Source organism: Anas acuta, chromosome 18 (genome assembly GCF_963932015.1).
Source record: "Anas acuta chromosome 18, bAnaAcu1.1, whole genome shotgun sequence".
NCBI lineage: Eukaryota > Metazoa > Chordata > Aves > Anseriformes > Anatidae > Anas > Anas acuta.
In genome coordinates, this window is record NC_088996.1 from 5,185,541 (window position 1) to 5,304,342 (window position 118,802).

A 118,802-nucleotide genomic window follows, 5' to 3' on the forward strand; every position below is an offset into this window, starting at 1 on the left:
GGATGCGTATTTGGTCCCTTCTCCTCCAAATCCACTCTTTATCTCAGCAAAGCTACCGGCTTCCAGAAGTTTGACTCACCAGGAGGAAAAGCACGAGGCGCACGCCTGCCAGCCGTGCTCAGCAGAGAAATACAAAGCAGCACGAGTGGCTCCGAGGACAGTCAGATTGAAATCCTTCCTCAAGCAGTTTCTGGGGGACTCTGCCAGGGAGCAGAAAAAAAAAAAAAAACACAAAAACCCACAAAAACCTACAAAACCCACGGCACCGAGGCTCTCGGACTGGCTCCCTGCTCCCCTGTGCGGGTGGGCGGTCGGATCTGGGGACAAGGAGGAATTTCCTCTCCTGCAGAATAGGATCTGACGGGGATGATGCCCCGAGCAGAACCCAGACCCAGCGTGCCCCGTGTGATGCCCTCTTGTCCCCTCTGTGGCTTTCCGGAGGCAATGGGACAGAGAAAACTTGCCCCAGTGCAGCCAGGATCCCACTGGCAGGGACGGAGGGTATCCGTATGGTTCCCCCATCAATTTACTCATAAAAATACGCTGCTGTCCCTCTGAGCTGCCACAGGGATGGGAAATCCAGCAGGGTGGGAGGCCCACAGAAGCTGGCAGCAGCTCCTTTGTGTTCCCAGGAGCCAGGCTTGGTGTCACCGAGAGGGTCTGCAAGACCACGGAGAGGGGGCTGCAACCTGACAGGGGGCTGAATGGGATCGGCTCCTGCCGTGCAGCATCCCAACAGCGGGATGAACGGGATCAGCTCCCGCTGTGCTGTATCCCAACACAGGAATTAATGGGATCAGCTCCTGTTGTGCAGCATCCCAACAGTGGGATGAATGGGATCGGCTCCTGCTGTTACACCACGCGCTGCGGGGCCGGCTTGGAGCAGGGGGAGCGCCAGGGGGGCTCCCATGAGTGATGATGCTCTTCGTGGAGCTGCTCCCTGCATGGGAGCCAAGCGGAACGGGCAGGCTGCCCTCTCTTGGGAGAAGCCCAGCTCTGCAGCAGGGAGCTGGCTGCAGCTGGGGGGGTCCCATGGGTGCTCACTGGCAGAGTACCCTAATACAAGGGCTGCTGTGCCACGGCCGGCTCTGCCCCCAGCGCACGAGCGGTGCAGCGCCTCGTCCAGGGAGCCGACTGTGCCCCCAGGTCATCCCAGATCCCATTTCCCTCCCAGTGCAGCACGAGCACACACCGGGCCCATTGTCCGAACTCAGTTTCTGCAAGCCCCACTCATGCTCCCCACGTCCTCTCTGCTGTGGCACCAGAAAGCAGAAGCCAGCAGCAGAGGGGCAGCCCCACAGAGGAGCCTTTGCACGGCTTGAAAAGCAGCAGAGGCTCTGCAAACACAGTAATTTAATCCCAAACCATCCCAAATCGTGCAGTCACTTGGTGCTGTGGCTAGCACTCAGCTAGGAGCGCCGTCCTGCAGGAACTCCAGCAGCGATTTGCTTTTACACCAAACTGGAAGGCACAAGGACATCAGCGAGGCGCAGCGCAATCAGCTCACCGCATCCCCACTCATAACCTTGTGTCGGCTCCCCAGGAGCAAGGAAAAGCTCCCCACGTGCTGTTGCTCTTGGTTAAATAAGATATTAGCTTGCAGTTGTCACAAAAAGGAAGGCAGGTAAGTAAATCAGGGGAATAAAACCAAATCAAGGCTGCAGTGGCGCTGAAGGAGGTGCCCTCAGCACCTGCAGATTAGGAAGAACAAAGGGATTATTTTAAAGCTAAACACACAAAGTCACCTCTCTCGGGAAAGAGAAGCAGGAGAGATGTTAGAAGAACATTTCTACAGCGGCTCTGCACTGCTCTCAGCCATCACAGCTTGCTGGAATCGGGGCTTTTAAGCGCTGAGCACTGGTGCCCCCCCCAGAGAGCCCGCACAAACAGAGGCTCGACCCTGAGCACGGCTGCCCCGAGCGAGGCAGCAGCCAGCAGAGGGTACCAACAGGGCTCCGGGGGAGAGCTGCTGGAAAGGAGAAAAAAAAGCTTTATTTTTTAACCAACAATAAACAAGAGGAGTTCTTACAACTGTGTTTGGCGAGGGAAGGACAGAGGTTTATGTGGAAATCAGCAAACTTGTCTGTTGCCAACACAATTCTCCAGTGTTTCAATCCGCAATATATATATAAATACTTCAAAAGCCTCCAGGCTGAGTCCCACACTCTTGTTTACTCACAGCTCCTGTTTTTAACAGAGCTCAGTGACAAGGTACACCACCCTGCTGCGGGAGGCACGGGTGCCTGTAGTCCTTTCAGACCATCATGCAAAAGAAAAAGCGACCAGCAAGCAGGGTAATGCAAAATAATTGATTTTATTTAAAATAAAAAGCAAAACCACAATCATCCAAACAAGACAAGAGTATCCCAGCTCTGCTGGACGGGGTGATAAAAGCAGCTAATGGCAGTGGCAGGGCTCGGGGCCGACAGTGTGACTGTCAAAGGAATCGGGTAAGCTTTTTCCTTTCCCTTCATGAGGGGAATGCCAAAACCTTGCTGTTCCAATCAGCCCAACATTTCAGGCATTTCAGCTCTGATTCAATCAACAGTCTCGCTTCCTGCCCCGTGATGGCTGGGGATTCGGGGAGGAGAAGGGTCTGGGTTAGCTATGAAAGAGGTCGCTGTCTTCCTTCTAGGCGTGCGGGGAGGCTGAGGAGACGAACTGGAGCCAGCCTGAGCTCACTGGGAAGGGGAGGAAGGGGAGGAAGGGAGGGCAGTGCCCAGGCAGGGCAGCGCTTCCTCGGCATCGCCTGCTCCCGGAGCGCTTGTGCAGAGAGCAGGCGCTGGGTTCGATGTGCATGCTCACATCAACAGCTCCGTGGGGCTATGAGTTAATTTCCTCCTGAAATATCGGAGCAGACGAACCCGCGTTGGTGACCAGAGCTCACAAAGCCCTTAGGTTTTGCCAGGGCAGGCAGAACACTGGCACCAACACACAGCTTGGAGAGGAAGCCCACGGAACAAACCAGCACGTGGCTCTCTCAGGTTGGGCAGCAAGACAGCCCCCAGGGGAGGCTGACAGCCCCTGCTGGTGCTGCTCTGGGGCTCCGGGAAACGAGGGGCTCGCTGGGCCTGGGCACAGCCCGCAGCAGCCTGCTACATGCAGGGGCTCCACAGTACACAGACACTGGCGTTGAGGCATCAGAGCCACAGGAAGCACAGCACGGAGAGGTGAGAGCACAAAACTCACTCTCCACGGTCAGCCTCCCACAAGCAGGGCTCTAGGCACAAGAGAGTTGATTTTAACTCCGTGCCCAACACACGTGGCTTGGGAAGAGGGCCTGGAAGCACCCCCACCTTCCTGCAAGGCTAACTCCCTGCTAGGAATAACACACCCAGCCCGATTTAAAAGAAATCCTGATCTAGCAGGACCTCCTGGTTAGAGCAGGCCATGAAACGCCACCAGTTAAACCCCGGTGAGACAAAAAGCCTCATTCTGCCCCAGCTGACGTACCACAGAGCAATTCTGGAAGGGCCACCAGAGAACGCCCCAGGGCCAAAACTGCTGAACAACATCCCTGATGTTTTTTGCTAGGAAAAGCTAACGCCAGGTTAGGGAGCCTCAGCTTGCTCGGTATTTCTGGAACACTTCTTGTGGGAGGAGGATGTCAAAGCAGGTTACAGTTTATACATTTCAGCCTCACAACACCCCTGTGAGGTAGGTGTTTTCCTGTCTACAGAGACAAAGAGAGGCTCATCAGTCTGGTCGAGGCAAGAACCTTTAAGAGGAAGACCCAGAGGCCCCAGGAGCTGCAATTCCCTTGCTGCCTAGGCACACACAGCCTCATGGCATATCACAGAGTGCCTCGTGGAGCAGTCAGCACAGTGTTGCTGGTATCCTGATGCCTGCGGCCCGTTTCAAACACATTTCCTTGTGAGGGATGTCACGTGAACGCAGGCTGAGAACTGAAACGGTTTTATTCCACACCACAATGAGCTCACAGGCACGGAGGAATACTCTGCGCTCCCCCTCATCTTCCCGCTGTGCTTCTGGGGGAAGAGGCATGGGATTCCAGGCGTAGTGATCAGCCTTCCAAGCATGCTTCAGGTTTTAAGATGGCAAAGCTGAACCCAAAGCTGAACCATGCAGCCAAACAGCAGCAAGCTACTGCATGAGCCATCTTCCATACGTACTAACCATCAAGCCACCAAGGAGGGCAGGCAGCCTTGCTCAAACAGCAGGTGGTTGTTTAATAAGGGCTCACCTCACCAGGACAGAGCTGAGCGCTGAGCCTTCGCCTCCCGAGGCCACTATGTTCTTCCAAAAGGCAGCAGCTGAAGCCTGTTCTGTCTAGGAAGGACTAAATGGGTTGTGCAGGCTCCCAGGCTGTTCAACTGGGCAGGAAAAAAAAAAGGCAACCTTGGCCAGAAATGCTAAAAGTTTGGGAAGTAGTTTCCTGGAAGAATCTGCAGCACTGTATGGAGCGAGCATGCTCACCTATGTCTGGCTATCACAGGAAATTCAGGAGTCAGGACAGCTAAGGAATGCACCACTAAACCTTCACTCCCTCTGTTTTTTCATCACACTGCTCCGACATAACTGACTGGTACAGAAGTTTCAGAAACAGAGATCCTGATGAATGGAGTTAGGATTCCCTCGTACAACAGGATATGGCCCAGTCTCCAAGAAAGGAGAGAGCATTTAAATAGGAAGAGACAGGCTTGAAAACAAAACAAACACCCCAACAGAACAGACAAGCAATGTTCTGGCTTCCATCAAACCCAACGTGTGTAAGAAAGTCATAATTAAAGACTGCCAATCTGCTTCTTAATCCAGCTACCAGTGCCTGGGCCTTCATGATTAGTAAACGCGACCGTTTCTGCTTCCAGGTTTCCTCTCCTAAAGAAGGACGGCTGATGTGAGCTCCAATCCCACCTCCTGGGTCTCAGGAGAGCAGCCAAGGAAGCATCCCAAACAACAGCTGGCTTCTGGCTGCGCTGCTCAGATCGAGAAGGATCACCTCCTCACCTCCTTGCAGCATACCTCTGGCAAGACAGACCTCGCTGCTGACACTACCAGCACAAGCTCCTGCAAAAGAAATCAGCTCCAACAGATCCCTTGGGGATGAGCGCTTCACCTGGCATAACAGAAATGCACCTAACACAGACTTAAGCATCACATTGCATTTTTTTAAAAAGCATAAAACAACGTCCCCCCTCCCAGTCCTTTAAAATTGGCACTGCAAGGTCTGGAGATTTCTGAACCCATAGCCTCAAAGAAAAGCCGTTTATGTTTGTGAACTGCACTGGCCTGAACAATCCCACGGCCTTAAAACTGTTCAGTACTTAAAGCCCAACAACTGTTGTTACCACATAAGAGTCAGCCTGACTTTGTCAGTTGGTACCCAGTGCTAAACATCACACCTGCACCTAGAGGAGTGTAATTACCTGCAAACACTGACTTTTCTCCCTCGTTTTTGCTGTGCAAGAAACTCCAGGATTCTCCTGCTCCATCGAGCTTCCTATCACAAGGTGCCAGTGCATCTTTGTTACCACACAGAGCAGAAGTAAACCGCCTGCTGCTGGTTAGTGTGTCACACCTTTGATGCACGTGTGGAGGTAAGGGACACAAAAGATGCTTCAGGTAGGTGGCCACCTCCACGGAAGTTGCTTCAGCATTTGGAGCATCCGTACCACCTTCCTTTCCTGAAATTCTGGTGTGAGATCTGCCAGACATTCAGATGGGCCAGAAGGGCTGGTGTTCCTTTCCTCAAGTGTACAGGACAACATGTAAACATATGACAGTGTCAAAGCAAGGCAGGTTTCTAGGTTTACCTGCTGGTTTTAAAAAGAGTTCTTTAAAAACTGACCGTTGTCTTCCTCGCCAGTTACGTCAACCATTAAATACTCGGCGCGTCCTTACCCAAAGATGGGCTCTTAGTGCACTCACTTGGGGCGCGGAGGGGACAAAGCATTGCACAATAATGGAGGTGGGGAGTTCCCCTTTCAGTTAGTAAGGAGCCAACCTTCGACAGCACGTAATGAAGATGGATGTTTGGACTGAAGAGTGACAAACAAACGTAAGGACCGTGAGAAACAGGAGCAGAGGGGGGTAGAACAGAGCTGGCTGGCTGCTAACGGAGCTTCAATCGGCAGCTGCCTCTAGGCGGGTGCTGTTATCTCTCAGGGGTAACTGCGGCCTCCACAAGATTCCCTAATCCTGTCAAAAAAAGGTACAACTGCCTGTCATCAACTATAGCATTTCCCCTCATACCAGGGCACAAGATCACAGCATGCAGGTTAATTGTATGATTTTACTTCCCCCATGATGGTACAGACTAGGTAAGATTCTGTGCTTGAAACTGTTTCTGTTAACTGATCTGTCACACAGCTGGAGCAGAAATCCCACCCATCCTCACAGAGAGGAACAATCAACATTCAGGAAGAATGAAACCCAGAAAAAGGAGGTTCTAGGCAAGGTGCTAATTTTTAGTACTTAAGATAATCAAAATGTGAAGGGCAAAGAACAGAAGAACACACAGGACTTTCAGCAGAGCAGATCTGCACGCATGGTCTGCTTTTGCAGCTTTATTTAAAGCAGGGGCTGCATTATGATTTGTTATCACCTGCTGCTTGTTCCCTGCCTGAAATCACAACTGTCTGCTGAAATGGGATTTGACAGTGCTGTGACAAATTATTAAAACCTCTAGGGGAAAATAAGCAGTCAGCACAGCTCACTCCAACTGTTTAAGGATACTCTGCACTTTAACTCAATTGTATCCAGCTACGAGCAACTCCTGAAAACAAGAGATCAAAATATCCCAGCCAGAGAAGTGGCAACACAGACAGGAGCAACCAGGTCTTTCGGCAGTACCTGGCCTAATAGGTAGGGTGTAAGGCTGAGAATCTGGACTTTCACTGATAAATTACTTTTGCACACCCTCTCTAGCAGACCACGCACTAAGTCACCACAGCACTTGTACCCGTGCCAAACCTGGAACATCCAACAGCTCAGGAACTAGACAGCACCCTAGTGCAGGCAGGCAGCTATTGCAGGAGCACTGGTTACCCAAACCACCAGGAGTTAGTTTGCTTCAGAATTTTGGCAAGCTTCTCTTGTATGAGGAAAAATGCTTAATTTAGCAAAGACTTGATGTTTGTTCACCCCTGCAGTATATTCAGTTTCCTACTGTTTCTCTGTTTTTAGCCTGACAACTCAGAACTTCCTCATTAATTTCACCCCCCAGCAATTATCTATTCTTGGTTCTGCAGTGTTAGTATTCCCTCCATCCATCTTGACTGATGAGAAGCCTGCTTTTTTTTTTTTTGAACAGGTAAACACAGACATCAGTGATTTTGGATGAATTCTGCCTTTAACAGATAAAAGAGTGCACCAAACTGAAGTAATCCAGGCCACAATGAAAGAAGAGACACCATGCAACTACTTGAAGGTTTTCTGTTTGGACAGCAAGACATCTGAAACAGAGTCTGGCCTGACCGTTCCATAACTGTTCACTCATTATTTGTGCTCTGGAGGGAGCAATTAAAATACCCCACCTCTCTGATTAAAAAATATGCTTTCTCTATTAAAAAGACAACTAGGAAAAGTAATAAAACTGTTTATTAAATAATGTAGAAAATTCATTTTCTTTTTAAAAACACCAAGAATCTTAGTTTTCAGTTTGGAGCAACTTCATGGAAGGAGGGTATCACCCCAAGCCAACAGTGTCACACCCCCTAAGAATCCCCTTGCTCTCCACCCCTCTACTCAGCTCAGGACTTGTCCTATCCTACTGACAGCTCTGCCCTGCATTGTCTTTTGCTTGTTTAAAAGAAAAACAGTTGCCATCGGGTCACCTGGAGGAGCTGCGCTCTTTGCTGACACAGTCGTCTTGGGAAGTCGTGTCACCGTTACCCATCATACTGCACGTTCGCCTCTTTTTCCTCCGGTGCATCATGCCCTCTGTCTCAGAGCCAGAGTCACACTGAAATACGAAGAGATGACCAGAATTCAGAGAAACCTGGTAAAACGTTTGTGCTATGGAATTCAGCACACGAGCTGCCTCAGCAACCCAGAATAATGAATATTCAAAGACCAGTCTAGATTAAACACATGAAATCAATTTTAAATTTAGTGATCAAAACCCAGAAACTGGCACATTCTTAGATTTGGTCGTTGGCTAATGCAGCTTGGTGGCAAGACAACTGATGCATTCAGTTTGGCTCCTAGAAGAATCTAATCATCTAAGAGCAGATTCAGCACTTTCCGACAAGTTTATGCCACTACAGCGAAGAGACTAACCGATAGTCTTCTGGACCTCAATCCCCCTTCCCATTTGAAAGGCATCCAGTTTGCTGCCATTTTATACAAGCATGGCTTAGCAAAATATGTGACAGATTTATATATTAGAGAAGCACAAATCAAAGAAACCAAATTCATTTCCCAACACAAGGATGGGCTTCAGCAAACAGAACCTGGGAGCACAGATTCTTCCACAGTTTTTTTAGTTGCTTTCTAAAAAATTCTTCCATAAGATGTGAATCTTAGGATGTGGATTATGATTCAAGATAACACATGATCAGGTACGTAAATAACCAACTGCAGAATACGGATTACCTACTATAGTTAAAAAAAAAAATAATCAAACCCATTACCTCCGAATCAGAGTCGGAGGAGCTAGAACTTGAGGAACTGGACGAATCACTAGAGCTGTCAGAAGCAATACCAGTAGATTCCTGGAGATCAACCGAATCAGCCAAGGCTGCCAAGTCAGGATGCTCCTGCTTTAAGATCCTAAACACAGTTCAAACATCAGCATTAACCCTTGAACAATAACAATTTTGCTTCTCTGTTTTAGAGAACACAAAAAGAGAGTTACTAACTCTCTTACCTGTACCACTTCCTTGACAGCTTGGGTCTCCCTCTTACTGTCTTGTGCCACACCACGGGGAAGTTGGTGCAGCTGGCAAAGTTCTGCGTGATGGCAATTGTCGTGTCGAGATTGAGAACCACGTGCCACCAGCCCCCTGTAAACACAACACCAGTGACCACTTCTGGCTACGCAGCAGAAAGCACGCTGGAGAACAGCCACGCATCTTTTGCCCCACAGGAAATTAGACCTCATCTCCTGAGCCCAGGTGAGTTTGCCACAGGGTCTTCTGTCCTCAGTCTTATTTCAGGATTCATTTCAATCCTCTGCAGGTTCTTATTATGGAAGGCTGCACAATGCTCTGAGCAAGTCATCCAGCTCGTGAACAGTACTTAAGATCTGACTTGACAGCAACACACTGGCTGCTGACAGTGTATTTAATAGCAAGAGCCATTGTAACCCAGACAGCACAGAGATCCTCTCTGTTAAGCTAGGGAACACTTTCCATGCTGAATTAGTAAGGTTCTTATGATCACAGACCAACCTTTCATTTAAAAATAGATGCAAATTGGTTCCCCATACAGAATAAAAATAGGCAGCAATGTTCCTACACCCCACTTATAACCTCATAAAAAGACTATGGTTTAATGGAAACCGACAGCTACAAAATCCTAACAGAAGGTACACCGAGGAGTCGCTAATAAGTGCCAAGACAATCACAAGGCACCCTTCAAACATGAAGTCAGCTATTAGAGCCGAGCAGGGTGGATAGATGCTATGTGGCATGCTGCACAGAAACAATGCAAGATTTAGGGGTTGGAAGCTAGGCGCTGAACTCACCCACTCTATCCACTAGCCACCTCACCTCCCAGTTAGTGGGGACACACTGCACAGCCACCCTCCAGGAACAGCATCCTTATCAGATCTTTCTTTAGCTTTTGATTTCAAACTCCAGATTAAGCATAACCACAGAGAAGTGGGCGGAATGCGTCAGTGACTTCAAGTTCTTTTCCCACAGCCAAGAAAAACACATACGCAGTCAGCCTACCCAGGCTACAAAATTCACTAATGAATTTGGTACAGTGTGTATAAACTCAAATATTTTTTTGTCTGAGCGTTACTAATACTCAAACAGCTCTATTCTTTTATGCTTCCTTCTCTTCTTATTTATGTAATTTAGTTCAGGATCACATTCCTATGATTCTGTAACTCGATTCCCATTTGGTTTGCCATCTGTACCACATGCAATCCTATGCTACAGCCCATTCATATGTCAAGACATTCAGAAAACCACTGAATGGTCTCAAAGAGGGCCTCACAATATACAGTCCTCTCTTTCCTAAGAGATGAACCACAAAATAATCTGAAATATTCTCTTTATCTCTATTATTCATGTTAAAAACATGCTTTTCTCTGCCAGATTCACCTACCAGAGATACTGTACGTACCTGGTACAAAGACTGTCTCGCCTGGTTTCTGTAAGATTTCCAAGGGTTTGAACTCAGGGGGCCAGGTGGGGAGCTGTGTCCTGGGATAGATGACGTTGAACCACGTGATAGCTTCATCCTGCTGGTTCCCTCCCTCCTCTCGCGTCACTTTGATCAGCTCTCTGGGGGTGCTGGTGGGGAACAGGCACCAACGCTTGTGTCCCTGGACTAAGGCATTCCACGCGCTAGTTCCCAAGGGGTCGATGTGAATTCCTGTGCCGGACCGAGGCGGGCCCATCACAAACCACCTGCATGGAGAGGAAGAAAAAATCCTTTAGTCGGAAAGCAAGTTGCTGCCTTCTCTTTTCCTCACATTTCAACAGGACAGGCATTTACAGCTGTTAAGTTCTCATATCAGTTACCTCGATTGCTTTCTTCATTTACCTTCTTGAGATTGTTAGGCTCAGGCTACAGCAAATGATATGACACGGGTTTAAGCTAAGAACCAAAATGAATCAGGACAGGAAGGTCTCTAGGCCAAGACAGTAGATAGCTTCGTAACACAAAATACAGCTATGAAACGTAAGTAGTTCTTCAAGAAAATACACACTGGCCTCAAGGTTTAAGCCTTCATGTTTTTGCAGCAATGTTTATGAACGTGATTAAGTCACAACAGCCCGCATCAGGGTTCTTGCTATGCAGGAGGATGCTCCTAAGCCTATTTTTCTAAAATTTGCTACTCATAAATAGATCCAGAACTACAGAACAATGAGGAACAAACAAAAAGGGACACAAATAAAGAGGAGAGTGAAGTTACGCAACCCAGGCCTGCCTCTGTGCCTTCTGTTCATGTACAAAAGGCTTTTTATTCCTATATTTAACTCGCTGGGGCTTATTCTTTTGTGGCAATTCAGGATTTGGTGTGTATATTCTCACTTCCAATTTGCAAAGCTTGTTTCTCCCTATGATGAAGTTTAGCTGCTACAGATATTTAACAGCAGCAGCACCTCCAATCGCTGCGTAACAGAACAGTAAGACCTACTATACCAGATAAACCAGGGTAAGCCAGGTAATTTATTACCACACAGCAGGAGGAAGAAATGGCAGTAGCTGTTTAGAGGGGAGAAACTACAAAACCATGGATCTGAGTCTTCTTCCACTAAGACCCCTCCACTGGGTGGCTGACAGGCACTGATACTGAGCAAGAGGAGCTAAAATGTTCAAAAAATACCACCAGTCACAGAACTCTCCATCTCCCTTCCCAATCCAGGTAGAAATTCAGTTGGTCTCTAAGCACTGTTTGCTAGCACCGACTATAGGACTAAGTTTTGTTAGCACACTGGGTACTTCCTGCTTCATGAAAGCACCATAAAAAACAGGTCGTTTGTCACTTCTCTTGTCAGAATTTACAGAGGGAAGGCCTTAAAATTCTTCCTTAGCAACACTCTCACTTACCAGCATCTTTCTGCAGGAATTTAGTTTATGATGAACATAACCCAGTTGGCCACACCAAATTTACCATTAAAAACTTCAAGGCCTGTAACGTCAACTTAAAACAAATGACAGCAGCATCATAAAAATCCCCCGAAACAAAACAGCTACTTCAGGGAACAGCTTCCAAGAATTACTGCCCTTATTTTAAGGAGGAACAACTCCAGTGAAGATGGTCTAAAAGGCATGAGTTCTTATTTAAGACCTGTACACTACCACGCCTCTCAGCCCAGAAGTCAATCTGTAGAGCGCATGTCTTGATCACACGGTTGGAAAGCATCACTTCTGGTTGATTTTTCCCTTGTGGCACTGAACTACTGAATAATCTTCAACCATTTTTGCACCTAGACAAAACTTCTACCCCCGGGAGGCATCAGGTGTGCTCTACTGCATCACTCGTCTCAAAAAAGTGAGACCAAACTCACATTTTCCAGAGCAAGGTGCAAGAATTACAAATGCTAAGCTCACAAGCAACGAGATCAGCACGTGCCTGTAGGTGGGGAGGACATGGGGTAAGAAATATCAGTGTGAGTCACAGCTAGGTTACCTGGTTTATCTCTAGGTCTGATAAACCATTCCCTGTCCTGTCAGAGCATTCAGTTACTGCTGGAGACTACACCCGCCCTGCTTTCGCATCTGATCCCAGCAGCAGATGCCCTAAGCTCATGATAAAAGGTTTGGTTACAACTCTGTAAAGACACCTGCTCTTAAACAGAACTGGTTTCACACTTCACTCCTGGAAAAGCACAACTGAACTATTACTTCTACTATTATTCATTACTTGTTCTATTATATTTAAAGAACAAAAAACCATCCACATCAGAGCCTCGTGTCATTCAAAGGGCAAGGCTTTCTCTGACAATTATAACGTGGCTATAAAGGCTTTAATTACTTGGGAACGTTCAGCTTATTCTATGCTATGAAGCACTACATTAATGCAAATGGCGATTACTTGAGCATCTACTAGCCAAAATACCAGGTTGCTGCACCTGGCTTCAGGAATCAAGTGCCAACTCCACTGTCTTCAAACCAGATGCAAAAAGAGATGGGAAAATATTGTCCTGTATCCCCTGAAGGGGAGCTAAGAGCCAGCCTCCACACTTACTAATCTAGCTTAAGATCTTTACCTTGAAAGGACTGACTCATAATTAAACCAATTCCCACACTGCACTTGAGCCACTGCAGCAAGGCCCAGGAGCTAGTCCTGAGGTACCTGAAAATGCGAAGGCCAGAAGGGAATGTCACACGCAGCAAGAAAGGAATCTTCATAGCTTTCGGGAGCTATGTCCCTATTTATTTAAATCACACAAGTGAGGTAAACTAATTAAAAAAAAAAAAAATAATTACACCGGTGACAGGGCCAGAAGTCTCAACATACAAATCAGCTCTTCCTTTCTTCTGGGTTCCAGGCACGTGCTCATTTCAGAACAGCTGATATAAAACTATGATTGCTTGATTCAAAAGAAAGTGGTACCCATGTGGGAATAACTAATGATGGGGAAAACACCTACTTGTATGTTGGTGTCTCTGTACCATACACACCTGTACGGAGGCCTTCGTTTCTCCCCTGCATACTGGAACAGGTCATCAGTGAAGAACTTGGGCACTTTGTAGTCCTCCAGGAGTTTCCTGCGCTTGGGATGCTCTCCGTAACTGCTGTCGAATATGTACAGCGGGCTGTCGTCGCGCGTGGTCTCCATGTACTCTATGTAGTATTTCATCTTCATCTTCACAGAATACCCGTCGTTGTCCTCCCCGCATTTGAACTTCTGGTTCCTGTACTTGCGTTTCAGCCGTTCCAGAGTCCACTTCTCCTGGGCAGACCAGCCCACCTGAGCGTTCAGCAGGACTACGGGCTTGTAAGGCTTTTCGTAACGCTCCACGAATTCTTCCACCGTTAACTGGAGCGCATCTGCCCTCTCCACGTTATCCTGGGGAGCCGAGAGGGGAACACGGAGAATACAGAAGGTTGGGACAGCCTTTAACATCCCCGAGCTGCGCTCTCTGCATCGGCGCGGAGGCGCTCACACTCCGTACCACGCACCACGAGGACATCGAGCTGCCTGTGCGTTATTTTAAGCTCCTGGAGGCTGCAGCCCTGCTCTCCGTGCCCAGTGGTAACACCAGCGGGCTGAGGCAGCGTTTGGCACCAGTCCCCAGCACGGTAACTCCCTGCCCTCTGGGCTGACAGACCCTCACCCTATTTCAGGGCTCATTGCTCCCTCCTCGCCCCCTCTCCCGCTGCTCCCCGAGGGAAGGAAGGAGAGAGGAATTGGGGAAGGACAGAGCACACGTGCTCCCCCTCGAGCTTCCACGGCCAGCACATCCCAAGGGCAGCTCTGAGGCAGCTCCAGCCTCTGGTACAGGGAGTTCCTGGGCTCCCAGTGCTTCCCCAGCCCCCAGCTTCCCCTCAGCCTTCCCTCCACCCCCAATTCCTTTCAGGGCCCCACTACTCCCCTCGAGCACCCCGTTCCCCTCAGCCTCCTCCCACCCCCTTCAGCCCCCCCCAATTCCTTTCAGAACTCCCTCACTCCCCCCCCTTCCCCTCAGAACCCCCCGCTTCCCTTTGAGAACCCCCCCATTTCCCCCCATTCCCCTCAGGACCTCCCTGGTTTCCTCCCATTCCCTTCAGGACCCCTCCATGCTTTTTTCATGTCCCCTTATCCATCAGCCTCCCCCTTTTCCCTCAGGACCCCCCTCCCGCTCCTTTCGGTGCCCCTTTCACCCCCCCCCCCCATTTCCCCTCAGAGCTTCCTTATTCCCTTCAGCCTCCCGCCCCCCAAATCGCCTCAGGAACCCCCCAATCCCCTCAGGACCCCCTCACCCTCTTCAGGACCCCCTCAGCCCCCCCCATTCCCCTCAGGACCCCAACATCCCACTCAGAGCTGCCCCCCCATACCCCTCAGAACCCCCCTCAATCCCCTCAGGACCCCCTCCAGCCCCCGAATTCCCCCTATTCCCGCCCCCCATTCCCCTCAGGACCCCCCCCAATCCCCTTCAGATCCCTTTCACACCCCCAATCCCCTCACAGCTCCCCTAATCCCCTCAGAGCTGCCCCCCAACCCCCTCAGGACCCCCTCCCAGCCCCCCATTCCCCTTAGAACCTCCCTCAATCCCCTCAGGATCCCCCTCACCCCCTTCAGGACCCCGTTTCCTCCCCCAAAATCCCCTCAGGACCCCCCCAGATCCCCTCAGGCCCCCCCTCACCTTGCAGGCGGCGGGGCTGAGCGGGAAGGTCTCGCAGTAGTTGTGCCGGGTCCAATCGAGCGAATCCTTCAGCTCGGGCCGGGCGCTGCGCTTCGCCTCGCGGATCCGCTTCTTGCTCTTGTGGTTCATGGTCAGCACCTGAGGGGGTCCCCGAAACCCCCCCCAGCCCCCCCCTCACGGTGCGCGCGGCCCGGCCCCGCCCGCACCTTCCAGAAATTTCACCCCCCGGCCGCCGCCGAGAGCCCGCCCCCGCCGCGCTCCCATTGGCCAGCGCCGCCGCCGGCTTCCGCCACGCCTCGCCCGCTGATTGGGCGGAGAGGGGGAGGGAGGGGAAAGAGGCGCGGCGGCCATCTTGGGAAGGGCGGTGCTGGCGGCGGGCGGGAGGGGAGAGGAGAGGAGGCGGCCTAGCAGGGCACGCCCGGAGCGGGGAGGGCCTCCCGCTTCGCCGCTTCCCCTCGCCTCCCCTTCAGCCTCCCGGGGCCAGCCGGCCGCTCGGCGGGACCGTACGGGCTGAGGCCACACTGCGGCCTAGCGCCGGGCTTCGCGGAGGCGAAGCCATCCCGGCGGCGCTCCGCGTGAGGCAACAACCTGGCAAGGCTCTCATTGGCCAGCGGCTCCCGCTGCCGTGACGTGGCGGCGGCCGATTGGGCGAGGCCATGGCGGAGCCGCGGCGGTTCCGGTTCGCGGAGGAGGGGGGCGGGCGGCGGGAGGCGCTGACGCTGCGCGTGCCCGAGGTACGGGGGGGGGGGGGAAGGGACCCGGGGGGGGGATTCGGGGGAGTCCCGGTTGCAGCGCGGTCGTGTTGCAGGTTCCCGACCGCCGCTACGGCCTCTACGTCTGGCCCTGCGCCGCCGTGCTCGCACAGTTCGTCTGGTCCCGGCGGGGAGCGCTGCCCGGCCGCAGGGTGCTGGAGGTAACGGGGGAACGGAGCGGGGGGGGGGCACCCCGGGTGGGGGCGGGCTGTGAAAAGCCTGAGAATTCCTGAAAAATGGGCCTCGTGCGATGCTTTGCTTCACAGGCAGGGCAGGGCAGCCCTCCTGCAGCTCCTAGAGCCACACTTCTGCAATTAATTGCTTAATTAATTGCTTAATTGATCAACTGCTTAATTAATTAATTGGTAAATTGGTAATTGGTAAATTAATTAATTGGTAAATTAATTAAGTTAAACAGCTACTCAGACAAGCCCCCAAGCAGTTACCCCTCAGGTTACTGCTCTCTCCCCCTGGGGAGCATCTTCCCTGAGCCGCAGGGTGTGAGGGGCTGTGGGGCAGCAGGACGCCCCGCCACCACCCTTCCCCCTCCTACATTCCCCCTCGTTCACAGAATCCCTCACGGAACCCCTCTCCTTCCCCTCTCCTTCCAGCTCGGAGCAGGCGTGAGCCTCCCCGGAATAGTGGCTGCCAAGTGTGGGGCCGAGGTGCTGCTGTCGGACAGCGAGGAGCTGCCCCAGTGCCTGGAGAACTGCCGGCGGAGCTGCCTGATGAACGCCCTGCCCCACGTACCCGTTCTAGGCATCACCTGGGGGAGGATGTCTCCCCAGCTGCTCTCTCTGCCTCCTGTAGATGTTATTTTAGGGTCTGATGTCTTTTTTGACCCAAAAGGTAGGGTGACATTCTCAGGTGGCTTTGGTTTGGGACAAACTGCAAGGACTTCTTTCCAAACACTGTCAAAAAAAATCAAATGACAGATTTTTACAGGGATACTGTAAATGAACTCGTTATTCTTGGGGTAAGTAATATGAAACTATCATAAATACTACTGGAAGATAAATTATCAGAAAATTGGAATAATTAGCTAACTGCTCAAGGCCATCCTTCTCAAATTTCTCCTACAGATGCACTTTACATTGATTTTCAACCACTGTTTCATATAAGCAGACGTTTAACTACTCTATGAATCTGGAGACTAATGAAGACTGCTTTATCTCCTCCCAACTATGCAGACTTTGAAGATATTTTAACTACAGTTTACTTCTTGCTGGAAAAGAATCCACAAGCTCAGTTCTGGACTACTTACCAAGTCCGAAGGTAAGCATTTTTGTACGTGTAGGACTGAGAACTTTAATCCTGCCTCAGCTCGTTTACATCACCAGAGAATGCCAACTTCTCAGAGGCACAACTGCACTGATTCCAAAGGCTAAGCTGCTCTCAGACTGTGAATCGGGTTGGTATTAGCCAAATAAATCCTGGGAGCATCAGAGAAAAGCAGCTGACCCCAAGTTTATTGTCGAATAGAGAACGGTAAACAAACTCAGTGTTGGGGCATCGTATTTAACTTTGGTGACAGCCTCCTCTAATCCCTGCCGAAGTTCCCCACTCGGGTTGTGTTTTCATGCATTGATGTTCCCTCCCCTCAGTGCTGACTGGTCTATCGAGGCTTTGCTCTACAAGTGGAAGCTGAAGAACACCCCCATTCCGTTACATTCCTTTGGTGCAGACAAAGAGCACCTGGCCGGCTCTTCTCTACCAGGCAGACATACAATTGAAATGATGATCATCTCACTGGCAACATCAGATGGTACTTAAGTTTATTCCACTTGTTGGTTCCAATACAAGATGATATTTAACTTTTACTTTAGCATGGATCTGCAGAGAACAGTCTGATTTACAGCAAACCTCATGCGTATTTTTTTGGGAAGCAGACCCCCCCCCCCTTAGCAGTACTTAAAACATGCATTGTAAAAATAAAGCTGTTCATTTGTTTAACTATGGCTTTTGAGAAATTTGTCCTCCTTCCCAAAGACCATGTAATAATAGTTCAAAAGACTCAATTCCATTATGTAAGCCACTACACAACATAGCTTAACAACCTGACAATCCACAAGATCCAACTTAAATTCACAACTTCAGCTATGAAGAAAGGTTAACCGCACTCTTTCAAGATAAAAAAATATCCCCTTAGGATCGGTTGCCCAGGACTGAAGCTCTTTCCTGAAGGGTTGTATACAAAAAGCCAGTCCCTTTGTTTTTAAGTGACTATGTAGACTGCTGTTAGACACGCAGCCCTGGAACACACAAGCTCCTCAGTTTGTAGAAAAGTACTTTTAATCCTCAGTCAAGCCAGATTGCAAGTATTCAGATCTTCCCATTCCCGTTAAAACATACATGCATAAAGTTAACAAGGCATTACAATAACCCTTGACATGTGACAGTTGACATTACAATTCAGTTGGTATCCAAATCAAGAAGAAAAAAAATCATCACTGTAAGATTAGCTACCATCAAGCAGCAGCCTGTTGAGGCAGGGCAAGCACACAGCAAATGCAATTAGTACTGCTCAGTGTGTATCTTCCATAACAATGTCCAACAGACCTGTCTGAGTTCATGTTTATCGTCTGGTGTGTAACACTAGTCATACAGCATTTGGGTTAGTCACAATACTAGTAAGTTTGCCCATAGTAACTTAAAAGCAACCCCAGTGGATAAAATTTAGAAGCAGTAGAATGCATTCAGTTACTATATAGAAGTTAAACATTGACAGTATAATTGCAGAAATCTTTTCAAGCTAAAAATAAGCTGACTCGGACATTACGTTGAGAAAAGTTAACACAGAAAAATGTTTAATATTAACTACAGAGACAGTGGGTATAGTACAGGATGTCTTAAGCAAAAGATACACCAATCAGTACTTACAGAGGAATGAACCATTTCTTTCTTAACATTACATTTCTCAAATGCAAGTTCATATATGCATGTTGGCAAGATTTACCATTCTGGAAAAAATAAGGTGTGTATACCATCAGCTAGATGTGCTCACTGTATGCTCCGTTATTTTTATGCAAGGCCCGGGTGACTGGAAGTGCAGTTGTCAGGCATTTTAATTAACTGGACAGCCATTTGTTTCTGCACGACAAGGCATCGTTACACAGGAGCAATCAGGAGAAAACAGGAAACAGCCAAGCACTCTGCACTGCAACACGCCACCTTAACAGCTAACCAGCATTACTCAACTGCTACACAACTGCGCCTAGTGCACAAAAATACATAAGAGAAGAGATTAGAATTGAGTCTGATAAAACAATCCTTTCAAACATCAACTGTCACCTGAAAAGATTTCTACCAATTTGGATTTGAAGATACTATTTGAATTCAAAGTAAAAAAGCATTTACAGTAAATTTCAAATTGTAGTTTTGCAGATTTTTATTTAAGTAATAAAGACAAAATTGAGCATACTTTCTTTCCTTCTTTTTTTTGACAGTTAGCTACTCAGCATGTAACGGCTGCATATTTCCTCAGTATGAAACTGGAGGCAGCAAGTTGCCATCAGTTTAATTTCAAATAAAAGTCAGCACTATATAAACAAAAATGAAGTTTTACCTCAAATATCCAAGCCAATAATGAAATCGGTAGTCGTTCACTTCACTAAATTACAAGAAATTTGAATAACAGCAACAAAATGGCACATAAAAATGTAAAATCTGCCACTTGAGGCGCAACTTAAACAAGTAAAAAGTTAGACAAAATGTTACAAAATAACCTTTTCAACAGCTGGTTGCTCGGGCCAGGGGTCTCTCCCATGGACTGAAGACTCAAGCGATCTTTTCCCCCCAAAGGCGTCCTTTAGGTAGGCTCTCATTTATCTGATGCATCTAGGTTTGAAGAAAGAAGAGTTCAGCTAGGTTTCTAACCTTGTGCGTTTGTTTTTTTTTCACTTGTGTGGATGACTTCATGTATATTTCTAGTTGTGTTTCAACTGGCTTTGCCTAATTTCTTAAAGTTTTAGGAATTACCACAGTGTTCCACCTCCCCCCGGGTGTTGCTTTAATTCAGAGGCCAAACGTAAGGTTCTGCCGAAGCATTAAGTTACAAAGAAGAATAAGCATCAGGCTGTAGGTCGAGCCACCATTAACTTGAAACCAGCCTGTTTAACGATAAATTATTAAAAGTTAAATAAAAGTTATAAATCTAATACTGCTCGATAAAAACTTAACTAAACTCTAATTAGCATTCAAAACAAAGTGTCACTACTTTGGCTACAATTATCTAACTTCAGAGCTAGCTCAGGCCCTTTCCTTTTAAAAAATAGGACCAAACAGTTTGAAGGGTTAAAGACACACTATCCTTTCCCCACCCGGTGTGTATCCTTAGAAGCCTCTTCAAGTTGTCCACTTGAGGAAAAATTAAGTTTCCGTTGTTTTCTCGTTGCAATGAATTTGCCACTTTTCTAGAACAGTTACCTCCAGTCAGTACAATGGCCACTGAACCGATCTTCCATTATAAAAGGATAGTGTATCTTTAACATTTAAAGACAAACCTGCTCCAACACACGCCCACAGAAACTGGTCCCTGGAGGATCAGCCAAATCAGTTAAAATCTGCAATACTGGCCAATATTCTTTTAGCAAACAGGAGACCGCAGCTTTAAAGGGGAAAATGCAGATGTTGGATAAATACAGTAAGAAATAGTCATTTTCATCATAGGTTGCGTCTCATACAATATTTTATTAAAATCAAGCCATTAATCTCTCAACAAAACATGAAAATTTTCTGTGTAGAAAGCCCTTTGGTATTAATTTCCCTAAACCAATAACCAAAAAGCACTGCTCAAGAAAGAAAAAAAGCTAACAACGTGCCCCATTAGGATCCACTTGGTTCAGGCTATTAATGCTAAAAACTACCCAACACCCCACTGAAGTGCTACAATAAAGTAACATGCAAGGTGTGCTGATCCCGAGGTACATTACCATTTTCCTAGGAGGATACAGCTCCTTCTTCTTCCGGAGACTTGGGAGGGCTCTTAGACCTGGATCTGGAGTTGGATTCCCTCTTTGATGCAGGTGGAGGGCTTCTAGATCTAGACCGAGATCTTGATCTGGACCGGGATCTGGACACAGACGAGGACTTTGACTTGGATCTCCTGGCAGATCTGGACTTGGATGTGGATCGAGACCGAGAGCGTGTGCGGGAGCGGGATTTGGACCGACTGTAACGAGACCGACTGCGGGACCTAGAGCGGCTCCTGCTCCTAGATCGGCTGCGACGGCGTCTTCTAGGGCTAAAACATAACAAGAGAGGGAGAAAAAAAGAACGTTAAAAGTCGAACGCAGGCGGCGCAACAGTCTGCCGCGACTACTTCGGGACAGGGCAGGCGGAACGGGCCCCACGTGGGCGAGAAAACGAGTTAAGAGGGCGCCATTGTTCAGAGTGAGTGGCCGGGGGCTAAATCTAGTAGCAAAACTCTCCCGCTCCCAGACAACTCCACGAGACAACTCCACGTGCTCTCAGCGCCAACCCCCTGGCTCCCTCCCCAGGTCGAAACTCACTTGGGAAGGGAAACAAAACGAAGCAGCCCCACCGCACACACACGTGTATCAGCCAGGGCTTCTTGCCTTGCTCCTGAGACACCGCCGGTCCCTTCCACCCTTCCAGGCGCTCACCTGCGGCTGCGGCGGCCGTAGCCGCTGCTCCCATAGCGGCGTGGCGGCGGCCCCCGGCGGCTGTGGTGCGAGTCGGGGGGCCGGCCGTAGCGGGCCATCTGCACCCGCAGCTCCCGGCCATCCAGCACGGCCCCATCCATCGCGTCCATGGCGTCCTCGGCGTCGCGTTTGTCGTGGAAACGGACGAAGGCGAAGCCTCGACTCTCCTTAGTGTAGCGGTCCCGGGGGATGTAGACGTCGCCGACCCGGCCGTATTTCTCGAAGACCCTCCGGAGGGTGTCCGGGGAGGTGCGGTAGGTCAGGTTGTCCACCTTGAGGGACGTCATGCCCTCCACGTCCGGCGGGGGGCGCCCGTAGCTCATGGCGGGCAACGACCCCCGAGGGGCAGCGGCGGCTGAGGAGGAGAAACCCGAAGGAAAGCGGCGTGTGCGTGTGGGGAGCCGGCAGGAGGCGGCGCGGCCCGGCGCGAGAGGGGGGGAGAGGCCTCACAGCGGCCTCACAGCACATAGAGGGAGGGGGAGGGAAATAAAAAAAAAATAAAAAACACGGAGAAAGGAAAGAGAAGAGCTCCTCAACGGGGAGACGAAGGGGGCAGGCACCCACCTCGGGGCTCCGGGAGGCGGCCGAGGGCCGGAGCGGGGACGAGGCGCCGGCAGCCACCGCCCGCGCCCGCCGCTGTGAGGAAATGAGCGGGGCGCCGCCCGCGCGCGCCTACTTAACGCCACAAAATGGCCGCCGCCGCCCCGGAAGAGAACCAGGGGGGTGGTGGGGGGGATTCACCTCTCCCCGACGCTTTTTTTTAATCTATTTTTTCTATTTTTTTCTCTCTTTTTTTAATCAGCCGCCCTTCCCTGAGGCGGAAGGTGGAAATTCAGTGTTGAAGTGCCCGGCTCGCCGCCGTTTTAAAGCGGCCGTTGAAGGCTGCTGTGGGGTGACCCGGAAAGAATGGGAGGAGGCGGGGAAAATTTGAACGATTTGTGCTGAAAACGGCCCAAAATCGGAAATAAGCCGAGGGTTGGCTATCCTAAGGGTGGGAGGGAGAGGGGTGGGCAACCCCTACCGTGTGGGAAAACAAAATAATAAAAAATAAACTGAACGAAGGGAAGCGCCCCCCGTGAGGGAGGGGGGAGGTGACGGTTTAAAATGGCGGCCGCTGAGGGGAGGTGAGGGGGGAGGCAGCGTGCGGGGCTGCGGCTGGGCCCGGCGGGCTGCCCGCTGCTCCGTGCCGCCTCGTCCTGCCCTTGGCTTCCCCTAAAAAGGGGGAACCTTCCCCTAAAGCCGCCCCGGTTTGCTCGGGCTCCTGGCCACTTTGTGGTGGGGGCACGAAGCGGGGTGCTGGTGGAGGGGAGTGGGTACACCTCAGGCACTCCTCGGTGCCTGAGGACACTCCTGGCACTACGGCGGTTTCCACCCGGCGTGTTGAGGCCTGGGGGAATCAAAGCTGAGAAATATTGGAGCTTTAAGCTGCTGGTGCCGTCGGATACGCTGAAAGTTTGTGTCCAGGCAACGTGCGTGGTGAAAGCGGAGCGAGGGAGATCTGCCCTTGTGGAAGGAGGGCGAGCAAGTGCCCTGGGTTTTGCTAGAGAAGTCATAAAAGCCCTCCAAGTTGTCACTCTCTACATCACTTTAGGCACTCAATAAAAGCCACAAACATAAACTGCAATATCTACTTCTTAAAACAACACTGAATCTTTCTACTCGTCTGTTCTGAAATCCCTTATTAATAGAAATAAAACCACAGTATTGGTATGAGTAAAGAGAAAAAAAAAAAAAAAAGAAAAGAGAAAGCAATTTCAGATTTAGTATTAAAATCCTTATTCTTACTGTAATTGTGTTTAATAATTTTTTTTTTTCCTTTACACTGAAGTACAAAATAAAATTGCATGGATACAAACCCAGAAGCAATGATTTGTTTTTGCTACAAAGGACTTAAATAACCTAGCTTTTTAAACATACTTTATTGCTTTATGCTATATTGTTCTTTCCCTGCTCAGATTCTTTTGATTCAAAATTTTCTGATTCATCTGCTGAAATCCTTCAAAATCCTATCTTTCCAACGATTTCCTTAAAATGACACAGGGAGCTTCCTCTGTTCCTTTTCCCCTTATATTGATTTGAAGGGAGTTTCACAATAAGTTCAAATTGATATAACCTACTGTGGCCAGCACACCAGCTCAATTTTCCATGTAGCTGGGTGAATTTTTTTGCTAGTACAAAGGGAAAAAAGCAGCGTGAGTGGAACACAGTGGCTAGAGACATTGGAAACATGGGATTTTTTTTTTTTTTTTTTTTTTAGTGACAGCTTAAAGTAACCATAAAAGCTGGATCTTAAAAATCCAGCTGAACTGTACATACTTAATGTAGGAAAATAAGTTAGCTTCACCTGAATTAAAAACAGCACCTTGATACTTCATCTTTGTAAAGCGGCTTCTGCATAGTCCCATTGACTTTTTTCAAGTAAAAGTTGTTTAAAAGGTAAAATTTACATTTTTAGAAAATACAACTCGAGAATTTAAAAATAATACTAAACACAGTAGCTGAGGTATGGATTTTGTTTTAGTCCTTTACTGTAGATAGCAGGTGTGAAATTTTGTGATTTGCCATTTACTCCAATTCTGGATTTCCATCCCTTTCTCTGTCTGGCAGTTAAGAGGGGCTTATGTTTCGATAGAACATACACAAGATTCTAACAGTAAAAAGCAACAATTAGGTCCATAGGTGTGTGATTCCCTGTTTTAATTTTGCTGATATTTTAACAGAGATCTTCAAAATGAAAAGATCAATTGATCTTGAATTTATTAGTGAAAAATACCATAAAAACAAACAAACAACAGAATATTAAGCGTTTATCGTCGCTAAAAATGGATGTAGTTGCTTGAGACAAAGCAGTGAAATGTTGTAAAGACTGTTTCCTCTCCTGAATCATTAAGATAATGAAAGGCAGAAGCAATGAGCAGAACATGTGCATTGGTAGCACTGAAGCACTTAACACTGGTTTCTCTGAAGTGGGAATCTTTTGCCCTTAGGAGTCACTCAGCAGATTTCCACACACTCAAGTAGAGAAGAAGAAAAAAAAAAAGTGTACTTTCATAAAACTGCATTTCCCATAGTGCACAAGGGCTTTCTGGGCAGGGTCAGCTGATCCGTATTGTGAAATGTTCCCGATTTCCTGTCCAACATACATGGAAATGACTTGTGTGTACAAATGTCTCATCTTCCCTTTGTCAGGTGATTTAACAGCTTTTGGCTGGAATTCTGATCCAGAACAATGGCAAGAAACTGCGTTGATTAACTAGCTTGATATTTGGAAAACAGCTTCGTTTGGTGGCAAGAGATGTCACGAAGTAACTGCAGCCTGCTCTGTTAACTTCATGGGAGAAGGTAGGGAGAAGCTTGAACGTTACCTTTTGAACCTTTATTTTCCTTTTTGTTTTCCAAGTTACTGCCTGTGCTGTACATTATTTAAGACAGTCGCTAGATTTCTTGTTAGAACTAACAAGAAGCAATAAGTAATCATAAATTTTGAAGCATTCTTTCTTTCTTTCTTTTTCTTTTTATTTTTTTTTATTTTTTAAACAGGACTTTCAGTGGAAACTGAAGGGAAAACGGACTTTATTTCAAGGGAAATAGAGGTTTTCCAGACTGAAGCTGAGGACTTGGCAAGAAAACACAAAATGTCTCCTGAATCAAAAAAACTTTTCAACGTACTTATTTTGGGAGTCTCATTTATGTTTATATTTACAGCTTTTCAAACATGTGGAAATATTGCGGTAGGTGTGAATTTCAAAACATGCCGCATTTGTATCACAGTTTTATTGTCTTTTGCTTTACTGGAGATTTTTTAATATACAATACATAATTTTTTCTCCTTTCTTTAGGTTTAGCATTAACTAGATTAAGTTGATCAACTGGATATTTAAGCGGTTTATTTCTTTAGTATAGCTACATATGTAGCTGTGCCTGATTGCTTAGAAAATTAATTAATCATGTTAAATGTTAGAACTTCAATGTCTGCTTTGACACTTGCAATATTTAACAGTTGTATCTTTCATATTTCTGATTTTCCTACACAGTCCCTTTCAGAATATTTGACTAAGATGTTATTATTAACCCCTTTTTAATATGTCTGTAGTTTCTCCTAGAGTTTCTTTAGACATTGAGGGGTATGAGGATAACATCTGACAAATAGTCAGACTTCCACAATTGCTAGATCTGCCAAGTCACGTTCCATCTGAAGAAGAAATTTACTGCTAGTATATCTTGTGCATCTTTGCATGCTGAAGCAAAATTGGGAATAACATAATCCACATTTATTAATATAAGCACACTGCACTCTTACTGATTAAATGCTTAGATTCTGATAGACCAGATCCTCTGACTTAGTTGTTAATATTACTTTCAATATAGTTTTATGCTTGAAAGGCTGTTAGACTTCAACATACCTCTTGAGCTTACAGGCCTTAGAGCTTCTCTTTTCTTGCGTGTAAGAAGAATCCTTTCTGGATTCAGATGTATAAATGCCCTTCCTTGCATTATAGAAATAATTGCTTACAACAGTTCTTGTTAAAATCATTGCACAACATGATACCATATATCAGTACTTAAGTACAGCACAGTGAACATAGAAGTTCTGTTATGCCATGAATTTATAGCATCTCACTGAATTGGACCTAGTAATCATGCAATCATGTACTGTATTGTCATTAAAGTCATTAAAAGTGATTTTCAATAAGATCTGCCAGAGAATCCAGCTCATTACATGGTCTCATGATCACTAAAGCTGATTCAAGGGAAAAAAAAAACGGAACAGGGTGTTGACAGGAAGACAGAAAGAATGGAAACTCTTAGCTGAAGTCCAAGAGTCAGGCTAAATTAAGAGTACAGCTTCAGCCTTTTTTCCCCCCACTTTTTACATGAAGATAGTCATGCATAGTTATCTAAGAGAGGTGTTTTGTGAAACAAGTTTTGGAAAATACTTGAAGACCCCTCTGGTGAAATCATAATATAATCCTAAAATACTTATTACTGCTTCAAATATAAATGTTTCCCTGCCAAATATCTCCTTCATCGTCAGTGTGGAGGTGTTGTGAGTTGTAATTATCACTCTAAATTAAGTACTTTGTAGGGTCTGTTAATGATAATTTCTAACATTTAATACTGACTTCAAACTAATGCAAATGTTTTCAGTTTACAAGAGGCATTCTAACATTATTTCATTTGATTTCTCCTCACAGCAAACTGTTATAACAAATTTAAACAGCACAGATTTTCATGGCAGCGGCTACACGAGGTAATTTACACAGATCTTACTACTTTGCTCCTTGCAGGATGAAGCTAGTTATAATTACATCTGGTAGAGATATAATCTCAAGAGATTCTAGCGTTCTGCTGACTCAAAGCAGTTTAAAATGTGGCATTCTCACACTTAGTCTAGTTTTATCCTGAATTATTAATTTCTAATTGAGCTACATGCCCGTTTTGGATATTTTCTTTGTAGGGAGAAAAGACATGCAGTCATCACATTCTCAGCTTTTTGTCTTAGGAGATGAAGAATGAAGTTTAAAACTTGCTAAAGCCTTGGTTGTTTGTCCGTGTACACCTCTGTGCCTTTGTGTAGCATGGGTTGTTTGGATCAACTTGCAGGAAATACTGCAATGTAAATGTTTAAGGAGTAATCAGAAAGACAAGAAGAGAAGCAAGGTTCAAAGCTGCAAAATACCAATCTGATTGTTTATTGCACTGGCATAGCCAGACTCACCAGGTACAATCAGGGAGCTTTTGTAAACCAATTGATCTGTCATATAGGAAAACCTGGTTGCTGCTGTGAAAGATTTACAGTCTCAATATAAATTAAAAGTATTGCTAGCACAAAATATATCTATACAATTTCCATGGTGTATTTGACAGACGCTGAAAACCTCACTAATAGATGAAAGAGGTTTTGGTACCTTCTCTTGTAGAAGTACTGGGCACAAAATACAGTAACTGTTGGTAAGGCACAATTTGACAAATCCATGTTGTAAATGACAGGATGTGCTGGCCTGCAATAGTTTGGGATGTGATTCATCAGTCCTAGAAACATTGTACACTCCTATATTCCTAGACAGAGTGCAATGATTGCAGGTAATTAGTAAGAGAAAGGAAGGGAATATTTGAATATGAAAGTTAGGCAGTTACATAAGTTATCTATACTGATACTTAGAAATCAACTGAGCAGTCTTCTTAAACCAGCTGTATTTATAACCTGTATTTTAAGTACTTAACCATCTCTGTTTTTTATTTATGCAGCATGTCCATTATTTATGGAGTATTCTCGGCATCAAACCTTTTCTCACCTTCAGTGGTTGCAATAGTGGGACCTCAACTCTCCATGGTTGTTAGTGGCCTATTTTATAGGTAAGTATTATTTTTGATTTTGTCTGCTTTCTTTGAAATATCTTTCTGTCATTTTTTCACATGAAAGTACTCTGCCATACATGAAATTGCACTGGCTAAGCGAAGTGTCTCGCAGAGCTAGTGTATGTGTCAGGAGGTGAGTAACTTCAAGGTCCTTCAGGCTACTGGAAACAGAGTGTATTTTTTCCTCAGCATTTCCAGACTTTGCTGACTGCGGAGTTCAGTTTGTGGTCTCAGGTTAATGGCTACAGTAACAACATTTTGCATGCTTGGTGGAGTTAAAAGCTTACCTTTTTCACACATGACCTTAACTATTTTCCAAGGTCATTTGGGTGACAGTAGAGGATTTAGAAGAAGCCAAGTAAGATACCCATTTGTCAAAGAATGTCCACTTTAAGTCTACATTCAATAAACAGATCTGTTCTCTTCCAGCTTGTACATTGCAGTTTTTATCCAACCTTCTACGTGGAGTTTCTACACTGCTTCTGTTTTTATTGGCATTGCAGCTGCTGGTAAGCGTTGCTCTTACCCTGCTCACTATTCTTTGCTATATTTGAATATATCTCTAAAACACTTCTATTTCTTGACCAATATCTTTTGTATATGACAGTACTATGGACGGCACAGGGAAATTGCTTGACTGTAAATTCTGATGAAAACAGCATTGGAAGGAACAGTGGAGTATTTTGGGCACTCTTACAGTCCAGGTAATCTTTGTTTGTTAATATTTTTGGTTGTGTACACATTCTACTTTTTATATTTTTTGATAAATGGTAGACTGCATCAAAAAACAAAAAACCAAAAAACCTCCACTGGCATGTTGCAGTCAATGAAGCAGAAGGGAAAGTTAGAAGAAAAAATACTGTTGCTATTGTGCATTACAGAACAGCAAATGAGAGCTACCTATTGCAAGTCTCTGCTTTTGATGCGCTAAAAATATACATTTCAGTTTTGGGACCATTTGGTGTATGTAATAGAAATCTTGTTGATTTCAGAGGGCTGTGTTAATTTGTTTGAGGATCCTGAGCATACTAATGAGCCCTAATGACCTTGAACTGCTTCACTTGGGACCACCACCTCCCCACCCCACCCATGTGCCCCCATTTAAGCTCAGTGCTGAGCCTTTACTTCTTCTGGAGCTGTGCTAGAGGAGAACTGGTCTCCAGTTCAGATACATGCATGCCTGCGTCTGGTTTAAGCCCTGTTGATCTGGACCACAATCCACAAACTGATTTCCCATCTTAGTTCTGCATTGTTACTGTGGACCTGTGTGACAATTATTGATTATGACTCTGGCCTGTGGATTGTTTTTTTTGTCTTGATCTCTGGCTTGCCTTATCACCACAAGCTTGTTTGATGCTCTGGTCTCTTGGGTGACCCTATCTACAGTCTATCTTTTGGCTTTCTTTACCTGGGGACGTGGAGTTGGCCTCTAGCTGGTAAGGCACCTTCCTAGCTGGCTGTGTTACCCCCCCTTGGCTCCTAGCCTTCTCGCCCTGAGGGAGCAGTTGAACCATGCTGCTCCCTGATGAGCTTCCAAAAGGAAGATGCTGAAGGTAGAACTGGCAGGTGGAAGTCAGAGAAAAAAGCGTATGTTTTTTGTTGATAGTTCTCTGAAGTTAAGCTTAATGTGTTGCAGCAACTAATAAAAGCCAACAAAATGCTCAGCCTCAAGAAGGGCAGTGGATGGATGCTGTGTTCCTGCCTTAAGAAACCTTGCCCTTGAATGTTTTGTGCAGATAGGGTTTATCCATCTCGGGAGAATGTAACGCAGTTTAAGTATAGGGAAAAATAACAACAACATGCTTGAAAATAGAGCTCTAGATTTGAAGAGGCATTAAAAAGGCTGGGCCAGTCAGTTTGGAGAGAAGGTGGCTGAGGAGGGTTACTCATGGGTTACCAAAACGTGAAGGTGGCAGATGAGCTGAGTGTAAAGCTGTTACTCACCAAATGCTGGAGCTCTAGTTGCTTGGTGAGGCTGGAGGAGGATTGGTTTGGAACAGCTGAGGTGCTTATTCCCACAACGGATTATAAACTTGTGGAACTTGCTGCTACAGGAGGGTTTGAAGTTGGGCAGTGTCAGCAAAACCAAAAAGGGAGCAAAGAAATTCATTGATGGCAGGTCCACAAATGTATCCTGAAGGCAGATACCTCTTACCACGGCTTGTACAGTAATTCTGGATATTGGGAGGTAATGAGGGGAATGAATCATAGTGTTTGGGCTGCTGAGCTTGTGCTAAATTGCCTTGCTAATGCTGTTGGGGAGATAGAACGCTGCATTAATGGAACATCAGTATGAGGCAGTGGTGTGCTTGTTGTGTCCTTTAAGTTTCATGTTCAGGAATTAACATCTTGGTACTTTACCAGAGGAGCAATTTCTACAATCCCAACTAATTGTGCTTCACAGGAAATAAAATGCATGGTTTTACATGAGGAAGCTTCACTCTTAGGCTGTTTTGAGTCACCGTTTATTGTGAGTTAATGTACTTCAGGAAGCTATAGGTCGAAACAGAATTTTCCTTGAGCTGTTGACAACCAATTTAGCATTGCTGGGCCAATATTTCAGGCAAGGCACGTGATTCCTAGGGAAGCACTGCAACATTCTTTCTATAGATAGGCCAATTTTCTAAGCTATGCTCAACAAAATCAGGAAGAGAAGCAACTTAGATGGTTAATTTCCTTGGGTTTGCTATCTTGTTGTGTATTGATTCCTAAAAATGAATGCCTACTATTATGGCAAAAAAAAATCTCTTTGAAATATTGTATGGAGTTAGCAGTTGATGTGGAGAATGATTAGCTTCTTTTTCTTTCACAATTCTTTAACTACTTTTGCATATAATAGTATTACCATGATGCTATAACCTTAATCTAACCACAGAAAGTGCTGCTCACCTGTGCTGTCTTTTTTGTTTGCAGCTTGTTTTTTGGAAACCTCTACATATACTTTGCTTGGCAAGGAAAAACTTACATAACAGGTGGGTATTACTTGTTTGTGGGAAACTATCCTTCAGTGTATAGTAACATGAACAAACATATGAAATAACTGGAAAGCAGCAAGAAACTTCTACAATTCCCAATAGACTGTATTTTTAGAGGGTGTTTTGACTCAGTGTTCCACAGTACGCACAGCCCTTGTATTTTGTATGTTGGTTTTCTGCATGCATTGCGCTTCGGATAACTTCTTTTAGGATATTTCCTACAAAGTTGTTCAGAGTGCTAGTTCAGAATGAAGTTTTCTGTGGTAGCTACCCTGGGATTTTCCTCTGTGCACACGCATGCCAAAACACTTATGTTTGTTGGGAAAGGTGTTCTGGAATGCCTGTGTTTAATATGAATGCTATCCCATTCCAGAGTAAGTTCCCAGTGTAGATCACCCTTATAAATCAGATTGGAGACTGATTAACCTATGAAATAAAGGAATAAAGTTTTCTGGTAACTGCTGAAGTCAGTAAGGCAAGCTGTGTAGGGCTATCTGCTAAGAAAGCTGCAATAGTGAAAACAGAGCAAATTGTAAGATTTTAATTACCCCCCCCAAAAAAATTGCTGGAAATTTATTAATAAACAGGGTTAATTGACCTGGTCTGTAATGATTGTGAGAGGTTTTTTTTTATTATTATTGTGGTCTTACAAACTAAAATATCTAGCTGAATGACTACAGCAGAAATAGCCTTGTCTTTTATATGTTAGAAAAGTTGTTCGATCAGGAATAAGATGTTAACTTTTAAATGATAATTATCATGCTTTAGAAATGCTGCTCTGTTGAAATGAGTAATGTCTCTGTTAGATATATCTTCTCAGGTTCTCTACAGACATGGGCTTGGTAGCAATGCACAGGTTAGTTTTGAAAGGTCAGCTCCCACATTCCATCATCTTTAGCACAGAGACTTGAACGCTACTGAAAGTGCAGGAGGCCTTGAAGTTCTGTGCATTCTAGATTTCATTGCCCTTGCTAACCACAGAATACAGCGATTTATTATCAGAGTTCTGCTGTTACATTTACCTTCATCTTTAAATGGAAGACACTCCTGATGTCTTGAGACTTCTCTTTATTAAAAGATAGCTGTAGGTTTTGGAAGGTTTGACATTGTTTAAAAATCAATTCCTCCTTCCTTTTGCTACCTCTATGAGAACATTATAGACATTTTCAAGAGGAAGCACATTTTCTTCTTGATCTATAATCATTCACTGGTTATTTTTAATTGACATAGAACAGCTTCCTGCTTACCTTTAAGCTAAAGTGCGGTAGATATAAGCATAGGCAATGTCCTCAGGTTTTTAATTAGTTCTGTCACAGTTATTTGCTGTTTCTTGGTGTTTTTTTTCCCCTCACTAATGTTTGCAAATAGGAATGACTTTGGTGTTGCAGGTTTTCCTGTGCCAAACAAGTTGAGTAGTGTGCCAGAGCAGGTGCAGAGGGCAGTAGTTACCTTCTTCCATCTACACATTATGTCCCGCGTCAGTTATTGAGGTTTCAGTGGTTTTAAGGCCTTTGTAGTTTACAGGCCTAATAGTTTGATGTTACAGTGTTAACATTTGTGATGCTGGTAAGAGTTTTTTTAGAAATTTGAAAGGTTTTGGCATAGCTTGTCATCTCTACTCTAAATTATACAAGTCTTGAAAGACATACTTTATTCTTCTAATAATTTATGCACTTCCATTGCTAATTGGCTCCTCCTTGGCTATAGCATGTGAGAGAATTAAGGAACACTCTTTAACATAACAATATTTTATGAGCATCATAAAACTGAGATAGGAATTTAACAGCAGCTGGGTTCTTTTTGCTCCATATGCAACGTAAGCTTTGAAAATTGGTATGCATTTTAAACACAAAGAAGTATCCCTGTATTAGTTCTGTGAAGGTAGTTGTCTTACTTTGAATTACTTCTGCACATCTAGTTATGACTCTTACTTGCTTTTCCAGAGAGCGATCGCAGAACTGTCTTCATTGCGCTGACTGTTATCAGTCTGGTGGGCACAGTTCTCTTCTTTCTGATTAGGAAACAAGAGGACACAAAAGCTCCAGGGGAGGCAGATTCTACTAATGAAATCCCAGGGGAAAGCTCGTAAGTGTTTATGGCAAGTGTTTTCTTTGCTGATTGTTAAACATATAGCTACCTATCATCATCTTTCTTGCCCTTATCAGTCCAGGTTAAGGGATGTAACGAGCAGAAATTATTCCCTTCCTTTTTATAAGTTCTCTTGCATACTGATACGTTTGTTGCATCTTTTCTAAATGTATAGATGCCACAGCTGAATACGTTAGACATGCTTAGGTAGGCAGACAGATTCCGTCCAGTTTTGTCTGAGACATCATTTTAGATATCTTTGTTTAATTAAAAGAACAATGAATTTGTTAGAACATCATGAACAAGTAGTGAAAAAAGTGCTCATTGTGAAAAATGCTCAGAAGAAGGTCTGTTGAGTAGGTTAATTTTTGAATGGCATTCACTTGCCCAGAAAGCAAATACAACTTGTGGTCAGTAGTTTAAAGTCTCAAACTTCTAACAATATATTGGCATATTCTGGTATATAATGCTGGCCTAAAAATATACAGTCACTTTGAAAAATGAGTTCAGTTGCTTTCCAGCTTGGCAATGAAATGTGGCTATTCTTTTCCCATTTTGACTGAGTCATTTGCTTCCCCAGGTCTGCACAAAACAAAATGACAAAAGCAGTGGATGCCTTTAGTAAGTACTATTTAATATGAGTTGCTTCAAAAAAAAATACTAACATATCTTTTGCAACTTTCCATGATTCTGCTGAGGTGTGATCATGTACAAATCAATGAGAACAAAAAAAAATTGCAGGCAGATGAGGTTAAGAATTCAGTTATTCCACTTCAAATATAGAACTTCAGGTCTGGTCTACAGGAGAAAATGAATGCCAAATGGCAATGGTTTTCAGATCAGCGATGACCGCTCACATAGGGTTATGGGACTGAATTCTGAGCCTCATAAGAATTCAGTTTTCTATATGGATATTGGGCTGGCTTCTTATGCTTCAAAAGTGCTCCTTCCAGATGGCTGTATCATAGAAACAAAGTTGGACTGCAAGCAAAGATTTACAGTGACTTACACGGATAAGCTCAAAAACAGCAGGTCACTGCTTGGGAAAGCTAGCACATGAAAGTAAAGTTTTCTTCTCCTTTATGCTGTTATGTTAGTAGAGAAGTTGTATATTGTTTTATTTTGTCACCAAATGATACCATTTAAGTCAACATTTTTGAACTGAACTGTCTACAGTTTTACAAAGTTTGATATGGCATGTTAGTGACTGTTTGTTTTGAGAACATGAAGATCTTCATGGAAAAAAAAAGTATGCATTCTTTTTGGAGATAATCACCATGAACTGAGAGTACAAAAATACAGTGAGTTTAAGAAAAAACAAGAACAAAAAAACTGTCTGCTAATTCTGAGATCGTTTGAAAACTGCATCTCCTACTTTAATATTTCCCTCTCTCGCATTTCTTACAAAAAAAAAGTTTTAGGATCAAACCATTTTTTTTTTAAAGCACAAGTCAAGGTCTGTCTGTTTAGCACTCTGTAATTTTTTTTATTTCAGCAAAGTCATAGTTTGAATAATTTCAACTTATTTCTGCTTTAAGCAAAGAGCAAAAGAAAGTGCAGATACTCTTCATAATGTTAGTGGAAGTTGTATTAATTTCTATTATTATGTCTTTATAGAGAGATCTGTAAAGCTAAGCTTCACCAAGGAGATTCTGCTTCTCAGTGTTACAACAGCCTACACAGGTATGAAGCAAGCAGAGAGTGTGTAATGATATAGTAGTGTTGGGGCATTGTTAGGGATTTTAACCAATAACCATATAAAGTGAATTGTGATTCTGTATCTCCACAAATGTTACTTGAACACTTCAGTTATCTTTGAATGAGTTACTCATTTATGACATTTCTATGTTCTGGAAAGTGTTCCTGTATGAGAGGAGAGGTGTACCTAACGCTGCTAACACTGGCATATAATAATACTTGTTTTGGTACACTTCAGGGTCACTCAAATTGAGAGTTAGGCAAAATTTATGTAGCTAATTTTAATGTAATTTGATGTGGTGCTATCAGGTTATGGTTTATATTCAATCCAACTACATTGCATTTGAATTACAGTTTTTGCAGATTACACTTTCAGTATCACCTTCACTAGGCTTGTAATGAGATGTGGGGGATTTCCCAATAGAACCTAGGCTAAAACAAAGACTAAGTAAAAGTTAAGCCATTTTTGTCTTTAGTATTTACGGTGGTAGGAGCTCTCTTTTTATCAACTTCAGTTAAACTTGACCTGCCATTGTTAGACCAGATTATGAGCTGTAGAATAAAAATGCATTTATTTTTGCTGTATATGAAAGCACTTCTTCCACAAAAATAAATAAAATAAAATGTTCAAAATATTCAAATTAAGTTTTTGGAAAGATAGATGTATCTTTCGAACCTCAACTCTGAGTTTCCATTATGAAAAATTAAGTCTTGCAGGTGAAAAGAAACCTTAAAATGTGAATAAATTAGAAACGGTGCCATAAGGTCTGCCAAAGTTTGCAGTCACTTTCCAGTGGAAGTAGTGATAGCGGTGCAAACTGACTTAAGAGCTACTAATTTGAGTTGCAAGTTACTTCACAGCATTTCCAGTGTTGTGTTAACCCAAATTAACTTGAAGTCCTCATACAATAGGAATGTGAAGCAAGATAATGAGGCAACGGGGAGTTTGGTCTTGCCTGATTAATTTGAAATAGGTCTTGAAGGTATGTGGAAAAAGTCAGTTCAGCTTGGAAGAACCATCTGCTGCCATCTGGTGGCTCCTGGTCAATATTGCCAGTTTATAGGAAAGCTCAGGTTAAGGTCAACAAAAGTTTTTACGTCCCCCCCCCACAATATAGTCTGATTAATAAGACTGATCACAGCTTTGAGGCTGTGCAGTTCACACACCATGTCAGATATCCTGCTACTGGTAGACCAGTAAATGGTGTACTGTGTTTTTGCAATGACAAAAGACGGGTGAATGAGAAACAGATTTAGTTTATAACTTTTTTTATTAAGCATTACACTTTATATTCTTTTAAATATAACTTCCATTAAGAAGCTAGTATTTTCACACTGGTTCCTTTTGCTACATTACTTTTCTTCACAACAATGACAATAGAAAGAAAGAATTTTAAAAAATTGTTCTTGCTCAGTTCATTATGTGTGTTTGGAAAAAGTAAGCAATTCAGTCTAAAAATACTGCCTATTTATTGGGATTTGGAGATGCAGGGGCCTTACAAATACTATAATCTAGGGAAAACCATCTTAAACTGAAATTGCTTCATTTCCTCGGTTACTTTAAGTGTTGTTGAACATAGTGCTTTCCATTTGAATGAAACTCCAAAGATCTTGAATTAAAGATGCAAACTATATATTAAGGGTATACAGGAACTGTCAACAGCAGCAGTACTGACTCTAAGTGCATCTGACACTAATTAGAGTGGCAGTTTTTTCTAATGTTTACATAAACTGGCATAGGAAATTATTGTAATTACATAGCTTAAAAATCCTCTTGTTTCCTTCTGTTATGTTTACCTCATTAAAATATGTATTTGAAAGTTACTTTAGGGGAAAAACATTTAGACACAATGTTTTTTTCATTAGCTTTGTAATAGCTCATCTGTCAGTTTTGTTTGGTTTTCTTCAAAGGCTTGGAATTAACATTCTTTTCTGGAGTATATGGAACATGTATTGGTGCTGTGAATAGGTTTGGTGGTGACGAGAAAAGCCTTATTGGTCTCTCTGGTATTTTTATTGGCGTTGGAGAAATTTTAGGTGAGTCTAAACTTACCACTTTCTAGAGGAGAAAGGGTTTAAGATGTTGTAGTTATTCAAAATGTTTTTTTGTGTTTGGCTGAATAGTGCCTTTCAAGCTTTTAGCAATGATTACATGAACAAAAAAAATAAAATCTCAAATAAAATTGTCAGCATGGTTCTTTATTGCACTGTGAATTATATCGTATGCCATGTAAAATGAATGCAAAGTAGGATGTGAAATACTGCTGGCTATGAATCTTAAGATTTTGTGGTGTTCTTGGGTTAGTGCAGAGGAAAACAAAATTTAGGATGGGAGAAACTTGCATTTGGTAATTTTCAGCATTTTTGATATTTTGCTCTTATATTGTATTCTCTTTTACATTTATTATTTAAATGATAACTGTTTTTCATTAAATACGCAAGATTTTTCTTAAAAGCTTGTGTTAAATGATATTTGATTTTTAAATAAAACTGAATATAAATAGTGTTAATATATATTTTTGTTTAAACTCAAGTATTGCAGCATTTAAACACATTTTCTGTTGGCAAGTAGCTTGGCTGCACAGAGAGAAGCATGTTTTTGCAGCTACCAAAGCTAAGCACAAGGTTGTCCCTTTTTACTTCATAACATTGTGATCCTGGAGGAAACAGTAGCCTGGCAAAATATCTTGCAAAAAGGTTAAGTGTTGTCTTCAGCACTCATCTGATAAATCCCCTGCCTACATTTTCTCAGACGTCTCTAGCAACCCAGAGGTTCTGTCATCTGGCAAGCTGGTCTGGCAGAGCTGGCAAACTCCTTGGGGCTGGTTTCATTTAACATGGGGAAAGTTGCCGCATGTTTTCATCATTTTTCAGTTTTCAGTATTTTAAGTTTGGTTCTGTTCTTTATCTCTTCAGTTCTGGTTTAATTATTTGACCTTTTCCATTTCTACAGGTGGAGGAATCTTTGGTTTACTGAGCAAGAATAATCGCTTTGGCAGGAACCCTGTTGTGATGCTAGGCATCATTATTCATTTCATAGCCTTCTATTTAATTTTTATAAACATGCCAAGTGATGCCCCTATTGCTCCCATGGAAGGAACAGATGGTGTTGCTTATATGATTCCAAGGTATGTAAGCTCTTTGCTCTGGCTGGTATATCTCAAGATGTATATAAACAGCCTGTGCTTCTAACAGAAAACTCCTTGAAGCTGCTTCTCTTTGTAGAGACTAAGCCTGTAGAAAAGGCTTTTGGGAGTTCTTGGTATATTTATGTTAGATATTCTACCAGTGTACACTCATTTTAAGAATTTAAAAAAGCATGAGGATATTTGGCAGCAATTATGCCATTTGAGAACATGACTCTTAACGGGTGTGACCAACAACTGTTGTGCTAGATGTCAGGAACTCAGTTTAACTGTTGGGCTCAGTTTTACAATAGCATAGAGCACCAGCCTTGCCCTGTAGCTCTAGCTTCCAAAGTCTTTGAAAGCTCTTTGTTGAAGTCCACTTGATCTAGTTTGAGCCATGCTCTGCCTGTCTTATACTGCTCAATGTTAGGGGAAGAATATAGGGAGCTTTCTTATCTCATCACTGCAACCTTCTTTTGGGGTGTATCTTTGCCAGTTTGCATGAAGCTCGTGTTGTCAGTTTGTGCAGGCACAGCTGCTAAGATGCAATCATAAGCATTTGTGCCTGTACAGGCACCTTTTTTTTTAACTGGAGTATCGTTCTGCAATATGAATTGGTCTTTCTTTCGTATTCCCACAGTTTCTGTGACTTCACCATATGTGTCTTAGCTTTCGATCACTACCATGTGGGCTTTGTGGCTCTAGGCACCAAAATGAGTTTTTAGCAATTCTAATTCAGTTTAGAATCAATTGTTGGTAATACTAACAGAAGTCTTGGCATTCAAGAGATTAAAATCTGATGAAACTATTCTTTTTGCCAGCCAAATGTTCCCAGTTCTTTTCCAGTGAAATTTAAAGTTTGATAACTTTCTTCCATTCTCCATTTCCAAGTAAGTCTGCCAAAAAATAGTTCGTAGGCTCATACATTAGTTTGTAGCTGTGTAAGCTGTTTGAATGAATGATTCTCAAATTTGGTTCGCTTTTTCCTTCAGCAAAGAGGTGGCCATATTCTGCAGCTTTCTGTTGGGCCTGGGAGACAGCTGCTTTAATACCCAACTCCTCAGCATTTTAGGATTCCTGTATTCTGAAGACAGTGCTCCTGCCTTTGCCATCTTTAAGTTTGTTCAGGTACTACCTCTCACAGTTTTTTGAATGTAAGGTTGTTGGAATATTATTAAAGTATCATGTTGGCTTCTTTATTGAGCTCAAGAAAATGTTATTTCCACAAAGGATGTGAACCGGCTTTTCACAGAAGAGTTTTCAAGTAGGAGTAGCTTGATTGTATAGCTTGCTGTGATTATGTAACCAAACTGCTATTACAAGTTGTGAGGGAGATTAGAAATACTGGAAACTCTTGTTTAATGTCAGAAGACTTGCACAGTTAAGCAGGTTTGAGGTTTTATGCAAATATTTGTCTATGGAATTTATTTACTTAAGTTTTTAGTTACAGGATTGAGTTAAAAGGAAAAAAAGTTTAAGTAGTGGTTGGAGAGTTTGCAGGTGTTGTTATGTCATTGGGCGTTACCAGGTGGGTATGCAGACAAAAGAAAAATATTTTTTTAACCTGTTTTTAAGTTGTCATAATGCCAAAATGGATGTATTTATGCTAGCTGGAGACTCAGTGAAAAGTCTTCATATGTGTGTTCTGGGTAGATCACTTTGCTCACAGGAATTAACCTTGTTTGATACTGACGGGTTAAGATCTGTGTTAATCAGAGGTGTCAGTAGGAAAACTGAGGTACAAGGCATTGAAACTATTCACGGATGGTCACGCCATAGTAAATTAGTGCTGGGAGGAGAGTCCAGGGTGTGTCCAGTTTAAAAGATTATCATTGCTTGCCTTAGGGCTTTTATCTTCTGTGATATTTTTTTTTTCTGGTGCACCGCTCCATCTTATATATCTTCTCAGTGATATTTAAAATCTGAGATAGACAGGAAAGGTAAAGATTCTTTATGCAAGCTCTAATGAAAACTTTACCCTTAAAAAGGATATACTGCAAGCGAGCAGCAATGCCTGTCAAAACTTCCAGCTATTTTGGTATAGAATATTTTGTGATGCTGTAAAACTGAAAATAGGTTTTCTGGATTTTGTCCTAAAGCCTTGGCTGTGTTGCTTCCAGACAAAATGTTTTGAAATACCAGAGAACTGCACTTGCTATGCAACACACGCTTTTGGATGTGGTGTTCGCTTTCTATAGCTTATGCTATTTAAATAACAAGTTAAAACTAAATCTGTTGTATATCAAATCAAGGCATATGTTGAGGTATAATGAAGTTTAAGATGGCATACCTTCTAAAGAAGTGTATCAAGGGATGCATGTTAACTATGTGTATCAGTTCATATATCACTTTGATCATCCTTATATACCAATGCTGGACTGGATATCTACACATACGGTCTTTATCTTTGCTTTTGTTTTCTCAGTCCATCTGTGCAGCAGTTGCATATTTCTACAGCAACTACTTCCTTCTGCAGTGGCAACTTCTCATCATGGTGATTGTGGGCTTCTTCGGAACAGTCACCTTCTTTACGGTGGAGTGGAAAGCAGCGGCTCTTCGTGCCCGTGGCTCTGAGTACAGCAGCATTTGATCTAGATACACCACACGTAGTCCAACGTAAGGAAAAGCAGAGGCACACTACTGCCAAGTGATGTGGGAAGGTGAAAAGATCGAGTTGAAGAGATTAAGATGGAGGAAGCTACTCCTAAACTGCCATCAGTCTAACTGAACACAAAACATGGGAGGAAAAAATGCCAAGTCTGATAGCCTTTTTTCTTTAATCAGCTGAGTGTGGTATGCATGCTCTTAAAAATCCCGTGTTAGAGATGGAAGCAAATAGGGACTTATGTATTGAACAATTCTGTTCTAAGCCGTACCTTTCTGAAGGTGTAATTGCCTAATTTCACTCTATTATTCACTACAGAATTATTTTTTCATATATTATTTTTTACCTATGTTCTAGTTCTGCAGACACTTGAGTTCTTCTGTTGAACGAGCAATACTTTCATTAGGTGTTATTACAGAGTGTGTCTGTACAACTGAAAAATGAATTCGTCATTGACTTGTTCAGCAATTAGATATGCAGAAGTATTTCTGTGGGAAATGTTGCCTTACTACTTTAACTGAAAGTCTTCAAATTCTTGTTTACAAGAATTTGCTTCACTTAGTCATCTTAAAGACATGATCCTGTGAAGGACTGGTATTTGGAAACAGCTTGTAGGCTCAGCATCTATCAGCATTGAACTGCGTTGGGGTTGCTGCTGTAACTTTCTCAGGGTGGTGCCATATGAAGGACCACAAGGCATGGCTTCCATCTTAGACTTCCAAATAGTCCTTTTGAGTTTGCTGAAACCTTCATCATAATCTGTGATGGAAGCATTGTCAAACAGACCCAGAATGTGAACTGTAAGAATAATCTTGTGGTGTTTATTCTACAGCATAGTCTAAAAATACCTGAGGCGATTGACGTAAGCGTTTCGTTCACTATATTTTGGGAATACTGTACTGTAATCTCATTCTGCAAAATGTGAAAACAAGCTGAATAGCACAGCAACGAACTCTTAATCCAGAACTGTTGTAGATGGTAGTCTAATGTAGGCAGCAAACGCAAAACCACCTTGATTTTATCCATCTACATGACTTTAATTCTTGCAGCATTGTTTCCATCCAGCAGACAAGATACAGCTGAGAGCAGATATGGAAGACTGAGAAAGGCGTGTCTTTCGACACTCCTATTTTTAGAAAAGTACTGTTAGCCTTTTTATGTATAGTCAGAATGCAAATGTCTTATTTTTGAAGACATTTAAAAAAAAAAGTTGACTCAGAGTATTTGTCAGTAGCTCCTACATGTCATAACTATGTAGGTGTACCCAAGGTTGGACTTGTTGAGGGAATGCAGTATCTCCCGTGACATTTGCTGTCACTTTTACTCTCACAGGGCATGCAGCACTACTCCCGTGAAGCACAGCTGTCTTCATGCACAATAAAATAGCAAAGAATTATTTTAGAGGCAGACAGAAAGATTTTAAATTCACTCCAGGTTCTTGCTGTGAGTTAGTTCAGAGGGTGTTAGGGAGGATTAGAGGGCACCTGAACATTTGGCAAGCAAAGAAATGTAAGGACAGGCAGGAAAGCCCTTGTGTATTCCCAGGAGATTTAATGAATAATGTTAAGGAAAAAAAAAAGCACACGTTGACTGAAGGGTTATTGAAGTCATTCCAATTTGTCAAACTGGATGTTCAGTATTCAGTCAAAAGTGAGTAGCAGCACTCTAATGCTCTTATCCACTCCTGTTCTCCTGTAATTGGAACCATACTATTTATATCTTGAACACCTGAAGGTATACATCTTAGGTGGTAGGTTATACATCGTGGATGACAGGACACTGTCAGTGATGACACTTCTCTTGTTGCTATGTATCTGTATTTTCTCCCAAATACTGTAAGTGATCAAGTCTTTTTTTTTTTTTTTAAGATACGGAGTTCTTTTCTGTCTGATTATTTGTGGGACCTGTTTTTGCTGTACATATCAACAAGAGAAGGACTGAAAGTCCACAAGAAACAACTTTGTCCTACAGTACATGGGAAGGGAAAACGATTCTCAGGTCTTGTGGTAATGAGTAACTTACAAATACATTTAAAATGATGCAGCTTAATTTTAGCTAGGTAATGCCTCTCATGAGGTTGCTTTTAAAATTGATTCCTTTTAATGAACTGCTGTGGTGTTCATCTGCAGCATAAGAATCATATCAAGTATTTTATTAGAAATTGAAGGAAATCTCTAAGTTTGTGTAGCTTCAGCAAGCATTTTGAAGCCGGCTTTCAGGGATCCTAATGAACTAGGACTTGTGCACGTTCAGTATGTATGTGAATCAGACGTTTTTCTTGTTTTTCCCCTCTTTCTGTTCTGCTTGGTCTGACTCAATATTGGATGATATTAGAAGGCCATTCAGAACTATTTATTGGGTTATTGAAGTGAAGTATTATTGCTCTGACAAGTTTTACAAGGCTATCTGTGATGCAGTTTAGAGAATTTCATGGATTTCATTTTTTATTTTACTATTAACTATCTAAGTGTACCTTGTACCTTTTGATCTTAAGAAACCGTTCTCAGTTAATCAAGCTGGCCATGACACATGATTGCCTTTCACTTATTTTCTTGATTTGTTGGGTAATAAAAATCCACACAGCAGAACTCAATAGCTTGGTCAGAATTTTTGGTAGAGCAGTATGAAGAATAGGAATGCTGGCATCCGTTATCATTCTATCTCTTAATCTTTTTATCAGTATTTACCAGCCCTGAGACGATACCCCATTCATTTTGCTTCCTTGATCTTTGAACAATTTCACATTAATCTGAGTTGTAAGCTTACTGTTTATTTCAGTGGGATCTGAAAAAAGGCTTTTGCTGTATTTGTGCTATCATGGTTTTGTTTTATGTTAGAGATTTTATCTTTAAGTGAAAGTACACATTAATTTGCTTAGGTTTATTAAAAACATCTCTTTTGCTGCTTGTATCCTTTTACATTGTTACTGAAGTCTAATATCCTGACGTATCACATCCAAGTTTTTCAAACAAATGCTAAGAGGAAATGAAAACTGATATTCATGACTTCTGAGTGCCAAAGAAGCTGCTGTAAATTAGTCTTTCATGCATATCGTATAAGCATATCTATATTTTTGTCTTGCCAGTTGGATTTCCTTCTGATATAATATGAATGTATGCAAAGAGAATTTCTACAGCTTTAGACCTTGTTCATAATTAAGTTATGTCCTTCTTGTTTTTGTTGTGATCATTTCATTTGGTACAACCTATGTTAGAAAGCTGAGATAAAGAAGGGAATCATTTCTAAAATGTTCTTTTGAAGTCTGATCTTTATAATCTTCTGCTGATACATCTAAACTAATAAGGGATATTTGGGGGGGAAGTCATGACTTCTACTGAGGTCCTGTCTTAGTAGAAGCCCTCCTGTGGTGTGCCTATTTAAAAGCTACAAGTCTGCTGGTAAAGTTCCTTACATTTTTGTGACCAGTTTAAGCTGTATGGGAAAGACCTTCCTGGTGGGGTTTGTTGGTTGAGCTTTGTGAAGAATAATTTTAGTGTAGAAAACTGTAAATCTGGGGCCTTGCATGAGTTGACCAGACTGAGAAAGCTCCACTTGCCTTTCTGCTAACCCCACTAGCTTGCTTTAGCTGGAGAATGTGGCTCCCCGACAGGCTCCATTAAATGCCAGTGAGTAATGCTGCGGGGGTTGCCTAGGAGTTTGCCTCTGCTTGAAAAGTAGGCCACGCATGAAGAGAACTTCACATTTTCTAGAGTAATGTTTAATTGTTTGCTGTCGGCAAAAGGAAAAAAACCAAAAAGGCAGAGTTAAAGGTGGAGCTGAAGTCAAGAAGTTGACTGCTTGTCGTTCTGATGTGTCCGCATTGGTTCAGGAGCAGGGGTGAGTCTCTGTCGGTTGTTGTTTTTGCAGATAAATTCAGAATGACACTTTGATAAGCTTAATTTTGGAAATTATGTTGATGCCACAAGAGAAGCGCTAATCACAGTGGAAGAAACTGCCCTAAAGAGGAACAGAATGAAACTGAACTGAGGATAACGCTTCCCAGCAGGCACGTGGAGGGGATGCTTTGTGCAGTTGAGTTTGGGCACATAGCTGCAGCTGCTGGAATTAACTCAATTTCTGTTTGTTTCATGCTTTCTCTGCTGTCTTAGTTACTTCAGTTGTTGAATGTCCTCGAGCTATCCTGTCATTTCTTTACACTTTGACATTGTCAGATTCATTTGAAGTCTAATGGTTGAGAACTCTTTTACTTTTACAGAAGGTGTGTTTAGGTTTGAATTGATGCATTAATTGAGAACAGGCTCACATTTATCCTAATGAAAACACTGATTTCAAATGTATTGAATGAAAACAGCCTCTATTATATTTCTTTACATGGTCACAGCCACGCAAATAAAAACAACAGACAATGATTTTGTTAATATGCTGGTGACGTCATCTGAATTGCTCTTAAACTGTTTTAAACATTCCAGGGTGGTGGTGGGGGGGGAACAACTTTGTAAAGAAAAAGAGATGGTCTGAACTGATGGATCTCTGAAGTATTTTGTCATCTGTAAGGGCCTGCTTAGGAAAACAAATGTTTTGTGCTAGGCAGCCTTTCTGAGCAACTTAATTCTAGCTATGGCATAGGCTAGAGAAATGTCATGAGGAAATGAGGGTGGCTGATCCAGTCCTGGACCTTTCCATCTCTGTGTGGATTTAAGAACCCATCTTTCACAAAGTGATCCTGTTGGTAAGAAGAGAATGATCCTTCTTTTTTTTTTTTGATTCCTCTTCCATTCCTCTTTCCCATGACTTTGGGTCCTTTCCTGCTGCTACTTTTCATCGAATTCGTGTTGCATGCATGATACTCCATGAAATTGTGAGAACTGTGGCTTGCAGCTTGCTGTTTGGATCTGGTTTATCTCAAATCAGGTGGAGGTGAGGAGGGTGGTTGTCCCATCAGAAACTGCGATGCAGTTGCACTGGCTTGTGTGTGAAAACATGACTGCAGAGGGGAAGGTGCCAGTGGCATGAAGCCAGGACAGACAGATTTTCCCCACTGCATTTTTCCCTGAAGATGCTGTCACTTGCAAATTCCTCAGAAATCCTCTGTGGTTCCATAGCGTGACATCTAGGTGGCCTTGGTGTTCTCATTTCCGAGATAAATTATCTACATTCAATTGCTGACTGCAAAATCCTTTAAATGTGCAAATAGAAGAACCTCCTATGTTAGCTTTCATTGCACTCAGCCCTTTTGAGGCTTTGGATAAAAGGACATTTAGGAGTTTGTGCTTCAAAGTTAAATCGTAAAGGGGGGAGAGAATAGAAAAGCTTGTGCCTTAAATGAAGAATCATTCATTCTGTCATAATGAAGGGAAACAGCTATTTGCTAAGGTCACTCAATGAAATTAGCTTCAATTAAGCAACTTTACTGAAGGCAAAGGTGACTGCTTATTGTCAGAGCCACTCATCTTGCAATGCCCGACCTGCGGACTTTGTTATGATTAATAATCTTCATGTAAAGAAAACAAAAACAATTACACAGATAATAGCTTCTTTAAAAGAGCCTCGCCACCATACATCACTATTTGTTTCGTGCTTGCAGAAGTATAACTGGTACAGAGCTCCTGTGCTGAATGGTTCTGCTAAGGAAATAAAACGAGCAGTCCTTCAGTTGAACCAGTGAACTGCTGTGACCTTACGTTTTCCAGACTAAATGTCTAATTGCTGATTTTTTTTATTAAATGTGTTTTACGAGCAGACGTGCTGGTTGGCCCTGTGATTTGGGGATGAGGAGTCGGTGCGATGGGTGCAATGCCAGCCTGGAGGCAGCTGTCAGACACCCTGCAGGCGTCTGTGCAGAGGTGGGAGTGGGATGTGCCATCTGCTGGTGGCTTTGCTGCTGGTGTCACATCTCCCAGCAGCTGAGGATGCCCCGGGCTGCGTGTTATGCTCACTTCTGTGACAGCATGGTGCTAAAAGGGGGAGGAACTGGGAGGAATCACAAGCTGCCAGGGCACCTCTCTCCTCTTTGGACAGCGTGAGTGATGGAGGAGTGCAGGTGGAGGACAGCTGTGAAGGCTCAGCATTTCCCCTTACTGCTAATTTATCTGTGACACTAATCTGAAATTTGCAGACTACATTTTTAAATGATCTTTCTTCCCAGTATGCGATCACTGTGAAATACTTGTACGGAATATAAATGACCACTGTTCTGATGTATTCCTGCGCTCAGACAACACACGCAGCAGCTGGTGCTTGCAGTTCGGGGTATTCTCCGTGCACACCGTGATGAAGGTGGCTGCTCCTCCTCCCTGCTCTTCCTCCCCTGGGCGCTGGGACTCCTCCTCTGCCTCTGGAGCTGCAGGCACTGGCGTGAGACCGATGCTCTCCCTTGGCGTGTTGGGCTGTGCAGTGGGCAGGCACTAGGAACTCACCAGTACTAGGGCCACTTGTGCTGTAATTGGGATTTCTGGAGGAAAATATGGCATGAGTGAAACTCTTTTTTTCCGAACAGGAATGTTCCTGTGCTCCCATTCGCGTCCTGCCCCTACCTCAATGCGGAGTGAAGTAGAGCAGCAATCACAGGCAGAGCTCAATGACAGTTATGACTAATTATAATAATCATACCTTGTAAGAGCCTAATTCTGCAACTTCTCAGCTGTGTCAGGAATACACGCAGCGCTGCCCTTTCCCAGCAGAGGCCCGTGCGTGGTGCCCCTGCGGGTGTTCGGTGCTCAGCGTGGAGCGGCGCTGGGTACGCTCCCTGCTAGCGCTGCTGGGGTTTGATGCACGCACCAGAAGTGGCTGGAGGCGGAGGAAAGGGCACTGTGCAGGCTGAGTTTCATTTCATGCAGAAAGCAATTGGATTTTAAAAGTTTGCTGGGCGATAAGAAGGCTTGTGTTCAGCGGTAAAAAAAATAAAGCACCGCTGCCAGGGATGGGGAAGGGAGGAGGACACAAAGTGTGCAAGGAGCTGGGACCCTGTGCTATATCCCAAGCAGCTGGAAGTGGAGTTTGACAGTCAATATTTTAACGAGAGGCTGTATTTATTGAGAATGATGGTGTTCGGGGGTCATTGACGAGCTCTCACATGAATTTGTTTTGTCTCTGGTGGAGTTACAGACTTGGTGTCAATAATACTCAGTGTGACTGCTCCGTGCTTCCTGCTCCAAAGCACTGCTCTGAAATACTTGATTCGCTTTTCCTCTGCGAATAAACTGTCCTAAAAAGTTCACGCAGGATAAATATTGCAGAGCAGGATAATTTTGGAGCGCAGTGAAGTTGTGCCCAGGGCTCTGGGCATCCTCAGCGGTGGAGCTGACGTTAGCAGTCTTTGCTTGCAGGTCCTCAGCCCCTGCTCCCGTCCTGGGAGCCTGTACCCATTAACAGCTCTCCCCTCTTTGGGATGTAAAATACTTCCCCTGGTACCCTGGAAGCTGCCCTCTTGGGTCCCCTGCTCCCACTGCCAGCAAAGGGCTTCCAGGTAAATCCAGCCCAGCTCTTGCCAGGCAGCCTCCCTCATAACATGAGGTTAGAAGATTCTCAAAATGCACCTTGTAAAAAATAAAAATATATTAAAAAAAAAAAAAAAAAAGAGAGAAAATGCTGGGAGCCAACGTATTTTTTTTCCCCATTTTTCTTCCCTGTAGCAATTTCTTCTTCAGGGCTCGGGTGGGCAGTGGGAGGTGTGGGGTGTGTGTGATGCTGGTCGGCTGCTGCACACACAGCACACAAAGCCCTCCTAGGTCCAATTGTCGTAATTAATGACCACAGAAGCAGCAGAAGAGCTCTCAGACTTTGTGCTGGGGGATTTAAGCCTGTTTCTGAGTGCTGGAAGATGGGAAAAGGCTCGACGGAGCGCAGGCTGTCCCCTGTGTTTGCAGAGGCTGTCGTGCATCCTCCTGGGGCAGCCAGAAGGCAATGCTCTGAGGATGCTCGGCGCAGAGCTGGGCTCCCTGGGATGAGCACAGTGGTGGTGAGAGTTTCATCAGCACCTGGGTGTGCAGGTAACTCCTTGCTCCAATCCCGGGTCGGCAGGGGATGCTCTGCCACCGGGAAGGACTGGGTTTTGGAGCAAATCCTCCTGGCTGTGGGGGAAGAGAAGTTTGGGGAGCGTGAGGAGGGCACAGGAAGGGGTGAGGAGGTGCCGTGGTGTTGGGGGAAGCCCCAGGAGCAGCTGGCTGCTGATTTGGATGTGCGTTGGGGTGGGGTTGGTCCTGGAAACATCCCCTGCCCTCTGTGGGGCGGCAGCTTCATCCTGCGGGCTCTGGAGGGTGGCAAGAGCCTGGAGCATTGTCCTCTGAGGGTACTGCAGGGCACGTCAAGCACATCAGAGACCTGGCTGGGGTGTGTGTGTGTGTGAGTTCTCCACCACCTTTGCCCTCCCGGAGTGAGGGCACGGGCTGCCAGACCCTGAGCCACGAAGCTGCAGGTCCCTGTTGGGCTTCGGATGCAGGAATCCAAGTCCTGCCCAAAATCCAGCAGGTGCTGGGAGCCCCCAGGTGGGCAGGGAGCCTCTTCCAGCTGCCAAAGAAGTCCCGAACGTGGCAGCATCTCCCCTCCCCGAGGCACCCTCACTGCCCAAACCGAGCAGCCCAGCACTGCTGGTGAGTTCAGAGCTCTGCTGGGGCCGTGCGGCTGCTGACCCACGTTTGGCTCCCCCCTCATCTACCGGGGAGACGATTCCAGCCTCTGTAATTAATGAGTCTCTCCCGCCAGGGTCACGGGTGAAGCATCAGCAGAGGAAATTGGCCAGGCTAAGTGGTGGCTGCGCTCGGATCCCGGCTCTAAAGGCAGCAGGCAGCCAGCTGAGATGAATTGCGGCTGGGCTGCGGGAGTCATTTATCATTCTCGGGGCTGGAGGCAGACACAGGAACAGCCTCTGGTGCCATCCTTCCTCTGCACAGGGCCTGGGTTGTTGCAAATACCCCGGGCACTGATGGAGAGAGCAGAGCAGCTTGTAGATCCGCGTCCCAGAAGGTCGCTCGTGCTTTGTGGCACTTTGCTCGGTGGCACTGGGGACCAGGCAACGCCTCTCCCCAGCCTCCCTCAGGGAAACAGAGCAACAAGATCAGGTGAATCCTCAGAGAGCAAGCGGGCTGCTGGAAGGCAGCAAACCGAGGGGTTTGTCAGGCTGAGCAGATCGCCCTGGCTGCAGGTTTGGGGATGCTGCGGGCACTCCGGTGTGGCTGGCGCGGTGACAGCTGCTGTTGCACAGGAAAGCCAATTTCTGCAGCTCGTAGCCAAGCGTGAGATTAAATATGCGGCAGCTGTCGGTTGCTTTTAGAGCTGCTGCTTCTCGTGCTGTGAGCTGCTGAGAGGGCCCCTTCCTCTGGAGGACGCTGGTGGCCGTGGCTGCTGGTGTGGGGTCTGCGAGGGGGTTTGGGATTGTCCCCCCGCAGTGCCAGCGAGTCCTGCTCCTGGAGCAGAGGGTGCGTGGCACAAAAGAGACACAGCTTCGAGCTCCATGCCCCCAATCCTTGCTCCTTGGCTGGTCTTGGGCAAGTGGCTTAAAGCCTGTCCCAGCTTTCCCCCCGCACCATGGGAGCATTGAGACCATGAGTCCGCTTCTGGAGAGCGTGGGGGCTGCCTGGTGGGCTGAGCTCGAGGAAGAACACCTGAAAATTAACGACTTGGCTTCAGCAGCTCTCTCCAGGCTGGTTTTTGTGCAAGGGGCTAGCAGCGTAACCCCTATAAAGGGCTGTGTGCGTGTCCCCAGCTCCTGGAAGGGGGCTTGGGGCGAGCTGGGCTCTGGGGGCTGATTGCAAAAGCAGCCGGGAGAAGTTGAGGCCGGGAGCGGCTGTGCCATGGAGTTACCCCAGTTTTTTTCTGCCCTGGATGCCTGGCTGGGGAGATGGATGCACGTTGGGTTTTGTGGGATGGCCGGGCAGGGGGGGCTGCAGCAGCTCCCCCCTGCACCTGTGAAGCTCCAGCAGCACACGGAGAGGGGAAGAGCCGGTCTGCTCGAGTCCCCTGAGGAGGAGAGATGCTGAGTGTAGTCAAGCAGGGGCTGGATTTATGTCTGTGCGTGCGTGAGGGGGGGGAGCGCGTTTTGCCGGAGCAGCTTTTCCTGGCGTTGCGCTTTATCTTGTTAATAAATCTCTCGTAACACCTCCCCGCAGCGCCCCGCCAGAAATCGGCTAACCGGGGGAAAGTCAAGATCAAAGCTAAGCCTCCTAAGCCGCTATCAGCAAATGCAATCAGACTCGCCATCTGCTATCAAAGTGCCCTGCGAGCCGACAGCTCGGAGCCAGCCGCCAGCCGCCTGCCTGCGCAGATGTCGGCCGCCGCCGCGCCTCTGCCACCTCTCCTCTCGGGCTGGTGTCACCTTAAATTAGCAGGCTCGTGTCTGTGGTCCGTGCCTCCGCCTGGAAAAAGCCAGGTAGAGCTGCTGGGCTGAAAAAAATAAGTGCCAGGTGGTTTATGGAGCCGTGTTCTGTTAAGTGCCGTGTGTTCGATGCGCGGAAATAAGAGCTGGCTTGGCCAGAATTGCTTTTGCAAGTGCCTGCGGGAGGAGGGGACGTGCTGGTTGCTGTTGGTTGTGAGGTGCCTGGATTCCTTTTTCCCTCCCCGTGTGCTGGATCTGGGAGCTGGGACTGGCGGGCAGGGCTGGGGGCTGCAGCGTTGCCTTTGGCACCAGCCCCTCTCCTGCCCTCCTGGGCCATCGCAGGGCGCCTGGGCTGGGCAGGGACCTGGGAGGCTCCAAACCCACTGCGGGACCACCCCAAACTGTGTCTGGGGGGCTTCTGAACACCTCCTGACAACCCACGGCCAACCTCGTGGCCATCCTGCCCGGGGGCTGAGTGGGGCTCTGCCTCCGCTGGTGGCTCCTGGTGGCTGTGGTGGAGCAGAGCCAGGGCATCACGAAGCATCAGCCCCGCAGGCACCTTCCAGAAGTCCCCCGTTCCCAAGAGAGGCTGAAACCCTGAAGTTTGTTCCAAGCACATCACCCTTTTCCCTTTAGTAGCCACGGGCTAGGGCCTGGGGACCCGCTGGTCAGTCCCACTCCTCTTCCTTCTTCATTCCTTTCATCCGAACCATTCGTTATTCAGAATAAAAACCTATCCCAGGCAGTTTGGGGATTCGACTTGCTGCACAAAATGAGCAAAAAGAGAAAAGAAGAAAAAAGCACCGCAGTTGGTAAAGAATGGTTTAATTTAGTAACTCATTTTCTATCAAGTAATTATTTCTTTAAAAACCTGGGATTTGCTAAAAGTATCGTGATTACTTTTTTCCCCATTATGTCTACAGAATGAAGCGCTCATTTAATTAGTAAACATTTGGCATGCCTTTAAATAGGTTTTTAATTACATTAAAAGGACACTGTCAAGGTGTCTTTCATCATTTTTAATAGACCTATGTTTTTTTTTTCCCCTCTCGCAGTTGGATGCAACTCTTTGGGCTTGATTGGCTGCTCCAGACAAAAAAAAAAATGAAGCTGTTTCCCTATAAAAGATTTTAAAAAAAGGCTTCTTTTGTATGTTTGGAGCTGAGGAGTGCTCTCCCTGCCCTCAGCTGCCGTGTGCTGTGCTCCTTTAGTCCTCTGCAGCCTGGTTTGCTGCATCGGGGCCAGGGAACAGGAGGGATGGGTCCTGGTTTCCACCCCTTCTGTATTTTCCTGCCTCCCTGGGGCTACGAGAGCCCTGCTCAGGTGGAGCTGACTTCTCAGCCCCATGCGAAGCTCTAGGGGTCAGGACAGGAGGATGCTCGGGCTGCATGGATCCTTTAATGCATGGCCAGCATCCCTACGGGCTTTAATTGGCAGCAATTCCTGATCAACCCCGTGCTGTATTTAGGTTTTCCCTGCCTCCTGCAAAACCCCAAAGAGCACACACCTGCCACTGGGGCTTGGTGGCCTCTTGCAGAGGTGGCATTTCCAATTTTCCAACCTTTTGGTGGAGCTGTGAGGAGGTGGCAGCTGGCTGGGGGGCTGCAGGTGAGCATCGTGCCCTCCCCCATGATGCCACCCCCGGCTTGTCACCCCCAAGACCCTTGGTGGCAGCTCCCAGCCATGCAGGAGGGTCTCCCTGTGCCCAAACACAGCTCCCCCCTGTAAATCACGCTGTGTCCTTGCCGACCCCTCCGTGCCGAAGCAGATGCTGGTACTCCAGCCTCACAGCTCTCAGCTGCCGCAGACAGCAGCTCTCCCCATAAATCACCCGTGCTGCGTTATAACAGCTCACGCTGCGAGCTCCCGGAGGGATTTGGGCTCTGGGCAAGTCCCCGCGTTCATGCTCGCCTTGGGGCAGGCACCAGCTCCTTCCCCGAGCTCCGTACCCCATTGCCCCGTGCTGCAGGGGCCAAGCTGGATGAAATTCCCCCTGCTGGGGGTGCTGCTGGCTCCCTGCCCGCAGCGGGGGGCTCGGCACGCCGGCGTCCTTGTGAGTGATAAATGAGGCTCCGAGCACAGCAGAACCCGCTCGTCTCCATAGCCCTGCCTGGCAGGAGCTCAGGTGGCTGGCCTCCTCGTTTGGGCTGTGTCTGTAATTAAAAGGTGAGGGCTCACGGAAGGCACAGGCAGCCTGGCTTGGGTGAAACTTCCCTGGCGCGCCTCCAGAGGGAAAGAAATGAAACCAAGAAAAGGTGGCCAGGGTGGGGTGACCCTGCCAGGATGTAGGGGACAGGGACGCTGGAGCCACGGGGAGCAAAATACCCAGCAGATATTTCCTTTAGCACCCTCTCCGCTGGGTAACAGCAGGCTTCCCTGGGCTGTGTCCTCCTCCAGCACGGTCTGCACACCTCAAATTTTCCCTTATTCCCTTTTTTTTCATTGTTGGGGAGCCCCTGGGAGGAAGGTCCCAGCCACCAGGGAGCTGCAGGTGCCTGGGGACACGGCCGCCCCCGGTGCTGCGGGGAGCTGAGGACCCCGAGGTGCAACCTGCCCCCTGATCCCCCCTCCATGCCCTGCCACAAGATCTTTTGGGAACGCAGCAAATGGTTGCGGATAACCAGGATGGTGGCTTTGTGAGCCTTCCCTGAAATATGGATGCATAACAACATCTGCATAAATTATTCAGGATAATCAGCGCGGGTGATGTTCCCCAGCAATCTCACGCGGCACCAGCGGCTCTCCTGCAGCAGGAGGGGAAGCCCTGGGGAGGTCGGGGTCTCCCAGCTCCTCCCGTTGTTATCTTATCGGGCTGCAAACCCTGCTCCCTCCTGCCTCGCTGCTCTTTCCCCGAGCTCCCGGCGCTATTAACACCTCTAATTAAAGCTGCTAAGCGATGTGCTGCTGAGTGCAGCTGATGAAGGCAACGAGCCACCAGCCCGAGCGGGTCACAGCCCTGTGGGGAGCTGCGAGGGCAGGAGCTGGAGGTGGGGAATGGGGACATCCCGGGGCATGGGTATGGGATCGGGCACGGGAACAACCCCGCTGAGTCCTTCTGGCATCGCCTCGGAGCTGCTCGTGCCCCTGCAAAGCCACCCATGGGTGATATCAGGTCCTGATGCTGAGGCACCATCCAAATATCTGGGGATGGGCTTCTCCATCTCCTCGCCTTGCTTTGGGATCCCACTGCAGCCGGCGAGGTGGCACAGCTGGGCTTGGAGAGGGCGAGGAGCCACGAAGGGGCTGCAGACACCAGGACGGGGACAGGATGGAGCCCAGCACCCCCCCGGTGTCTCCTGCACCCTGGGGACCAGGCAGAGGGTGCCGAGCTCCAGGAGAAGCCCTTCCCTTCCCCCTCGCAGTCAGGTTTTATTAATTCCTCGCGCGGTGACGTCTCTATTAATAATGGTGCGAGGAGCTGGCTGCCAGGCTGGGTAATGAGATTCTCTACCTGCTGTTCCTGCGCTGCCACGATTGTGTTTGGAGGACAAAATTCTATGTGGATTAATTAAAATGGAAACAAAAGCAACAAAAAAAAAAAAAAAAGAGAGAGAGAGTTTGTTTGAATTATTTACCAGCTTCCAGGAGACAAAGGCGTAACTGCGGAGGTTTGGGGGGTGCTCCCCCCGAGCGAGCAGCGAAGGCTGGTGGTTTGCTCGTGTTGGAGGAGATTTATCAATCCTTGCCAATGCCACGCACGGCTCTGATGTCTCCTCAGTTTGCTGGTTCTGATTTGCTCCTCTCAGTTTGGGGAAATTGGAGAAGAAAGGGCCTGGCAAGGGCGCTGGTGTGGGCAGACGTGGGAGCGCAGCGCTGCCGGCCGCGCTCCTCCCCATGAGAAGAGAAGAAGAAAAACCTTCTTGTCTGGTGGCCAACTCGTCTGCAGGAAAAGAGTGATGGAGAGAAAGAAAAATGAAAGAAAACAGCCTCCAAAATTCCACTTAATAATGCACGTAATCAATATTTGCTTGTCTCCCTATTCAAGTCATGAATTGTGCTGGGGGGATGCAAGCAGAGCTGCCCGGTGAGGCGAATCCTTGAAGCCAGGGAGGATGTAGGACACCGTGATTGCTTCTACATTTGATGCTTCAACCTGTTCACACGGCCAAGTTTTGACCCAGTGGCCTCGATCCTGTGCAATGGAGCTGATTCAAAAGGAGGAACAAGGCATGAGGACCTCCAGCATCCCGCAGAGACGCTGCCGTGCCAGGTGTCTGTCCCAAAACCAAGCTGCACACCAAAGCAGGGCGAACAAAGCTCCCAGTAAAGGTTTTATTGTCCACCAGGGGCAAAACCAGGGCAGCGGGCTGAAGGGGAGGCTGCAGCCTCACGGGCCTGATGTCTTTTCTGCTGTTGTGCTTTTATGGTGTTTATTTGGGAAGAGAGCAACGAGGTGGATCATTATGTGCTTATATTAGCAGCAGTAAAGCAAAGTCGCTTTTAGTTCCTAATCCCACCGTTGTCTGACACGTCTCTGTATCTCCCAGTCCTCTATTCGTCTGTGCTTTTTCCCTGGGTCTCTACTAATACAAATTGCTTTGTTGTTAAACTCAATTTCACTCTTGACTGGATTGAAATATGCTTATTTCCCTTCTAAAATAATAATAATAAAAACCTAAAATGATTTCCACTCATCGCATGTGAAAAGCGACCATTTTTCTTCATCTCGCCCATCAGGTTTAAATGTCTGAGGGTTTCAGGGCTTTATTTTTTCAATGGCCTAATTGCATGATCTCAGCCTGTAGCTGGGGGCTTTGCATTTGGTGCTCTATGAATTTGAACATGTCAGGACAACATAAAACTCCCTGGGTGATTTTTGAAGTCTTTTGGCAGGGGCAGGGCTGCAAAATGCGACTTCTCCCCATGTCTGGGAGGTGCCTCCCGACACAGCAGCCTCGAGCACGGCAGGTACCCGATGAAATCCCCTCGAGCATCACCCTGGGCTGGCTGGAAAAGCCTCTGGGCTGCTGCCCCCAGCTCTGTGTGCCCAAATAATCCAGAGCATCACCAGCTCCTGGGGCTGGATGGGGCTGGGAGGCTGTGGGATGTGCTGCCAGGGTCTCCCAGGTGCTTTGCATTAGGAAAAAGGTTTGATAATGAAAAAACAAGCTGTGCCTGATGTCCTTTTGTGCCTCCCTCTGCCCTGAGCTGGTGCCCTCAGTTTGCTTGGTGCTGTCCTGATGCTGCGCACAGCCAGGAGGTTTTGGGGTGCTGGGGTGCAATGGGTCTGGGTGGTCTCCAGGGCATGGGAGGGCTCTGGGATTGCCTGGTGTTAATTGTGGGGTAACGGCTGTGGAGGTTTGGGGGTACTGGGAGGGGGTGGGAGGAAAACCCAGCAGGAGCGAGGGGCTGGCTGCAATGAGGGTGCCCTGGGGTCTCCTCTGCTGCATCTGGGAGAGGCAAGTGAAGCCCCTGCGTGGGGTCTGACCCTGGTGGGGTTGTTAGGAGAGGGAAAATAAAGGGAGCAGGGTGGGTGTATGAGATGGGACGTGTGGGGCTCAGCCACTGGCAGAGGCGGTGACCGCACACCGTGTCCCTGGGGAGGTGAGCAGGCTGCGGATGCCTCCGGGTGCTGGAGGGCTGGGAAGGATTTTGGCTCCCCTGCGCCTCGGCTCTTTGCAGGATGTGGTGCTCACAGCCCAGGGCTGGGTTTTGGTGAGCAGGAGGTAGTTGTGGCAGGCTATAAGCTCTTCTTTCCTCCCAGCTCTTGGCATCCTCTCCCATTCTCAGGCTCCGACACCTCTCCAAACCCTGCGTTTGGTGCTGCCAGGCAAGCGAGCTCCTTTGGCTGAGCCCTGGGGGACAAACCAGCCCTGCTGGGGGGCACCAGTTGGCCTTGGGCAGCCCCTATCAGGGGAGGCAGAGCTTGCAGCAGGAGCTAACCAGCCTGCGAGGCTCCTCCAGCCTATTTTTCTTCTGGTCTCCCCTGTGCGACGTCCTCTCAATGCTAATTCAGTGCCTGAGCAATGGAGCATCCTCTGGGACCATGCTGGGCTGTAGGATGCTGCTCTGCTGCGTGTGCCAGCAGCGTGGAGGAGGAGGCAAAAAGCTGAAGTGGCAGCCCCGAGGAATCTGCTTGGCCAAAGGATGGATCCAGGACCTGCTTTGGAGGCATCTGGACCCAACCCAGCAGGGGCTGCCTGCCCCCCAGCCTGGCTTTGGCTCTCCAGGGGCTTAGCCTCAACCAACCTCATCCAAAGGGGGATTTCGGGCTCAGTCCCATTTTCATTTCTTCTTCCCTGCCTGGCTCTGGGCTGCTGGGAGCTGCCCACGGCTGCGAGGACCGGGAGCATCTCTGCTGGTGTCGGGCGAAGGGGAGCTGCAGTCCTGCTGACGCCCCGCGGTGGCACAAGGGCACCTCCGTGCTCTGCCGCGTCTCATTCCCTCTCTTTAATTTTTAATTACTGCTTTTGTTTCCACTGGGCACTTCCCTCCACAGCAGGGCAGCCAGGAAATGTTTTGGATTGATAAAGCTGGTTCAGGCTTTCCTTTTACCTCTTGCTTTTTTTTTTTTTTCTCCTTGGTTAAGCAAGGGTCGTTGCTGTTTTTAATTAACACCATAAGACAAACGCACTAATTCCCTTCTCTAAAAAGAAGGGAAACTCAGCTGCTTTTTCCCTCAAAATACACAATTCTGTTGGGACCCGCGGAGCCCTCCTTACCTTCCTATCATTCTCCCAAGCTGGAACTGAGTCAGCAGCTGAAGGCAGCAGAGGATTTGTGGTGCTGATGGGCTGGCGAGGGCAGGAGCTCCCTGAGCTCCCCGCGCAGGGCTGTGCTGGGAGCAGAGGGTGCTGTGCTCCCACTGCACATCTCCAGCAGGTTCTGGAGCCCCTGGGCTGTGTGATCAGCAGCGTGGGGATGTCCCCATCGGCCACGGTCCCTGCCTGACCCTTGTTCTCCACCAGCAGCCTTGGGGGACCTGGTGTGGGGACACCGGGCTCCCCAGAAAACAAATGTCCTACAGCCTTGCTGTTTTGCAGCTCTGGGGGAGCAGGGTGGCCAAAAGCTCCTGAGGCCACCAGAAAATTGCAGCCTCTGCATCCCCTGGGGGCACTCAGGCAGGTCCGTGCTTGGGGTCTGTGGTTGGACCCCCCCAGTACAGAATCCCCAGGGGCGTTGGGTGCTGCTGCTCTCCCAGGGTGTGCTCTGCCTGTTAAAATCTTGTGGTTAAATTTTGGTCTGCTCTTAAAGTGCTGCGCTTGCCAGGGCCAAAACTGGCGTGTTCCCCTGTTCCTGGCCCCACCGCTGACATTATTCTTCACCAGATCTTTGGGGCAAAGGTGTCCTGAGCGGTCACAGGTACCAAGTGCCCCTGTTTTTAAGCTGTGGCTCCAGCCAGAGCTTAGCTCAATGCCCTGAGTGCTGACAAAGCAAACCTGGGGCGCTTTTTTTGCTGAGAATGGGCCAAAATCCTCAGTGCTTTTGGTGGTGCAGGGAGGTGCATCACAGCTCTATGTTGCCTGGCGCAGCCGGAGCACGTCGCGGCGCTGGCAGGCAGCTCGGAGCAGCACGAGGGGCTCGCTGGTGCAGGAGATCAGCACCAGGCTGGGAGCCTTTCCGCCTTGTTGCTACAGAGATGGACAGAGGCGTGAATGCTGTAATTGAGGCTGAGCCAGCGCCGGAGCCGAGTGGCTGCGTACCAATAAAGAGGTCCTTGTACGCAGCAGCGTGGCTCGAGGGGGACGGAGAAGTTGCTGTGACTAAGTGATCTTATTGCCCAAAGCATTTGGGCATCGCAGCTCCGGCAATCAAATTATATTTCCTATCTCAAGGGTAAAATTGTGTGCAGGGAGAACTTGAGACAAGTAGCTTGTCGGAGCACATTACAGCTCGCTGGCTTGCTGTGGTTCTCCTCTGCTCTGATCATTATTTTTCCACGAAGGCCGAGCAGCTGGAAGGCTCCAAGGAGGAACGTGGGCAGGGTCGGAGCCCCAGGCATGGGAGAGGGGCCCTGGGCTGGAGCAGAGCAGTCTCTGGAGGGTTTGGGGTGCTTTTGTAACCCCAGGGCACTGCACCCTGAACCCAATATAACCACTGGCACTGCCCAAGGACGCGTTACCCTCAGCTGAGCAGTGGTGGTGGTCACCCTGTGCTGGGCTGTTGTGCTTTAAGCACCATCTGTAGTGGTTTACAGCCCCCCCCCCCTTTGCACTTATAGCCCCTTTTCTCTAGCTGTGGTGATCTAAGCCACTGTTTCACCCAGCACTGTCTGGCTCAGGGAGTCTTGGGACTCAGTAACTGGGTGCTTGGGATGAGCTGGAAATTCCTGAGTCTTTTGCTGGGCATGTGCAGGAGATGGAGCTGCGGCTCTGGCTGGAGTTACGAGCAGGACCACAAAGGTTCCTGTCCACACCCCTTAACAGAGATGCTCCCAGCCCGTCTCTGGCTGAGCAGGGGCTCAAGCTGGTGTAAAATGGGTTTATTTGGTACCACCTGTCTGCTGAGCAGGCTCCCTGCGTTCCCTGCGCTGCCCAATTCACAACAAATGCGCACACATTGCGCGTGTAACTTCATCACCTGGGGGGCATTGCTTTCCAGCCTCTGTAGGAGATAATTCACTACCTTTTTTTTTCCATCCTTGGGTTTTAGATTTATTGCGTTAAACAGCCAGCGGGCTGGTGGTTAATTAAGCTTTTCTTTCCAGCAGCAGCACAGGGAAGGGACCGGCTGCTGCGGCGCTGCTCCTCGGGGATGGGAGCCCCGCGGGGCTGGTGAGCGCCACGTCTCCATCACGGGGGGCAAATCCTGCACCCAGCAGCACCGAGGGCTCTGCCTGGGCCGTGGCCCACCACATCCATCTCTCGGAGCACCAGTGGCTCCCTGCTGTCCCCTGCACCCTCCTGGGCTGTGTGTATGGGAAATGTCTTGCCTCCTCCCCGGGTGATTCCCCCAGCAGGGTCCGTGGAGCTGGGAGCAGGCGAAGGCTTGAGGTCTGTGCCAAGGAGACCTGGACGTGTCCTTTTGAGTCAGGGTTTCCCTCTAATCGCAGTGTTTATGGGGTTTTGCACATCGTTAATAGGGCTGTTACCACATCACTAATGCCTCAGCGATCCCATGCAGGGTAATGGCCAGTTGCCACTTAACGTGCTGGCTGGAGCCAGGACAAAGCTTGTTAAACTGGGATTGCCAAAAACGGATTTCTGCGTTTTATTCTGCTGCGTATTTTTGGCTGGCTGGCGCTGCAGGAGGCACCTGGAGGGAGCCAAGGTGTCGGAGCTGCCTTCTGCCTGCTGGAGAAAGTTCCCCTTGTGGGGCAGAGGGGACTGAACCAGCCTGGGGCAGCCCCACATCAAGGTGTTTGGGGCCACCATCTCCTCCCTGGTCCCTGCCTGCCCTTTGCCTGCTGCTTGGCACAGCCCAGAGTCATCCTTAGGAGAGGTGGGGGGCTCCTGTCCTGCAGCAAAACTCAGTTCAGTAACTCTCCCACCCCCCTGCTTTGCACCTTTTGGGCAGGATGCCCGAATTTCCTCCCAGCTCCTCGGGAAGGCCGTTTCCATGAGGTGCCCCCAGGAACGGCTTTGAGGAGGGGTGTCCCGCTGGGATGTTGGGCTGCCTGCTTTGGAGAGCAGGGAGAGCTGTCCCAGGGGGTTCAATTCGGCTTGGACAGGGCTGATCTGCTGCTTCTTGCAAATCCACAGCATGTCCTTATGTCCACCTGCCTCAGCCCAGCACCATCCTGCTCAGAGCAGGCGCGGCAGTGCCCATTTCACTATAAAAAGGGTGGATGAGCACAAAATCCCTTTTGCGCTCAGGAAACCCTGAGAGAGGATTTTTTTTTTTTCTTACTTCTCCTCAGCAAAAAGTGCTGTTTCATGGGAAATTTCTAGCTGCCTTTTGTCTGCGAGCTCGCCTGTGTCTGGGGCTGTTGCAGCACGCGCTACCTGGAGCATCGCTGGCTTAGGTCACTGCTTTTAGGGAAAAGGAAGCAGGGGGATCCCTGCTGGGGGCTGGACATGGGGCACCCACGGGGTCTGTGAGCCTTGGGCTGCTTTAAGCATTGGGGTGCTCTTTGTGCTCGTCACCTTTGTCACCTCCCTGGTGCACGAGCTGGGGGAGGATGGGAGGACCTCTGCTGAGCTCAGCAGCTGCTTCTCCTGCCTCAGCTCCTACGGCCACCAAGGTCACGTCTCTGCCCCCCTGCCTGGCCCTGTGCCTGGGCATTCCTTATGGCAGCACCCAGGGGTGCCCGGGGAAGCTGCACCGTGGGATGTAGCAGTGAGCAAAGAGGTCAATGGGGAAGCAAAACCACAGCCAGAGCCCAATTCCAGACCCAAGGATTCCCACATTCCCCCAAGGCAAGGGGGAACCGTGCTCACAGCCCCGCACTGAGCACAGGGCACCCAGCTCCTGGGGGTGCTGCCGGCCTCCTGGGCTCTCCCCCCCCCGCAGGGGGTGGCTGCAGGGACCAGGGACAGCCACGCTCCCCCTGAGCTCAGCCTGCCCCAGGGATAAGCGTGCTCCTCCTGAACCAGCCACACGGAGTAAAGCACTGTGAGAAACCACCTGCAGCTGCTGGAGTGGCATTTTTATTTGTGACTGCAACACCAGGCAGCCTGAAGCAGGAGCAGAAGTGTATTATAACCTTATATCCCCTTATTATAACCTTAAATATAACCTTAGGTTCCCTATTATTCCCTATTAACCTCCTAACCTTATATTCCCAGTTATTACACTTAATTCCTCCCGTTTCCTCATTAGCCCACCCAGCACTACAGGTTCACAACCTACTGGATGCTTATTACTGTACCCTATACGTACAATTTTATTTGACCAGCCGTTAATTTCTCCTTTTTCTTTGGGGAAAAAGGACTAGAGGGCTGGTGATTTTTTGTTTTTACACATTTCGCGCTGCTCGTCTCCTTTTTTTCTTAGCTATCCTCTTTGTTTTGGGACAGTGGGACCTTCCACTGGGGACCTCCTGCTGTCCCCTTACCTGCTTAACGTACCCCACGCCGCTATACCTGAACAATCACTTTGGAATATGCAAGATTAGTGGAATTTTCCACTGCAAAACCACATTTTCGCTGCACGAACCACCTCCCCAAACCCCCATCATAACACAAAATCATATCTCACCGCAAAACCACCCCCCAACGCAACACCCCAACTTCATCCCTCCCCGCTTTTCCAGCCTCTCCCGTCCATCCCCAAAACCCCGTGACTCCAAAAAAAAAAAAAAAATTAAAAAAAGGACTAAAAAAACCCTCTAAATCTCTCCAATTACTCCGGCGCCGGGGCCGCTAGATGGCACACGGTGGCCGAGCATCCCCGGCGCAGGCTGCGCGGAGCGGGGCGGAGCGGAGCGGTGCGGAGCTGCCCGCGGGGCTGCGCGGAGCGGAGCGGGGCGGCCCCGCCGGGGGCGCGCCGGGCGGCTGGGGGGGCACCGCTGGCCCCGCTCCGCGCCCCGCTCCGCACCCGCTCCGCGCCCCGCTCCGCACCATGCGGCCCCGCTGAGGACCCCCCCCCCCCAAGTCTCCCCAGCTCGCTGCTGAGGTTCCCCTTTGGGGGATTGGGGTGGGGGGGGGGGGGCGAGGGTCGCCCCCTCCCCGCCGCCCCCCCGCCTTTGAAGGATGATCACAGTCAACGCGGATGGCAAGATAATGGTCAGAAGATGTCTCGTCACCTTGAGACCCTTTAGGTAAAGTTGGTTGTCTTGGCTCTGGGATGGAAAGCATTTTTATTATTTTAATTTTTATTTTCTTTGTTTTACCATTATTATCATTATTTTATTTTTATTTGCGCCTGGGGTTTGTGGTTCGCTTCTTCTTATTATTTAAATTTTATTTTTATTTGTGCATGGTGTTTGCGCCTCGCTTCGTCTTCTTATTTTAATTTCATTTTTATTTCTGCATGGGGCTTACCGGGGGCATCGGTGCCACCTGGAAATACCAGGCGTCCAGGCAAGTTTGCCCGCAGGTCAGTGCCGTGCTGGTCCTGCAGCGCTCGCTGCCCGCTGGCTCCCCGTTCACTCCTCACGCCGGTACCTTTTGGGGGATTCATTTCAGGGCTGTTTGTGGCTGCCTTTTTTTTAATACCTCCATCGGAGGTGTCAGTACTCACGGGAGAATTGGTTTCTCTGGCTTGGATCCGCCGCTGCTGATGGGGATTTTGAAACCCACACCTGAACTGGCAGCGGGGCTGGGGCTGATATCGTATCCGTGCCTGAAACCCAGCACGTCCGTGCCCACCCCTGGCTTTTTTTTTCCCCCCTTGGTTGAACTCTCCTCATCCTTGCCTCCATGCACTGGCTTTCCCCCTCTTCTCCTTGCTCTCCAGCACCCTCATTTCGCCAGGGATGCTTTTTGGTCGCTCCCAGACCTGCGCCACATGGGAGGCACCGGTAATTGCTTGGATTTGTTTTATGTTTTCTAAGGGGAGCAAAAAAAAAAAAACTCACGAGGGGAAAGCGAAGCGTGGCATGGGGTGAGCTGAGGCTGGCAGTGCTCCCCCCTGTATGGGGGAGCCTGGGACCACCGGAGGGGTCTGACCACTGCCTTTCTGCTGCGCCCAGGCTGCTGCTCGCAGACGGTCGGGAGGATGGGGCTGTGCTTGTGCCGCTCGCTTGTGCTCGTGTTTTGGAGATGTCCAGCTCCACCTGGCTCTGTGCTGCTTGCCTGGAGGGATTCTTGCTGCCGGATCCTGTGGCAGCGCCCTGGGGCTCAGGGACTTGGCCAAGGTCACAAGGGAAAGTGGTGGCGGAGCAGAGGTGTGAGGGTCCCTGCGGCTCAGGGCGTGGGGTGCACCGGCGGCTCGGTAGGATGAAAAGGGGCAAAGCTCTGGGGCTGTGAGCGTGCAGCAGTGGGAGGGCAACAGCCATGAGAGGTGGGAAGGATGCTTGCACCCCAGGGGTGTGCTCAGCACAGCTTTGACAGCGGCTGCTTGCTTCCTCGAGTGGGTTTGAAGTCCCCAGGTGGAAGGGACTGGGTTGAGCATCCCTCCCCCTGTGCCCTGAGCATCACTCCTGGGGCAGGGGAAGCTCGTCCTCAGCAGTGACCTGGGATCAGGGATTGAGTCTCAGGGTGGTCACAGGGACCTGTGAGAGATGAGGATGTGGGTGGGTGGGTGTGAGGGTGAGAATGCTCCAGGCTGGGGTTTTTCTGGTGTCCCACACAGTCCTGCCTGCATGCCCTGAGCTGGCTTCTGCTCTCAAACCAGTGCAGACCAGTAAGGACACCACTGCGACCAGCAGGGTTTCGCTGTGAACCAGTCAGGTTTTCTTCTATAAGAGGAGAAAGTCCTGAGACCCTCTCCCAGCTGTCCCAGTGCCCAGCTCAGCACCCCGTGTGTTGGTGCCCTGCTGATTTGAACCCCACTGTGCCATGGCCCCGTGGGGCTGTCACCTTGCTCCCACCCTGGGCGAGTGTTGGCTGTGCCCTGGTCCAGCTGTAACCCGGTGCAAATCAGCTCTGCTCCCCTAAAATCAGCACCCCCAGCCGATGTGAACTGGGGACAATGTGCAGGAGCCAGGGAAGGTGCTGCTGTGGGGGCATTGGGGACGGGTCCCATAAATCAGATCCTTGTTTCTGTCTGGGCAAAGCTGCGCTGCTCAGCAGAAACCCGTGGTGTGATCCCCTGCCTGGTGTAGGCTCCTGGCAGCGGTGCCATCAGCAAACAGCGAGCAGGGAACCTGACCCTTTGCACCAAAACATTTCATTAATCACGCTCCAGACATGCTTAGCAAAGCAACGCGAAGCCCTGAGCCGTGAAAGCGCCTGCGGCAAGTGGAAAAGGGAGAGAGAGAGCAAGCCAGCGTGTGAACGGGTTGTGGAAGTGCCCGAGGATGGCTCTGACTTCAGCCTCAGCAGCGAAAGGAGGGCGGTTTGTGAGTGCTGGGGTCAGGCTGGGATTTACCACGGGGCTGGGAGCGCCCCGGTGCAGCTCGCCTGGCGCTGGGTTTTGCGGAGCATGGGGTGTTTGGGACAGTTTGCCTGCTGGGTACCGAGGGCAGGCTTTTAGTGCGTCTACAACGCTGGTCAGAAGGAGAATTTGCTCCGCGGCCCCTCGTGGGGGAATATTTCCCCTGCGATATTTCTGTAAGAGACAGAGCAGTTGGCGTTAGTCCGGCTGCTGCTCTTGGAAATTGTGCTTCAGCCTTTGGGCTCCGGAGACTCAGGCGTTGAAAACCTGTCTGATACGAGATGCCAGCCCTCAGCATCCCACTCGGGTGATATTCCCAATTTTGTCCCAGCAAGGCAGCGCAGCACCGCGTGCAGCTGGCCCCAGTGGCACAGCCCCATCCTGCTGGGTGCTGCTGCCCCCCTCGTGGTGCTCGGTCCCTCCGGGTGCATCCAGCTCTTACCTGCAGGGCTAAAACCTACGGTGTATGGGCAACGTTTCTGATTTGCACTGACGAGCCAGGGAATTTGGCTTCCTCCTGGTTTGGGCACGGAGCCACAGCCCTGATTTGTGAACATCGCAGCGCGAGGTGGATGTGTGGAGGGATTTGGCACCAGAGCCGTGGCCCCGTCGGAGCGCCGTGGTGGTGGATTACAGGTGGCAGGCAGAGCCAGCGAGCAGGGGGGATGTCATTTGGGTCCCACAGAGCTCCCAGCTCAGTTGCTGGAAGAGCTGAGTTCTGGTAGATTTACCTACTTCGTGCCGTTCATTTTCCGGACAAGGAAAATTTCTGCTCGATTAAGGCTGGGCCAAATGTCTTTATTCCCCAGGAGCAGGTCAGCATGAGGTGAACAAGACGGGGTCCTCTGCTGCGAGCCGCCCCTGGCAGCTCCCTGCTGCCATCGGGCTGGGTCTGCTTCTCCTCCCAAGCACCTTAATTTGGGTTAGGCTCTGATCCTCATTTTTATTTAAAAAAGAAGAAAAAAAAAAAGCTTCCTGTGTCTCCGCCACTCTCTGTAATCCAGTCCAAATCAAAAAGATTTTGTCTGCTAATGAGATGCCTGAGCACAGCTCACCTCCCAGCCTTTCCCTCTTCCCTCCCTTTCTTCCCGGAGTTGAACCACCGCTCCTTGCCAGGTTATAATTATGAAGATTAAAAATGCGTAAACAAGCTCTTGCATAACGATGAAGATACTGTCAATAGGAGGGGTGAGAATAAAGAGCGGGAGCAGCTCCGGTTCCTTCAGCAGCCCTCCCTCGGGTGATGCATCCCTTGGGAAGGGGCAGCAGGCAGCGGGTGGGCTCCGCAGCACCTTGTGCCCCCAGGGGACCCTCGGTCACGGGCTGAGCTTTGACCTCCTCCTTCTGCTTGTGCCTCCTCCACGAGGCTCTTGTCCTCTGCCCCAGGGGTGAATTCTGCCACCCCTGCATTGCCTCTCCCCGACCCAGTGTGGCTGGGTACAGGGCAGGGTGATGGGGACAGGCAGTGTGGTGTGCCCACAGTCCCCAAATCGCCACCTCCCCAAGCAGATCATGCGAAGCCCCGATGCTTCGCAGCATCAGGGATGCTCTGCGGCCTCTGCAGTCACCTCCCTGCCCGAGCTGAGCCGAAAGCTCCCTGGGAACCCTTCCACAAGGTCTGCTTTGGGAGGGGGCTGAGCTCTCCGGGGTCATCCCTGCGTGCTCACAAGCATCGGCCACCAACGAGCCTTTAGGGATGCGGGTCTGGATGTGATGCTTTTTATAGCTTGGCTAAACTGCTTTCCATCCCCTGGGGCAGGCTCATTCACAAATAAAAGGGCCTTGGTCTGCTTCTTTCCTGGAGTGTCTGCATGGGATTTTAGGCTGTTTTACTCAGGCGTTTGAACATCCCCTCCCTTGGTGAAGTCAGCTGTCCCTGTGCCTGGCCGTGGGTATCCAAAGAGATCCGTGAGCCTTCCCGGTGGCATTCAGCAGGGCTGTGCCCCAGCCTGGGCCATGGAGCAGGGCCAGAGATGCCACACACCCCACGGGCAGCAGCTTCTCCTCCAGGGCCACCAAATGAATGCTAACGAGGCAGGGCGTTGCTTTTTCTCTTGATGAGCAGGGGGTGAGAAAGGGCTGGGGAGCTGCAGAGCCGGTGCCCGGGTGACCCTGATCTGCTGCGGGACCCAGCTGGGGATGGGTTGGGGAGGATAAATGTGAGTGGGGGGGCAGGTGGCTGCTTTTTGGCAGGGGCTCCTTGGAGCAGAGGGCTTCCAGCAGAGGAAATGCTTCGCTTGTGAGCTGGCTGGGTCTGGGGTGTGTAACTCTGGGGTGAGAGGAGTGTCGGAGCCAGCGCGATGCTGGTGGTGTCCCCAAAGGCTCTTCTTCTAGGGTGCAGCCCTGGGGGCTCCTCTGTAGGTTCCCTGGGAATCCCAGTCCTTCTCCAGCCTCCTAGTGCTGTGCTTTAGCTCTCCGAAGCATCTCCTGTAGCGAAGATGTGTTGAAGGCAGGCGCTGTGTTTTACCAGCAGCGGGTAATAGCAGTGCTGATGTGCCGGAGGCTAGGTTTATGGCTGGCTCCTAATCCCTGCCTTTTAACTACAAAATAACGGTTAGATGGAGGGCTGCAGAGTTCCTTTCTGAGCTTTTCTTTGGGAAAGTGTGATTTTGGTGTTAGGTAGCTGTGCTGTATTTCCACGTGTGAGTCCTGCACCCCGTGGTTAATGCTGTGAGCTGGGGAGCGCGCTGCTGCTGCCCGGTGTCCGTGGCTCGCTTCCCTGGGGCTCAGCGAGGCAGAAATGCCAACGAGCACCTGTACGGGGCTGTTCATCACCCGTGGGGTGCAGCTATTTAAAGACAAACCCTGTGCTCCATCAGGATGTTTGGCTGCTGGCTCTTCTCCTTGGAACTGGCGGTGGAAGGCGGCCAGGCGCTTGCTGGGCTCGGCTGTTTGGGCACGCTGTGATCCCGCCAGCGGTGGCCAAGTCCGTGTCTGAAAGCCTGAGAGGGCTTCCTGGCCTCTGGAAAGCACCCTTCAGCACGAGCTAGTGAAGAACCCTTTTATCTCTCAGAGGAGAGGCTGTAACGTTCACAAATCTACGCTGAGGGTCCCTCATGGACAGGATTTTCCGAAAATCCTTTCTGGGAGAATCCTCCCAAGGTGCAGGGTGATGCGGAGTGGGCTCTGCGCTCTTCCCCTCGCTGTCCCCAAGCGCAGCGTGCTGTCCTTGTGTGCTTGCCCTCCAGGGAGGCTTTGTGTGATGCTCCTATGGTGTGTGCTCACCCTGCTGCTTGTGCAGAGCCCTGCCCTCAGGCTTTTCACCCCTAAATTGGAGAGCAGCACCCCAGAGAGCTCTGGCATAGAGAGGAGCATCCCGGAGAGCTCTCATCCTGCCCACAGAGGGACCAGGGGATTTGGGGGATGATTTCCCAGTCAGCACAGGTCCCTTCCTGGCCCCTGGAACAGGGCTGCCTGTGCGTGTGAAGCAGACACAAGGGGAAACACCGGTGGTCTAGCTACGGGGGGGAACAAAAGGGTCCTGTGTGTTTTTTTTTTAGCTCCTGTGGAAGGAAGGGAAGGCACAAGGTCTGTCTTTTCTCTGGGCCCCCTCTGAAGGAGAATGGCTATTGTCTGAGCGGTTCCTGCAGCCCGCTCTGCCCGAGCTTTCCCACCCCAGGCACGGGCCCTCGGCTCCCTCTCTAGGCCTGTCCATCTGAGCAGGTCGCAGTGATTTTGGAGGGTGGATTTGGGCTAAACCCACTGGTTTGCTGCCGGGCTTCAGGCAGGAGCATCCTGGGGCTCTCATTACGTGTGCGTGGCTCTGGCTGTGGTGGGAGGCAAGGTGCTGCTTTTGCACTGCAGGGGCAGCAGGGATGCTCCTTCCCCAGGCTGGAGGAGTGAGCAGGGGCTGCCCTGGCCACCTCTGCCACACGTCCCCAAGCAAAGCAGCTCATGTGGGTGCCGAGGGGCTGCCCCATGGACCCACGGGTGGTGGGGCTGTCCTGGGGCACCCTGCACGCCTCCTTACAGCGCTGCTTTCCCTCCTGCAGGATATTCGTGCTGGGTATTGGATTTTTCACCCTGTGCTTCTTGATGACGTCTCTGGGAGGGCAGTTCTCAGCCAAACGCCTGGGGGACTCGCCCTTCACCATCCGAACCGAAGGTAAGCATCCTGCCCATCCTGTCTGCTCGATGACTGCCCGTGGTCCAGCTGGAGAGCACTGGGGATGCCAAAAGGATGGTGCTTGGTACATCCCAGAGCTTCCCCCAGTCCCATAGCAGGGTCACAGAGCCTGTTAGCATCCCTGTCCCCATGCTGAGTGCAACCAGTCTGGGTCGTGCTTACAAAAGTCCTGTTAGGAGGGATTTTGGGCTGCTGGGGATGAGAAGATGCATATGAGGAAGGTGAGCAGAAGCTTTGTTGTGGTTATCCTTTTAGAAGATGTGTGCTTAAATTCACCTGCCCGGGACATTCCCCTCTGTCCCAGGAGAACCCCAGCACCCTTGGGAGCCTGAGGAGAAGGGGTGAACACTGGAAGGGCAGAAGTTCCTGGTCCCATCCCCAAAGAACTTTATGAAGCCGGGGCAAAACTATTATTCAGCCTCTTCCTCCCCTTTCTGGATGCGGTAGTGGGGTCCCTTTTCCCATCCTCACTCCGGTCACCAATTTAACCCAAACCCGAGTCCCCTGGCTCCCACCTCTGTGTGTCTCCTTTGCCAGGTGAGATGGATCAGGGAGCAGCAGGAGCCTTTTAGCACACCTCTGACTCAGCTGGGCTCCCTGCTGTAGGCGATTGAGCCAAGATGTGTGAGCTGGCTCCCCGTGCTGCCCCTGAGCTCTGGGGTGCTCCTCACCAGCAGGGAGAGATGTCCCCGGCTCTGCTCGGGGGCTGCACGGTCTGGGTGTGTTTTATTTATAATAAGAGAAAAACATCTCTGACCTAAGCCTTCTAATTTTTCATGTCTTCGGTTGGTCTGTAACTCCAGGCAAGGCAAGTGCTGCTTTGTTAGCAAGCTCAGGAATTGTGACCAAATCCATTTTAAGTCATTGGGTGGATTTGCCGACCCAGTTACTGCTTCCAGATGGTTTGCTGCAGGTGTGGCTGCTGCCGTGCCTCTTCTTGGGTCCATTTATTGTCCAACACACTGCCTGGAAGAGGAGGGAGGGCTCCTCTCCTGTACCTGAAGCAGGGGTGCTGTTTGGTGCTGGGGTCCCTGCGTGTGGGAAAACCCCATCCCTGGACATCCAAAGCCCCTCTGGGCGATGTGAGGCTGCAGGAACCTCGGTCAGAGCTCTGGGGCTGCTCTGCTTGGGGCAGGGATGTGAGCCCGACCCCATGGAGGGGTGCTGAGCTGCGCTGGACCCCTGCGTGATGGGGCAAGGGGCGGTGGGACAGAGACAGATGCGCTTTCATTAGCTCTGCGAGGTCTCAACAGGTCTGTTTGAATAATACACGGGCATTTAATTAACATGTGTTACGGATCCCAAGAAATATTGCTGGCTGTTATCGTTGCTGTTAAGAGCACGATGCCGGGCTGGAGACGAGCTCGGAGGAGCAGGTTAATTTTGCTGGGCTGATGAGCTTTGATGCAAGCAGCGATGGGAAGCGGGCCAGCGCTCACAAACCCGCACGGGTCCAAGCCCAGTGGCTCTGGAGGAATTCCTGGGTGCGTGCTCAGGTCTGCTGAGCCCCCTGGTTTGGGTGTCCTGGGACAGGCCCCCCATCTACAATGAACCGAGGTCCTCTGCGGTGCTGCCTGGCTGGGCAAGGGGTGCTTGGGCTCCTCAGGGCGCTGGGTTCAGCGGCCCCTTCTGAGCATCCTTCATTAACAGATTAATTTTGTACTGCAAGCCGGCAGCATCCTTCCCATCTACCCATTTGTGGGCTGATCCGACAGAGGAGGAGCTTTTACTGGGCTGCTTGGCTAGCCAGGGTCCCATCCTGCTCTGGTCCTCATGACGGTGCTGGTTGTGTCTGCAGGGTGGAACTGGAGCATCCTGGCCTGCCAGGTGTGAGCAAATAATCCCACGTCCCAAAATTTGTGGGTGGCTGTGGAGAGCCAGGGATTGGACCTGGCTCCCAGGGGCTTCAAAATAATTCATGCTGGAGAAATCCTGCTGGCTTGTGGAGCACCCATCATGCTGCTAATTTATAACCCAGGCTGGGGCTGTTCCTGCTTCTCTCCCATGCCCTGCCTCTCGGGTGCTGCAACCCAAAATCTGCCCCTGGGTCTGACGTGTGCTCACCCAAAGGGTGCTCCGAGCAGAGCAGGGGGCTTAGGGGAATGGCACGGACTCACCCAGGGCTGTCTTGGCTTGGAGCTGCGTGAGCAACAATCAGAGCCAAATGAAGACAGATGTAAGGCCAGAGTGTGAAAAGGAGAAATGGATAATGTCACAATCTAGGAGCTAATCCCCTTTTTAATTTTATTTTTATACGTGAATCCGCTTCCAGGAGGCTTTCTCCAAGTTTCCTGGTGTGTGCCAGAAATCATGCCTCGGATGGGTTCTCTGCCTGGCGATTCGATGCAGCAGAGGCTTTGCCTCTTAACGATAAATAAAAACCTTCAGAAAAGCAAGTTATTTTATCCTAATCCGCCGCCGTCAAGTAAACACAGACAAAGGTTCCTTTGTTTTGAAATGGCCACCGAGAGAATTTGTTCTACAAACAAAGATCCAGATGAGAAAGAGAGAACAGACAAGTCTATAAATTTTGAATGTGGGAGACGCTTTGGGAGCAGCTCGAGACTCGAGAGATTCAGGTTTCTGTGCCCTCGTCTCTCCTCCTGCTTAGAATTTGAAATGTTTTTCTTATTCTTTCTCCTCCCGAGCTTCTCTGCTTTATTTTACTGCTGGAGTAGAGCTGGCCTGGGGCAGGGGTCTGATCCGAAAACCTCACCAAAATGTTTAATGGGCAGAGCGGAGCAGCGAGCGCTGGCAGGGCGACGGCAGCTCTGCGGCCCTGGGCTGATCTCGGTGATGATGCACAGCCTGCTGCTGCAGGGCTTAGCAGAGGAAAATAGGTTATTAAGTGTTAAACCGTGATTACAAGTGGCTGGAATATCGCCTGCAACTGCTGTAGCTAGTTTAGGAGTGGCAGGACTTCTGATTGTTGTTTTTCTCCCATATGCTGGAGCGGAAGGTGCTGCAGCAGCCCTGGGGATGCGTAGGATGGGTCTGAATTCCCAAACCAGCCCTCGCTGCTGGCTCCGAGAGCATGGGCTGAGTTCTGCTGATGCTGACGGTGCTTGGGTGTGAATGCTTCGAGCAGCTCTCATCGACACCTTTGGGATGTGGCTGCTGGCTGAGCACTGGGGCTGTGCCTACTGATGCTGCTCCTGCAGCTGCCTCTCCAACCCAGCCTCAAGCGGTTCCTGTCCGGCTGATGCTCAGCTTGAGAAGCTCAGCACCTGCCTTTTTTCCCCCAAAACAATCCCCCAGCAGCGTCTCCAGATGGCTTCCTGCTGGTGGCCGTGGCTCCTACATTGTGTTTTCTCAGCCTAATAGGAAATGGGACGAAGGAAGGGAAGGGTGGTGCTGAGCTGCTTTTAGCACGTCCTCTGCAAGGCTGCTGCACCTCGTCCTGGGTTGCTGGGATGCGTTTTGGGGCCCGATCTCCTTGGGGTCGAGGTTACTGACCACCTTGTGGGATGAGTACCAGGTTTCCCAGGCATCCTGATCTGCAGTGCTGCTTTCCTGGGCTGCCAGGATGGCTCCGGTTCATTGCTCGGGACTTGAGGACTCTCAGGAGAGAGCCAGCAGCCAAAGCACTTTGTGCTGGAAACGATTCTGAGCATCACCTGGCAGAAATCCCCCCCCGCCTTCCCAAAACCAGCCCTTGTCCTGTTTTACAGCTACCAAAGCTCTGCGCCTCTCCTGCGGTCGTGGCTTGCTCCGGATCCTGGAGTCTCACCTGCTTAAAGCAATTTCTTCCCTCAGTGAACACAGAAGCGGAGAGGTTGTTCAGGGCTGTGCAGCACAGCTCAGTACCTCAGGGCTGGGATTCCTCCCTCAGGAGGAGGGATGCTCACGGAGGGGGAGTTGTGCCGCAGCAGATAATGGTGAAGGTTGCGGAGGGTTTTGTAGGGCATCTCTGCCGTTCCGGAGTCACAGCACCATGAAACGACGGGATCTCGTGTTCCTTCAATGCCCTGAATGGCTCCCCGAGGAGCTGAGCAAAGAGGCTGAGCAGAAACGTGAGAAAACCGAGGTGATCCCCTAAGAAGGGTCCTTTGCTCTCACTCCTGCCTCTGCTGGCTCCCCTCCCGCTCCGGCAGCTCCCCGGCTGGCTCAGCCTGGCCGGGTACCTCCGTCGTTTGTTCTCGCAGGAGATGCGGAAAGGTCAAGCTGAGCATCGCTAATGATCAGAGAGAGCTCGAGGAGCTGTCGTCCTCCTGCAGCTGGGGGAGGAGGAGGTGTGCAGAGGGTTCCTGACCTCTCTGCGGAGCTGATTGTGTGGGGGTGGCTGGGCTCTGCTTGTGGGGTCCTGGCTGCAGCGAGGCGCTGCTCAGCATGGGGGGTTAAAACAGCACACAGGTGTCTGTCCTTATAAATCCCCCCTCCTTCTGTCCTGGGAAGGGTTATTGCTGCTTTTTCCCCTGCCTTCAGGCAGGGAATGAAGCTCTTTTGATGGGAACGTGGCTTGGGATGAGCAAAACCCCTCCAAGTAGCCTTGCCAGCCCCTCTCAGCCGACCCTGGGAGCAAGTGCTTGGGCTGCTGCCTCCTGGGCTGGGGATGAAGGGCACGCACGTACCTTTCCAGCGATGCTCACGTTCCCTTTGCTTTCAAAAGGTCATGCAGGGTTATCAATTTGTCTTACTGCCTTTAGCGCATGCTGATGATGCCAGGAGAGAACTGCTCACAAAGCCTCGTGCCCCCAAGTGGCGGTGATGGGGGGACGTGAGCAGAGCTGGGACAGAGCTGGGTGGGTTCGGCTGGGCAGACTCAGCAATAATTATTCCCAGTTTCTTCCCGGGTGAGTTCCAGCTCTCCCCAGGGCTGCCTTGGCTATGTTTTGTCGTTGTTTGCTGAGCGGGGCCGGATAACCATCTGCAGTGGCTTGTAAGCACCTTGTCAGGATCCGCCGCTGGAGCGTGAGCGCTTCGCCCGGGCAGCAGCGGGGTGCGTGTGCAGGCGGGGGGACGGGAGCGCTGTCGCAGCACCGTGACCTGAATTCAGATTTGGCTTATGCAAAACTCTGGCAAAAGGCAGCGGGAGGCTCCCCTGCCTGATATCTACCCCAGTGGGGTGGCTGGTGGCTTCCCCAGGTCCCTGGGGTGGGTGCTGGTGGCACCAAGGCTGCTAGGAGGGTGCGGGTCCTGCATATCCCCGCAGGTTATTTCTGCTGCTGCTGCATCGAGAGCTGGGTTTGAGTCTGCTGGAGCTTGCAGGCAGCTGGAGGGATGCCAGCCAGGTGAAACCTGCCTGGAGAAGTGTGCCAGGCAGCTCTTTGGTACCCGGAGCCTGCCTGCAGCTGCGGGTGATGTCCTCCAGCCCCTGCAGCACCTCGTGGCTGGCTCTGCTGCTGCTGCCCCCATCCAAAGCTGATCCTGGACCAGGCTGCCTGGCCAGTGCCAAGGCAAACCGGCTGGTGCTGGAGCACCTCCTTGGCTCGGGAAGCAGATCCCAAATGTGGAGCAAGGGCTTTCTGCCTCCCCCCCCCAGCCCCGCTCCCTGCCGCTCCTGGCAGATGCTCGGGTGCTCCGGGGGCTCTTTTTAGTAGATAGCTCTGCACGCAGCTGCAGTGATGACTTCTGCTGCTCTGGCTGTTGGGTACAGGGAGGCTTTGTTAATTATTGGTTAAAGCCATGCTCGGTGATAAGAAGTGGCCGCGGGGAGCGGCTGCGGGTGACAGCAGCTCCGTCTGGGGGTGCGGGTGCTGCTGGCACCAGGATCAGGTGGAAAAAGAGGAATTTGGTTAAAAATACCCATCCTCTCCTTGTGCCTTAGTCTTCTGGAGTCCCCCAGGGTGCCAGGCAGGGATGTAGCAGAGGGGCTGGGGGTGCTGGTCCCTGTGCTCCTGGGCTGGTGCACGAGGCCGTGCTGCCTGTTGGGCGCTTTGCTCCCAGCTCAGCACACCCCCGTGCTTGGGGTGCACAAGCCGTGCTCGAGCCTCCAGCCCCCTTCTGAAAAGGGAGCTGAAAGTGGAAGCATAAAACTTTACAGCTCTTATTAAATTGCTATTCCGGGCAGGGAAAGGAGCCCTGTTGGAATAGGGGGAAAATAAAGACACCCGTGTGGGGTCCCCATTTATCTCAGTGGCTCAGCTGTGTTAGCTTGGAGATGGTTTCTCCCAGTGGCAGTTTTTGGGAAGGGATGGGGCACCCAGCCTGGTTTCTGTGTGCTTGAGGAGGGCTCAGCACAGAGTCCACTGGGATGCACATGGGAGTAAGACGCAGATGGGCACTTTGCAGGGCAAAGAGGTGTGGAACGAAGCCAGGGCTGAAGTGGTGGGTGAGGCTTAACCTGCCCTGGGCGCACGTCTCCTCCCCGAGTGCCCGCTTGGCACAGTCACTGCCCGGCACCGGATGCCTGCAGGCTTGAAAAAAATAAATTTAAATGCCACCAAACTTGGTGAAAGACAGCAGTGCTGGTTCACAAGCCGTGAATTGATGGAGCAGCTAATTGTGATGGGGTGGGAGCGGAGGTGAGCGATGGTCCCACTGTGTGCCGTGTCCCCCGGGGCTGCTGTGGTGCACGGGGGGGCTGTGGGGCTCAGGAAGCGCCGTCCCCTTGGTCTTTGTCCCTTTGGGATGAGCCCTTTGTCCAAGCAAAGCCCAGGGCTGAGGCCCCCTCCTGCCCACGTCCCCCCGTGTGGGACCAGCAGCGCCCCGCTGGCCCCCGGCGCTCCATTATCTCCGTGAGCAGCGGCTCCCCGGGGAATGATTAAATCAATTAATTGATTTTCTATAGCTCCTAAGGAAGTCAAATGGCATTTCCATCAACCTGCGATGAGCAAACACCCCACCACGGCCAGGAGGAATGTTAATGGCTCTCTGTGCTTTTATTACCCCTTTCACTCCTAAATCAAAATTCATCCTGAGCCCGGGAGGCAGCAGGTACTTCAGAAAAGAAAGCCAGCACAGCGGGAACCAGAGCAGCCGCTAAAAGCTGGAATTTTCCCCACTGATTTATTTGTTGCTGTGGCCAAAATGGGGGGCCCAGGGCTTCATCCAGCCCGGGACGACGTTAGCTGAGCCCCTTCCCATGGCTCTGCTGATGCCCAGCTGGATGCGGCCGCTGAGCGGGGTGGTTTGGAGGGAGGGATGAGTTCTTTGCCCCCCTGAAACGCGGTGGCAGGCTGCCCAGAGCTGTTTGGCCGGTAGTTTTGGCTGGAACAAAACCGGTGGTCATTTTGGGAATGTTAAATTAGAGAAGCTCTCAAACGTGAGGTCGTAAATAAAGTTGGGCGTGCGGTGAGGCAGAGGGGGCGGATGGGGCACGTGAATGCCAGCCTGGAAACCTTTGAGCCAATTTCCTGCCATCCGTGGCACATCGGCTCCCCAAAAATGCCATTTTCCCTGGGTCAGCAATGGGGGCTGCAGGAGAACCAGCTGGTTAGGTGCTGGTACCCTCAGGGGGTGCCTCTCTTGTAAAGATGCTGGACGAAGAGATGTTGGGGCTGCCACCTAAGCGGGGGTCCCAGCTCCAAATCCGGGGTCCAGCTTTGCCCCTCGGTGCTGAATTCACCCAGCACAGCCCCAGAGCCCTGTGTCCTTCGGGCTGGGGCACCGCCGTGACCGCAGCTGATCCAGTCCTTGTGTTTTAGGAAGCAATTTAAAATCGATGTTAATCTTGTTGTTTGGAGCAGCCTCGCCTGCGGCGCGAGGTGTTTGCAGCGCTGCGGAATAGCTTAAGATGCAATTTAAAATAGTGCTGGCTGGCGAGAGAGGAGCAACTAAAAATACCCTGCGAGCACCCATTAAAAAAAGTGGAGAGGGGGATGGGGAAGAGTTTTCTTTTTTTCTTTTTTATTAAAAAAAAAAGTAAATAAATAAAATGCTGACCTGCAGCTTATGCTGGGTTTGGGCGTGTTCTTGTCCTCTCTCCCATGGGACTGGGGACAGGAGGAGACGACCAGGCTTGTTTTCCCTGCGGTGTGACAGCTTGTGGCAGGGCTTCTGGGACTGTCCCCATGGCCCCCAGGGCAGATCTCCATCCCTTGGTGGGTGGGAGGGTAAAGAAGTAATAAAAATGGGGAGGGCGCAGCCCTGTGCTCTGTGTTGCGGTATCGAAACGCTCCTGTCTCTAAATGCAAGCGTCTGTTTGTACTGCTCAGCCTCCTGCCTTTTCTTATTTCTATGGAAATGCGGAGCGGGCACGTGTCAGCGGGGAGGTACGGAGCTGAGTCTGGTGCTGGGCACCTTTCTGTGAGGATGGTGGGGGAAAAGGGGAGGTGATGGGGTGGGGGGAAGCTCCCGGAGCCCCCTCTGCTCCCTGCCAGGCACGGACACGGGTCGGTGAGTGGAGGCTGCCTCCGGGGAGGAGGCGAGGCTGGGGACCCCAAAGGGACCCGGGGGCCACTAGTTCGGGTCTGCCCTGGGACTTACGTGGTGCTGGGCTTCTGGGCTATGATTTGACTGGATTATACTGGGGCCAGCCCTGGGCTAGTTGGCTCTGTGGCCTTTTAAGCTGCTTGAATCAAAAATGATAGTGAAGGTAAATGGAGAAGTGCAGGAGAGCAGCGGGGGGCTGCTGCCCTGCTCCCTGGGAAGGTGGCCACCAGCTCTCCAGCTCCAAGTCTCCATGGTTTGTTGCTTTAGGATCAGCCACGGGGCTGGCTGCTGGCCCAGGACATCTCCCAGTGCATCTCCCAGCTGCCGTGGTCCTGGCAGAGGGTACGGGGCTGTGGCTGTGCTGAGGAACCCCGGGAACATCTGCTCCTTCAGGAGCCTGCTGTCCTTTGGAGGAGTTTAAGTAGTCTGGAGTTGTCCTTTAAAGGAGAAAAACAAAGCAAAGCAAATGATGCTTTAGATTGAAATTAATTCAGCTGGTATTTTCGGTGGATGTAAGTAATATCTTACCATCTCTGAGCAAATTCCCTTCTCGTAGTGGAGCGTTCAGCTGTTGCAAGACAGCCAGGCAGGGATGTGACTTATGTCTGAGAAGGAGGAAAAAAATCCCCAGCAAATCAGCCATGTTATGAACAGCAGAGAGAGACTGCAGAATCGCGTCTTAAATGTCAGGAGGATGTTCAGGGCCATGGAGAGGGGGGTTGAGGCTGTGCCTCGGTTTCCCCAGCACGGCTGGGATGGGATCTTGGGGCTGCTGGGATAGGGAGGCTTGTGATCCTCTGGAAACTGGGCTGGTTTTGGGTAGAAAAGCCCCATGCAGGGCAGTGTGAGAAGGATCAGGGTGAGGTGAGGTGTTACTGCTGCATCCCCGAGTGGTGCTGGGGTCCTGCACCCATGAGGAGGACACCACAAGGGGTGCAGAAGGCTGGGTGCCACCCCAAGCACTGTTTCCCCAACGTGTTCCTCTCTTTTCCCTGGCTCCTCGACATGAAGCTGGGGCTGACGGGCTGGTGCTGAGCAGTGTGAGACCTGTCCTGGGCAGAATGAGTCTGAGGTGACCCAGGGATGGGAGCTGCCACCTGGGTCCGGGCACTGAGCAGGGCCAGGAGGCTGAAATCAGCCCCAGAAGCTAAGGGGACCGTGCCGCTCAGTGCGGGTGTTTCTCCTAGGAGAAACCTTCTGAAAACCTGGAGAAGCTCTGGGTGAGTACAAGCAATGGTGTAGCAGCCTGGGGTGGCATGGCAAAGATGCTCAGGGTCCCCAAATGTGATGCTCCAGCAAGAAAACCTCCTTCCCATGTGCTGCTCCCCCCCAGCACAGCCTGGACTTTGCCCCACTCCCTCCCCACAGCCCCCAGCCCCACGTTGGGCTCTCCTGTAGCCCCCGCCAGCACACCCAACACCAAATTTCGCTGTCCCCACCAGGTCCACCTGCACACGGAGCAGGATCCACCCGTGTGCTTCCTGGCTCCTGCTGCTGCAGCTTTTGGTGCCAGGTGGGCGCGTGGGTGGGATGCTCGCCCAGAGATGCTCCCAGAAGGTGCTTTAAAGACACCGGTGTCATTAGTGCCTTCCCCGGGGATCTGACCCATCCAAATCTGAGCATATTGGCCATCTCCTCCAGCGGTTCTGCAGAGAAACTATTTCTCCTTCCAATAGATATCACCCGGAGGGGATGCTTTCTCTTTTTTCCCCTGATTTCATCCAATTACCGAGCTGTGTGCTCTTCTGAAACACCATAAATAATTCTCCTCCCTCCGCTGTGTTTACCAGCATGTCTCACGAAATCCAGTAAGATATGATTGATTGCAATCATTATTTCATAGTGCTACTATGAAAACCTCTGTCAGGTTCGGTGATTGCCTTTAAAGAGTGTCTGCCACTCAGCAGACTGTCAGGAACCTGTCACACTTTGGCAAACTCCAATTAATCCGTTGAGCAGTTTTACTTGTGTTTTCTCTCCCATCATTGCTGATTATCGAGGGTAATTAGAATATTTCTCTTTTGTAATTAGCAGCTCTCTCGCTTTTTGTTTCTTAGAGGAAAGTGGCTTGCGAGGCCGTTTCGCTGGGTTTTCGTGCTGTTTTGGTTCAGGTTTGGGTTTTTCCTGCCTCCTGCCATGCTCTCGAGGATCTTCATCACGGGTTTAGAGGCTCAAATCCCCGCAGCCAGGCAGGAGCCCTCACCCTAGGCAGGTGTCTGAGGATGTGATGTCTTCTGAGCTTGCTGGTGAATTATTTTAAGGAGTTTTATTTGAGGGGGAGCAGGCAAAACGCAGATGGGGGCTGGGGGCAGCGCAGCCCCTGCCTGGCTGCTGCGAGTGCCCGCGTCGGGGTGAGAAATGAACCCCGGCTCCTGCGTGTTTTAAAAGAGTGGCTTCAGCACTTTTCCTCCTTTCTTTGGGGCTCTTAATGAGGCAGGCTTTCCAAGAGATGTAATAATGGTTGCCAAAAATGTCAAATTGTCCTCGTTATCCTCCTTAAGCTCCTGGAACAACAACAACAAGGGGAAAAGCAGAGGAGAGGCGGCGATGGGCAGAGCTGGGACCTCGCTCCTGGAGCCAGGGGAGGGCACGGAGGGGGGGGACACGTATGCCAGGACAGCTCTGAGTTAAAGCAGAGACCCCCCCGGCACAGGGGGGGCTGCAGCAGGGTCCGGGGGGGGTTGGGGTATGGGGGATGCCCATGGGTGACCCTGGGGGGCTCCGTGGGGAGGTGGCAGCCCCCCGGGAGGGCTTTTCCTGGCTCTCCTCCACGGGGACCTGCGTGCGGCTGGGTGCTAATAAGGGGCCGAGCTGGCTGCTCCCTGGGCTTTGCGAGCGGCCATTTAAATTTCAAACGAGCAGCAGGGCTAAATGAGTGTTCTTAATTAAACGAGGGCAGCCCGGCTCTGAGCGGTGCAGGCAGCAGCGGCTCTAAGTCATCCCTGCTCCCCTGCTGGGATCTCCCTCACCAATTCCCAGTACAGCTGCAGGCTCCTGATCCACCCAGGACACGTTTTTTGGGGTGGATTTTTTGACTTAAGCCCATTTCAAAGCATTTTTATCGGTTCTGTCTTTGCCATATTTGCCCAGCTGTGTCTGGGGATGTCCCTGGCCCCCACAAATTGGGCTCCAGGTTCCAAATTTCCGCTTTTGTCCCCCACAGCACCTTTTAATTGCACATTTTCCAGCAGTTCTGTGTTTTAGTGAGGAAGGCTGTGACTCCTGTCCCACCCAGAGGATTGGGCTCTGGCTTGGTGATAGGGTAGGCAAAGGTGGCTGCTGCGTTCCTGGACCTGGCCAGGGTGGTCTGGGGCTGCTCAGGACCCCGAGCACCTGCAGAAATCTCTGGCTCCTTGCCATGGGAGCGCAGGGAGTGTTTGAAAGTCTCAGGAATGGATGGGACTTTTTATTTTTAGGAATTTCTTTCGCTCTTTGTTTTTCTCCCATTTTATTGGATAGCGCCAGAAAAAAAATAATGTGTTGTTGATAATCCCAGCCAAGCAGCAAGATTCCTGCTGGCCTTGGCGAGGTCCTGCTGGCCTGCCATCAGCTTCCCGTAGGGTTTAGGGCTCAGATGTAACCACACTCAGGTGCACGTGGCAGCAATGTGATGCTCTCACAGCACCCACAGAGCTGCTGGGGCGAGCACCCAGCGCTGCCCGGCTCCTTGGGGTACTCAGGAGCCCGGTGCAGGGGGGGACGTGGGTGCCAAAGCCCCTGGATCAGCTGCGGTGCCCGATGCAGCCCTCCTGTGTCGGAGCTGGGAATCCCATCCTGCTGCCTGCACGGCTCCAGCACCACAGCATCAGGAGTCAAACCTTGGGAGATTTCCTGGGGCAGCCAGATCCCAGCATGGCCATAAACACCACGGTCCTTTGGATGCCACAAACATACAGATCCTACATTCAGGCCGGTCCCTGTGCTGCTTGCTGTGGGCAGGGGGCTGCACTCCGACCTCCCCACAGCCAGGTTTGTGGCCGTCTGCGGCAGCAGGAGAGGTGCCCAGATCCCGGTAGCCCCCCGGAGCATCCGTCTGTGCATCTCCTGCTGCTCCGTAAACGAAATGTGTGCTGCCTCTCGACAAGCACATGTGAGTGGAGATAAGCTAAACGGGAGAAGTTGGGGGATCATGCGCTGATTAAGTTATTACGGACATGAAATGAAGCACGCTGAGATGAAACGGGAGCTTTATTTTCCGTTCCTTGGCTCGGGGCTCGGGGCTGCCTGTCACCAGGCAGAAGATCAAACCAGGACCCCGCGTGTTGCCGGTCTGGGGGCTCGGGGAGCTCGGCCGCCAGCAATTTCAGCACAACGCTGGTTGGTGCCGTGCCAGCCCGAAGCAAGCAGAGTGCAAAATGGGGCTGGGAATCAGGGGTTTTTCCCTGCTGGAGGAATTTGCTGAGATGCAATGTACAAACAGCGAGCGATTTCCAGAGCCTGGGGCACCCATCCTGTAGTTGGTTTGGGTAGAAAGGATTTCTTTTTTTTCTCTGCAGTAGGAAAATTGGTGTTGCTGGGAGGATGTGCTGAGGGAGGAGTGGGGATTTGCTCTGTTTCTTGTGCTTTTCCCTAAACAATTCACCTTAGGCTGCTGCCAAAGGCAGGATGCTGGGCTAGGTGGGTCCTGCAGAGTGAAAAATAGAAGCGTGTAACAAAAGGAGGCTTGTTCAGTGCTCCAGAATGAAGTTTGGTTTCTGTAAGCACTTGAGACAGGCAGGATCGGGTGGGTGTGCCAGGAGTTTGTGCCCAGAGAGGGCTTGGGCTGGTGCAGCTGCTGATGAGATCTGCAGCATGGATAAATTCGGGCACAGGCAGGGATTAGTCTGAGCTCTGCACCTTGGGCACGACGATGGGTATGGGGCTGAAAAGCCAGGGAGGGGATGTGCAGGGCACGGAGACAGCCCCAAACACCCCAAACCCACCCGTGGGGCTGGCTGCACAGGGGCAGCTCGGGGTTGAAGCGTCGCGGGGGGGTCTCGCTGTCTCCTCGCCCAGCTGTGACCGTGTCCCCTTGCTCTTTGTGCCCTGCAGTGATGGGCGCGCTGGAGTCCCGAGGGGTGCTGCGGCGGATGAGCGACATGCTGGAGCTGCTGATGAAGAGGATGGACATCCTGGCCCGGCTGGAGAACAGCACCGACTTCCACAAAGGGGACGAAGCGCGCTTCCCTCTGGACAGGTCAGTCGGCTGCGCCCTGGGCACTGCTGCTGGCCTCCAGATCACAGGCACGGGGGAATTGCAGAAGCAAAAAGCCCCCCAGTGTGTTCTGCGGTGTCAAAACTCCTGGGCTGAGCTGCTGGCAGAGCTCCCCAGGGCACAGGGTATGGAGAAATCCGCATCGGTGGTGTTTGGAAAGGTTTTGGGGGGGGATTTCTGAAGTTCCCATGAACTTTGGGGTTACCTTGTGCCCACTGGTGGTGTGGCAGCGTGGAGGAGCATCTCTTCACCGCTGTGCCGTGGCAGAGCTGGAGGTGGGTTGGAGCAGGACGTGGTGCAAAGGGGCTGTGCTCCCTCTGCCATCAACCCCCAGAGCGAGCTCTGCTGCTCTGCGCTCACGTTCTCCCTGCAAACACATCTCCATCGGGCTTGCTGCTGCGGCAGGAGCACCGCAGGGGATGGGTTGCCTGCAGCTGAGGCTCCAAATCGCTGCTCAGGTGATGCCTGGCACCATGGGGAGGATCTGGGAAATCCCAGCCTCACCCGGTGCTGCTGTGTCCTGCAGAGGATAAGGAGGTGTCGCACCTCCCGTGCAGGCAGCAGCCCCAGGTGGGTGGTGGTTGTATGGTCTGCCCAGGATGTAAAGCGATAAAAATTAATCTAATATGGGTTTTGGAGGGAACAAAGCCCGGGTGTCCTGCCTGGCACCGAGCCACCAGCCCCACAGCTTCCTCTCCCGCCCTCTCCATCCTCCCTTTCGGAAATGCCAAGCTGAAACAGCCACTGAAATGGCTGTGCTTTGGGACACGGGGCTGAGATGTCCAGTGTTGGAGCTGAGCGAGGCTAAAAATGAAATAGCAGCAAACTGGCCAGCCCTGAAACACCCATGGCACGGCGCTGGTGCTCCTGTGGTATGCGGGCTGCCTCCGTGCCACGTGCCGATGGCGTGAAAGGAGCCTTCAAATCACAACGTGCTGATTTACCAAAGAGATTTACCCTTTGCTAGGGAGGCTTTGAACCTTTATTCATACCAATTTGCTGTCACTCCACATCCTGCAAAAATATAGTAGGTAAAGGAACTTGAATATGGAGGGGCAGAGGTGGGGAAAAAAACAAAGGGCAGTGCTTGTGGCAAGGTCTGTGAGGCTGGGAAAATGCAGAGCAGGCTTTGCTCAGGCGGAGTGGTGACACGGTGACACGGTGCAGGGATGTGACACGCAATTGTCCCCGCTGCCCTGCACCTTGTCACCGAGGTCACCAAGGCTGCAGCGTTTTGTTTCTGCTCGGTGGCTGGTGAGGGTTTCTGCACCTCGGTGTTTCCACGATCATTTCCACTCCTCTCCCTCGCTTCCCTTCCGAGTCTCTTCTGCACCTCTAATGGAAAATAGAGTAAGAGAGCCTGCAATTAAAGGCTGGGCTGCGCTGAACTGAGTGCACGCACGAATTAGTGTTGCACAGGAAGCCTGCAAGTGCGCGCTCCTGCCTTTTCAGTAATGGGATTTGAACCACTGAAAAACATCGTTCGTCTGCGTGACGGCAGCTGCTGGGGATGTTGTCGTCGCGGGGCTGGCTGGTGGCTGGGGACATGAGCAGGACAGCAGCAATCCTGCCCAGGAAGGGACGTGGCTGCTAGACTGGAAGGCGCTGGCTCCGGTCTGATGACGTTTTTGGCCAATTTCTCATTAAAAGAACGAGCGATTCCAGGTTATGGTAATTTCTGTACATCAGCAGCCAAAAGATGAGCTTAGAAGTGTTTCTGTGGGCTGGCAGCGATCGCTTTGGAGGGAAATGTCACTCTGGGTGGCAGCAGCCCTGCGGAGCTGCTTGTCCCAGGTGGGTCCAGGGTGGTCTCAGGCACCTCGGAGGGACGAGTGGCCCTTGGGGACACGTGGGGGTGACACCTAGCAGTGACCCTGGCTGTGGGGTGTCACAGCTCTGGGTTTCTAATGGCAGGGCTGAGGGGGGGGCTGATTCATCTGCTGAGTCTGGGGCAGGGAGACCATGGAGGATGGGGGCTGACAGACCTCCTCAGAGCATCCTCTATGTTTTGTGGCTCCTCTGAGATGGCACCGAGTGCTGGCAATTACAGCTGCCTCCGTTTTCAGGGGCAGAATATCCCACGGCAGGGGCAACTTCTGCCAGCTCCTCACCTTGTGCTCCTTATAAATTATTCCCTGGGAACATCCCAAACAGCGGATGAAGCTGGTGGGGTTGATGGTCCTTAGTGTCTTTACACAGCTGGAAGGCTCCCCAAGATGGCAAAAATCATCTTCAGCTCCGTAGGTGCTGCCTGAGGCTGAGCATGCGTGGTTGCCTCTGTGCGTCACCCCTGCAGGGCTTCAGAGATGGTTTTGGTACACCCAAGCATCCAAAATCTGCCCTAGAGGAGGTGCCCAGAGTTTTTTTGGGAAGATCTCTGTTTTTTCACGCTGGGTTAGGGGGCACCAGCTGCAGCACCCTGCCTGTCCCTGGGATTCCTGAGCCCTTTTCCAGCCGTTTGTGCTCCCTGCCCGTGTGGGAAGGTGAGCGGTGGCTTTTGTACCAAGCGCCAGCAGGCTGCCAGTCAGCTGCAGGAAAATCAATGCCGCTGTTAATTGAATGCAACCCTCGTAAATCATCGGAGGGAAGGAAATTAGAAGTGCTTATGGAAGCCTCCTGGAGAGCTGTTTGCTGGGCAGGGGAAATGTTAGCCAGCAGGGGAAACACCAGTGCCCTGTTGGAAAGAGTTTGGGGAAGGATGGAGCGGGTGCGAGGTGGATGATCCTAAATGGACCCCAAAAATGCCAGAGCTGGGGGCTTGGGGGAGCCCTGGTCCCCATCCTGGGGCTGTCCCCACATGGGAGGTGGCAGCAGGGGTCCCAGGCTGGGGTCTGTGTGCCGGTGCCCTGCCCTGCTGCCCCTCGGCCCTGCGTAGTGGTTAGCAGACGAAGAGTGTTATTTGCTAATGACTGATTAATCTTCAAGCTTAATTACTGCCAGGGCTCAGTTAATTTCCATGCGCTTAAAGTATTTGTTCTTGTAATCGTTACATGACTCCAAATTCCCCCGGTAATTACAGGTCTCACAGTGTGTCACCGAACGGATGGGGTTCCTGCGTCCTGCCCAGCTCCGTTTGTCCCCAAATTGCTGCCATCGAGGAGCACCTTGGGGACGCTGCTGCTGATGTTGGGGTCCCCATGGCAGCACCCGGCTCCTCTCCCCCCTTGCTCCTGGGTTTGCACCCCCCCAGCACCTCCAGCTCTGTTTGATGTGGTCAGTTCTTCAGCAGGCTTTGCTTTTTGTTCATTTTCAGCCCGAAATGTCGATGTGCCGGGGGCTGCCTTACGCAGGGCTTTGCCAAGGAGGCTTCTCAATGGGTTAGCGCGTGGAGTTAAAGTGCTCTCCTGTTGGTTTGGAGCTGTGCTCGAGTCACCTCGGGCAGCTTGTGGCTGGAGAGCCCTCAGTACCCGCGGGAGATGAGGGGCATCCTCCCACAGTGCCCACAGCACAGCCTCACGTGGGCAAAATCGGTATTTTCATCTAACTTTTGGGCAGGTTGCTTTTGGATGTCATTCTCAGCAGCTTGCCATGCGTGGTGACATCTCCAGGGCCCCCCAAAGGCCATTTCTGGCAGCCTGCAGGCATCAGAGTACCTGAGCAAATACCTCTGATTTATGCCCCAATAAAACAAAGATTAAGGTACATCGAGGTGACTGAGCTTGTAACCCTTGTATCTCTGACCCTTCGTGTTCACAGGAATAAAACTCGCTGACACCTGTGCTTAGGGCTGGGATCTGTTCTGCCCCACAAGGCGTTAGGAAGAAGAGGGCTTGGGCTTGCGGCTGCAGCCTCGTATCCAGCTCGGGAAGGCTCCCCCAGCAGCTTATAGCATTCGTAAAATATTTTAATTAACAATCTTGATTACACGTGGCTGGCAAGTTCTGCTTGTGCGGAAATATGCGCGGGGTGCTCGGTGCAGGGCTGCGATACCCCCCTGATTGGGAAGCTGGGCCAGGTTTTCATCAGGGACCTTATTTCCTGGGAAATGTGCTGCCTGCTCCCTGCGAAGGCAGAGCCTCCCCAAGGGGCGCTGCGGCTCGCTCAGGGCCTGAGCCTTTAAATGCATTTTTGTGCAGAACGTCACCTGCGGTAAATGGAAATTAAAAGAAATCGAAGCACTTCAGTGAGGAAAATGCCCCGGTATTTACAACGTGATCTGTCATTTGGACAGCCGGGGCCGGTCACCCGCGTGGTTTCCTTCCCACAATTTGCTGAAGTAGCTCGACTGGAGGAGCTCGGCAGCAGCTCTGCTCGTGCAGCATCCAATATTTGCTTCAAATGAGTTTCCCTGGCATGGTCCTGTCCTGAAATAATACATTCTCCGGGTTATTTGCCCGATATGAATTCACAAAGAGTGCAAACAGAGCCCGAGCGATCTCGGGTCTTTATTCAAGTATTCACGGAGAGGAGATTGAGCTGTTTGTCTCAGCCCTGAGATGTAATGAAAAAGATTGCTGAATACAGAGATACCAGAAATTATATTTGAAGCGTGCACGGTTCTGTGATATGTTTTTTTTTTTTTAATGCAATTTTTTATTTTTATCCGGTTGACCAGCCGGGGCTGCCTGTGAAGCATAAAACCCTTCTCGGTTGCACAGGGTTTAGTGCACAGCTCCAGGGGATCAGCGGCACCGTACCTGTGCTGGGATGGGATCTGGGGCACCCAGGGGACCACCAGGGGCCGTAATGAGGCTGGGGAGCATGGGGGGCGTGCCCCAGCCCCACATCTTGCTGAACTTTGTGCCTTGTCAGCTATGGGATTCCCAAAAATGTGGTGTGCAGCAGGGCTTGCCGCTGCCCTGTGTTTTGCTCACCTTTGCCTGTTTTTTTTTTTTTTTTCCCTATTTTTCCCTCTTTTTTTTTTTTTTTTTTTTTTCTTCTTTAATTGTGCTTTTCTGCCAGGTTGATAGAAAGGCTGTGGGCTTTTCCTCTGCTCCCTATGGCTTTGAACCTTTCCAAACTCCCATCGTGGCACCCCACGGGGCTCAGTGTTTCTCACGGCCACTTATGGCTGTGTGGCAAGGCCAAGCAAAGCTTGTGGACGTGCTCCAGTACCAGATTTCTGGCGATAAATCCAGGTTCAGAACTTAAATAAACACTAGATGTGTGGCTGGTCCTCATGAATGGGGCACCTGGCCAACCCCCGCAGCCCCTGTTGTGAGCTGCGGTACAGGGGGCAGCGATCCGAAATTTGGGGAGAGCAGCAGCCGGCAGGCAACCTCCCTGCCCTAAGGGTTTTTTTTATTTCTCTGTTTGTGTTTTTGAGTGCAAGCCATCCCCTTGGAGGGGACTTGGGGATGCACACAAGGATGTGGATAGAAGGTTTGCCATCAGTGCCCCTTGGGATTTGGGTTCCCTGTCCTGTGGTGCAGCTGGGCAGACACGGTTTGTGCTCGGCTGTCTCTTCTGCCTCGTGTCTTTGGGCAAAAAAAAAAAAAATCTTTAAAGAGGCTAAAGAGGCAAATGACAGCACAGACGTCGTCGTGAACAAGTTGAAGTCCTTTGGTAAACGGCTCTGTACGAACGTTGCGTTTGTTGATGCATCTTCAAAACATCTGCTTTTCCCCATCTGTAGCGGTCCTCCAAAGTCACTGCTTTCAGCAGTTAATAGCAAGAAATATAGGATGAGCAAACAAATATGCTTAGGGTTTGTATTATGAAGACAACGCACAAATAGAAAGAGATTCATCTTTTCATAATGCCACTTTTTATAAAAGGCAATAAAAATACGGTGCCTTGTAAAGGGATAAACAAGCTTGAGTCTGAGCCTCTGCTGCAGGGTTGCGAGTGAGAGACAAAGTGAAGGGAACCAAATTAATGTATAAAAAAGTAAAGGAAAATTCAACCTCTGGCTACATTATATGGCAAATGATCTGCCTGTGGGGAAAGATACATCTTAATAGCAGTTTTTGAAATGAGATGAATACTGTATACAGTGCGTTATAAGCCACCCTGTGATCTGAATCGTAATCAACACGGGGAAGTATAAATCTGAAAATAATAAAGATGAAATCAATATTGATGGTTAGAAGTAAAAGTACTGTATTTGCCGTAGTAAATGGTTTTAAGGTCCCAGGGAAAAATTTCTTCTAGAAAACCTGTAGTAATTTACTATAGTTTCAATAGCTGGCATAGCCCCAGTGCGTTTCGGTGGCATTTATATCGTCACTAGAGAAAAATTTAAAAAGCAAGAAGGAAAGAAGGGGCCCATTGCTGCTCCCTGTGCAGCAGGGTTGCTGGTAAAGAGCTTTTCATCCTGCTGTGCTGGTGGGGGCTGCACCCACAGGCTGAGACCCCACAAGGACCAGGCTTTGCGGCACATGGAGCGTGTCCTGCCCGGTCCCTTCCAGGCACCGTCCTGTTCCAGCCACGTGCCGTGACTCCGCACCCTGCTTCTCATGCTGGGTAAACATTTTGTGATTTCACTGCTGTTTTTGGATAACGAGCCACCTTTCTGTTCTGCTGAGCTGTCATTTAGCAGAACGAGCCACTTAGCTTGTCCTTCCCAGTGTCTCCAGGTGCTAAGGATTAAGGTATCGAATTCTGAGGAGCTGCAGGAAACCTCTTTGCCTTGGAGGTTTTGCCTTTGGTGTTTTATTTCCTTGTCCTCTACCCAGGTGACAAATCGCTTTAATGATAGCTGATGTAACTTCTGCTTAACCTCTTTCTCGTCTCGTTAGCACCTTAAATGAAATTTGCTGCTCGAGCTGTGCCTTGCTGCCCAGCAGAGGAGGCGGCGGGCTGGGTGCTGCACCCAAAGCCCTTGGAACTCAGTGCCCAAAGCAGGGGGGGGGGTTGGAGGAGGTTGATTTGAAGAGTAAAGGGGCAGGTGGTGCGAGACTGAGCATGATTCAGGATGTTTTCTGCAGTTACTCCTTCCTTTTAATATATAAAACGTGCCAAGGACCACACTGGACATTTCAGCTCCAGAATAGCTGAAGGGAGCGAAATATCCCCTTGGCTTCTTGATCCAGGTCAGTTCGGTTTTCGTCTCCTCTCAGGTAACCCTCCTGTGCTTTGTGGGAAGCCCAACACGACACGGCTGTCTTGTTTCGGAGAGCTGCGAGTGCTGCTGGCATGCCGTGATCAAACACACATCTTACATCAAAGCCTCAAAGCCTTTGTATTTGGGGAAGAGCTGCTGCAGGAGCTGGGTGAACTGACAGGCACCGGGCCAGATCTGGTGGCACTGAGCAGGATCGGTGCTGGCTGTGGGGCTGAGCCATTTATTTGGGGTGAAGATCCTGATTTTATGTTTGGAAGTGCCAGTGCTTGGTCCTTGCTGATGTCTGGGGGTTCTCAGGGAGGAGATGGAGACCGAGGCTGCCTCCAATCATTGGGATTCTCCTGACTGCTGGGGGCTGGATTGGACTTGGCCAGGTCTTGGGGCAGCTTCTGGCTGCAGGTAGAGGTTGGACCGTGCCCTGATTTAGGTGTTTTGGAGCAGGGCTGCTGTGTCTGTGCCCATCCTTTTGCTTTGCTGTGAGTGCTGGAGAAACCCGAGGAGCATTCCTGCCAAGCCTTCGTCCCCCTCCTGTTGTTACAGCAGGAGGCTGGGCTCGTTGGCTGTAAATTCAGTAATTCTGGAGATGTTTGATCCTCACCTGCCAGTCCTGGCCTTTTATTTTTTTAGTCCGTGCGTGCTCATCACCTGCATGAACTGACCACGGCTTCCTGGTGGAAAAAAGCTACCAAAAACCAGGGCTTTGAGAGCTTTCAGGGCTGGCTGAGCACTTTTGCCCTCAGACTGGGAGCATTTTGTCTCCTCGGAGCCACGCTCACAAGCCCAGCTTGTCGTAGGTCATTTCTGTGTCTGTATTTTGCCAGGGTCTCATGAGGAATCTCCCTGTTTCAGCAGTTACAGCAGCTGGCAGGAGACCTGGGCTTTATTCTCTGCGAAAGGTTGGAAGTTACTTGGGGGCAATGGTGTCCTCTGCATTTAATTATTATTTCTTAAAAGCCTAAGATATGTGGCTCCCCGTAGAGGTATGCAGCTTGAGTATCGATGGTCATAAACCATGCCAGAAGGAAAAATGTGGGCTGCTTGCTGCCGGAGAATGGACTTTAAATCAACAGCCGGAGCAGTATCGGTTCATAAAACCAGGATTTTTTTAGCCTTGAGGACAGAGGTGCTTTAAATCCCAGCCTCCAGGTTCAGTGATCCGCTGGAGAAAAAGCATAAAACTTCAGGGGGAAGGACCTGGTATCAGTCCCTATTTCTGTGCCGGGAGTATTCAAGGTAGTCCTTTTGGGTTTGCTCCCTGCTTAGGACATTTCTTTGTATTATAACGATCTCAGCAGCAGCAGGAAAAGCTCATGGCCCTGACGCTGCAGAAGGGAGAATTATTTTCCATGATAACCAAGCTCATCAGGGCATCGTTTGCAGTAGAAATGGTAAGCGAGGCATCGGAGGTGGAGATCCTGCCCCTCACCAAGCGAGGCAGGGCACCACTGCTAGTGGATTGAATTTTCCTGCCTTTGTGTAAATTACACCAGGTTTTAATTGACATCGGGCATCTTCGCAGTGCTGTCACTTGTGCCGCTTGGTGTGTGGTGTAGAGGGGTTTAATGGTGCTGCTTACCCAGGACGGCATTGATCAGGAGCCTTAGCTCATGTACATGTTACAGCAGCTCACACTGGTGGCATTTGATCTCTATCTGTACCAGGAAGGTCCCCACGTGCTCTGTGGGGGCTGTGACACTGAGCTCAAGGCCAGCTCAGGCTGTGCTGCCGATGGCCCTGTCCCTGAAGCTGTCCCCATAGCTGTCCCCCTTTCCCCAAAGCTCTCATGCACTGCACCTCAGCAGGGGGAGTGGAAATCCACCCGCCCCTTGGTGGTGGTTCGGGCCACCCACATGTCCTGCACGCTTTGTGGTGTGGCTCTGTCCTTCGCCCTCTGTTGTTTTGTTCATCCTTTGGCTTGATTTTTGGTTCTTTTCTCCCCCCAGCCTTCCTGCACGCACTGTGAGACCAACAATCGCAGCAGAGGATTTTCAAACATAGCACGTCTGAAATAAGGAAAACAGATTTCCCCGGCATATTTAATACTTCCCCATGTAAAATGCATGGCTATATCTGTGTTTATGAGCACACTGGAAAAAAAAATAGCAGAAAACCGATTTATGCTGTTTTAGAGCCTAATCTCTTTGAAGCTACTGAGCTTGGTGCCAAGCCCGTGCAGGATGAGGCGCTCCCATGTTGCACCCCACAGCTCAGCTCTGCCTGGGTTTTGGGGCTGTTTTCAGGGTGTATCTGCTTTATTCCCAGGTTCCAGCCAGCAGCTGGTTTGATGGAGAGAATCCAAGCTATCGCTCAAAACGTCTCGGACATCGCAATAAAAGTAGATCAGATTCTCCGGAACAGCCTCATGAGCGCAAAAAGTAAGTGTCCTGCACACAGCTGGGCTCCGACACAGTACAAGGGTGCAACAGGGAGATCCTGCCCTGGAGAACTTGGTAAAAATGCAGGGTGGATGCTGATCTGAGGCTATATAACCCGCTCCAGTCTGCAAAACCAAGGGGAGCACACGGAGCCCTCGGGCAGAGCTCCTGGCACCGCTCGGGGCAGCTCAGTGCGGATGCAGCGCGTGGTGGCAGCATCTTTGATCTGAGCGTGGTTTCTGGGGCTCTCGCCTTCCTGTTATAGCCAGGAAGAGGAGCCTGGGTGGGAACTCCCACTCCCTGATCTCCGGCAGCCCTAGTTTTCTCCTAAAAACATTGCCTCGTGATGCCCGGGGGCTGCCAGCCCCATCCCATCCCATCCCCTCGCGTGGCTCCAGCCGGCGCTGCCTCACCCGACTCCTCTCTCCGCAGTGGGGGACGGCAGGAGGGACCAGTGCGAGGTGCCCAGGGACCCCAAATACCCTGACTGCGCTGGGAAGGTGGAGGTGAGTCGGGGCTGACCCCAACTGGAAACTGCTGGGAAAGGCTTCGAGCAGCGGGGAAGGGCTGGGGACCCGGCGGCTGGCAGGCAGCAGCGGGCTCAACTCCCTGAGTCTGTCTCTCCCTGCCGGTATTTTCTGTGTTTAATGACAGAAGCACGGCGAGGAGAAAGCACTGTCACATCTTCTTTAAATATCTGGAGCAGTGCCGGTGTCTGGGGAATAACCTCAGCGTGTCGCAGAAGAGCATCTTGTTAAGGTGGCAGGGACCTCGATCGCAAACACCGCGTCCTGCCCGCCACGGCGCGCTCCTTACACCTCGGCGCAGCCTGGCATTTGGCCTGGAGCACGATTGCTTTGTCAGAGAGCATATTTACATGAACTAATTAAAAGCATCTCCCTCTCCTTTCCCCTCCCCGGCCTCCTGCTTCCAGCTCAGGATCCTGCAGGGCTGAGTCTCCCTGCAAAGACACTGAAGGGTACATTGAAATGACACCGGGGTGTTGCGTTTTCCACCTCCCCTAGCATGAGGCACCCTTTCTGTCCACGATTGGAGCGAATTCGGGATGTAATTTAATTGTGGAAGGCTGTAATTCGATCTCCTGTCTGGGTGATTGGTGCATTTTACATAGCAGGCGCTGCGACCTGTCTCCCGAGGAGATTTGGTTTTGGAGTTGAATTAGGAAGAGGCTGGCAGGAGCCGGGCGGGGGGGATGATGAATGGGGGCTGCGGTCGCTGGTTGTTCTCCTGCACGTGAAATCCTTCACGGGGATGGGATGGCTGCTGGATCTGCCTCCTCACCCCGCCGTGTGCCTGGGGCTGTGAAATCCGTAGCCCTGGCACAGGGGATGGGAAGAAGTCCCCATAGCGCATCGTTTCCTAGGAGGTAATGACTCCGGTCTGGGGGAAGAACTGGAGCTGGTGGGAAAAAAAATACACACAAAAAAAAATCATAAAAAAAAGGAGCACAACCACCCCGTCCTTTTCCAGCAGTTCCTCACCATTTGTCCCCCTGCCCTCACCTCCAAACCCCAATGTAGCTCGGGGGGAGAGGGTCCCTGCACCAGGGACAAGCCCCCCATATTTCTTTGCCCCCTTTGCAGTGGATGAGGGCCCGGTGGACCTCTGACCCCTGCTATGCATTTTTTGGCGTGGACGGCACCGAGTGCTCATTCCTCATCTACCTCAGCGAAGTCGAGTGGTTCTGCCCTCCCCTGCCCTGGAGGAACCAGACGGCGGCCGCCCCGTCCCCCCCGCCACCACCCCGCGCCCAGGTAAGGTTGGGGACACCGGGGGGGATGTGACGGGCACGGAGCTGCTGCAATAAATGTCCCCGGGGCAGTCCCCAGCACCAATTCTCATGAGAGGGGGGTGGTTTGGTTGGGAAGGCACCTTGGATGCGTGGCATTCACCGTGGCGCAAGGGGGGCTGGTTGGGGCTGCCCTGGGCACCCCAATGTCGCTGCCATCCCCAGGCGTGGGCAGTCCAAGGGTTTTTCCATGTCCCTGACATCAAGAGCCGAGCTGAGAGGCAACAAGAAGGGGAAGCAACCCCTAAAATCCCCCGCTTCTCCCACCTGTCCTCTGCGCCAGGCTTCCCAAGTGAAGCCATCCCTCTCCAACTGTTTGTTTTTTTGGGGAAAAAAAAAAAAATCAGTACTTTTCTTGCCAGTGCCCAGCAGGCACAAAACATCTCTCCCTTCTCCTGCAGGCAGCTTTCCGGAGCGACCTGGCTCGCCTGCTGGAGCTGGTGGGCACGGGCAAGGAGTCGCTCAGCTTCATGAAGAAAAGGATCCGGCACCTGGCCCAGCAGTGGCTGCGGGCCGCCCGGCGCCTCGAGCAGAAGCTGAAGGGGCGGCAAAGAGACCAGAAACACGTAGGAGCAGCTTGCAGGGGGGGTGTTGGTGTGGGGATGGGGACACAGAGCGTTCAGCTCCAGGGGTTACAGAGGCTGGGCCGTATTCCTGTGGGTTTTGGTCCTGCTCCGGCAGCGGGATCGGACTAGATGATCTTTTAGGGTCCCTTCCAATCCCTAATATTTTGTGATTCCCAGCAGGGTGGCCTTGGCCGTGGCTTTGTGTGCGCTCAGGATGTCACAGGACAAGCATGACCAAAATCTGGGCAGAATTTTGCAGCCGGATACTGCAATTTGGGGAGGGGGTGGCACAGCTCCTAGGGGTGCTGGAGGCTGTTGGCCATCCTGTTGGCATTTTCCCTCTGCTGCTGGGAGCCTCTGAATATTGGGTCCTTGCTAATTGGGCATAGATTGTTTGTCTTCACACCCGAGTGATTTCCCTGAGTAATTACAGCCTGCAGGAGGAGGTGGAGGGGGGCACAATCAGCAGTCATTTTTGGCCAAAGCCTTTAAAAACCAAACTGCCTGATGGTGACAACATCATTCCCCCCCAGCCGCCCGTTGGGCACTGACCCCTCTCCTCCCGTCCCCAGATCCTGGTTCACATCGGCTTCCTGACAGAGGAGTCGGGGGACGTTTTCAGCCCGCGGGTGCTGAAGGGGGGCCCGCTGGGTGAGATGGTGCAGTGGGCGGACATCCTGGCTGCCCTCTTCCTCCTGGGACACAGCCTGAGGGTGACGGTGTCGCTGAAGGAGCTGCAGAGGTGGGTGCTGCGATGCCCTCGGGGCGTGCACTTGTCTGAAATCCTGAGATCTGCAAAGCTCAGGGCTGGCTTTTCCCTTGCCCGTGGCTGGTGCAGGCTTTGGGTTGGTGCAGCCCAGCACCGCCACGGCTGGGCTCGATCCCATCCCCTCTGCACCCCAAGGAGGTGGGAGAGATCGGTACAAATTTAAGGCTTTGTGTAGGGCTGATTGCGTGGTCCTGGGGCTGGATCTGAGCAACGTTAGTCCCTTGCTGTCACCACACAGCATCTCCCGTGTCCGTTCTGGCCCCCATTCCCCAGCGATGCTCTCTGGGGACCGTGTGGCTGCAGGATGTCCCACGGGTCGGGGGCTCTTCCCTCCACACCACAGCAGGTACGTGGCTGTGCCGGCAGTGTCTGAGCAGCAGCCGTGCTCCCTTCCTTCCTTCCTTCCCTCCCTCCCTTCCTGCTCGGCTGTAGGGCAGCTGAGTAAGGCTGCCAAAAATAACCCGTGTCCCTTGCGAGGGGGTGGCAGCCACCAAGGAGCCCTCCTTTGGAGGTCCTGGGGTTGGTTTGGGGACCTGTGGGGGAATTTTGGGGTGCTTTCTGCGGTGTGCCATGGGGTGAGGCAGGGTGGGAGCATGCAAACAGCTGCACCCTGCCACCCTCAGCACCCAGTCTCCAAGAGAGACCAATATTAAGTGAAAAAATTAAAAAGGAGGAGGTGATCATACAGGAGATGCCCGAGCAGGCGTGGGGCTCTGCTGCTGAGGTTGAGTTATCACCGGGCTTCTCGCAAGGTTTCCTGGGCTCCTGCCAGAGATGTCAAGTTGGAGGGCAAGTGCCAATGAAAATGCAAACGAGGGCGGGATGTAAATGGAGAAAAGCCTGAAGTCGCCTCGTGGACCGGGGAGATTTGGGGCGATGCTTAAGCCAGCATCTGCCGCATAATGAGCTGTGCTGGGAAGGGAGTGCAAAAAATAAATAACAATCCTGGGGAAAAAAAAAAAAAAAAGAAAGAAAGAAAAGAAAAACCCAACCCAGTCCCTGCAGCATTCAGAATTAATGAACAGAATTAGCTCCCGAGTAATTAACTCCAAAAAAAAATAATCCTGGTCCTGCTGCAAGATGCAGCAGCTTCTCAAGGAGGCATGGGCGCGCATCGCGGCCATCCCTGTGCTGCGCTGCGTGCTGAGCTAAATCGACGTGCTGAATCGGATCCGTGCGCTCCAGGATGGGGGAAGTTAATGGCTGGGAGGCTTTTGTTGTTGCTGCCTCGTTCTTGCCTGTGTTTTTTGATGGAGGGCCTCACAGTGGTTGTTTAATGAGGGGAAGGAGCTGGCTGAGGCTTCCCGGGGGTTGTGCAGGGTTTGTTTCCCCCCTGCGAGCCACCCTGGGGGGAGGCCCTGGAAGGTTCCAGCTTTCTAAGAAGCGTAGGAACTCTGGCACCACTTGGCCATGATGAAATCTGCTCTGGCTGTGTGGCTTTGGACCTGTTCCCCGAGATGCCTGGACACACGGATCCTCCACAGCTGGGGCGAGCGGGGCAGGAGCTGGGGCTGGAGCTGGGTCCTGCTTTACAGACCCATCCCGGTGCTGGATGGGACCCGGCTCGGTACCTGCTGACCTTTTGGAAAGCTCCCTGCCACCGTGCCATGGAGGAGGGCTGAGATAAGCCCCCGTGCTGCTGGGAGCAAGCGGGAGGCTTAACTGAACGTGCGTGATTAATAACGAGCTGTGCTGGCCGTTAATCTTGCGTGCTTAGCCAAGGTCCTGAGGGGGCTTTGCTGGTGGCTGCGGGCACGGGATGCTGTGCAGAGAGCTGGGGATGTGCGAGGAGGGGGCTGCAGTGCTGGGACGGACCCAGGACCCCCCCTCTGCTTCCTTCTTACACAGTGTGCAAGGGAAAACTGGCTGCAGCCCGCATCAGGAATGCGTTGTGATGCTTCTGTCCCTGCTCAGCCCCTCAGTTGGGTCTGCTGAGGGTGGGCAGCAAAGATAAACCCGCCCCAGTGCTCCGATTCCCCCTCCTGCTGACCCCATGCAGCCCCCTGGGGCGGCTCAGGGAGCTCACACGTGGCTGCGGGTGCCTCGGGTGAAGCCCCTCCAGCAGCACCACCTTGCAGGTTTTTTGGGGTTCCTCTGGCTCACATCTCATCATTGCGATCACCAGCTCAGCCCGCAGCCAGGATCCAGCTTTGGGCTGGGTCTGGGGATATTTCGCTCCAGAAACACAAAATGTTGATTCCATTTTTTGTTGATTTCTCTCTGGCACCCCCCTGCTCCCTTCACAGCTCGGAGCTGTGGCTGCTCCTGCCCAGCATGGCTTCGCGGAGCAAAGCCTGGTGCCCATACATTATTCAGCACGGAATAACCTCTCTCCTGGTCTGTTTTTGCTTCTTCACGCTTCTGAGCTGGTTTTTATACCTGTATTGATCATTGGCAAGAGATGGCTAAAAGGTTTGTGTGCGCACTCTTCAGCCAGCAGTTACCTGCCAGCTGCTCGTTATCGGTGTGTTTATTGATTGCAATGCAGCAACGCCCGGAGGCAGTGGTCAGGATTGGGTCTAAAGTATGGGGATTGGGTAAACAGGATGAAGAGAAAGTCCCTGGCCTCCAGAGGTGGCACCTGGCGGGCTGGGTGTGCAAAGGGATCTGGAGCATGGCATCTGCACGGTGCTCCAAGGCGGAGAGCAGCAGCGGCCAAACTGCAAACGGTGAAGTGCCCAGGTGCTGAGCTGGCCTTCCCCAGGTGCTTTGGGGATGAAAGCGAACCCGGAGTGAAGGATTTGCTGAGCCCAGCCCTGTTTTTTCCATGGCCTGGTTCCAAACCAGGCTCCAGGAATCGATCAGGTTGCTCACCTTCGCAGGGGAGGCAGGAGGCTGTGTCCCCACCTCGCTGCTGCATGTCCTTCGCCACGTCCCTGAACTTCTCTGTCCCCATCACACCCACTGTCTGTCTGTCTGTCCTGTCTGGGCTGCAGATGTTTCTGGCTCGGGCAGATCTTGTAGCTTAGTGCCAGCACTTCCCTGTGAGCTGCAGGGGCTGCCGAATTACCGCACCACACCAAATCCAGCCTTGTTTTTGCCCACTCTGGAGCTTCAAGATCTGCTAATCACTCCGCTGTGTCCTGCCAGAGCTTGATTTTTCTCCTGCTGTTGAACCAAAGGCAGGCGTTTGTCCTCTCCTGCATTTCTTGGTTCATTTGTTAGCTGCCTTCTGATGCATCTTGCCAGGCTGGAGGTGAAACACGGGCGCAGAGCATCACTGGGCACGTGTTGGCTGTGCTGCAATGTGCCGGGAGGGGACCAGGTGGGTTACGAGGTGTGCCAGGTGTGCAGGGGGAGGAGAGGGAGACAGCAGCGTTTTGAACCCTGAATAAAATAAAGAGACACTCCCAAATCCGAATATAAGCACTCGGTTCTTGCTTGAAGCCCCCCCGTGCTGCTTTGGTAGCCCAGATGCGCTTGCAGGGAGACAAGAACCAGGCTCGCTGTGCGAGGCAGGGGAGGGGAGGGGAGGGTTGTCTGCAGGACCTGAGCTGGGTTCCTAATGAGGCAGCTCGTAGGAGATGCTGGAAAATTACAAGGAGAACCTTTGGAGCAGTGGCTGTGCCATCACAAACCCACGATCGTCACTGGGTGCACACAGCTGAGCATCACCCCCAGCACCTCGGGGATGTGGCAGGATGGGCACCGGGCTCCTGTCCTGTCCTCGGGTGCTGGTGGGCACGGTCACACCAACACCTCCGGCTGCTTTCGGGGGGCTGCTGGGGAAGGTTTCAGGAGCTGGGGGCAGTTCTGCACGCTGCTGAAGCGATGGGGAGTATTGATCCTGGCAGCGCTGAAAGGTGCTTTTGAAATCACCCCCTTGAAATTAACAGCTCATAAGGCAGGACAGAAAGTCGAAGAAAACAGGATTTGATGCCTCGCGGGGTCAGGGCTTTACAAAGTGTTCTCGGAGCTTAATTGCTCCGGTGTCAAGTCCTGGACTCACAGCACAGGCCCTGGCAGGGCACTTTATTTTAGGCATGTGCTCGTTCCCCTGCTGGCAGCCCTCTCCCTGGTGAGCAGCGGTGGCTCTGAGCCACGGGGTGCAGGCGAGGAGCATCCCAACAAGTGGGGCACGGCCACGGCTCGGGGCTCTGCTCGGCCCTGGGCTGCATCCCAGTGTTTGCAGCCACCGCTCTCATCTCACTGCCTGGCATCTACTTAATTAGAGCCGCTATTTTCCCGTGCTTTCCACGGTCACTGAGGTGTATTCAGGCTGCAAGAAGGGCCATTCGAATGGAAACGCGATGGCCAGATGAAGGCACTTCTAATTATTTTCTGGCAGATAAAAGCCATCTCTCCGCCTCGCATCTGTTCGCACGCAAACCAGCGCGGTGCCCGGCCTCCAGGCTTCACCTTCCCTCTCCAGCTGGCAAACACAGCCCTGGCATCATGCAGGGACGAGCTGGGGACTGCTCGTGCAGATGTCCAGCAGTGGCCAGACACGCGTGGTGCTGATGGCACGGCAAGGTCGTGGGGCGTTTCATCTCCTTTGGGGATGAAATGCGTTTTGTGTAGCGTCTGCTCTTCCCATTTGTGGAGACCGTGTGTTTCTATAAGCGGGTTTTGTGTCCATGCTGGGGCATCGGGCTGGATGCTGCACGCTGGGGGGAGGCTGGGTGTATTTTTTATTTTTTTTTTCCATCTGTAATTTAATCAGGGCATGTTTCCAGCAGGTACGTCCTAGGTGATGCAGCACCCAGGGGCCTGGGACATCAGTGGGTAGGAAGCAGCTTTGCTCTAGTGGTGCCTGTGACAATTTGGCTGAAAATATCCTTTATTTTGGACTGCTGCAGATGTCGCTGGGGCAGCAGGAGGCAGCCCAGCAAGGCGAGGTGTGCACAGGCACTGCTGGCACGACAGCACCCCGGCTGCTCCCTGCTTTAGCCCAAACATTTCTTTCCCTTTCCTGGGAACTTTCTTGGCTATTTGCTGAATTTCTGACCAGGAAGAGCCGTTCTCTCTGCCAGCACATCTCCAAACACAGGTAATTTTCCGCAGTTCATTTAACTTGGCACTGAACCCTGTGGGAGCCGTTCAGAGCAAGCAGGGCTGAAATCAGCAGCTTTGCGCCCTCTGCGCTTCACCGGGGTTCAGCTCTGCCCAGCTCAGGCACCACTTCTGACTTCTCCTGGCCAATTCCAGCCGAAAAATGCCACGAGTGCTGCTCCCATTAACTCAGCATCTCCCTGCTCGGAGCTTTGCTGGCAGCTCCCATGTGGGGAGCAGGGATGGAGCTGCCTCGGCACAATGGGGAGGGATTTCTGCCACCTCGGAGAGCTCCATCCCGTAGGAGAGGAAGGTGCATAAATTAGCGCGAATTACCGAGCTGTTAAATTGCCCTCCTTCGTGAAATATGTTTATTTTGTAGCCAAATGAGGACTCGCTAAGCTGGCTTCTTCGCCTTTGCAGAAACTTCTGCTTTAATCACGTAGAGGTTATCGTAACCTTGGTAATCACGGCAAAATTTAGAAAGGTGAGAGGAGCTGTGCCTCCTGCCACGATGGGGAAGCGGGGTGCTGCTGAACCTCAGAAGAAAACAGCATTGCTGGCACCCTCCCCCAGCTGGGCTACAGCACACAACCACAGGCCAGGAAAGGAGCCCGGATGCCTGTGGCACGTGGCAGGTGTAAGAAATGTGCAGGTGGCTTAACAAAGAGTCCTGTAATTGCTGGAAACCCCTTTTTTTTTTTTTTTTTTTTGCTTCTGAGGTCATCTCCTCCCTTCTGGCAGGAGGAGGAGCGGGGAGCAGAGGCCACGCAGCAGGGCGTGCATCTCACAGCCTCTGCTTTGCTCTTTAAATCGCTGGTGACGGCGCTGTCCCAGGGGCCAGCACATTGCTCGGGCTGTCTCCAGCACCCTTTGTCCCTCGGGTAATTCCCTGTGCCTCTGCAAACAGGGAGCAGAAAGGGCACGAGCCCTCCTGCGGTCCCCCAGCTGGCTGATGCCAGCAGATGCAGGCAGAGAGGGTGCAGTGGGATGTAACTGGGATATTGGGATATTGGCTCGGGCTGTCAGCAGGTTCCCACGAGAGCTATTTGCTGCTGGGCTTCTCAGCCCCAGGAGCGATGGCTCGGAGGGAAAGGTTGGGTTAATTTGAAAATAGGTCAACGGGATGTGAAGATAAGCCTGCAGTCATCTGAATTCAGAGAGCTTGCCCCGCGCTCGGGAAGGGAACGCGTCCCCTGGTTGATTGAAGTACCTACAAGGGGAAAATAGCAGGACAAGAAGCTGCTGGAGATTTATTCTGGAGTGGGCACAGCTGGTGGAGGCAGCTGGCGGAGGGGGAAGCTCGGTGCTCGTGTCTGCCGGCGTCGGAGGCGATGTGAGCCCTCGTGGGAAGCGAGGGCTGAGGATGCTGGCCGTGGGGATGCGCTGGGTGTCTCGGAGGGGAGGTTTCTGCAGGAGCAGGACCGGGATCGAGGGTTTCTCGAAAACAAATCTCCTGGCTGAGCTCGCTGAGAAAAAAAGGCGTTTGTGCTCGTCAGTTTTATTTGCGTAATTTCAAGCGCCATTAATGGTACACGGCACGAGGAAAAATCACGGAAATTTCACTCCAGCCATGAGTGAAATTGGGTTTAGTAGAAAATTAGTTGACTTAACTGGCAAATGATGAAAGCTTGAATAAAGAATGTTTAAATAAGGAGGAAAGGGGGAAAAAAGTCCCGCCACCTAGGAGGTGCGGCCTGCATTTGCGTGATTAGAATATTAAAATCAGCGGTTCAGAAGTGGTTAGGAAGGATAAGTAAGTGAGAGAGAGATGCTCTGCTTCAAAGCCACCGGCCCTGCCTTCAGATTCCTTCCTGCCTCGGAGCATGGGTGGACGTGGAGAAGTCCCAGACATCTGGGGAGAGGTGGCAGGGCTGGGCTGGCCCCGTGGCACGTACCCAGGGGGAAGTTTGCAGAGGCTTCGGCACGAGCTGCGCTGCCTGCTGCCTCCTGCAGCCCCTTGTCAAGCCTGGTCAGGGCTTTGTTCAAATCCTGGATGACTCTGAAACAAGGGTGCCTGTGTGACACGTCCGAGCTCGTGGCATCTCACTTGAATGCATCTCACGAGCAGCCTCATTACAGAACGTATGGCACGTGTGTGCTGGAAAAGAAGTAGAAAAAGTGAAAAGATCTGGTTTGGTTAAATGCAAGGTTTGCTTGGCTCCGTGGCTGTGCACTTTGGTGCAAGCCAGCACTGCTGCCAGGCTCTGGGCAGGGGTGCCTGCAGCCAAAACTCAGGGCTGGGTTGAAGAGCAGAGGTGCAGAGGGCTCGGGGAAAGGCACGGCACGGTTTCCATAACTCCTGAATACACACCGCTTGATGCCCGAGGTGGAAGCGGCATGTAGGCAAGCAAACGTGGCATTTGCTATTGCATCTCTATAAAATCCTGGGGATTTTTAGTGGCTTTAAAATTCCCTTTCTCCCTAGTGCAGAGACAGCCAGGCTGTGCCCTGTTGCTCCAGCTGGGTGCAGCCTGTCCCCAGCCCGAACCCATCTCTGGGACCGCATCCTGCCCGCCCTGGGGGGCGCAGGGGCAGCATCTCCCATCAGGAGGAAACATCTCCACCCCCATGAGGCTGGGTCACCTTGCTGCCCTATTTATCTCATTGAGGTGGCTCGCGGAGGTGAGAGCCTTTCTATTCCTGCCATCTTCCCAATCTGCTGCGTCGTGTAAAGTCACCCATAAAAGTGATAAAAGTGCAGCTTGTTTCCCCTGCGGCTGACCCGGCCGCTCTGCCCGGAGCTGATGCTGATATTCCTTGTGACAGGAGCGGCGAAGCAGCTGCAGACGCAGCTCTTTGCCTTGAATTGAAAATCTGTGCTTTCCCTGGCTTGGGCGAGCGGTGTGATTCTGTGGTTACTCGCTTTGTGGAGTGCTCAGGGGTTTGGGATGGCTCTTGTAGGGATGCAGAGGGGATGCTCAGTTTTGGAAGAAGAAATGTAGAGAAATTAAGAGAACCCATGAGAGAGGTGATATAAGGATGAAGGCTTCAAAGTCTGGACATCTAAAAACCATCTGGGTCTTTTATGCCTAAGAAAAAGGAAAATACCCATAGGGATGGGTGGGATAAATTCCCGTTAGGAGTTAGCGAGGAGCCCAGAAGAAAACAAAGCCAGACATCTCAGCAGTCAGGATTTCCGATGGTGCTGGGCTCAGCTTTGCAAAAATACAAAAAATCACAGATAAAAAATCCCCCCGATAGAAGAACTGAGGCAGAACAGGGGCTGCAGCGTGGTGGGAGTGGGGCAGGACCCAGCTGGGCCAAATGGCCTCAGCATTTATTTTTATTTATTTTTATTTCTTTCTTTATTTTTGTGGATGTTTTTGTTTCACGGTAATGGAGGAGTCAGTGTTTAGGAGGAAAAAGGCACAAGAACATTGCCACTGAGGGGCGGCTCGCCTGTATTTCTGAGCACGCTGGCACTCTGAAATCACACGTACATGTTGCAAGGGTTTTTGAGAAACCTGCTGAAGTTGGAAGGTGTCACTTTTTTTTCCTTCCTGAGGAGGAAACGTGGTCCAGACAAGCAGATGGGCTGTCAGGCTGCCATCAGTGGTACACTTAATGGAACAGCTTTGGGGAGAGGGATTCATCAGTTCACAGAGGTAATTGAAAATGGAAGGAGACGTGCCGCAGGTTTACCAGCCATGTATCACGCCAGATTAATCACGTTGCACGTTGGCGGCGAGGTAACTGATGATCTTGATAAAGAGATTGCAGTCGATCTAGTTTATCTGGGTTTTCAGAACGCACCTTATCTGCTGCAGGAGGGAAGAGGGGGCTGAGAGGGGTTATTTTAAGGAACTGGCTGAAAATCCCTGGAAATGGCACCGAATGAGACCCCCGGTCTGACTGCCCTGGTTTGTGAGCTGTTCCATGAATGGGACAAAAAGTCAGAAATAGTAATAAATGTACCCAAAATTCAGGGGCAGGCAGAAGGGAATGTGAGGGTCCTGTGGGATGTGATCGGTACCTGTAAGGGCTGGAGAGGAACAGGTTGTGTGTGATCTGCATGGGGTGGATTTGGGACCGGTGACCAAGCTGGAGAACTCGGGGACATGGGGGACGCGAGGACACGGTTGTGTTAAGCCTGTTGGTGCTGATGTGATCGCCAACAAAGCAAAGCAAACTGGTGTTTTCGACTTGAGGCCAGTCCTGTAGGGCCAGGGGAGCACGTGTGTCAGACGAGATGCTGGTGAGCTCTTGCTTCTTGCTCTGCAAAAGCTTCGTCATCCATGTGTGCGCAGCAGGAGCTTGGCTGGAGCAGGTGTGAAGATGGGGAGGGACCAGGACTCCCCCAAACCCCAATTTTTTGGCCCAGGAAATGAATGCTGAGTGGAGCAGTGCTATTTTCCTGCCTTTCCAAGTGCTGAGAGAGGAGCTCCAGCCTCACCTCACCTTGCACAGGGAGCTCTGCCTGGGGACAGATGTGGGGACAAGGCTGTCCCCGAGTCCCCAGGGCACGAGGACAACGTGGAGAGCATGGAGCTGGCCGATGACCCTTCCTAAAGCCCTGTGAGGGGTGTGCACGTGTGTTGTTTGGAGCTGATGGGCTCTCCTGGTTCTCTCCAGCAATTTAGGGGTGCCTCCAGGACGGGGAAACTGTCCCTTGACCAACCCTTTGCCTTTTGACCTGATCTACACCGACTACCACGGTCTCCAACAGATGAAGCAGCACATGGGGCTGTCCTTTAAGAAATACAGGTAAGCAAACCCCTTCTTTCTCCAACCCTCCTTAACGAGCAAGCAAAGGCAGGTGCTGGTGACCTCGAACAACAACAGGCAACAAGAGATGCTGCAAAACTCATCATCACCCAGCTGCTGCGCCTCAGGGGCTGAGCTGTGGGGTCTCCATCACCGCTTCTGCCCCCAGCCCAGCTCTGCCCTGTGCTGGGGCAGCCAAAGCCCTGTTGGGGCAGTCTCCCCTCCCCGGGAGCCCCTGGCCTCATCCAGGCAATCTCTCCCTTTTTTATGGCAGCTCAGATTTTTGCCTGGCTTTACCAGCTGCAGCCCCTGCTGCAGTGACACGAGGGGGTCTGCTTGCTCCAGAGCCTCACGTGTTTGAAACAAAACCTCGTTAGAAGAGTCTGAACTGGGAAGAAAACCCACACCCTTATGGATGTCTGCGGCACGTGTGTGCCTCCAAGCTGCAAGCCCGCGGGCATGGGTTGCTGTGCCACAAAGGGAGCGGGAGCCCTTTGTGTCTGCGAGAAGCAGAGCCCTGGCCCTGGCTCCTTCAGCACCAAGACAAATGTCATCATCCCCTGGTATATCACCAGGCAGGAAAATATGCGATTTAATTTAGTGCTGATAGTCCTGCTATTTATTATGTTTTCTCCCATCTCTTCCACTATCCTGCACAATTTTATTAGAGAGAAAAATGACAAGCAATGTTATTGCTTTTATTATAAATGCATTTGCTCTCACATTCAGCTTGTTTTTCTCTTCCCCGGCTTGATGTTTCCCTTTCTCTCCTCGGTCTTGTGCCGGTAGTGCCTGCCTCAGCATTCCTGGGATATTGGGAAAAGCATTAGCAAGTCTCCAGGACGTGCATCATTCTGGAAAACATCGGGGAGAGAAAGCCCTGGGGTGGGAAATCGCTCCTTAGGCAGGTGTGGGGACGTGACCGTGTCCTGTCTCCTCTCCCAGGTGCCGCGTCCGAGTCATCGATACCTTTGGGACGGAGCCAGCCTACAACCACGAGGAGTACGCCACGCTGCGTGGCTTCCGCACCAACTGGGGCTACTGGAACCTGCACCCCTCCCAGTTCATGACCATGTTCCGTAAGCTGGGGACGGGGACCCACGGGGGCGATTTTGGGGGCTTGTAGGTGCCGCAGAAGCAGCTCTGGCTGCCTTTAGAAGGAGCTGCAGGGTCAGTGCTGTCCTCCCCGGCTGCGATCCCGCTCCCCGAGGCATCCAGGTGGGCGCTGAGGCACCACAGCCCCTGGTGCCTCTCCTGCTGTGGGAGTGTGAGATGCAGGAGAGGTGGCTCCAGCATGCTGCCAGCTCCCATGGCACAGTCTGGTTTGCAGAGTGTGATTTTTCCTCAGCTGGGATTTTTGAGGCAGGAGGCAGCCCCGGGCTTGGATTTACCTGATAAGCCGTGCCGTGGAAGGGAGCTGCACTCGAGCCAAGCCCAGCGACCCTTTGGGTGCTCAGTGACTCAAACATTACTTTTTCCTGTCTGGAAACCCATTTATTATCCTTAAAAATGCCTTTTGTTTTAAAGAGCCCCTCGAGCAGGTGCAAAGCCTTTATTTTTTGAGGTGGTCTCCTGGGATTTCACGTTATTTTTCCTCCAAGCTCCATCAAGGCGCTGGAGCCGGGCTCATCTCAGCCCCACGAGGTCCGAGCCGTGTCCCTCTTTTGGTGTCCGCAGCTCACACCCCCGACAACTCCTTCATGGGCTTCGTGTCGGAGGAGCTCAACAAGACGGAGAGGCAGCTCATCAAGTCCAACAAAGTGGGCAGCATGGCGGTGGTGTACGGGAAGGAGGCCAGCATCTGGAAGGTGCGTGTCCTTGGGCGCCAGGGCCACCACTTTCCATGCATCCATAAAAAAAAAAAAAAAAAAAAAAAAAAAAAAAAAAAAAAAAACATCCTTCTCCCATTCATAGGGGGTTCTGGGCTCCTGGTACTGGCTCTGCCTCCCCTCCTCTCTCTTCCAGAGTTGTTTTTCCTCCCAGGGCTTGAAAACAAGGAGCTAACTCTTGATTTTGTGTTTGTTTTCTTTTTTCCTTCCCCCTTTGCGCACCACTGGGGATGTTCCAGCTGCAGGTAGGGTGCTGCACCCCGCTGCTGTCCCATGTTAGCCCTGTGCACTGTCTGAGGGGGGGGGGAAACGTCATGTTTGCCTCTTGTTTGCCCCCAAGAGGGTGGGGGGCTGCATCTGCCCCCATGCCCGGCTTTCCACATTGGCAGCCCTGGAAATCCTGGGGCAAAGCCCTGGAAATCCATGGTGAGCCTGGATCCAACCTCCCCATGGCACCTCCTCCTGCCCATGGGTTCGTGGCTTTGCCATCGTGCCCCCTGCCCATCCCTTGTGCCTCTGCCCTGGGCCTGTTACAGGGAGAGGTGAAGATGTTTTGTCATCTCATTTGACCCCCCTGAACCTCTTCTTGCCCAGAAGCTTCATTTGAGCTTTGTTAGGTTCATCTGGGAGGGGATTCAAGACGGTGAAAATCACCATTTGCCTGCCTTTAGTACTACAAACACTTTCTCCCTTTAGCTAGAATCCACAAATAATATCCAACGCCCCCAACAGCATGTTGGGGTTGGATTATGCTCAGCAGAGCTGGGTCAGGTTCTCCCCACCGGTGATGTTTTACCTCTATCTCACCAGGCCCTTTGTGGCCAAGATTGCACCCTGCAGCCTTGTCTCACCAGGAACTGCTGCTTGGCTTCTTTCCTCTGTATGCAGCTCTGGTTTTTAGCCTTAGAGAAGTCCAGGGCTACGCGGCTGAGTGCAGAAATGCTGTGTTCAGAGGGGCTTTAAGGCAACGTGTGGAGTTTTCTCAAATTCCTCCTTTATACCTCCTGATTCCCTCCCAGCCTGCTCCTTAGGGGCCTATCGCAGCCCTGGAATAAGCTGAAAGCACAGCATCCAAAGTATGGTCCCTCTGTGCTTTTCTGAGCAAAAAGAAAAAAAAAAATCTGCAGCAGAGAAATTGTTAAAATGGAAGGCTGCTTCGGAGAGCAAAAGCTAGAAAGCCTCTAAAATAAGAAAAATGATGACCCTCTTGATTTTCCAGGTAGTAAAACAGGCTGAGGGATTAAACCCAAGTGAGAACATCCTGGGGACTTGTTACGTGGAATGAGAGGCCATTAACAAGCCCTGGCTTTGCAAACCTCCCCCTGCCTCCACTCATCTGTAATTCAGCAGCTCCGGCACTAAAGCTGCCCGCGGACACTGCGGGGAAAGCCGGGCTTGGGGTGCTGGTATTCGTGGCATGTTTTGGGGTGCTGGATTTTGGGGACCCCCTCCTCTAAATATATGTCTTGAGGGATCCGTGGGGGAGGAGAGGGTACAAGTTTTGCCCTTCCTAAAAGGGTTGGGGGTGGGTTTGGTGGTTTTTGGCTGTTCCAAGCGAGCGGTTTCAGAACCAAATCTCACCCACCCCAAGGAGTTTGGGGGGTCAGCCCCCCAAATTCTTGCGTCACTCCTCCGCAGGGCAAGGAGAGGTTCCTGGCCATCCTCAACAAGTACATGGAGATCCACGGCACGGTGTACTACGAGACGCAGAGGCCGCCGGAGGTGCCGGCCTTCGTGAAGAACCACGGGCTGCTGCCACAGCACGAGTTCCAGCAGCTGCTGCGGAAGGCAAAGGTGGGCGACCCTCAAGCTCTCCGCCACGGCCCCTCGTTAAGCAGGCCTTGAGAAACGAGCTCTAATTAAAGGCGAGGGTGGTGGGGGGAGAGCCCTGTGCCTGCTGGCCTCCCAGGTTCGCTGTCAGCAGGGCTAATTACCCGGGAGCGGAGCAGAGCACCTCATTGCAACTCGAGGTGTGTCTGACGAGTTTCTCCTCCTCGCAGACGGAGTGCAAAGTTTCTTGATTAATTAATTTCATGCTCAGGCTTTTTTAGTTCTTTTTCTTCTTCCCCTTGCCTCGATAAAACGTAATGGGACAAACCTCAGAGCGAGGTGCAGGGTGCTGGCACGGCGCCCCCGGTTCCCCAAGCAGAGCAGCATATCTCCCTGCAGGACCTCGGTGGTTGCAGCCACTGTGGGTGATCTCTGCAGGTCCCCCTGCTACAAACACCCCATTACCTTGTACCACTGGGCTGTGAGCCACAGAGCATCCATCTGACCACGGGGGTAGTTTTTAACACGTTTAAGCTATGGAGTGTTGAACTGTGTAAAGCTGCCATGGTGGCTCGGTAGCAGCACAAGATGCTGGTGGGTTATTCAGGAGCCTTTCCACAGGGCTGGCGTGCCAGAGACCAAGGCAGCATTAACTCACATCCCCTGGGTTTGCTCCTTGCAGCTCTTTATTGGCTTTGGGTTCCCCTACGAGGGCCCTGCCCCGCTGGAGGCGATCGCCAACGGCTGCGTGTTCCTGCAGGCGCGCTTCAACCCCCCGCACAGCTCCCTCAACCACGAGTTCTTCCGCGGGAAGCCGACGTCGAGAGAGGCAAGTGTGTGTGGGGGGGGGGAAAAAAGGTGTTAAACTGGGATTTTTTGGAGAGGTTTTCTCCAAACCCTCAGGTGCAGAATATCCAGAGTGTTTGGATGGAAGGGGCCCTGCTGGGTGTTGCAAAGGAGAGTGTGGTGTGGGAGATGCTTGCAGACCCCAAAACCCCGTGCTAATTCCCTTCTGATTGGGGCAGATCCACGCACACCTCTCCTGGACAGGGTCTGGTGCTCCCCTGCAGCCTTAGCCCAGCGACTCCCCCCTCGTTCTGCACAACGAGAAGGATGCCGGGACTTCAGCACGGCTGCAGGGGGACAAAATCCCTCCCGGGCTTGCCTGTCGCTGGGAATTCAATCTGAGCGAAGCAGGAACTCTTTAAAAGTTAAAGGGTTGAGAAAATTGCCTCTTTCATTATTAATGAAGTGGATAATGCAGCACTCGCTCCCCACGCTCAGCCTGGCAGTGGCTGTCGTGTGCCCGGTGGCTGGGCCACTCTGTCCCCAATCGTGCCTGTCCCCACCGGCTGCCGGGGCTGTGAAATGCCCCAGGATGGTCACAAGAGGAGGGGAAGGAGGTTTGACAACCTGCTGGGGGAAAAAAAGGGAAGGGAGAGCAAGCTGGGGAAGAAACTGAGGAGTGTGTGTGGCTCTCCTCTTCCTGGCAGGTTTTCCTGCTCTGCAGTGCTCCCCAAAACAGCTCAGCATCCTCTCTCTTCCTGTCCCACGTGGAGATTTTGGGCTCTGGTTGCCTTACAGCAATGTGGGGTTGGAAAGGCAGTGTCAGAGGTTTAAATAAAAGAGGCAAGTTCCCCCAAAATTGCCTGGTGAGAGGTGGGTGGCGGTGGGGTACCAATGAGTGGCTTCCTGCAGCATCTGCCAGCGCCGCTTTCTCCTGGTGACAACTTCTCTGCCCCTTCAGTGGGGATAGATTTTGTCTCTGACAAAAATCTTTCTTGATCTGGGAATGAGAGATGTCTGTTTTGCCCCCTGGCTCCCACAAATGATGCAGGTCAAGGTTAGTTTTTACCCAAATTATGGAGATGGGGACATTCGGAGCAGCTGGGGCACTTTTGGCCCTGACAGGAACGAGGCATCTCGACCCAGCGGGAATTTTAGGGCATCAGCCTAACGCTGGGGAGCAGCTGGGCTCGGAGGAGCTGCTCTCTTCCCAGCACATCTCCATGTGCAGTGGTTTAAAACCAAACACGGCTGAGCCGGCGGCAGTCTGCTCCTCTCTGCCGCTGTGGCTGCGGGTGCCAGACAGCAGCGCTGCTTCTGGCAGGGACTGCAAAAAAAAAAACAGCTCCCGTTGCTGCCTTGTAGGTGTCCTCCCAGCACCCATATGCCGAGGACTTCATTGGGAAGCCCCACGTGTGGACTGTGGACTACAATAACTCCGAGGAGTTCGAAGCTGCTATCAAAGCAATCATGAGGACCCAGGTGAGGCTCGGAGAAAGGGCTGGGGGGTGGTCACCGATGGTTTGCAGGACTTAGAGCAGCGGTGGTGCTGGAGGCTGGCTCTCCCTGTTGAGCACGAGGTGCTTTTCCCTCCTGGCTTCCCCTCTGGGATTATTTGCACGTGCAAGGCAGCAGCCCTGACCTCCTGCAGCCTGCAGGGCAGCTCACGGTGCTGCTTGTGTTGGTGCGGGTCAGATGGAGCAAGGCGGTGCTGGGGTGAGGGAGATGAGGTTTGGGACCAGGGGGTGGCTGGAGATGCGTGGCAGTGGTGGCACCTGGCACTGAACCACACTGCTGCAAATATTTACCTCCCGTGCTGGGGTTGGAGCCTCTCCGAGTTTGTAAAGTCAGTTTTCCTGGAGGGAGAAGTGCTGGTCTCTGATCTCTCATGATTTACTTTGGTTACGATGACCTGTCCCCTTGTGATAGCAATGTGTTGCTGAGATGGGGCTGGGCTTTAGGCTCACGGGCTGGGATTTTGGAGGGTGCTGGGGTGATGCTGACCAGGGGGTGACCGCAGGCTTCACTGGTCCCCTGCTTGTTGGCGAGGTCACCAGCGGAAACGTGTCTTTGCTCCTCCTGGCTTCACACAAAGCAGACACAGACATGTTGTAGAAATCTGATAAACCCAGCTCTTGGTCTTACTGGGGCTGAAAACACAGGAAAGGTCCCTGTCATCGCTGCCTGTCCCTGCACGAGAGGCACCAGTGCCAGTGACAGCCTGGGGACCTTGGCCAGCCAACGCAGTCACTGCCCGGCTCTGCCACCGGTGCCTGTTGTGGCTCTTCATCTCCCTCACCTTCCCTAAGAGTCTGCAAAGAACGAACAAAACTGACTTAGGAAAACATTCTGTCCTTTTGCGCACGCGTTGTGGGATCTCGATTAAAATGAAATTAAAAATGATTCCATCCCTGCTGCCGTGCCGCCGGGCCAGCTGTCGGCGTGCGCCAGCGGCAGCGAGCGACCCGGCACCATCTGCTCGGGGAGATGCTGCAGGGTGTGCAGGAGAAGGGGAGAGGTGTTGGAGAGAGAAAATCGAGGTGTCTGCGGCTGCCCTGCCATCAGGGGCATAAAAAGGGGAGAATTAGAATTAAGTGTGGGGGAAGTGCTGGCTTTTGGGGTGAGCCGGTCCCTGGGCAGCTGTGTCATGCTGAAATGTGGACTGAATATGGACTGGGTAATTTAGGAGTTTAATGGTAAGCCCAGGGTTTAAAATGAAAAAAAAAAGGGGGGATTTTGGGAAGTTCTGCCTCAGGCTGATGAGTTCCCATCACCAGTTTTCTCCCTGTTCCCACCGTCAGCTGTTCATGCAAATGCAGTTGCGGTGCAGTCACAACACATCCTTCCTCCCTGCCTTAATTAACATTTCTCACATTGCTGAACAGCTGGCGGGAGGCAGGGGAGAACCAAAAACCTGGGACCTGAATGGGTAGCGTGGGGGTGCCAGGTCCATGGTGTGGGAACCTGGGGCTGGGCACTGTATGGTTTTTTTTTTGTGCCTTCCCCGTTACAGTGCGACACCCGCACTGGAAATGGGGCTTCGTGGTCCTATTAAATTAAACCTTGAAGGGGAGCAGGGAGGGAAGCTCAGGCTGCCTCCCAAAACCAAGGAGGTCCTGTCCACCAAGAAGGGTGCTGGGATAATCCCACAACGCACCTCTGCTGGTTTGTGTTTTGGGTTTTTTTTACATGATCTATAAATCCTCTGGAAGCAGAGCAGGGACCGAGGATGAGCAACTGCTTTTTTTTTTTTTTTTCCCCCTTTTTTTTTTTTTTTGGTTAAATAGAAAGGTCTGCAATACTAGAGATGCTGTCAAGGCAATTAAGTCTAAAATTGACCTCCCTCACAGGTTTAAAAGCCCCATTATGGGCTTTGGCTTCAGGAATCCCTTGGTATCTTGTCTTTAAAGTAATGTTTGTTACAGCAGGAAATGAAAACAAATGTCTTAGCGGCAGGAGCGGGTGGTTCAGTGCTGCTGCTCCCAGCCAGGTAGGAGGAACAGTTTTCCTGGCTCCTTTTCTCCCCAAGGCAAAACGGGACATTGTGTCATCCGAATATTTGGCAAATTTGTCTTTCAGAATAATGACCATCAATTTATAATTTTATTTTCCCTGGAAACATTTCATTTCAACATTGCTGAAATGAGGTGATGTGTTTTGGTTTCCCATCTGCATGGCTTTGTCTGAAACTGCCCGGCTCGCTCATTGAAAGGGAGGCTTGGATCCGAAATGATGCATTTCCCTTTGCCTCCCCAAGCAAAACAGATTGCCTGACCTGAAACAACACATTTTTCTCCTTGATGGGTGGAAACACTGGAAATTGAAATCCGACCCAAAACTGATTTTTTTTCCTTTTTTTTTTCTTTTTTTTTTTTTTTTCCATCGTGACACTGAAAGATCACTCATCGCACACCTTTGGCTTTGAAGCTTTGAGGCAGGTGTCGGTAAAACATTTTCCAGAGGCGAAGCTGGGGAAGCCGCGAGGTGTCTCCTTTGATGTGCCTCCACAAGAGGCTTCATGTGGGGTGCTGGCACCCAGGGGTGCTGGGACCAGGGGTGCTGGGACCCCTCGAGGGGCTTGGGAGCTGCTGCCACCAGTGTGGAGGTGGCAGCAACCCTGAGGCTGCGCTCGCCTGCTGGGTCTGTGTGCCCTGCAAATAGCGGCGTTGAGATGCAGCAGGCATCCTCCGTGAGCCAGCTGAGGTTTGCAGGAAGAAAAAAACTTTTTTTCCCTCTTGCTAGAGGTCTGAACACGGCTTGGGTTTGCAATGCCTCTCTGCAAGAGGCAGCACCCCCTGCGGGTGGCCCCTTTGGAGCTCATCCCGCGGTGGAGCCGCTTTGTGCTCCCCGCTTGCTCCCAACCCCAACCTGGCTGTAAGGAGGATTTGGAGGGTGGCAGCTCCATATAACAACCAAACCCATATAACCCAGACAGCAAACCACCACCCAGGAGAGGGAAAAACACGAGACAAATTGCCCCCCAGAGAGGTGACACCAGCCAGGGGCTGGGGGCGAGGAGGGGAGAGGTTTCCATGCGCGGTCATTTCCTCGGCCTTCAGCTTCTTCCCTTGTCAAAAACAGACCCTGCACAAGCAATTTAATAGACCCAATATTCTGGTGTAGCGAAGGGAGAAGGCTTCATTATATTAAAGTCAAACATACAGGAATATAATGGAAAATTATACATTTCAGACTATGCTTGAAAGAGTGGCGTATTAAACATCACCGCCAAAATAGCTGGTTAAAGCGTTCCCAGCCTGCTGCTGCGTGCTGGCAGACAATTGCATTACTTTTCTACTTATTTCTCTGGTGACGTTTGGATTTATTTTTTTCTCTTTTGTTCCCTTTGGACCCAAGGAGGCTCATTCCTCCCTCCAGCTCTGGGATTCCGGAGCGGGACTGTAAAAATCCCAAAGCGCCTTCGCGCCTTGCTTTGGCCCTGGGTTCCCCAGTGATGTGTGCAGGAAGGGGTGGCAGAACCCATCCCAGGGGGACCCCCGTGGCCCCCAAACCTCGAGCTGTGGGGTTGGGGTGATGGGGTGAGCCCCCCCAGCCCTGCCTGCCTGTAGCTCAGAGCATCCCCCAGGGCAGAGCCCGAGCTCCTGGTGCGGGGAGCAGCATTAACACCGCGGCTGTCAAGGGGAGGCCAAGCCTGTCAGGTTTTAATTAAACAATTATCTTCCCGAAATTGGCATTTTCCTGCAGTTGTGGTGGCGGGAGCTGAATTTTAACGAGTGTGGGTGAGGGGTGGCAGGGGCAGTGAGAGCTTTTGGGGTAACTCTGGGGTGGTGGGTGCGCTGTGGGGGGGTCGCATCCCATCATCGGTCACACTGTGCCCTGCAGGCGTGGTGTTTTTGGGGGAAAGAGGCTGTTTTACAGGCTTCTGTCTGCATGGCAGCATCCTGAGCAAAGTTCCCCAGCATCACTGCTGTGAGCACAGCGCTGGTGATGCTTTGTAGCTGGGCAGCCCCAAATCCACTCCAAGCAGCCCCAAATGTGCACCTGGCAGCCCCAAATCCACCCCAGGCAGCCCCCAGCCCTGCTCGGGCTTCATGCAGCAGCGCCGTGCTCTGTGAAGGACTCGGCCCCGGTTAACTCACTGCTAATTCAGAGGCAGGATCAGTGCCTGCCAAGGTGTCAGCCCCGATTACGCTGCACACCTGTAATGAGACGGAGCAGCCGCGATTTCCAGCCTTGCCGAGATCTCAGGTGGGATATTTCTGGTGGGGAGACGCTTGGAGGGATCTTCTTGGCAGGCTGAGCCTTTTGAGCTCGGCTTTGACAGGTACTTCAAAGGAGACAGCTATTTTGGATGCGCAGAAATAGGAGAAGCTGTGTTTTCCGGCTGAACTATCTTTGGGGTATTTTTGCTTCTAATCCATCCCTCGCACGAAGCTCAGCAGAGATGCGCAGGGGAAGGGGGGGGAGCTCCAGCACCAGCCCCTTCCCGCACCAAACCCCACGGAGGGAGGGATAAGGTGACCCCACAGGGTCTGGGGGTGTTGTGGGGGCCGGGATGCAGAGGGGGGAGCTGATTTCCACAGCGGGATGCGAGGGCAGCTCTGGGGGAGGGAGGTGCGATGTGGAAAAGCAAGAGGAGAGCAGCAGCGTTTCATAACCCGCGCTAAAAATACACCGGAGTGCTGCTGGCTCTGCACAAACAGCAGGACGGGGCTGTGGGAGGCGTTTGCTCCATCCCAGGGTCAGGACATGTCCTGTGGGCCCCCGTGTCCAACACGCCAGGCACTGACATCTCCAGGGGGCCAGGGAAATGCCCCTGAAGATGGTTGAGAAACTGGGGTGGAGCAAATCTGTTTTGCTCCTGGACACTTGGTTGGGCTGGCAGTGTTCAAGCTTTCCTTTGGAAGTGACTTATTGCATTAAACTGAATTTATTTTGCAGTTTTATTTTACAAACAACACCAAGGAAAAAAAAAAAAGACAATAGAGCAAGGTGACCTCATTTTAACCAATATATGGGTCAAACCCCAGTTAATCCTTCACCCTCTTTCTCTCAAACACTTTGCTGCTTGCCAAGGTTTTGCAGTGCCAGGTTTTTGCAGTCCTAGTTTTCCTCCAAATTGGATCGAAGATTTCCAAGCTGAGGTCCCAGCCCTGGGAGGGGTCTGATTCCTGCAGCGCCCTTGTGTGGAACTTGCTATTTTTAGGAAAAGGAGATGAATTAATTCAGGAAGTGGATGGTTTTCATCCATGTCCTTCTGCTCTGGCGGTAGATGGAGGGACAGGAGTATTATTTATTCTGTATTTCCCCACCGTTCCTGTGCTCTCCAGCCCGGTGCTGGCTGGGATGGGCGAGCCTTTCCCTCCTGCTGCAGCGCTCTGCTCTTCCCCTGCACAGGTGGAGCCCTACCTGCCTTACGAGTACACCTGCGAGGGGATGCTGGAGCGGATCCACGCCTACATTCAGCACCAGGTCGGCACCGTCCCTGTTCTGCTGGGGAAGGGACCCCTGGCCCATGGAGGCTCCTGGGGGGGACACAAAGCAAAGACGCTCGGGGGCTGGAGGAGGGAGGCTGGGGCAGGAGCCCCCAGCAGCCCAAACATCCTGCCGTGCCCCCATCCCCATCACCACCCCCTTTCCCTTTGGGCACTAACCTGTTGCCTTCCCTCCTAGGATTTCTGCACCACGACGTCTCCTCCTCCACCTCCCAGGGCCAAGAGCCCTGCTATGCAAAGCCCCCCGAGCGTGCTGGCCCTGTCCCCTAACGCCACCCACCTGGTGTGGTCCCCCAGCGCCAGCCGGGACCCCCACGCCTGGCCACCGGTGGACTCTCTGCAGGTGTGGGTGTCGGAGACGCGGCACGCCTGCACCGAGACGTGCCGGCGGCACGGGCTGGTCTGCGAGCCCACCTTCTTCAGGTTCCTCAACAAGAAGGAGGTCTTCCTCCAGTAAGTCCTGTCCCACTCCTTGGCACGGTGCGGTGACACCCTGGGGGGCTGCTGGAGATGCTCCCCCATTCCCCAGGGCTGGACGCTTTGTCCTGCACCCCCGTTGTCCCCGTGTCCTCCCCTAAAACCCCAAACGCTGAACGGTTTTGTCCTTCCCAAAGCAGCGCTGGCACATCCAGGCGTGCCAGCATCCCTCTCCCACCCCGCTTCTCTCTGCCTCCCGCGTGCTCTCTCCCTTTCTCCTTTTTTTTTTTTTTTTTTTTTTACGTCTTTCTCCATAAAACTGCCTTTTGAACACACAGCAGTGAAGTTTTAATAGAGTATAAATCTGTCACCGGGCTCCGTGCTGCTGCGTGGACAATTAAGATGCGAGTATTACCATTTCCGTCACGCCGGCCAGGCGGGCAATTTGGGGCCTGGTGACAGTTTTATATGAGGAATTAGAGCTGGGGCGTGCGTTTCGCTCTGTGCCCCAGTGCCTGGAGCCCTGGGGGAGCTGCGGGTGGGCTCGGGGGGCTGGAGGGGCACAGAGCAGGGGCAGCTCTGGTGCTGGAGCTGCTGCTGCAGACACGAGCCTGGAGAAGGATGAATCTGGGATCCTGCTGCTCCTTGGGGTCTTTGTGGGTTCCCATCTTCATTTTCCTGCTCTGGGCTGTCAGGGGACACCAGGGCGTGCATCTGACTTGGGTGCACTCCCAGGGGATGGTGCCCGCAGGGTGCAGGCATCCCCCTTGGCCCAGGGGGGATATAAGGGGTTTTAGTGGGATTTTGCCTGTGATTCCCTGAGTCCTCCATCTATGGCCTGCACGAGGTTTGGGGCGGTCCTCGGGTTGCATGGTTCGGTTTTGGGGTGTTTTGGGCTGGCAGCTGGCATCCACATCAAGGTGCCAAGCACAGTGCTTGTGGTTCCTGCAACCAGCAGAGAGCCCAAATCTCACCCAGGGTACACCCCGGGGAGAATGGACAGAGAATTAAAGACCCCATAGCGAAGCACCAGGCAGCCTCCCCACCCGGAGAGGGGGCACCGAAGCCCACCCATGCTTTTTTTCCTTCATTCCCAGGCTCAGCATCACCTGCGACAGCACGGAGTACGAGATGAACCACCTCTACCCGGCGGTGGCCGAGAACGTCCACGAGTGCTACCTCCAGAAGGAGCCGCTGCTCTTCAGCTGCGCCGGCCACAACTCCAAGTACCGGCGCCTCTGCCCCTGCCGCGACTACCGCGAAGGACAAGTGGCTCTGTGCAGGGACTGCGTGTGACTCGGCCACGTGCTGCAGGCGGTGGCTTGGGCTCAAAGCTTCTGCAACAGCCGGGCAGCAGGACCAGGACGGGTCCCTCCCGGCGGGACGCGCGCTGAGCCGGGGGTGCCGGACTCTCGTGGGTTGTTTCGTCCTCCAGCCGGCTGTGAATGACCGTGTCCCGATGTTTGGTTTCCTTTTCTTCTCGAGGCCGCAGCGCCCGTCCACATCCGAACCCACCCGGACCGTGTTGGGGCTGGGGCAGGGTGGCAGAAAAAGGGGGCTTGGGGAGGTGGGGGACACCCTTCCCCTCTTCTGGCGACGGGGACGAGCCACCAGCAGACTGCAGTTTCAGGGTTTTCAGCCTCTTGAAGCATCCGAGGTCGTTTTATTTATTTATTTTTTAACCACTCCCTCCCTGACAAGTGGTAAATTAAAGGGGAAACAACACCCAGCCCTTCTGCAAGGAGTTATTGGGCTGCTTGGGGGGGCTGCCGGTGCCCACCCTGGCCGGGGAGGACGAAACCTGAGGCTGGGGGCTGCGTTGGGTGGGTTCAAGGGGGGCTGTGCCCATGGTGCCCCCCGGGAATTTAGGGGCAGGCTGGGGCTGGAGTGAGCAGCCCTTTGGGGGGCTCTGCAGAGGATGCTGCTCTCAGGGGTCCCCCTGAGATCTTCCAAGTAGCATCCTCCCTTCTTTACCTTCTCTTCGTGCTTGTCATCAGCCTCGCTTCAGAGAGGAGCTCAGTGCTGCTTCTGTTCCTCTCCTGGCTGCCCTCTTGCTGCCTTAGCGCTGGCTGTGGAGCCCGGGGGTGAACCAGCCGCTGTGTTTTTGTAGGGTTGCTCACCAGAAGGAGGTGCAGGGTTGGTGCTCGGCCCTCCTTCTGCTCAGAAGTGCTGGAGAGGGAGGCTCTGACATCCCAGAAAAACTCACTCCCAACCCTTCCCCGTGTGGAATAACTCCCGTACCAGGCAGAGAGCCGTGCTGCGGTGACAGCCCCTGCAGTGACACCGGGGAGCGTTGTCCCCACCTGGCTCAAGGTCACTGCTGGAGCGAGCAGGATGAGTGCGAGCCCTGTTTTGGCACAGCACTGCTCTCACCACCCCCCTTCCAGCCCGGGCAGGGGGCACCACAGGGTGCTTGTTGACCCAGGCGAGGTGAGAGCTGGAGTTGTCGCCGTTATCCTGGAGCAATTTGTCAGCTTCAGCGCGAAATTGCACAGGCAGCCTCCAGCCAGCCGGCGATGCCGACAAGGGAAAGGATTGATTAAGTAATTTTTGTGTCTTGCGGCAAGCGTGTGTGTAAATAAAAGCGGAGAGAGCCTCTCCCCGCAGAGCTGAGCAGCGATCCTCTGTGCCTTTCCATGGCACCTCTCGGCCAGGGCTCAAGGTGGCACCTTGCAAAGGCTCCCAAGCCATCGCCCTGGCTGCTGCTTGGCAAGCAGGCGGTGATGGTGATCCAGCTCCCAGCGCTGTAAGGACCAAATAAGACCTGATTTATGGGGATCCAAGGCAGATTTAGAGCTCCGGATCCCAAACCTGGCTCGGGACAGCTCTCGTTGCGCGGCAGCCCCCAGGGCA

The 118,802-nt window shown here is 51.0% G+C and overlaps 5 protein-coding genes across 17 annotated transcripts; 3 read left to right on the top strand and 2 right to left on the bottom strand.

Moving 5' to 3' along the window:
- Window positions 1–2,295: 2,295 nt before the first annotated feature.
- On the bottom strand, window positions 2,296–15,187 carry JMJD6 (jumonji domain containing 6, arginine demethylase and lysine hydroxylase). Its single transcript, XM_068655092.1, has 7 exons — window positions 14,935–15,187; window positions 13,270–13,658; window positions 10,258–10,544; window positions 8,831–8,966; window positions 8,595–8,733; window positions 7,797–7,924; window positions 2,296–6,159 (listed from the first exon to the last, which is right to left on the bottom strand). Exons 1-7 carry the CDS (start codon window positions 15,061–15,063, stop codon window positions 6,123–6,125), a joined length of 1,245 nt encoding a protein of 414 aa, XP_068511193.1. The 5' UTR covers window positions 15,064–15,187; the 3' UTR covers window positions 2,296–6,122.
- Window positions 15,188–15,295: 108 nt separating this feature from the next.
- On the top strand, window positions 15,296–17,639 carry METTL23 (methyltransferase 23, arginine). Of its 2 annotated transcripts, XM_068655093.1 has the most exons (5): window positions 15,296–15,668; window positions 15,743–15,847; window positions 16,298–16,535; window positions 16,877–16,961; window positions 17,291–17,639. In XM_068655093.1, the coding sequence occupies exons 1-5, from the start codon at window positions 15,591–15,593 to the stop codon at window positions 17,457–17,459; spliced, it is 675 nt and encodes a 224-aa protein (XP_068511194.1). In that variant the 5' UTR covers window positions 15,296–15,590; the 3' UTR covers window positions 17,460–17,639. The 2 variants fall into 2 exon arrangements, with proteins under 2 accessions (XP_068511194.1, XP_068511196.1); XM_068655095.1 differs by lacking the exon at window positions 15,743–15,847.
- Window positions 17,640–18,466: 827 nt separating this feature from the next.
- On the bottom strand, window positions 18,467–22,071 carry SRSF2 (serine and arginine rich splicing factor 2). Of its 8 annotated transcripts, none has more exons than XR_011088733.1 (5): window positions 21,914–22,071; window positions 21,311–21,704; window positions 20,618–20,928; window positions 19,412–19,523; window positions 18,467–18,900 (listed from the first exon to the last, which is right to left on the bottom strand). XR_011088733.1 is itself a non-coding variant. In XM_068655097.1 (4 exons), the coding sequence occupies exons 2-3, from the start codon at window positions 21,670–21,672 to the stop codon at window positions 20,625–20,627; spliced, it is 666 nt and encodes a 221-aa protein (XP_068511198.1). In that variant the 5' UTR covers window positions 21,673–21,704; window positions 21,914–22,071; the 3' UTR covers window positions 18,467–19,523; window positions 20,618–20,624. The 8 variants fall into 8 exon arrangements, 3 of the variants coding, with proteins under 3 accessions (XP_068511198.1, XP_068511199.1, XP_068511197.1); XR_011088731.1 differs by adding an exon at window positions 20,189–20,292 and having other exon boundaries at window positions 18,467–19,523; XR_011088734.1 differs by having other exon boundaries at window positions 20,189–20,928.
- A 2,385-nt stretch (window positions 22,072–24,456) lies between these two features.
- On the top strand, window positions 24,457–44,573 carry MFSD11 (major facilitator superfamily domain containing 11). The gene is made up of 14 exons (XM_068654769.1): window positions 24,457–24,691; window positions 24,890–25,080; window positions 26,545–26,600; window positions 27,599–27,706; window positions 28,139–28,218; window positions 28,317–28,413; window positions 30,623–30,681; window positions 32,628–32,769; window positions 33,353–33,393; window positions 34,390–34,455; window positions 36,382–36,507; window positions 37,424–37,598; window positions 38,591–38,726; window positions 40,024–44,573. Exons 1-14 carry the CDS (start codon window positions 24,682–24,684, stop codon window positions 40,186–40,188), a joined length of 1,452 nt encoding a protein of 483 aa, XP_068510870.1. The 5' UTR covers window positions 24,457–24,681; the 3' UTR covers window positions 40,189–44,573.
- Window positions 44,574–61,792: 17,219 nt separating this feature from the next.
- MGAT5B (alpha-1,6-mannosylglycoprotein 6-beta-N-acetylglucosaminyltransferase B) lies at window positions 61,793–118,065 on the top strand. 5 transcript variants are annotated; one of them, XM_068655101.1, is made up of 17 exons: window positions 61,793–62,114; window positions 68,326–68,438; window positions 81,804–81,948; window positions 91,235–91,347; window positions 91,780–91,853; window positions 92,952–93,122; window positions 93,559–93,723; window positions 94,296–94,465; window positions 104,060–104,191; window positions 105,137–105,270; window positions 105,869–105,999; window positions 107,659–107,814; window positions 108,473–108,619; window positions 109,942–110,058; window positions 115,435–115,509; window positions 115,711–115,985; window positions 117,047–118,065. In XM_068655101.1, exons 1-17 carry the CDS (start codon window positions 62,047–62,049, stop codon window positions 117,243–117,245), a joined length of 2,385 nt encoding a protein of 794 aa, XP_068511202.1. In that variant the 5' UTR covers window positions 61,793–62,046; the 3' UTR covers window positions 117,246–118,065. The 5 variants fall into 5 exon arrangements, with proteins under 5 accessions (XP_068511202.1, XP_068511200.1, XP_068511203.1 ...); XM_068655099.1 differs by having other exon boundaries at window positions 61,794–62,114; window positions 105,869–106,005; XM_068655102.1 differs by lacking the exon at window positions 61,793–62,114 and adding an exon at window positions 66,523–66,572 and having other exon boundaries at window positions 105,869–106,005.
- The last annotated feature ends 737 nt before the right edge of the window (window positions 118,066–118,802 follow it).

Coding starts and splice junctions, on each gene's coding strand:
- MFSD11 (XM_068654769.1), top strand. Junction 26,601..27,598: donor CATGGCAGCGGCTACACGAG/GTAATTTACACA, acceptor TTATTTATGCAG/CATGTCCATTATTTATGGAG. Junction 36,508..37,423: donor TGGCGTTGGAGAAATTTTAG/GTGAGTCTAAAC, acceptor CCATTTCTACAG/GTGGAGGAATCTTTGGTTTA.
- SRSF2 (XM_068655097.1), bottom strand. CDS start 21,672: ATGAGCTACGGGCGCCCCCCGCCGGACGTGGAGGGCATGACGTCCCTC. Junction 20,929..21,310: donor TACGGCCGCCGCAGCCGCAG/GTGAGCGCCTGG, acceptor GTTATGTTTTAG/CCCTAGAAGACGCCGTCGCA.
- JMJD6 (XM_068655092.1), bottom strand. CDS start 15,063: ATGAACCACAAGAGCAAGAAGCGGATCCGCGAGGCGAAGCGCAGCGCC. Junction 8,734..8,830: donor CTGTCAAGGAAGTGGTACAG/GTAAGAGAGTTA, acceptor AACTGTGTTTAG/GATCTTAAAGCAGGAGCATC. Junction 7,925..8,594: donor CCTCCGACTCTGATTCGGAG/GTAATGGGTTTG, acceptor TTCGTATTTCAG/TGTGACTCTGGCTCTGAGAC.
- METTL23 (XM_068655093.1), top strand. CDS start 15,591: ATGGCGGAGCCGCGGCGGTTCCGGTTCGCGGAGGAGGGGGGCGGGCGG. Junction 15,669..15,742: donor TGACGCTGCGCGTGCCCGAG/GTACGGGGGGGG, acceptor GTCGTGTTGCAG/GTTCCCGACCGCCGCTACGG. Junction 15,848..16,297: donor CCGGCCGCAGGGTGCTGGAG/GTAACGGGGGAA, acceptor CTCTCCTTCCAG/CTCGGAGCAGGCGTGAGCCT.
- MGAT5B (XM_068655099.1), top strand. CDS start 62,047: ATGATCACAGTCAACGCGGATGGCAAGATAATGGTCAGAAGATGTCTC. Junction 93,123..93,558: donor CGCCACCACCCCGCGCCCAG/GTAAGGTTGGGG, acceptor CTTCTCCTGCAG/GCAGCTTTCCGGAGCGACCT. Junction 104,192..105,136: donor CTGTCCTTTAAGAAATACAG/GTAAGCAAACCC, acceptor CTCCTCTCCCAG/GTGCCGCGTCCGAGTCATCG.